The sequence below is a fragment of the Argentina anserina genome, chromosome 7, assembly GCF_933775445.1.
Source record: "Argentina anserina chromosome 7, drPotAnse1.1, whole genome shotgun sequence".
Taxonomy (NCBI): domain Eukaryota; kingdom Viridiplantae; phylum Streptophyta; class Magnoliopsida; order Rosales; family Rosaceae; genus Argentina; species Argentina anserina.
This window is the reverse complement of record NC_065878.1, coordinates 15,044,120-15,185,793: the sequence shown is the minus strand read 5'-3', so window position 1 is coordinate 15,185,793 and position 141,674 is coordinate 15,044,120. Positions and strand designations below refer to the sequence as shown.

At 37.7% G+C, this 141,674-nt stretch overlaps 20 protein-coding genes, 1 non-coding gene and 1 pseudogene across 25 annotated transcripts in view; 6 read left to right on the top strand and 16 right to left on the bottom strand.

Moving 5' to 3' along the window:
- The window catches only part of LOC126803653 (putative phosphatidylinositol 4-phosphate 5-kinase 11), a 4,372-nt gene extending 136 nt beyond the window's left edge, over positions 1–4,236 (bottom strand). The window contains exons 1-7 of the mRNA XM_050531423.1: positions 4,091–4,236; positions 3,445–3,610; positions 2,984–3,094; positions 2,574–2,761; positions 1,616–1,707; positions 807–918; positions 121–456 (exon numbers count right to left, since the gene is read on the bottom strand). Of these exons, the coding sequence (XP_050387380.1) occupies positions 121–456; positions 807–918; positions 1,616–1,707; positions 2,574–2,761; positions 2,984–3,094; positions 3,445–3,610; positions 4,091–4,236 (1,151 nt within the window). The remainder of the gene's footprint in view (positions 1–120; positions 457–806; positions 919–1,615; positions 1,708–2,573; positions 2,762–2,983; positions 3,095–3,444; positions 3,611–4,090) is intronic.
- A 3,773-nt stretch (positions 4,237–8,009) lies between these two features.
- Positions 8,010–10,722, bottom strand: LOC126803951 (F-box/kelch-repeat protein At3g61590). Its single transcript, XM_050531691.1, has 2 exons — positions 10,467–10,722; positions 8,010–9,318 (listed from the first exon to the last, which is right to left on the bottom strand). The coding sequence occupies exon 2, from the start codon at positions 9,290–9,292 to the stop codon at positions 8,072–8,074; it is 1,221 nt and encodes a 406-aa protein (XP_050387648.1). The 5' UTR covers positions 9,293–9,318; positions 10,467–10,722; the 3' UTR covers positions 8,010–8,071.
- Positions 10,723–19,348: 8,626 nt separating this feature from the next.
- LOC126803950 (F-box protein CPR1-like) lies at positions 19,349–22,272 on the bottom strand. 3 transcript variants are annotated; one of them, XM_050531689.1, is made up of 2 exons: positions 20,964–22,272; positions 19,349–20,086 (listed from the first exon to the last, which is right to left on the bottom strand). In XM_050531689.1, the coding sequence occupies exon 1, from the start codon at positions 22,215–22,217 to the stop codon at positions 20,982–20,984; it is 1,236 nt and encodes a 411-aa protein (XP_050387646.1). In that variant the 5' UTR covers positions 22,218–22,272; the 3' UTR covers positions 19,349–20,086; positions 20,964–20,981. The 3 variants fall into 3 exon arrangements, with proteins under 3 accessions (XP_050387646.1, XP_050387645.1, XP_050387647.1); XM_050531688.1 differs by having other exon boundaries at positions 19,349–19,997; XM_050531690.1 differs by having other exon boundaries at positions 19,349–19,993.
- A 3,052-nt stretch (positions 22,273–25,324) lies between these two features.
- On the bottom strand, positions 25,325–26,777 carry LOC126803969 (uncharacterized). Its single transcript, XM_050531710.1, has 2 exons — positions 25,774–26,777; positions 25,325–25,586 (listed from the first exon to the last, which is right to left on the bottom strand). Exon 1 carries the CDS (start codon positions 26,610–26,612, stop codon positions 25,779–25,781), a length of 834 nt encoding a protein of 277 aa, XP_050387667.1. The 5' UTR covers positions 26,613–26,777; the 3' UTR covers positions 25,325–25,586; positions 25,774–25,778.
- Positions 26,778–27,269: 492 nt separating this feature from the next.
- Positions 27,270–32,128, bottom strand: LOC126803927 (BAG family molecular chaperone regulator 6). The gene is given in 3 exon segments (XM_050531660.1): positions 27,270–29,060; positions 29,308–31,256; positions 31,948–32,128. Coding segments are annotated over 2 exon segments (3,492 nt in total). The 5' UTR covers positions 31,189–31,256; positions 31,948–32,128; the 3' UTR covers positions 27,270–27,449.
- An 11,661-nt stretch (positions 32,129–43,789) lies between these two features.
- Positions 43,790–46,917, top strand: LOC126803979 (uncharacterized). The gene is made up of 9 exons (XM_050531719.1): positions 43,790–43,978; positions 44,074–44,139; positions 44,228–44,333; positions 44,439–44,481; positions 44,680–44,752; positions 45,524–45,611; positions 46,255–46,311; positions 46,397–46,475; positions 46,649–46,917. Exons 1-9 carry the CDS (start codon positions 43,908–43,910, stop codon positions 46,660–46,662), a joined length of 597 nt encoding a protein of 198 aa, XP_050387676.1. The 5' UTR covers positions 43,790–43,907; the 3' UTR covers positions 46,663–46,917.
- A 7,147-nt stretch (positions 46,918–54,064) lies between these two features.
- LOC126803930 (uncharacterized) lies at positions 54,065–61,895 on the bottom strand. 2 transcript variants are annotated; one of them, XM_050531665.1, is made up of 14 exons: positions 61,298–61,895; positions 61,026–61,112; positions 60,523–60,632; positions 59,979–60,029; positions 59,206–59,377; positions 58,384–58,698; positions 58,081–58,284; positions 57,033–57,515; positions 56,721–56,930; positions 56,280–56,468; positions 55,375–55,538; positions 55,071–55,223; positions 54,893–54,971; positions 54,065–54,743 (listed from the first exon to the last, which is right to left on the bottom strand). In XM_050531665.1, the coding sequence occupies exons 1-14, from the start codon at positions 61,742–61,744 to the stop codon at positions 54,297–54,299; spliced, it is 3,111 nt and encodes a 1,036-aa protein (XP_050387622.1). In that variant the 5' UTR covers positions 61,745–61,895; the 3' UTR covers positions 54,065–54,296. The 2 variants fall into 2 exon arrangements, with proteins under 2 accessions (XP_050387622.1, XP_050387623.1); XM_050531666.1 differs by lacking the exons at positions 61,026–61,112; positions 61,298–61,895 and adding an exon at positions 60,781–60,960.
- An 8,241-nt stretch (positions 61,896–70,136) lies between these two features.
- On the bottom strand, positions 70,137–71,636 carry LOC126803943 (soyasaponin III rhamnosyltransferase-like). Its single transcript, XM_050531681.1, has one exon. It carries the CDS (start codon positions 71,611–71,613, stop codon positions 70,174–70,176), a length of 1,440 nt encoding a protein of 479 aa, XP_050387638.1. The 5' UTR covers positions 71,614–71,636; the 3' UTR covers positions 70,137–70,173.
- Positions 71,637–72,626: 990 nt separating this feature from the next.
- On the bottom strand, positions 72,627–75,718 carry LOC126803964 (protein ABIL1). Its single transcript, XM_050531706.1, has 9 exons — positions 75,481–75,718; positions 74,909–74,991; positions 74,088–74,238; positions 73,897–73,996; positions 73,714–73,806; positions 73,476–73,560; positions 73,301–73,353; positions 73,095–73,189; positions 72,627–73,005 (listed from the first exon to the last, which is right to left on the bottom strand). Exons 1-9 carry the CDS (start codon positions 75,571–75,573, stop codon positions 72,850–72,852), a joined length of 909 nt encoding a protein of 302 aa, XP_050387663.1. The 5' UTR covers positions 75,574–75,718; the 3' UTR covers positions 72,627–72,849.
- Positions 75,719–78,568: 2,850 nt separating this feature from the next.
- Positions 78,569–80,442, top strand: LOC126803972 (uncharacterized). The gene is given in 2 exon segments (XM_050531713.1): positions 78,569–78,915; positions 79,541–80,442. Coding segments are annotated over 2 exon segments (750 nt in total). The 5' UTR covers positions 78,569–78,574; the 3' UTR covers positions 79,950–80,442.
- A 4,890-nt stretch (positions 80,443–85,332) lies between these two features.
- LOC126803946 (delta(8)-fatty-acid desaturase 1-like) lies at positions 85,333–87,127 on the top strand. Its single transcript, XM_050531684.1, has one exon. It carries the CDS (start codon positions 85,543–85,545, stop codon positions 86,887–86,889), a length of 1,347 nt encoding a protein of 448 aa, XP_050387641.1. The 5' UTR covers positions 85,333–85,542; the 3' UTR covers positions 86,890–87,127.
- A 2,216-nt stretch (positions 87,128–89,343) lies between these two features.
- On the bottom strand, positions 89,344–90,836 carry LOC126803652 (F-box/FBD/LRR-repeat protein At1g51370-like; annotated as a pseudogene).
- Positions 90,837–94,204: 3,368 nt separating this feature from the next.
- Positions 94,205–95,224, bottom strand: LOC126803966 (hevamine-A-like). The gene has a single exon (XM_050531707.1). It carries the CDS (start codon positions 95,184–95,186, stop codon positions 94,293–94,295), a length of 894 nt encoding a protein of 297 aa, XP_050387664.1. The 5' UTR covers positions 95,187–95,224; the 3' UTR covers positions 94,205–94,292.
- Positions 95,225–105,058: 9,834 nt separating this feature from the next.
- On the top strand, positions 105,059–107,061 carry LOC126803945 (delta(8)-fatty-acid desaturase 1-like). Of its 2 annotated transcripts, none has more exons than XM_050531682.1 (2): positions 105,059–105,223; positions 105,430–107,061. In XM_050531682.1, exon 2 carries the CDS (start codon positions 105,442–105,444, stop codon positions 106,795–106,797), a length of 1,356 nt encoding a protein of 451 aa, XP_050387639.1. In that variant the 5' UTR covers positions 105,059–105,223; positions 105,430–105,441; the 3' UTR covers positions 106,798–107,061. The 2 variants fall into 2 exon arrangements, with proteins under 2 accessions (XP_050387639.1, XP_050387640.1); XM_050531683.1 differs by having other exon boundaries at positions 105,103–105,200.
- Positions 107,062–109,176: 2,115 nt separating this feature from the next.
- Positions 109,177–109,260, bottom strand: TRNAL-CAA (transfer RNA leucine (anticodon CAA)). The gene has a single exon. It is a non-coding gene; the product is annotated as a tRNA-Leu (tRNA).
- Positions 109,261–109,757: 497 nt separating this feature from the next.
- On the top strand, positions 109,758–113,374 carry LOC126803954 (U11/U12 small nuclear ribonucleoprotein 59 kDa protein). Its single transcript, XM_050531695.1, is given in 11 exon segments — positions 109,758–109,848; positions 110,561–110,839; positions 111,050–111,352; positions 111,426–111,738; positions 111,838–111,921; positions 111,997–112,062; positions 112,168–112,240; positions 112,512–112,702; positions 112,705–112,893; positions 113,071–113,111; positions 113,235–113,374. Coding segments are annotated over 9 exon segments (1,137 nt in total). The 5' UTR covers positions 109,758–109,848; positions 110,561–110,839; positions 111,050–111,206; the 3' UTR covers positions 113,269–113,374.
- A 40-nt stretch (positions 113,375–113,414) lies between these two features.
- On the bottom strand, positions 113,415–114,377 carry LOC126803651 (uncharacterized). Its single transcript, XM_050531422.1, has one exon. The coding sequence runs from the start codon at positions 114,375–114,377 to the stop codon at positions 113,415–113,417; it is 963 nt and encodes a 320-aa protein (XP_050387379.1).
- A 1,094-nt stretch (positions 114,378–115,471) lies between these two features.
- LOC126803932 (golgin candidate 4) lies at positions 115,472–121,722 on the top strand. Its single transcript, XM_050531670.1, has 14 exons — positions 115,472–115,890; positions 116,761–116,859; positions 116,974–117,102; positions 117,569–117,730; positions 118,021–118,117; positions 118,202–118,266; positions 118,452–118,607; positions 118,690–118,896; positions 119,622–119,918; positions 120,007–120,072; positions 120,342–120,544; positions 120,718–120,772; positions 121,050–121,229; positions 121,310–121,722. The coding sequence occupies exons 1-14, from the start codon at positions 115,663–115,665 to the stop codon at positions 121,622–121,624; spliced, it is 2,259 nt and encodes a 752-aa protein (XP_050387627.1). The 5' UTR covers positions 115,472–115,662; the 3' UTR covers positions 121,625–121,722.
- A 7,728-nt stretch (positions 121,723–129,450) lies between these two features.
- On the bottom strand, positions 129,451–131,526 carry LOC126803970 (reticulon-like protein B5). The gene is made up of 5 exons (XM_050531711.1): positions 131,231–131,526; positions 130,642–130,822; positions 130,392–130,533; positions 130,096–130,165; positions 129,451–129,994 (listed from the first exon to the last, which is right to left on the bottom strand). The coding sequence occupies exons 1-5, from the start codon at positions 131,442–131,444 to the stop codon at positions 129,828–129,830; spliced, it is 774 nt and encodes a 257-aa protein (XP_050387668.1). The 5' UTR covers positions 131,445–131,526; the 3' UTR covers positions 129,451–129,827.
- A 2,045-nt stretch (positions 131,527–133,571) lies between these two features.
- LOC126803650 (probable methyltransferase At1g29790) lies at positions 133,572–135,026 on the bottom strand. Its single transcript, XM_050531421.1, has one exon. The coding sequence runs from the start codon at positions 135,024–135,026 to the stop codon at positions 133,572–133,574; it is 1,455 nt and encodes a 484-aa protein (XP_050387378.1).
- Positions 135,027–135,807: 781 nt separating this feature from the next.
- Positions 135,808–136,885, bottom strand: LOC126803977 (RING-H2 finger protein ATL68-like). The gene is given in 3 exon segments (XM_050531717.1): positions 135,808–136,778; positions 136,781–136,849; positions 136,852–136,885. Coding segments are annotated over 3 exon segments (657 nt in total). The 3' UTR covers positions 135,808–136,224.
- A 2,347-nt stretch (positions 136,886–139,232) lies between these two features.
- LOC126803978 (uncharacterized) lies at positions 139,233–139,912 on the bottom strand. Its single transcript, XM_050531718.1, has one exon. It carries the CDS (start codon positions 139,910–139,912, stop codon positions 139,253–139,255), a length of 660 nt encoding a protein of 219 aa, XP_050387675.1. The 3' UTR covers positions 139,233–139,252.
- Positions 139,913–141,674: the final 1,762 nt, after the last annotated feature.

Below are 141,674 nucleotides of genomic sequence, written 5' to 3'. Positions count from 1 at the left end.
ACATGTGAGTGTTTACTCTAGTGAAAATAAATTAATGAGGACCATAGCATGTTCAAACATGAATAGATTAAATTTGGTAAATGTAGGGGATATGAATCAAGAGGTAGTAGCACAACATACCGTTTATTAGAAAAGCCGTCTGACTCTTCAGGTAGAAATACTTCGCTGATAAACTCTTGAAACCGAGAAGAATAAGCTTTGGGGTTCACGGTTTTAATGGACTTCGAGTCATATTTGATGGACTTGCAGGCATGCTCAAGGCGTTTTCTCATATTATAACTCTGACAAATATCTATTATTCCAAAAAATAGAAGAACATTGAAGCATTCCTGTGCAGATGAGTGTGTTCTAGTTCTAGAGCCCCTGGCCTTATATGATCTCGAACCTCCCACCATTTCTTTCCTGCAGTCCCGGACAGCGCATGCTGGCAGGCTTGAACCAAATTTATAACCAGGCCTGCAGTGGAAGGGCAATGAGCTCTTGATCACTTTCACTAAAACATATTTGTGAAATTGAATTTTAATTTGGACTAAATCTATCTATGATTTTGTTTTTACAAGTCTCTTCATGTTTCTATAAAAATAGGAAAGATGGTATGTTTTCCAAATTCGGAAACATTGAAATCAACACTGATTATCAGCATAACCATCACAAACTCAGCAGTAGCTTTGTCATATGCAAATGTGATAAGTAAGAGGAGATCAGCAACTGGGTTAGGAAAAAATGATACTTCATTTATGACAGCTTCAAATTACTAGCAGTGTGATAAGTGCCTTGGGGAAGGAAGAGGATGGAGACAATATAACCTGTCAAGTAGGTTGCAAATATCAGCAAGAGTCAACTCCAAGCTTTCACTTCCTTCTGAAGTATCGTTCATCATCACTTTATCAGTCCTTCTGGAAATTCGTTCCATTATCTCTTTAAGAGTCGTTCTGGTTTCCTTTATCTCTTTATCAGTCCTTCTGGAACTTCTTTTATGAACTGAAAGTACCAATAACATAAATGGAGGTTTATATACATTTCCTAGTATAAGTGGGAAGACCGAGAGAGAGAGAGAGAGAGAGAGAGAGAGAGAGAGTCGCATAAAGAAATTAAAATCAGCTCAAACATAAAAATTCTTTTTGAAATTGAAACATAAACGTTCCAGCTTTTGTATCAAACTACCATTCAAGGCTCGGAATTTCACAAGAAAATGAAGTACAAAAAGAACTACTGTTATGATCATATTAAATGAAAACTTTGACAGCTGGATAGCTTCAAACAAATTTTCCGACACAAATACCTGATTTATTAACAAATAACATGTCTAACAATGTAAATTATTGTTCCATGTTATGTATTTTATGATCGAAACAGTCGATGCAACAAAAGCAAACTGATAATGTCCACATTACTTTCCAACACTATTCTTGACACTACAAGAACAACAGGAAGTAAAATATTCGCTTCTCATCAAAACAAATTTAGCTTTTCTACACAAAAGTTGAAATGTAAGGGTACTGTTTTTATATATTAAACTTTCAATATCTCTGTATAAATTTTTATGCTACAAAAAACTACAAATTAATTGCATGTCCACAAGAAAAAAAAAAACCCAGGAAGTGGAAAGGGATACCTTCATGTGGAGACTCTATTTGTATAGCAAGAAACAAACTGTAATCCATGATGCCTTCAGCTTCCAAAAATTCACAGTCATACTTGATTTGCCTATAAAATAATAAGCAAGAAAGAAGCTGGTGACGAATGAGAAAGGGATTCATATATCAGTAACAAATGACATCTACGCACCCTGTTGAATATCAGCTTATAAGATTAATAACCTATTTTTTATATTTGATAAAAATATTAGATCAAATTTATACCACTGATAAAGTCCTTTAAATCAGTCATGCATGCATGTCTGAGTATAACTTCTAAGCAGACCTTTTTATTTAGTTTATTCACTACCTCGGTAAGAAACACTCTTGTGGTCCACTTCTAAATAAACATCATAGTAGGGTAAAACTGCCTTTCCCATATAGCCATATCTATGAAAGGGTTCCATACTTTCTTAAAAAAAAATTAAAGGGTTCCATATAAATTAATAAAAGATAATTAGAAAATGAGACTTTAGAGCAACTGAAGTGCAACAGAGAGCAAAAGTATCAGAATTTAGAGATCATATCACTGGACATCCAAGGTAGAATGGAGTCGAGACATAATTTCTTTTTCTTCTACTACTAAAAGTTTGCAATGGCAATGTGGCAACTATGCGAATTGCAACAGCACATAACAAGAAGAAAAACGAAAGCAAACTTCCTTATGTAAAGATCTCCAGATAATTAATAGCGATATATGGGGTAAGGTTGTAAAAGGTTTGTTATAACGATTAGAACTTAGAAGATAGATAAAAGCAGAAAGCTACCACACAGGTTCTAGTAAGTAATCTATTACCTTCAGGTAAAGTATATAATCAAAGAGCAATCCAAACCTAAATTACAGAAATCTATTTAATAAGGTATTGCAAGTTCAAACTATAAAGTTTTCATAAGGCAAGATGTTCAGAGAAATGATCGACAGAGTAAGGAACTTACGCTAACAGCCGAGCTCGGACCAATGGATCCAGGTAGAAGTAAAAATCAAAATCCATATCCTTATGTACAGGTCTCTCATGAACAATGATTTTGTTCTCTGCTCGACCTTTTGCAGAGCCTTTGAGATCATAATGCTCAAATATGGAAATATCCGATGGGACTATGTTTTTGTAAACACCAAAGTAAACCTGCTCATTGAAATTAACAGCATTGTGATGATCCGAGGAAAATATCAATGCTAATTAAAGGAATATTTTGCATTGGAATTTAATTTTTAAGAGGTAGAAATATCTACGCTACCTTGCACATATGGTATGAAATTCCTTCATTGGATTAACAATAATACATCAAAAACCATCATAGGCATTTATAAGAAAACTTCAATTGTAAAGGTATCGAGAACATCATACCTTAATACCCCCTGCTGGCCTGACAACATGAAGTCCGTAGAGTTTAACTATTATTGAGGATCCGAACTTCATAATATGGTGGTAGTAGTTGGGAAGCATCTCTAGGTGTATCTATAAGGAATATCAAATTGCAAATTTCTCAGTAGACTGATCAAGATATTGATGCAAGAGAGAATATCTTTGTTCATTAACTTTAGATTAGAACTAAACCTCAGTATCCAATCTCCTAGAAGAAGAAAGATATTGGACACAGTTGCATCCAATGAAACAACAAGGGAAAAATGGGAGAACAAATGAAAACTACAGAGAGGACACATTCAAAAATATAGTGGCAGAAAGAATTTTTCAACCGACAAGGATCATTATAGAAGAAACACAGTTGTTTCCATTGAACGAGAATGATAAATTATTAATAGTAACTTTTCAGCCATCGTAAAATGTCATTGGATATTCATAAATACCTTCAACTCAGATTTGCGCAGGGTTTTGACAACAAACCGATTGTCATTGGATAATAAGAACATCATACCAGGTTTCATTGAAAACGAAACCTCCCTTAGAGTCTCATCTCCACATACTGACAACTGGTAATCGGAATATTCAATACCGTCATGCTCTAGTATACGTCTGTAAAAAATCTGCTTGTTACAGTTTCTGCAAATTTGAAACATAGTAACAGACACAAATATGTATTTGAACATAGATGAAGCATTCTAACTATATTTGATATAAGCACTGACCAAAAAGGATTTACTTTCAACTAGTTCTCCATGGTGCATCTCTATGGACGATAGAATTTTGACCCAAAATGACTTTCTGCATCCTGTCTGGTTTAACTAATCTATTCGATCATTTGTTTCTCTAATGGGTCATATATAATCCATACTTAAGCGCTCAACTAAGCAACATTCCAAGGTTGGGTTAATACATGAATCCACCCTAGTTCTCAAGCAACTTCCCTAAGCTTCAGTCCATAAAATTGCATCACTCTTACATACTCATTATCTAGTACATACACTCCATCACTTGCGAAAACTGACAAGATAACATAACACATGAAATCAAATTTGAAGTGCAAATATATTTGAAAGGAAACTAAGCAGGAACCTGAAAACGGCAGGGCTATAATCTTTCCATTCAAAATCTGTTGCAAAATAAGGAAGATGTCTATAATCTTGTCTAGAATATCTGATTCGGTTACTTTTAGCAGCTTTAAAGTCAGCCGGTGAAAGCTCCTCCTTCAGATCATCCATGTAATTTCCCTGGAAAATGTCTAGATTGGATCAGCATTAAGTGCAGCCCTTTTGTTATCAAGAAGTTTCATCCATTATATTACTTGTCATCCATACAGCACACAACTGTTCCACTAAAATGTTGTTCCTTCACATAAAATGCACTGCAGTAAACAGCAAATACTTCATACAGTCATACATCATAATTCTGCAATGAACATGATATAATTGGTTTCATATATCCTTGATGTTTATCTAAACGCCATATGATATGAGGCTTATAAGGCCTAACCTTTCAATTCGACTGTTAACCCTGCAGGAACAAATTGAGCTGCAATTTACTCAATCCTAGCCATCCTAATCATATTGACAAAGAGTACCATATATGATCAACCAGCTGACTTTCCCCTTTCCTATCTCTATCTGTATTATTCGAAAACCTCCTAAATCATATATCACTTTCTCCATTCCCTTGTCATCTTGTAAAACCCTATTCCAATTTCCTCTTCTACACCTTGATTCAAGCAAATCAAAACACATTGATCACCACCCAAATTCAGAGAAAGAAAGATCAACTTGATGCAAAATGCCAAAAAGGGGAGTTGGGGACTCCCTATTTCTGACATTATCAAACCAACCACCACCTCAAACCTAAATGGGCTTCTTGAACACATCTCTTTCACAAAATTCCCAGAAATCAAACAAGACATATTAAGGGCGATGAAACAAAAATATTACCTTTGGGAAAATTCTTGTTGATGCCTCCAAGGGATTTTTAGAGAACTTAGGCCTTGTTTCTGATTGTTCCTTACTTCTATCTTTTTCTGCATGGTGCATCATTCCCGGTTTAAGAGATGAGCTTTAGGTTCGTTTACTTCGTTATGAGGAACAAACAGAGACAGAGGATTTGACCATTGAGACTGAATACTGAAACCAATTGCACCTTTCACCCGCGCGCCTAAAGATCTCTTCCTTAACAGACAATGCTGTTTTTGGAATGCCATTCCAAACCAAGTTTCGCGCTGGTGATAGAAGCCTATTGCACCAACGGTCTAATTTTCAGTTGACCAAATTAGGTCTCGGTTTGGATGGCGATTATGGTCAAATCACACATCGGCCGTGGAATAACATCTCTTTTTACTTGTTAGCAAAGATAAACTTTGGTCTCTTCCAAAAAAAAAAAGAAAAAAAAACTTTGGTACATGACATGTAAATACACGACACACTGAGAATAGTTAAGATGTATGATTTTAATACAGATGTACGTTGGTTCTAACATATGAATGACTAAAATTATACTGTGTACTTTCACGTCGTGTATATACAAATTTTTTAATGAACTGAATTTTTTTTTTCGAAATGTAAATAAGTATGATCGAGCCTTTGTTAATACTACAACATCATGAATGTAGTAGAAATTATTATCGACTACAAGCAATAAGGTCGAAACTCTAGGTGCAAATATCACATTTTTCATCAGCTACTAGAAACAATGATCTTAGGAGTCACTATAAAAAGCAAATTATACATGTAAACTTTTATATTGTCATGATTGAAATAATTTCCTGTGACAGAAATTACTTACAAGTCTCAAGTCATCGGAGAGAGCGGAAACTGATAACCCTCTTGGTTCGACATGATCAAATAGTGTTAGCGCTGGGTGCTGACACATTGTTATGTATGAGCATTCAATTCACATTATAGTATTTTTACATATTTTGTTTTGCTCAAAAGCAAATTGCACCGAAGAATTAGTAACTTGGTAAGAGTCACTTACACCTTGGCGCATAGAAGAGCTTTCAGCGGAATTGATGATATGAAACAAGCCAAAAGACGATACTAGGCTACAACCGTGCATCGATGGAGCCACGATTATATAAAAGAAGAATATTTGATTAAATTGTTCCTTTGCACTATCCAACAAAAGATGAAAAATCTAGCCAACAAAATATGAGCCATTATGTGCATAAATATGTCATATAATGTTGTACATCCATACAACATAACAGTCTTAATTTTTTGTTCTTATTGATCATTAGGCCCAGACCTAAGGTGAGATTGCAGCAGCGGCCGCCTCAGGCCCTAAAAACTTGCCCAACTTTTTTTTAATGATATATATGAATACATATATATGCAATAGGTTAAAAATAATCACTCATCCTCCTCCTTCAATTAAGTCCTAGAATCAAGTCATTAGATGTAGATTGCTAATCACAGAGATATTATATAGTTATGCAAATCATGTGGATCTTGTAATTATATGTTAGCACTAAAAAACTGTAATCTTCATTTAATGTAAGAAGAGTCATATTGTACATGGTATCCACGTTTTCTAAATAGTTTTAACTTTCTCCTCCAATGTAATTGATTATTGATATATATAAATACTTATTAAGACTTTTGATTTTAAATGAATGAATGTGTAATTCAATACTAGATTATTTATATGTTTTTTTTTTACTAAAGCACGAAGACACCATTTTTAGATATCGCCTTAGGTTTTGAAATCTCAGGTCGGCCATGTTGATCATAGAGGATTCTTGTTCTTATAGTTTAACGAAAGCGAGAGGTTTGCCATCATCTAAATGGACCATTGAACTTATTTTATCAAAAGGAAATAGACATTACATAAGAGGCACCAGCCAACCTCGAGTTTCATGGATTATTGATTGTAATCATCTCATTGGATTTTTCTGGTCCAAATGTTTATGAAATATCATCAATTCTGTAGGAATAAATCACAATCATCACCATCATTCAAGGAGCTAGTCATAGTCATTTTCAATGGTATAGAAAATTGTAATGGTTTCTTTGTGAAGGGATAAAAGTGAGAATGTAATGGCTGATGTCTGAAGAATGTGGGTATTACTATATAACAATGCAAATTAAACTACTAAATTACATGTTGGTGTCTATCTTTTATCACTATACGGAGTTACAGACGTCGAATCTCCTCTTACAATAAAAAGCTATTTTATTACGTATTGAAGTCTTGTTGTAGATTAAATATCTTCTTCAATATACCCATGCTTGTGCTTACGAAATGAATCCTACTGTCACTCGATATGGCATTTCTCTCTCGAACTTGAACATCCAGCTTTCATTTGGGATGTGGTCGTGGTTTTTCTTTGTAGTGATTTCGTTCAAAAACTCGGGTTCACCCTAAAAAGGGAATAAAATGAGGTGAAGTAGCGAGTTTACTCGAAGTAAGAACATAAAGAAAGTCATTAGAATAAGTGAATGCATGATTTATAATATTCAGAAGTGGACACAAGCCTTTATAGGCCAGAAGGGGATGTCCATTTGGAAAAGCACCATATCACCCACCAAGTTCATACAAATATCACAAGCTTTTCCAACGTCACATCTCCACCGAGTATAATCCACCATTCTTAAAGCAAAGTGTGGATCTTCGTCACTTCTCAACCAACCCACGCAAGGCAAAGCTGGCATAGTCGATGCTCCACTTTCAAAATGCATAATGCCACATCATTATACACGCAAGGAAAATGGTACTTGAAACTTTGGTTATTGGCTCATTCCCAGAATCATACATTGTAGGCTTTGTCGCAGAAAGAAACACAAGCAAATAGATATCTTGATAATTGATAGGAACTCAGGATTGGATGTTACCAATACAAAGAATAATATACCCAAATGACCATGAATGAGCAGTTTTGTCTGCAGGTACATTATAGATTGTGTATAAAGCTTTAAGAACACTGATGGCGTTCAAAAGGACGCTAAAAGAGTAAAGGGAAAGAAATAAAATGACTGCAGAAACAAAGGAAAAATCTCAGGAAAAAGAATGGTCTATACCACCACAAGATCAATGATCAATCCACAGGGACATATATCAAGGATTTACTTCAAGCCGAGGTTCAAAAGAAAAACCAGTAAAGAGCTGGAGAGGGAACCTCTTGGTTACGGGACATTTTTGTGACCATCTCCAATGTTTCGAGTGCATATCAAACAGAAGAAGAGCTGGAGCTCCATAGCTTTGGATGTATATGAGATCATCTATACCACTGCTGGCAAAAACTTCATCAAATTCTCCAAATCCCTGGAAATACTTGTGAGGCATACGGGCAATCTCTTGCCACACCCTTCCCTTTAGAACCCAGATACCAATCCCCTTAATTATGTCAGGACGATCTAGTTTCCCAATTCCTCCAACCATCACCAGCTTCTCCCTCAAGTTCATTAGACGACCACATGTGAGAGCACAAGGTACTGGAATGAAACTGCGGATCAACTGCCCGTGGGAAGAGCAAGCGGAGAGATTGTAGGTTAGTAGGCCATGACGATTCTCTGGTGCCCCACCCCCAGTTGAGTAAATCAAGAAGTACAATACCCCATCACACACCACACCCTCGTTCCCACCTCTCCATCCTGTCAAAACTTCTCTCACAGGGGTCAGCCACATTGTTGTCTGAGAATCATATATATGAACAGAAACATCCCATTGGACAAAATTTCCAGGAACTTGCTTAGATTTCACCACTGTGATGGTATAACTTCTTGACATCCTGTTAGCCGAAATTGCAAGTGCACTATAACAATCAGAGTATCTCAAGCCAGGAGGCTCCTCAAGCTTCTTGTATATATTGGTAATAGGGTTGCAGACGTATAACTCACTTCTACTATCATTGTCCATAAAGCAAACCAAACCACATGAGGAAGCAATGCACCAATTTGATGTCTGAATGCACGGCAGCTCAATGCCATACCACTTTCTAAGTACAGGATCATATGCATAACCTACTGGTTCATTGCAGCTTGTAAACATAAAGTACCAAGGTTTTTGCCGTGGCAAGGGTGAATTGGTGGATATATATTTTTTTGAACAAACAATGCCATTCCATCTTTTGCACACTGACTGCGCTCTGAAAATGCTAGCAATTGGTAAATATGCTATTATCCGTTCCAACAGTTCATCAGGAAGGAAAGATTCAACTGACACTAAATTAACTTCTTCATTCCCTTCGTCACTCATCTCTGCATATGATTCGTACTCCCCAATCTCTCTTGGCCTGTCATCGAGGTAATGGCTGAACCATGATGTTTCTTCCGCCATGATCAAGAGGCATAAACAGAAAAAACCTGATCATACAAAAAATACACATTTATGCTTTATCGATACACCAGAAAAAGGACTGAGAGGAGATTCACCTCAGAATACTATACATATGGAACCAATGACTTTAACCAATACAAGCGAGATGAGAAAAAGGACTGTGAGAGAAGCTTCACCTCAGAATACTGTACCTATGGAACCAGTGATCTAAACCAACACAAGCCAGATGAAAAATACAAGTCTGTTATCTAAATTTTCACTATTATTAGTTCCTCCACCTCACTACATATATATACTTGCATAACAGAAAAGAAACATGAATGAACATGCAGATCTCAGATTTAAGCCCATCAATGAGTCGTTATATGTGCAGAAGAAACAACAAAACAAAATCCTAGTACGGGCATTAAAATCAAACCAACCTCCAAGATTCTTATTCCGTATTCCCCTGACAAAAATTCATATTAGAATATCCAAACCAATCTCGTGCCTTACACCTCCAAGCATTCCATTTGAAAATTGAAAAAAAATAGCCACGTAAGAAATTAATTTCTTACGTAGATACTCATGGTAACTGATGGCCTTGCATATAATAAATGCAGCATAACCAAATTAAAACCTTGGAACTGTCAGAGATTCAATTACATTCCAGTGAAAGCAAACCCAGACAAGAAACCAAACACAATGACAAAGCATGCAATGATGCAAACCCAGAACCCAGAAAAATGAAAAAATCTTTCTAAAATTCTGTAATCCACATCCAAGTACTTATTGATCAAAACTTAAACTAACATAAATTAAAAAACAAATTGATCAACTTGTCCCAAAAATGATAAAATATGACTCTTTACCTGATTTCTTACTGTTATGGAGACAGGAGTAGACCAAATACTCCTGTTTTTCCAAAGAGAAAAATTTTCTGGAACTCAAAATCCAAAACTGATTTGTGACATGAGCTAATAAACAATGTTAGATGAAAAAGCAATTAGTTCATGTATTCCTATCAATCAAACATCACAACCTTCAAAAAACCATAAACCAAACACCATCAACAAACCAAATCCACACCTAACATTGACGACATAAACAAACCACAAATCACAAAACAATAAGCAAAAACAGAAAGAAAAAAAAAACCAATTCCGTTAACGAAAGCCATCAGAGAAAATTTTACCTCTGTGGCCAAATGGGTAGGCTTAGATTTGCTCAGAGACTCCAAAGAACTCAACTTTCAAACGAAGCATAGGTAATACGATATGAGTTGTGCCCAAAGACACAAGCTTTCTCAATCAAAAACCCGATTTGACTTATGAGTTGTGACCCATTTGCCGCAGCTTAAAGTCTTAAACCCAAATTTAAAGAGAGAGAGAGAGAGAGAGAGAGAGAGATTGTCGGTTTCTTTTTCGATGCAACAAAAATGACAGGCAGGGTAGGAAGGCGTCTTCTTTCTTGTATAGAGGTTTGGGTGTGAGAGAGAGAGAGAGGCGCGTGAGGGCGCGTGGGGGTGGAGTAGTGCTTCTGTGCGTACAACAGAGAGTGAGCTCAAGACATTGTGGTTTTTATGTCGATGTATTTGATGGGTTTGGAATAAGAACAGGATTTTTGTGGCCAAAACAAAACACAACCAAAATTGGGAAAGGTATAATGCTCTCTTCCTCTTCCTCTTCCTCTTCCTCTTCCTCATCACCTCTTGTGTCTTTAACCCTTTCTTTCTTTAGTTTTATTTGTTGTTTTTCTCTTCATCATTTCCTAGTGCTAATTGCAATTTTGCACCCTTAATTCAATTGCAGTGTTGCTCATGTGTGAAGTAGGCATATACTTTACCAACTATAAGAAGGCAGTCCATAATACATTAATACCAAACCACATGGGGTAACCTTTTTATTCCTCTTTCCATGTGTAAAAACAGTAATAGAGAGAGGGTGATGGGGGGTTTAGAGTCTTTAGGGTGGTTAGAGGCACAATGGCCCTTTCTTTACCTAACTAAAATGTCACTACTTCTATTTCAATTTTCAAATCTTTGATGATAAAGTAAGAAAGTGCGACAAATTCACAACTAGAGTTTTTTTTTTTACAAGAACAACTAGAGTTATTTGAATGATGGAAAAACGGAAGAAATTCAAAAATTATTTACATGAATGATCTCGTTTGTCATTCTATGAATGAATTTATTTACACTGAAGAAAAATGCATGAATTGATCGTTTGATTCCTCAATTCAAATTTTCAAAGCAATATATCAGTTTCCAAAATAAAATAAAATAAAATAGATGTCATTTTGAATATTCTGCAAAAATTTCTTTTTAATACTATATCTTTTTTGGTTGCATTCAAAATGGTGGACCGGTAGTCCGGGGTCTAGAGCATATCAAGGTGAAAAAGTTCCTCTCTATCTGGTGTTTTTTATTTACGGATAATCGAACCTGATACTTCATTACTACTAAGAGTATCTCAGCAACATTCGCCCAACAAGCAAGCTTATTATGTTTTTCACCACTAGACCAAACCCCATGAGTTCATATTATATCTTTGATAGTTCTAAACCACTATCTTTCTTTTTACCATTCTATTTTGTTTAAATATTTCTTAATCCATTTTGCTGATTTTACATTCCAAAAATTTAATAGGTGCAACGAACTATAGCAAATTGTTAGAACTTTATAAACGACCGGTTCGGTGTAGATTACAGTATTTAGATAGGCAGTGAATCTGAATTCAAGTTTGTGGAAATTCGGTTATATATGTATGTTTCGGTCTATCAAAACCTGGTAACTTATCATGTACATAATACATCGTCCCCAGAGTGTATTGTCTTCATCTTTAGGAATATGGCCACTAGTTTAATTTCGATAATAACTAGCATGATCATCAATTAGATGTTGGTGAGATAAGTAAGAAATGAAAAATGTGTGAGTTACTTAAAAATATCTGTATTATCTTTGAATTATTGAGTATCTTTTTCTATAACTTCTAAACAATCTGATATATATATATATATATATATATATATATATATTGACTACATGAAGCATAACAAACAATTAGATCGAGCCAAAAACATAATTAATTAAGTCATACAAGAAACGAAGGCAGATCTTATGAGAGCCAATTGAATTTGCTCATTACAAAAGGGCCGGGTTACTGGCCATATGATGTTTAGTTTCTTACAACTGAAACTTAACAGTAAATTAAGCAAAAGAGAGATCACGAAACAAACAAGCAGAAAGAATAGAACATGCTGTAGTATTACTAGTATATACGATCCCAAAGTTAATTTCTGAAAACTATTAATGATAATGGAAATATGAATATTATTGGTGCAGTTTCTGCAAAATGCCAAACACAGATTGCTGAAGTTAGACAATCTTATAATAAACCCAGCTCATCGAATTATAAATAATGCTTAATTGCCTAGTGCGTGGAGCCTCATCAACTTTTCTAGCTTGAATCCAAATAAAAAAGAAAACCGACTCAATGTGCAAACCAAAGATCAAAGAACTGACCTTTTGGAGTAACAGAGTTTTCGTTTTTGTGCTAGTTTAAGAAGAAATTAAACAAATTGTAGTGGCTGTACCAGCATTTTATATATGAGCAGATCTCGTTTCTGGTAAAATTAACCACTTTGTGCACAAAGTCAGGCCTCACTCGGAATAGTTATGTGTGGGTATTGTCAAGGAAAAGCGACCAAATTCATTTGAGATTTTACATGGATTTGAAAATAGAGATCTTCTACCAAGTACCAACCAATTTATCAATGAAAGTGATGCCTAAGAACTAAGCATGTTACGTCTATAGTTTAGGTAAAAATAATGAAATTAGGTCAGGCTAATTTTCAATCAAGTTGTTTTTGAACGTTGATCTGACCTCATGTTATAGTTTTTTGTTATGGTTGTATTACTTAAATGAAGTTTATATTCTTATCTCCCAAAACAGTATTTAGACCTCTATTTTTTTTTTCAATTTCGTTTTGTCTTTTTCAACACATGTGAAATTATCAAAAAAGCATATAAGAGTGAAAAAACAAGACAATTCTTAAAATACATATTTTATAATTTTTCCTTTTTCGTAATCATTTATTTATTTATTTCAGGCTAACCCTAATTTAAAATAATAAATTGAATGAGATGAATTAATTACTTTTATTATTTATTTTTAAAAAATACAATTAATAACATTATTAATCTTCATGTATCAATTGAAAAGCTACATATAATTTTTAATAAATTGCGTCTGAGATATAAAAAAGTTCATGTTGATTTTACTATTTGGTGAATTTCAAATTAATGAATAAAAAAATGAACAATATTATAGTAAAAGAGAAAATTAATTTGAGAAGATGGATTATGTAATTCTAAAGAATTTTTCGATTTGTTTATAATAACTAAATATAAAAGTAGAATTAGAAATATATTAATGAATAATATATTGATTTGATATTTAATAATAATATATTAATTATGGGCATTTTCAGAAAAATTTGGAAGTCTAAATAGCATTTTAAGTATTTGTAAAAGTAAAATAGATGTTTATTAAGTGAGTAGATTCAAATACCATTTTTAGAAGTATGAATACAAACTCTCTTATTTAAACATGGAATGTTGAAATGTGATTTCGGGAAAACTCGGTAAGTGTCTCATAAAATTATACATGAGATTTTTGAGATAAATTTCGAGTTTATGTATAATTTTCCGTTTTCATCGTTTTAACAAAACATAGATATCGGCTTGGCCGAGTGAGATCGCATGAGTTGATGCCTAAATTTGGGTTAACAGCAACATGACATGGAGAGTTGACTAATTTTAGCCTGCAGCTTTCCTGTCGAGCATACCTTGGCTTTGGACATAGACCTAACGCATGATAGGAAAAGCCAGAAGTGAAGGAAACATAGTGGATCAAGTACTCAAGGCAAGGAAAAGAGACATCACACATGGTTGAATGGCCAAAAGAGAAATTATTACATACTCATGAAGTCTTACAAATTTGGAGATATGCAATGAGTGCAGATTTATAATGTTTTCCGAAACCAAAGTACGCATAAGGTGGTCGTAGTCTCGCACAAAATTGTGGGTAAAGTATGAAATGTGGAAAATGTGCTTCTGTTTTGTGCTTTGGCATAGCACTTAGTGGTACTAATATGCATTTTGTGGGGTCTTGAACATCCAGAAATGAGGATTCTACGCTTCTAATGGAACAAGACTTTGGCTTGGTGACAGATAACTTTTTGTATTCGAGCACAAAAAAGAAGGAAATGGAATTGTTTTGCTGAAAAAGAAAAAAAAAGTGGTAATTTCTTTTCTTCCCGGAACTTTATAATTTGAATAAAACAGATGATAGGACAAAACATTCAGGGAAAGGAAACCAAACTGATTTAACTCAACACAAGATAAAATTAGTTGTCATTTGTCAATCTTTCTAAAGCTAGTCTCTTTGTTGATAGATTGAGGAGAGGTGGAAGAGAAACAGATCTCCATTCTCCACTCGCTGATATAAGAAAGAATTTAATCAATGAAAATGAAAGAAGCAATTGTGCATTATGATTATTTCATATTGTTATTTCAGATTTAGTTTTTTGGAGTCTTTACCAGATATTAATCGTTTTATACTTGAATATCGATCTGTAGTATGAGGGTCAAGCTTGACCAAGTCAGGTTGTATGAGTTAATACCACATGATCAGTCTGCAGTTACCCTAACAATCGTTTGGAATCGGTAGTTGACATATTTCAGCACTATTAGTGTCCTCTAAAGTGTAAAAGACAGCAAATTCGTCAATATTACAAAATATTGTAGCAAAACGCAACAAAAACGAGTAGCATCGAACAAGTCTTCAGATTGGTTCAACTATTACTTCAAAAAAAGTTAAAAGTCTTGAATGAAATTTTATGAAACTAAGAAGTCGAAGTAATCGATATTTTCCAGAAGAAAATATAATTTTTGAACAATCTTGATTTTAGAAAATTACAAGTATGTGTTTAGAGAAGCCACCTTTAAAAAAAGAAGTGACGATGGAAAGTTCAGCTATCCGAGCCAGACGTGCATTAACGAGGAGAAACAATGACCGTTAAAGGTCTAGTCCATCGTCTACTCACTACTGCATGCAATAAATATATATCGGAGTCGGCACGCGATCCGATCCGGTGAGGCTGAGATCAGAGACAGCCGCGCCGGCCGTACAGAGCTCTAGCTACGTAGCCATCAATCAGTAATTAGTGAAAGAGATGCGTGTGATTTGTTTTAGGGTTTTGCTTTTCCCTCCTTGCATGCTTGCTTTCTTTTCAATCAATCATGCCGATGGCGTCGTCGTCAGAGAGCTAGCTACTACTGGTTTTGGTCCTAGTTTTGCAGTTGTGCTGGCTACCACTGCTGCTGCTACAGTGTAGAGGCCTGTCTTCCCGAGTTACACGTCGTATTTTAAATAGATGGGATTGGGATTAGGTGTGATAGGTTATCTCTATGCCCAGTCCATGCTGCAGGTTGCAGAATAGTACTACTGCTACTACTACCTGCCACTGCGTCTGCCTCGCTGATTTACCTCTGCTATGCCACTCGTGCTTCTCTAATCTCTCGCTTTCACGTTTAAGCTTTGCTATTTCATGCTCTCTTGTCACTTTTTGGTAATAGTATATATATCTGCTCGATCGACTGCTCCCACCCTCTTCATGTACTCTCGGTCGTGTATTTCGAAGTTCTTTGATTAAGGAAGGTACTATATGCTTTCTAAAAAAAAAAAAAAGATACTATATGCTTTCTCAAACTAGAATCACTCGTGAAGTTATAGCTTGTCATTTGGTCAAGTAATTTTGATGTTAGCCAAGTCAAGGTTTTCTTCTAGGGGTTTACCACTTTAATCAAGCGTACACAGTTTTGGCCTTTTGGGTTATGAGCTGATTGTACCTTTGACAACCACCGAAATTATTAGTTGTCTTGAGTCTTAACTCTGATAAGGGACTTGAATATCATTCATATAAAGTTTAACTGCATTGATGGTACTCGAGCAAAAACAAGGGGATATACCGAAGAACGATATTCAGGAACATGTGTCTACTTTCACCCTCTTGAATCCGCAACTCATCAGTTTCAATCAAACGCCAACAAAAGCCTGTATGCATCCTTAATGCACAATAGTTATTGGTTGCACACAAAGATGTTAAACAAAAGGATGATGATAGAGCCCCAATGGTCATCACCTAGGTAATTAAGTTTACATAATCTCCCTTGCTATTTCATGCAGGGAAGGGTAGTATAAGGGTAGTATAAGTTTACATAAAAGAGAAAGAGAGCGGTTTAAAAGGGAGAAAATAAATAAGGGAGGTGAGGGGAGAGATAACAAAACACAGCATTCAAAGATACTTTTCAATTCATTTCAATCTATCCTTGAGATACAATAGACATCTATAAGGCTTTAAACAACTTTAAGACTTATAGAAAACCACAGGACTGTAACTGTTAACTTATTAATAATATGACATTAAAAGACTCTTAAAACTCTACATTCATAATTATTCTTGTAACTGAAAATTAACTTGTTAACCTGACAAGACCCTTAAAGAGGCTTTCTTTTGGACCAGAAAAGATTGGGCTTAGTTTTAGGTTTCCAAACATGATATTTCTTTTCCAGCCATCTTATGGCTGCTCTATCACTTTAAGTTTCCGTTTGATCTTGGAAAATAAGAATTTAGCTAAGTAGCACAGACACGGACACGAGTGTCCGTATTGGACACGATTCAATACGTAGACACGGCATATAGAATTTTTTTGGACACGGACACGTGATGGACACGTTAATTAAATATTATTTTTAATATATATATATATATATATTTATTAAAAAAATATTTTATAAATTTGAAAGTATTTAGAATTTTAGATGTATATATATATATGTCAAAGTGTGCATTAAAATGATGAAAACATAACTTGTTAGAATGACTAAGGATTGATAAGTACCTTGGATAACCAAGGTTAACATTCTTATTTTTATCACGAGTTTCTCTCCTTATATATATTAAAGTGTGCATAAATATAACAAAAACTGAATCTGTTGAAATGGTTGAGGAGTTGTTGAGTGCCTTGGATGACCAAGGTTCGATTCTCACCATAAGCACTTTCACTTTTATTATGAGTTGGTGCGTGTCCGCGTGTCCGATTTGAATACTCGCGTGTCCGGGCCGTGTCCAAAGTCAGTTCGCGTGTCCGCGCTCGGACACGCGTGTCTGGCACGTATTGGTGCGTGTCCGGCGTGTCGGACACGCGATACGCCACTGCAATGGCGTGTCCGTGCAACCTAGGAATTTAGTTATGTTAATGTAGCAGTTTGGTTCTGATGGCATGTTATTAATTTTTTTTCAGTACAGAAAGGTAGGATTTTTTAGGGGTGTGCACGGTGCAGGTTGGAGATAAAACCATATCCAATCCACTTAAAATGGTTTGACAATTTTACAAACCATATCCAGTATTCGGTTTAGTCAAACTATTTATCTGGTACGCCACATTTTTGATGCGGTTTCGATGCGGTTTTGGATAAACCACTTGTTTTCACATATCAAATTGAAAAAAAAAATCATCTAGTCTCCGAATAATATTATAAACCAAAATACTAACTAAATTTTGAAGACACAAATATTTGAATAATACTACATAATAATGTCTCTTAAGTCTTAAAAAAATTACTATATCACGATCCTAATCTAATCCGCATAAAGCGATGCGGTTCGCTATCCGGTTTAAATTGGTACGATAGTGTGGTATTGCATTTCTAGTAAGAAATGCACACCCTTACGAATATTCATCAACAAATTATTGGATCAGTTAAGAAGCCACTGGTCGAGGCTGTGGCCTTGGCGCATCAGGAGCTGGTAACGGCTTTACATGAAGATGAACAAGATGAACAAGAGGATGATAGGGTGATTGATGAAGTCATGAGAGATACGACTAATTTGAGTAATTTCTTTTTTGAGAAACTAGGAATAAGTGAATAACTAGTAGCTAATGCAGTTTCCAAGGTAATGAGGTCTGCTGTGACTAAACAGCTACAGTTATAGATGTCAAGCAATACAACATTTGCATATCTCTGGTCCATTTTCTTTGACAATATTTGCATTTCGCTGGTTTCACCAGAGTCATGTCATTAAGTTTACTTTTAAGTTTTAACTGAAATAATGCTACTTTTCGTCCTCTTTTTCTCCAAATAGTCAGATAAAAACAAAGTTCCCCGAAGTAGGAGGATTAAGCAAGTCCAATCTGAATGTAAGTGTTGCTGACCAGTCTAATGTAAGCTGTTCGGAGATTCTATATCCTCCATTGTAATGAAACATTTAAATTAAAAGGCGCAACTGGACGTTGTGGAGGAAACAATTGGTTCAATGGGGACTCCTATTGTAATGACAATTACTCCAATTCATCACCTGGCTGATAGGTACCAATATCTCATATGCTCACAACAGGACTAGATCATTAGATCACTAAGAACACATTAGTATTGTGATAGAGTAGAATTAGTCAAAATTTGCATGTATGTCAATAATGTCATATCCTACAAGCATGCCATAGCTGTTCTTCCTACGATAGACTGATGATGATTCTATACTGGAAAGTCCTCCCCATGACAAATTCTATTTCTACGCTCAATAGACATTTTTCTCATGAGTCATGACATCAATGGGTCCATGTGTTGAATATAATGATGATAGAGAAAGAAAAAAACAAATCCCTTCTAGTCTGAAATATAATGCTACTAATACTCTTCTTTCACCATTAGCATCTATTTAACAAGCCATTGAAACTACTGGGCAATGCTTAAGCGACCATAATGCAAGTTTAGTGAGCTAGACCTCAATCAAAGCACATAAGTGTATATATGAACAAGTCCCAAGATATGTACAGATGCAGAGTAGCTTGTTTGCTGGCAATAGTAACAAAAACCCGATAACAAGATCAAATAATCAGAATACCATAAAACCTGAAATTTTCATGGCAAACCATGTCAAACAAGCTATTTTCTCTAGTTACCAACTGAAATGCAGAACTGATACACAACAGCTGCCCAATAATCATGAAATGTCAAAGTTCTCAGAGAAGCTAATGCCAAGGATGATAACTAGAAGAAAACAAAACTGCAGGTCGGAATTATAATAGTATTCAGGCCAATTCTCAACTAATTCATTCCCAAAATGTTCAAGCAAACTCACTGCAAATTGCCTGTATATACATAGTTCTCCTGTAATTGTTGCTACCTAGTCTGATATAAGTTATTCTCCACAAGTGGCTCTGAAATTCGTTTACTTGGCGCTGGGGGCAGCTGCTGCTTCATTTATACAATATGTTATCTGCTGAAGTACTACTTGCCTTGCTAGATGATCATAAGAGAGACAGGCCACATGAATAGGAAGTCTATACCTGAGAACCATACTGAGGCAAGATGTTGGCTTTTTGAATAAGGATCAACCATGGGATGTTGTTGGGAGGATGTCAGGTAATACTTAGCATAAATGAAAGGCCTCAAGTTATTGTGCATTGAAGCTTCGGAATGGCAATTACTAAGGGTCGGCTTCTCTATTGCACCTCTTGCACTAGTTCTGTCCTGAACCATTTCTCAGTGAAAATTGGCATCCAATGGACGAGCTGCATATTCCGAAGGGGCAACTGTTGTGGTGGAAACAGTTGGTTCAATCCTATTGTAGCGACAAATTACTCCAATTTATCACCTGGCTGATAGGTACCAATTATGTGAGATGAGTCATGCTCACAATATCTTTTACCCAAGCACTAGATCATTATGAACACATTTGTTTAGATACCTATGAAGTATGAACACATTAGCTTTGTAATCATGGGTAGAATTAGTCAGATTTTTCATTTATGTCTGTCCTACAAGCATGCCACAGCTGTTCTTCCTAGGATAGACTGATGACTATAAATCTATACTGGAAAGCACTTTCCCATGACAGAATACAATTTCTATGCTCAGTAGGCATTATTCTTCATCACATCAATGAGTCCATGTGTTGAATATAATGATGAACAGTGAAAGGAAAACACAAATCCCTTTAAATATTTCAGATAATTGTAATACTGCTCTCTAATATAATGCTTCCAGTACCTTGTTTCACCATTAGCATATATTTAACAAACATTTGAAACTACTGGACAATGCTTTAAAACACCATATTGCAAGGTAAGTGAGGTAGACCGTACATATGAACAAATCCCAGGATCTGTAAAGATGCAGAGTAACTTCTTTGCTGGCAATAGTACCAAATACGCAACACCAAGATCAATAATAAGCACATAAAACCTGAATTTTTTGTGGCAAATCATGTCAAACAAACTATTCTCTGTAGCGACCAACTGAAATGCAGAACTCATACACAACAGCCACTCAACAATCGTGAAATGTCAAAGTTCTCATAGAAGCTAATGCCAAGAATGATAACTAGCAGAAAACAAAACTGCAGACCGGAATTATAATAGCATTCAGGCTAGTTCTCAAACTAATGCATTCCCAAAATTTTCTGAAAATAAGCAAACTCACTGCAATTAGCCTCAATTGAACTTCTTTAGGTCTGCAGAACTTTCAACTAAACAAAACACCAACATAGATACAACATTATCCTAACAAAAAAACTGACATTTTGATTCAACTGTTCAATGAAAATCAGGGATAACAAAGCGCACCTTCGAAATTCGCAAATACTAAGGGTATATCTTGTAAGCCGTAGCTTTGGGGTGATCAAGCAAGACCAGACTCTCTACAAAAGAATCCATGAAATAGTAACTAAAACGCTCACTTCCAAACACTTTAGCCCGTCCGCTTTTAGGATCCCACGAAACCATTCTCGTCTGTTCATCACTACTATCCACCTCCATCTCCGCTAGCACAACTTCCCCACACCTTCTAAACCCAAACACAGTAACTTGAACCCCTTTTATGCTGTACATAAAACTCCACGACTCTGCTACACCATACTCTTTCATAACCCAAACGTCACACCCACAATTAACCTCCTCCTCCTCATCATCAAACTTCTCCTTAATCAACGCCAGCGTCTCCCCATATCTCGAAATCGAACACTTATCTCTCCTCAAAGCTTCGGGTATCACCATCTCACCAAACTCCTCAGTAGCCAACTTGAAACGCGAAATGAACACGTCCCCGCCACCCTTAACATTCTCCTCCTCTTCCTCATCATAATACACCTCCAAACGCACATCAAGCATGTGCAAACATCCGTTAACAAAATCCGGCCGCTCCGGCCCACCTGCCTGGACATCCACCGGAACAACCGACCCGTCAACCGTCCTCCACGCTCCCTCGGCCAACGAGTACACCTGAACCACAGTGGTAAAACGCGAGAGATCAGAATTGCCATTGGAGACACTCACGATCCTCAACACCTTGTAGTCATCAGACTCCGCGTCGTATCCGAACCCGTGAGACGTGTACTGCGTGAGGCCGCGATATTCGGGCGAGTCGAGACAAGGAGGCGGCGGAGGCAGCGTGACGATCTTTCTAACAGAAGGGTTCCATATGAGCTCCGGAGTCGTCTCCGTTCCGATGCCGGAGACGTTGGTCTCGAGGGCGACGAGGCCGTTGGAGGCGCCGAAGACGCGGAGATCGGTCTGTCGGTTTTCGGGGGTGAGGAGAGGGCAGGGGTGGGGGAGAGTAGAGTGCTCAGGGAAGTCAGGGGTGTCGAGGTGGAGCCAGTGGTGGTCTGTTTTGGAGGAGAAAGCGCTGAGGAGGAGGAGGAGGTGGTTGGAGTCGATTGTGGTGGCGAGATGGGATTGGATGAAGGCCGAGGATTTGACGAGGGAGAGCCATGACTTGGAGACGGTGGTGAATTGGATTAGGGTTTTGACGGGGAGGAGGTACAGGATTTTCTCTAGGATTTCTTCCGGGAGGAAATCTGACATCTTTGGATTTTTGTTCATGGTTTCTTCATCAACTGCGCTATATAGTTATATATGCACCCGATCGTATCCTACAAACGGCCCAATAAATCAGGCCCAAAATGACAGTTCTTTTGCTGCATCTATGATTCTATCAACTTCATGTTCATCAGTTCATGTGACACTTGCTGTTGCTGCAACTAAGGGGTTCATGCATGGTTTATTACTTGGATAGCTTCAACCTGATACTCGTTGGTTTTCTCTTTTGAAGATACATTGGCCTCCATGGTTGATGGAGCTTAAAGTGCAAGAGATGAAGAAGAAAATCAAATCGAAGATCAAAAGGAAAAAAGATTTCCTAATCAGAGAAGGAGAGCATTGGATTCATAGACTTAATTCCGATATTCTTGAGCATATCTTTTTAATTACTTTATATATATATACAGTCTCTATCCAGAGTGAAGCTTCAATCTGAAATTACATAGTGAAGTTCCAATTTTGACACACTTTTCGGTCAATTTTTTTCACCATAAGCGATTCAATATTTAGGTATGTTATTCAAGATCATCCCTACAAAATTTCATCTAATTCGGACATCGTTAAAGTATTGAAATTAGATTAAATCAATGAATGAATTAAAACTATTCAACGTGTAAATCTCAATTTTGAAAGCTCAAACCATTGTCAAATTGGATGAAACTTTGTAGAGATGATCTTGAATAACATACCTAAATATTGAATTGCTTATGTTGAAAAAAATTGACCGAAAAGTGTGTCAAAATTCGAACTTCACTCTGGATAAGGACTGTATATATATATATATATATATATATATATATACACACACAGTCCCTATCCAGAGTGAACCTTCACTCTGAAATTACAGAGTGAACCTTCACTCTGAAATTACAGAGTGAAGTTCTAATTTTGACACACTTTTTGGTCAATTTTTTTCACCATAAGTTATTCAATATTTAGGTATGCTATTCAAGATCATCTCTACAAAATTTCATCCAATTTGGATATTGCTAAGGTATTGAAATTAGATTAAATTAATGAACGAACTAAAGTTGTTCAACGTGAACCGTTCGTGTAAATCTCGATTTTGAAAGCTCAAACCATTGTTAAATTGGAAGAAATTTTGTAGAGATGATCTTGAATAGCATACCTAAATATTGAATAACTTATGGTGAAAAAATATGACCGAAAAGTGTGCCAAAATTAGAACTTCACTCTGTAATTTCAGAGTGAAGATTCACTCTGTAATTTCAGAGTGAAGATTCACTCTGTAATTTCAGAGTGAAGATTCACTCTGTAATTTCAGAGTGAAGATTCACTCTGGATATAGACTGTATATATACATATATATATATATATATAAGGAAACACATTCTTTGGTTGGAAAGGTTTTTGAAGTTAATTAGGATTGTTTTTGCATGGAATATTATTTAATTATTTCCTAAGTGCACTCACGGATTTTTTTAGTAAATTTGTTAATGAATTTAACCCTATCTAGGTGGTGGAGCCGTGCATGATATATTTTCCTTTTTGTAGTAGATATGCATTAAGTAAGTGCGAGAAGTTTATTCTCTTATAAATAGACATTTCAGAAATTGTGAAGGGTAGAGATTTGGAGTATATAGAATAGGTTGTGATACCTTTGTATTGATATTGATACACTCATATCTCTCATATATGATGTAGTGCTCATTATAATAGAGCTTCTTACAAGTTAGCCCGGAATGCTAGTAAAGAGGTCATGTTAGTACATCTATTTGTAAAAGCTCTAATCTTAATTACATCATTTATATTTTGTTGTGTGTTTAAGCAAAAGTATTGATTTTTATTTGCATTCTTGCACTTGAGAATCAATGATCTTTGTGATTACAAAATATGTGGTTTTGTGTGAAACATTTATTTATCTCACATGCATTATATATACATGTTTATGGGAAAACGATTTTGGTAGATCAAGGAAGAAAAATAGAGACACGGACATAAGAAAAAAAGATGAAAATAAGAGGGAAGAAATCCACATCAAATAGGAGTTTTGTGCTAGGAGATCTTAGTGACTCCATTAAAGACCTTCGTGATAGCATCGACAAACTTAGTGAAGTCGACGTACGTGTGATTACAACGATCTTAGTGAGGTTGTATCAACACTTGAAGCAACGATCTTAGTGAAGTTGTTTCATACTTGATTGTGACTATCAAGTAAGAAGTATTTTTACTTTTGAAAATAATATTATTATTGATTAAGGTGTAATCATTATAATATCGTTTATTCAATAGAAAAGTAAAATTCTTCTACATCTGCTGCTATTACTCGTTATTGTTCTATCTTGTATTTTCATCTTTGACATGGATTTCGTTCATAGACTTATAGAGGCAATAAGTCATGGCATAAACAGCAGTTGTTGGTCTGCAAATGGGTACGTAAATTGAAGCACAAGTTCACTCGAACAATGGTTTCTTTAGAAACTATTGAAGCACAAGTTCACTCGAACAATGGTTTCTTTAGAAAACAAGGCAGCAGCTCAAAATCACTTCCTAATACACCACATAAACAATAACAATTGTAATTAAAAGTCGGAAGCTTTTCAGGATCAAAATACATACCATAACCAAACTACTAGCAACAATTTGGGTAGTCATACTCTTCTGGCTCAAACTGCATCATAAAATTACATGAACAAATCCTAAAATAAAGAACAGAATCAAAACAGAAGCTAGCCAAAACCAAAAGCACTAATCCTAACCCACCTGATATAGAGGAAGAAGGCATAGATTAACATCGAGAATGCAGGGCTGTGTCCACATATGTCCATCAAAACAAAGCTAACATAGTGGAACAGAAGCTACTTGTTGACAGAGACTTTTGATCACAAAGGCTGGCCTAGGAAAGCTTGGGGCACAAAGAAAGTTCATAAAGTACAAAAGAACCCCTTATTCATTTGGCGCCAAGACAAGTTTTCAAAATTGCAACACCCAACTTGTAGTTACTGTAAAATTCAAACTCTGGTAATTCAGAGCACTTCAATTTTACCTAAGATACCAAAATTACCTCGCCGGAGAGTGAAAATTTGCATATCAAGAGGGTCACTAGCAATGTAAAATTTCACAAAAGTAGTACACAAAATGCATTCAAGAGAATTATCCTTCTCATATAGACATCAAAGCATGTTCAAGCTCCTGGTAAAGCAGTTCCAGGCAATCATGCACATTTGCATTTTTCTGATATTTACCCAACTAGTATTTTTATCAATACATGGCTAGGTAAAAAGAAGCTAGCTAAAATACTAATCTGATTAATGGTAGCAGCATTGAGGGGAAAAAAATTCAAAAAAGAAAATTAAAAATATGGGATACACAATTTGGAGCTGCAGATTTCTCTCCAGTGCCTGCGTGAATCTCCATCCGGAGATTCTGAGGGAGAGAGTCAAGAAGAAACTAAAGCCCTCCGCCCACCAGCAAGAACAGATTTGAATGTGAAACCAAAATGCATGCTCAAACCCCAAATCAAAACGACGACGTAGCCCTCCACTTTTCACCCTTACCCTCCCTCCATTTTTTTCACTACTTTGTTTTACAGTTTTACCTTTTTCACCTCTCTGCGTTCTCATCCGACGATGACTGAACCTTCCTCCGTGTGGTGAGCAAGCAGCACAAGAAGCGCGCGCCGTCCGATGGGACAGCTGTCCTGAACGCCTTGGTTCCCGCCGCTAGATCCCTCACGCCGTTCATCTCCTTCAGCGCCCTCTTTACCGCCGCCGGAGACGTCAGCTTCGAAGGCGACTTGTACGCCGGAGACGCCGGTGTAGACTCGCCGCTGTCCGAATTCTCCACCGACTCGTTGCACGAGGACGTTTCCCTCGACTCGCTGCCGGAGAAGTTCTCCGCCGACCTAGCCAGGCTGTCTCGCCGGCGCCGGCGCCGGAAGCTCTCGCCCTTGCCCATCAAATCCTGGTACCCGATCGCCAAGACATCATCGAGCTCCTTGGACCACTCCGACTCGTGATTCACCAGCGCCGCGACGTTGAGAACGCCGTGGAACCTCCCTGACGGCCGCCGCACCTGGAGCGCCGTGAACGACGGCATCTTGGAATCTAGGTCGAGAAAGTTGCTGAGGATCAACCGGACGGTGCCGACGAGGCGGTCCTTGAAGGAACTGACGGCGTAGATCTCGACGGTGATCCCGGAGGTTTCTCTGGCGAGGAATTCGGAGGAGACCTTGAAAAGAAACCGATCGTTCCAAGTCGGGTTCTCGGCTCCGACTTTGTCGACCCGGGTCCGGATCTTGTGGCTGGAGTCGACCCAGGCGACGGCGTAGGTCTTCATCCGCCGCAGCGTCCCCGACGGGACCTGCAATCCCTGGCCGGAGATCAGGTTGATCTCCAAGACGTGCACTTTCTCTGCCACCGCTCCTCCTTTCTTCATTTCTTTTTTTCCGGCGAAGAAGCGAAACCGACGGTGAAGATTGGATTCAAGAAGAGAAGAAGGTGGCTGAGGGAACGGACGGTCCTGATTTGAAGTGGAGGCAGTCGGGGCAAGACATGCCCGGGTGAGGAAGAAACCTCTAGAGAGAGAAAGAGAGAGGAGAGAGAGAGAGAGACCGCGGGGGTTCTGCAAGAAACGAAGTGGGGCCCGCGCTGTGGGTATATGAGATTTGAGGGGGGAAAAGTCCAGGTTGGATTGAGTGGAGTAAATTGTGTGGTTACAGCTGTGGTGAAAGTTAAGACCGAGTGGATTTGCCCTGGCATGATTTAACCGTTTGTTTTATATTAAGCAAAATTGAAACTTTAAAGGCCTTGACAAAGAGAAATTGTCTGGAAATTCTCCATGCACCAGCTCCTCCAAGTGAAATTTTTATATCTAATATTTTCACTGTTTATTCAAGATTATCCCGAATGTATTTGTGGGGAATTACCTCATTCACAAGTTATTGTATCGCCGAGAAAATAATTCTATTATGTATTTTTCTATCATTAACGACTCAAGAAATATATTACACTAAAAGATATGGAATCGCGAGGAAATAAATTTGTTGAGATTGACATCTCAAATATCAATCCATAGTAGTAGTAGTGTAGTTACAAGAGCAAATTCTGATTTGATGTACAACTTCTTCATTCATTAGTAACAAATTCTGATACAAGGCTCACATCCCAGATATACAAGGCTCACCATTACAACATTGCAATTTCGTTTCAAGACAGAGAAAGAGAGCATCAGAATCTGGAAACCTTTAGTCATTGCAATACCAGCGTTCTCCTTCTAGTGATTGCTTGCTGGTTTGACACAGGAAGACCGAGATGATGCAGCCCTACTTCTTCTTGTCCTTAATTTCTTCTTCTTGGCCAACCTTTTCTCTAGATCTTTCACTCTACCAGTGAGGTTGGATATCACTTGTAACTGGTCATTTCCTGCTGCCATCAGCTTCTGCATCATTTCCCTTAGCTTCTCATTCTCTTCAATTAGCTTCCTCGCACCTTCATTGCCCACGACAATTCCATCACCCTCAGTTGTGATTGGTGTTGCAGGCAATGGCTCATTCTTCCCAATGACGGCATCTCCTCCCGCAGTTTCAGCATCTGATTCTTCATTTTTGCTTTCTTCAGCTCCAGCTTTGTTTGTATTCACCTCAGTATCTTCTTCATAGTCTCTTCTACTTTTCTCAATTTCATCCCCATTAGGTGCATTAGCATCAACCATTGTAGACAAGCAGGTATCACCACCATCAATCACATCTGAAGGCCCGTTTTCATTCATCATATCTTGAGCGCTCATCTCGACAGGTGAGCTCAATGTCTGTGATACAACTGTTTGAGAGACTGCTGTCAAAGGATCAGCAAGACTAGCTTCATTTAGGTGATGCTGCCCAACCTCTGAATCAAGTATTATATCTCTTGTGTGCTCCTCATCAACTTTGCCACCCACCTGTATTGACTTCTCAATTGGTCCCTCCTCCTGTTGCAGAACCAGTATTTCTTCCTCCCCACATTTTGATACATCATTTTCCTTCACTACGTGAACTTCATTCTTCTTCAATTCAGGAATCAATTCGGGAAGCACACCACTGCCTGCATTAGCTGTGCCTAGTTGCAATAGCTCATGCATCTCCGCTTCTTTCTCAGTTGCATCATCAACAGCTGTTGGATAAGTTATATCAGGTGACATAGTCAACCCCACTTCCCCACCTGGTTTCGATTGATCCTTGCTCATTTCTAATGCTTCATCGTTTCCAAGCTCTGAAGCAGCAGGCTCAGTATTAACAGCTACTTGAGCCAACTCTGGACCACCTGCAACCTCTGAAGTGGTTAAAATAACACTATGGTCCGGCTTGTCTTCTACAGGCATTGCAGCTTCACCGGATTGCTCAAGCTCAGACACACCACTGTTCATGTATGTATCCACCACCAAATCCTGTCCAGCACTAAGTTGTTCACCAGCGCCATCTTTCAATTCTACTGTAGGCCCTGAATCAAGATTCTTAGAATTTAGATCACTATCCGCAGGAAGATCATGCTGGTCATTCTCAGGTGCCGTGTGCGGCTCTTTTTGTTTAGAGAGTTCTGGCACCTCAACCTCCACAGCAGAGGGAGAGTTCATGGTGTGAGTCACGTTCCCCTGGTAAGTCTCTAAGACAACATGACTGTTATTACTGATACCATGGGACGATTCTTCACCAACTTTTGCCACTTCCTCTACTTGCTGCTCTGACATGCAGGCAATGTTGTCACCATTAGCATTGAGCTCTTCCTCAGATTTAACAGCGGATTCTGTGTCTTGGGATTGTTTTGACATTACATCATCAAGCTTTTCCTGCAAAAGTACAAGCTCCCTTGCCAAGGATCTTCTCATGTCTCTGAGACTCGGAAGCAAACCCTGTTGAGTAAAAACAAATACCATGTAAGAAAATTTCATATATCTTCAAACCATAAACCAAAAAGTTTTCCTAATTATAAGTTCCCAGAATCATGTAACTATGAGCGAGGAATACTTAACTTTCTTCAGTATAGATATGTGCATAAGCAATTTTCACATGTATGGTTTCCCATATAGGTTAAACTTCTTATACAAGATATAGAAACAAATGAAACTACGAACATTAAGTAGTTTGGCAGCTGCATACCTGAATTGTATCCAGCCTAAGAAGAAGTCTCATGATCGTTTCTCCAATTACCACTCTTTGCTTATCATCCTTCTTAAGATCCGAAGTCTCTAAGGATATGATTTGATTCCGAATATCATTCACCTGCTCATGTATCTCAGTTATTTGCTTCAACTTCTTTAATGGTTCCCACCTCCTTGCCAAGAACCCACGGTAGGCCGATTGAATAAGAACAGCCGCCGCTACATCTGATAACCTCTTTTTCTCAAAGTTACTTCCATCAGCCACTGGTAAAACTGACTCCTCAATATTCTTCGCCTCGTCCACATTCTGAGCTGTTGTATCTCCACACTTTCCTGTTCCTTGATCTTCATTGAACTCACGTTTGCTTCCATTTTTGCCAGCTTCCCCAACAGTTGGCTCAGCGGAAGCATCTTTACGATTAATAGGAACCTGAGATGTGTGCATTGATTCCTTGCTTTTGCTAATTTCCTTATGCACTACCTCAGTAACTTTCTCCTCCTTGGATGGAATCACCTCCTTTCCATTTTTTTGGTGGGGCTGTTGATTTTGCTGTAAGTTCTCTGGCAAACTTGAAGCACAGGCCTTGGTAGTGTCGGTCGAAGTGTCTTTCTGGACATTTTTATGACCAGGAGGACTTGGAGATCGTGAAGTACCACCAGCATTCTTCTTTTTCGTACTTAGCAAGGGATCGACTCTCAGACAAACAGGAGGTAGCTTAGATGACTTCTTTGGGGATGAGGACCGGCTTCGAACACTGCTACCAGAAGGTTTGTTAACTAAACTGTCCTCCACATGCTTCACAGAGACTTCTCTTCCTCTCTTAGTGTCTTCCGAGTTGTCCTCCTTAATAGGTAATTTGACATGCTTCACTGGTATGACTTTCTGATTAACTTCTTTTTCATCTCCTTTTGGATGCCCAGCATATTTATCTTCATTGAATCTAGTCTCACTAGCAACAGCTTGCTTCTTCTTTTCCTCATTCTCCTCCTTATTTTCATAAGGGAACCAGAAGAATGGAAATGGGATTTGCTTCTTACGTTCTTCAGTCTGCTGCTCCTGAGATGCATCCATGTCCTTGTGTTTCTTTTCAGCCCCGTCATGCTTATTATCGTGAGAGGGCATCCAAAAAATTGGAAATGGAAATTCCCTCTTTATGTCCTCATTGCATTGATCTTGAACCCGCTCACCAGTTCCACCTTGCATCAAAGTTTCCATGTTGTTCATGTCAGTAGGAAACATAACCTGCCTTTGATTTCCCTGAGATTTCAAACTCTCAGCAGGTTTTGCATCACTTGAAGTCTTCTTTTGCTCTCCAATATGATCTGGACCAGTAATGTTCCTGTGCTCCTTTTCTGGAATCCACAAAATTGGATAAGGGCAGTTCTTCATTTGCGCTGGAACTAATGATTCATTCGCCTGCTTCTGAACAACATCCTCTCATTCTTGTTCTTCAATCCTCACACCCTTATTTGCATTCTGGTGGCTGTGATTAGGACACCCACAGCAGTGATGACTTCCCGACATGTTCTTGTCATATTCATACTTAGGAAGCTCCATCGAATAATGAGGAGGCGGAACATAATGAATGGGGTAGGCTTCATGATACGGAGCAGGATAACCACCAGAAAAATGCATTGGTGATGGCATTGGAGTTTGAGGGTAGGAAGGTCTGAAACCATTATAACCAGGAGCATTATTATGGTCACAGCAAGAATAGCATGGCATAGGGTTTGGATAGCCAAAGTTGCCACCATAAGGCCAAGGCACACATCCCATATGTGGGTTTGGTTGGTAAGGTGGGTAAGGATATTGAAGGAAGGAGAAGGACTGACTTCTCTGCTCTGGGTGTGAATCCATGTATCCGTACATTGGCATCATTTTTCACAAGCTTCTTCAACACACAGAAGAAACCCTCCCAAAAAGAGTCTCGAAAACACCAACAATTTCTGTCAATCAACAAAACAGGATCACAAATCAGTAAGGCTGCAAGAAAATGCTCATATTGCAATCTACAATTATATCAAACAAGGAACAAACCTCAATTATTTCTAGCTGATTGATTTTTCTCAGACAACTAATATGAATTCGAAGATACAAAATCACATCCATACATGGATTACATGCCCCATATAAAAAATTTAATTTCAGCCAAAATGTACCAATTCGAAAGCAAAAAAACAAACTTCACAGAACCACCACATAAAAGAGAATTTTTCAAAAGTTCTAAGCCACAAAATAGAGCAAGAGAATCCTAGTGAACTTAAATCACAGCAGCACATGAGGTTACAATCACAAGACGTAAACTTGCATTCAGATTAATGAATTCTTACTCCATTCAAATTAAGGAATTCTTAAACCCACATGATACTGCAAACTTCTGTAAAGCAAAATGATCAATATCTTCAAAGATTGTTCGATTCATATAAAACCAAGCAAAATGATCAAAATCTTCAAATCAATGATTTCTTAAACCCAGGCACTACAATTACAATAATGCAAGATCACATTTCGTTATAATTGAGGATCCCAATTTCTCTAAATTCATCCTACATGAATAGCAAAAACAAAAACTCGAATCCCCACTTCAAACTGTCATAACATCCAACAACAAGATGAAGATGAAGATGAAGAACTTACAGTTAAAGTACACAGCCGAACGGTTCCACAATCCAAATGACTCAGTTATCGGAGTAGGCGAATCGGTCCACAAACCCAACAAGAAGAAACACGGGATGTTTTGTTCTCTCTTTGGCTTCTGTTTTGTGTGATCAGAGCCTTGTGTCTGAGGGGAAGAGTTTGAGACAGAACCCATTTTATAATAAGGAATAGAAAGCGAAGGGAAAATCTAGTGAAGATGAAAATGAAGAAAGGTCAGAGCTTTTTGCTTCGAGATGTTTCCCGCGTCTCCTACACTGCGGAATTTCTCGAGCTTTCTGGTTTCTAACAAGACGGAACTGCCGCTTCGTTGTACACGTGTGCTAATATCTTTTTTTAACGTCTAAGTTTGTTTTTTTTTTCTTTCAGAAAATATTTCTAGCTGAAATTTTCAGAGAAATTTTGAAAAATAACTTTTTTTCAGCACTCAAATTGAAATTTAACCATATTTTTCTAAATTAATAAAAAACAACCACATGGAGCAAAACTCATAATTACTCTTGTTAAGTTCATACACTAAGAGAATGAAACTCCATTGAGTACGTTAAATGAAATAAAATTTAATCAAAACCTAAACTCATCGAGCCAGGTCCATCGATACCAAAATCTACCACCTCCGCTCCTAATTGTATTCTCTCCATCATAACTACAAGGCCTTGGATCCCAAACTCTATATTCATCGTTTCTATCTGTATGAAACATACAGATTTGATATACTTTGGGTTTCTTCTTCTTTTCACCCTATATATATATATATATATATATCTCTTTCTCTCTCCCACAACTGAACTAAAAAAAATCATGGATATTGCATCCCTAGAGAAGTTTATATAATTGAAAATCAAATTAAAGTTGGAAATTAGGTGCTCTCGATGACTGATACTTTTACTCTCAATGAAACCACTTCGATCAATTTTCATTGAACCAATGAACCCTTGTTTTAATCGGAAGCATGAGTTTTGCATTTAGTAATTGAACAAGAATATTTAAGTCTGTTCATCCCTTAGTATGGTAATTTTTCATTAGTTTGAGAAAACATAGTTGTAAATCAATTTGGATACCAAAAAAAGACAAGTTTTCAAAATTTTACAAATTTTCACCACAGTTTTTACATTCCACACGCATTTTTCAGTTCTTTTACCAAATCACCCTTCTATATCTTAGTCCCCACTCTTGATTCTACACTCATTTCACTTAAATAATTGATCAATCGTCTTCTCTATGCATCAATTTGGTGCAAATTGAGCTATTTCTTCCATGGCCGATGTGAATGCAAACATAGTCTTTGAGTATAACTTGGATTTCTAACAGCCGAGATTTTGGAGTCTTTGACGACATAAAATGGATTTTTTAGGGCCTAGGGGAGGAGAGCAGAACATCGAGAAACCTCACTATAACAACGGGTAACAGTTGAGCACGGTCTTATTGTATTGGTAGAGTAGGACACGGTGTCATGGTCATCGTCAAAGTTGTAGCTTTGTAGGTGTGACAATATGAGAAGAAGAGTATTCATTGGAAAAGAAGAAGAAGAAGAAGAAGAAGAAAAAAGGAGTAAGGAGAGAGAAAGACATGACATATAAGGAGAGGGGTATTTTGGTAAAAGAAATTAAAAGGGAATGTGGAATGTAAAAATAGGAGTGCAAAATTCAGCTCCTTAGAAATAAACCACATTTTATAACACAACCTAATTTCAGTTACTAAAATTAATATATGTATATAATTATTGGCTATAGGGTTTTCTAATTTTGTGTATAATTTTTGCAATTGGTTTGGTTTATTCCTTGCTTGTACCAAATAAAAAATTTACATAAAACTTTTAAATATTAAACAAAATACATTCATATTACACAAAGTACTAAAGATATATGAATCACTATACAAAATATATTAGAGTTCCATTAATACATCCAAAAGACTTTGTACAATCATATCTCTTAGTATCACCATTTATTGTCTTCCCGTACTATCTTCTTCATGCTCATTAGTCATTATCATCCATATCCTCACCGATTGTTTCACTCAAATAATCGTCATCTTCATACGCTCAATAAACTCCTAAGGGAATAAAACCCAAATTGATCTCTTCCATTGAAACTATAAGTACCAATTTACTATTCTAGTACTAACATGAATTAATTTGACATAATTGAATGCTTTTAATCATGTATTTGAAAACGGAAAAAAATATTTTGAGGGGTGACACATAGCAAAGTTTCATTTGTTTTCCAACAAAACATTGTAATTGGTAGTATTTAGTAAGGTGTCAACACGACATTAGGGGGTGCTATGACACCCTTACCGAGAAATGTTTTAGTCATCTTGGAGAACCACGTGACAATGTCCAATAGCTATTCATTCCAATCACCATTTGATACCCAGAATTTAATAAAAAAATCATAGTTAAGCTATTTTACCAAAAACTATTTTAGTTTTTTTTCTAAAACATACACCCTACACTTTAAAACCCAATACCCTACACCACACACTCTAAAACCATACACCCTAAATCATAAATTCTAAACTCTAAATCCAAAATCTTAGTTCAAAATCATCAATAGCCATAAATGTCATTTCACAAATAATAAAAATATAATTTTAGTATAATAAATCCACGTGTCAAAATATAACAGGTGATGATGACTATTGTACATTACCACGTGGTTCTCCTGGAGGATTGAAAATTGTTTCCACCCTTACCCCTGCTCGTAGCTTCGCCCCTGCTAATTTGTACTAATTTTTTTCTATATTTAAACTTCAAAAGTCTAGGCCCTGTGGTAACATTTATGAAAATTGTTTTAAAAGATAAGTTTTTAAAATGAAAATGAGAAAATGAAAATGTGAAACGTCAAATTGATGTTTTCACTTTTCATATGTTAAAGTGAAAATATTTTTAAATTTCCACATGGTTTGCACATGACTTGAATATAAAGGAGACACATTGAATTAGATTAATCTTCTACTTTTGAAATAATTGAGGGGGCTTTGGGGTCACTTATTTGGTATATCCACCCCAAAATTTGACATGTCGTCCTTGACAAATGAAAAATATCAATGGCCCTATTGTTGGAGGTATATTCTACTACTTTATGAAGCGAATTCAACGGAGGAAGTGCAAATCAACAATTTTTACCAAGTTTAAGAGGTAAATTGACTCAATTGCAAGTTCAGGTGCAAATTAACAATTATGGCTACGTTTGGGGTGCAAATATGTATTTTTGCCTTTATTTTATGAGAATGTTTTCATTTATATACAAACCCAATATATATACACACAGTGAAAGGTGTTGACATATCATATAGTTATATAGTGGCAGAACTAGAAGCTTTTTGTTAAGGGGGCCAAATATTAAATTCATAATATATTATTTTTATAAAAAAATTGCTACAAAAATCCATTATACATAGTATTGTTTTACATAACAAAAGGTAAAATTGTCTATTTTTAAAGCTATATTAACATTCTCCTTTGATATTATTGAATCCCAAGGTAATTAAAGGCAATTGATGAAGGTAATTTATTACATTTTTTTGTTAACACTGAATAATTAATGTAAAAATCTTTGTAGGGGTCAGGGCTCCCTCTGGCCCCTTAATAGTTCCGCCCCTATTGTTATGTATATATAGTTATATGTAATGGCAAGATCATAACGTTATATATATAGTTATATGTAATATTCAAGTCATAAAGTTTATATATATAGTCGTATGTATTTTTCAGATCATATAATTATATAGGTGTGTGTACGTATAACTTATATGGAACGTGATCCTAAAAGACTTATGATAGAAAGTTTTTTTTCCTTAAGATATGATTGAAATTATTTAAAGAGAAAAAACTTGATATATATAACTTTTCTCAGACACATATATAGTTTTCTTTTATACTTTATATGTCTATAAGAGTAATTATACAATGTATGTAGATTATATATATCTACATATCTATATAGATATATATATATATATATATATATATAACTATATATATACGTGTGTATATATATATATATATATATATATTAGTTATTAGATGATATACTTCAATGATCATAGATCTATTATAAACCTACAAACCAAATTATGAGAATGAGAAGTTCACCTTCCTTACTTCTAGTTGAAAGTCATCAATATGTGGGACAACTTCATCAAACAAATTTCCCAAGGATGGGCAAGCCTCCAATCTGCTCGAGGTCCAAAAGAGATATAAACATCTCACATTGTGATGTATGAAGAGTGTTTGTGTCTGGACACCAACTCATAGAAAGCTCTTACAACATGAGCGACACAATCATAGTTGAATAACGAGGCAAACATTGCTTGATAGAGGCATGTCTTTTGAATATATTCTTTATTTATATTTAAAATGTCTTCTAACCATTCCCGATAACATTATGTGTATGTAAAACAGAGGTTTGTTCGAAACGTACTCCACCGCACAGAGTTGCACACTTGGTCCCTAAGAAGTTTAAATGGCGTATGAGAAGCATTCTGATCATGATGTGCAGACTGCAACAACAAATTTTTCGTACTTTGTTTCTCGTTACTTGACTTGGATGGTTCAAAGGTGACTAGTTGATGAGTCGCTACATGAGTCTACTGTGAGATGTGAGATGTGAGCTGAGTCATCATATGACGGTGCTTTAATGGCAAGCGCCCTGGTTAGAGAAAGATACACAAATAAAGTGGTTCTGGCATATAGTGCGTCCTGGATGATGTATGTCACATTCTTGAAACTCTTGAAAGCCTTCATGCCGAATATAATACGCAAAATATAAACCCCTTTGAGTGATTACTCTCTATCTAGGAAGAGAAAGTAATCAAGTGTTTATGTTGTATGTGTTCTTCGATCACCACCAAAATCACACATGCAAAACCTAAACCACTTTAAGTGTTCACTCAAGTCTAAGAAGAGAAAGCAATTAAGTGTTTAGGTTGTCCGCGTTCTTCAATGATTGTTGGAATTTTACAAATGAAAAGAGCAAAAATTCTAGTTACCAAGTAAACTTGCTATCGTGTTAAGGAGTTAAAAACAATAAATGACATGTTGTTGCATTGATCATATTGCAATGACGTCAATATCACTAGAGAAAAGACAAATAAAAAGGTTGACAGCAAATAAATCATCATAGAATAAACCAAGGACTAAAATATCGATGATCGTGTATATATCGATCTTCGAAAAGTGATGTTTGTTAGATCAATTATGTACGCTAAACATCTTTAAACATTATGAATGAAAATCCAACTATGTTTTATACAATATATATTGTACATATCATTTTCAACATTACATATTCAATCAAATTATTAAATAAAAATTTGTAACAAATGGTCGTAAAATTTTGAGTAGCTAGTGTTCCTTGTAACTCGTAGAATTTAGCTAGTTTTTGGTCACTTGTTTAGTATATCCGCCCCAAAACTTGACATGTCGTCCTTGACAAATGAAAAGATCGTTGGCCCTATTATTAGAGGTATATTTTGTTGCTTTCTGAAGCCAATTTAATGGAGGAGGTGCAAATTGACAATTTGTACCAAGTTTAAGAGATAAATTGACTCAATTGCAAGTTTAGGGTTCAAACTAACAATTATGACTAAGTTTTGGTGCAAATTGACATTTTGTCTATATTTTATGAGAATGTTTTATTTATATACAAACACAATATATACACACACTGAAATGTGATGACATATCATATAGTTATGTATATAGTCATATGTAATGGCAATATCATAACGTTATATATATATATATAGTTATATGTGATGTTCAAATCAAATTATTTATATATATAGTCGTATGATTGTCAAATCATATAATTATATATGTGTGTGTATGTATAACTTATGTGGAATGAGATCCTAAAAAACTTATGCTTGAAAGTTTTGTTTTCTTAAGACATGATTGAAATTTCTTAAGGAGAAAGAATTTGAACTTATAAAGTATAAAATAAAACTACATATATATCCGAAAAAAGCTATATATATATATATTTTACTTATTAGATGATATACTTCAATGATCATAGATCTATTATAAATCTACAAACTAGACTTACAGATAGATTGATGATTAGACTCTGCCACTCCGGTAAATAGTTGACATGAACTTTGATCTCATCATATAGAAAAATGTTGGCTCTTGAGGTAATGTTAGAGTAACATAGTAGCTGTTGAGCATGAGAACTAGTGGTTACATTGTATATTTGCCAGCTGAATCTTCCTAAACACTAAGCAAGCCAATGTGGATTTCTAAACGTGCATCTTTTCTTCCTCTTGCAAGCAAAATTCCAATAGCTGAACTAAACTTTAGTGTTAAAGCTTGGCTACAACTGCCATCTCATTCTTAAATTCTTCTACATCGTGATCGGAGTTCCTTGATAGCCTCTTGATAACTATTTTTTTACCATTCAAATGCAAACTCTTGTAGACAACACCAAATCCACTCTCACCTAACTTATTATCATCAAAGAAATTGTTCATAGCGGCTTGAATGGTACAAAAATTAAATCTCAAAGACTATGCACTAGAAGTATCATTCTCACCACTTGGATATGATATTGTATTGAACTTATTTCTTTCCCTCTTAGTAATGAGGCAGTAACTTATAATAAAAAAAGAACTAAAGAGACAGTAAGTGCAACTGCTATTATCATAATCGTTTTCCCAGAGATTTCGCTTTTACCTTTCCTAACTGAGCTTGGAGGGGAAAAGGGTCGATCTTAGAGTTGTGGCAGTGCCAAGTATCCGAGGCATATGATTCATATTGACTTGGATTTTAACACTATATACGGCCTTACTATCTTAAAACCTATCATACAACATGTCACCTCCAAATTTGGCCACTGTCAGGGGCGGTGCCAACGTTGCTAGGTCCAGGAGCTTGTCTTCCACGCCCGTATTTCGGGACATCCAACCGTGCCGGTACGTTCGCAGCGGGTATGTTTGATCTCGTCACTTTAGCAATATCTACAAAGCCGTCGGGCATCGAATCCGCGACTTTCTGGAGGTCGATAATGCGTTGCACTTCTAACTCACTTTGAGCAGTGCGGGGATCATAATGAGACATAGTGGGGACACACCACGTCAATTCCTGACGTTCATTTGGAATGATAACATTCCCATCTCCCCCTAACGACGGGAAGCATGTCTCATCAAAGTGACAATCTGCAAATCTTGCAGTAAAGAGATCTCCGGTGGTTGGTTATAAGTAGCGGACAATCGTTGGGGAATTATAGCCAACATAGATACCTAATCGTCTCTGAGGACCCATCTTAGTACGCAGCGGAGGCGTAATAGGCACATAAACGGCGCAACCAAAGATGCGTAAGTGTGAAATATTGGGTTCGTAACCAGTTACCATCTGGTATGCACTAAACGCTTGGTTAGCCGCGGGTCGGAAACGAATAAGTGTCGCTGCATGCAACACTGCATATCCCCACGCAGAGACCGGCAGGTTAGTACCCATAACCATTGCCCGAGCAACAAGCTGAATACGCTTGATGGTAGCCTCTGCTAGACCGTTCTGTGAATGAACATGAGGAACGGGATGTTCAACTTCGATCCCAATAGACATGCAGTAATCATCAAAAGTTTTGGAGGTGAATTCTCCAGCATTATCCAAACGAATGGATTTGATAGTATAATCGGGGTGGTGAGCCCGAAGTTTGATGATCTCAGCTAATAACTTAGCAAATGCAGCATTCCTTGTGGATAGCAATGCGACGTGTGACCAACGCGTCGATGCATCAACCAATACCATAAAATATCGAAAAGGTCCGCATTCTGGTTGAATAGGTCCACAAATGTCACCTTGGATACGTTGTAAGAATGGAATGTTCTCGGTTGAAGCCTTAGCAAAAGAAGGACTTCCTTGAAATTTAGCAAGAGAACAAGCTTTGCAAAACGAGCGATGGGCATCAGAAATTGCCATGGAGGCATGTGAAAGCACGGGAGGCATCACAAGCTCCTGTGAAGGAGGGGATGCCGCCACCGACGGCATGAAAGCCGTGGAGCTGCCGAGTGAGGCATGCTCGGCCTCACCATGCGGTGCATGGGTCGGCACGGCCTCACCGTGCGGAGCACGGGTGAGGTGATCCTCCAATCGCTTCCGGGACTTGAAAAATGGATGACCATGTGAATTCTTAAGAATTCTAATCATCATATCACGTCCAGAGTGCCCGAGACGGGCATGCCAAAGCATATAAGAGTCCGAATCACAAAAGTTGCGTTCAACCGCATATGATTCAAAGATCCGAATGGAAGTAAGATACAAACCATTCCCAAGACTCTTCATCTTCTCTAAGATGCGGCGTTGGCCTGCTTTCTCAGAGGTAACGCAAAGATATTCCTCTCCATTCTCAACATAAGTATCAAGGTGAAAACCATTGGCACGTATGTCCTTAAAACTTAGCAAGGTGCGGGGAGACTTCGGCGCATAAAGAGCGTCTACGACGTTAAGAGTCGTACCATTAGGCAACATGAAAGAAGCAGTGCCTCTTTCTTGAATGATGGATTTCGAGCCAATCATTGTAGTCATCGAAGAAGTCGAAAACACTAGATCCGTGAACAACTGCCTGTGCCGTAGGACAGTGTGGGTGGTTCCGCAATCAGCTAGACATTCGATTTCACCGCGGGACATCTACAAAATGATAATTAAGAGAGTCAGCGACACGGGAACAATTCTATACAATACGCCGTAGGATATTGTAAGAAAGGGAATCGGAATGAAGGTCGATCCCATCGAATGTATCACATGGCAATAGTACTACATTCTTCAACTAAAGAGTTGGAAATCATGGTATTGAAGCAGTGAAATACCAAACAGTAAACGAGGGTGGTATAAACCATCCAAAAATGGTGTGGAAACACACACAAAGAGTACCGGTGAGTGCATATAACGGACTTGGAGAAAACCGGAAAAACAAACCGGAAAACCATGTCAAAAGAACTCTAAACCGGGTGAATTTTGGACGAGGAAAACGTGGCAGCAGGGGCTGCTGCAATATGCCGGAAGAATCACGAGAAAACGACGAAAAAATCGTCGAAAAACTCGGTGGAAAACCGGCGGCACCTATTGCCGGAAAAACCGGCCGGCGGCTGTCGAAACTGGCCGGTATGGAGGCCGGGACTTCAGGTCCGACAGGGGACGCCGGCAGGAGCCGAGTGGCGGTGCCGGAAACGCTGGGAAATGGCCGGAAGACGGCGAATACGCCGGCAAAACGTGCCGGAAACGCCGGAATAGTAACCGGGGCCGGCCAAGGCAAAACGACGTCGTCTTTCGACGTTCCGAGGTTCGTTTTCCGAATTTTAAGTTCCAAATTCACAATGTAGTGCTATTGGGGTCCCATGTGACCCAAAAGCGTCCAATTTAAAAACCACGTGAGTTGCACACGTCGATCATCATGCTAAGTGTCGGATAAATGAAATTCTCAAAGAGATCGTCTTGTAAGCAAGAAATGAGAAATTTTATTGAATGCCAATCTTTAATACATCACACATAAACTTCTAATTCCAAAATCAAAAGACTATTACAAAAGTCAATGAAAATAACAATGGCGGTCGGCCATAACGATACTTGAATCATAAAGCTAAAGAAGCTAAAACGACTAATCAAAGTCGGGAGTATCCATGGTAGCAACCGGAGGCCTAGCTTTAGAAGCAAGGGGCTTGGGTTTCATGGAGATATGGTGAGTCTCGATCTCATGGTCCTCATCCACATGATTCGATTCGGGTTGTAGAAACTTCTTGTAGGCGGAGTAAGCCTTGATCATCTCTTTGCTAGCGCGACAATCGCGATTAAAGTGCTTAAAGGAGCCACATTTGAAGCATGGAGACTTGCCATTACCGGAAGTGGAGGCATTAGGAGGTGCACGGCCTCCTTGGAGTGTGGGACGGGGATGGCCTCCCCCTGAGGGTGCGGCGCCGCCACCATCACGGGTCCATGTATTGGACCGAGGCCGAGATCGGCCTTGTTGCCTCCCACTACGAGAGTTGTTATTTTGGTGCTGATATGGAGCGTTCCTTGATTGATTCTTTTGCTTAGGAGCTTTCCCATAGTTAGCCTGTGGCGTAGAAATTCTTTTAGTGCCAACAGGTCTATTGTTGTTGTTGAGGAGAATCTCAGAATGTCTCTCCTTCTTAGCTAAGAGTGCCATTAAGTCGGCAAAAGACCGGATCTTCCCTTCCTCTACATGAGTGCGGTACGTATGAGCTTGAACCTCATAGTTGATTGGAAACGTGTCCAATGTCTTATTGAGAAGATCTAGGTCGGTCTTGATGACACCAACAGTGCCAAGATCGGATTGCAAGCATAGCATATCCTGATTGAAATCATCCACTCTCTTATAGTCCAATAGACGGATGTTATCCCATCTAACGGTCAATTCAGGAAGAAGCTTATCATGAACGTTGTTGTACCGCAAGCGTAGTTTGTCCCATAATTCTTTAGGATCTTTTACGTTCAAGTATTGCCTCTTGAGAGTTGCATGGATGTGACGTCTCATAAAGATGAGAGTCTGAGTCTTAGCCATGGGTGGGAAATCAGCAGGAGGGTCGGCAAACATGCCTTCAATCCCTCGGCTCTCGAAAGCGAGTTCCATGTCGGAAACCCAGCGGTGGTATTCCTTTCCTTCTAGATCAAGAAGGCCAAATTCCGGTCGAGATGGCGATGACATCTACAAAACGAATACGGAATCGATTAGATTCAAGTATAATAGGAATTAGAAGGGGTGACGTATATGGTCACAAGAAAAATCGATGCAAGCGGCGATACTCATGATCGCACCCAAAACAGCGGTGCACTCAGGCGACCACACGAAAATCGATTAACTTCCCTTTCAAAACAATCGTGACTCCCCCAGGACCGTCACACAGAAAACATCGACCAAGAGGGGAAACCCATCCCTCTATAGTCTCATCGGCGTTATAAGAAAGGCCGGAATTAAGACAAGAAGAAGGCTAATAGCGCCCGATATAATATATCTATACGTTCAAAAGCGGGAACGTTTATAAAAATTTACCTTGGGAGGTTTGTAGTATACGGGAGTAGCTTCTCTTGAGCGAAGTCCTTGCTTGTGACTTTCACGTCTCTTGCGTGAATATGCGGGAGGAGCAATTTTGAGTGATTTGATGCGGGAACTTTGCGGAGCGAATGCAGAGGAAGCGCTGCGGGGCTGCGTGCAGGAGCTGCGGGGCTGCAGGGCTGCGGGGCTGCAGGGCTGCGGGGCTGCGTGCAGGAGCTGCGGGGCTGCGTGCAGGAGCTGCGGGGCTTGCGAGGGCAGGGGCTGCGGCGGCAGCAGGGGGTTGCGGCGACAGCAGGCAGGGGCTGCGGCGGCGGCAGGAAACTTGCGGCGGCGGAGGAAGGGAAGAAAATTTCGGAAGGCTCTAAAAGATTCAGGGTTTTTAGGGCTTCGTGCTGATAACGTGTTTGAGGATGAAATACTTGTATATTATTGAATGATATGGGGGCTTATATATAGGCATTTACAACACCACAATCCCGTAGGATTCGGAGTCCTAATCTACTACGGAGATGCTAATCTATCTCCTAACAGGAAACCTATTAGGCTAAGACACACACAAGGGTAGAATAGTAATTCTCCCGGAACAAGTCCATAATTTTATGAAATTGTCCTTAGAATTTGACTGGATTCCTATTATTAAGAAGCGAGAGATTGTTATTTTATTTTATTATAGTAAAAATAATAAAATAATAAAACAAAAAAATTTACTTTAAAAAGGTAAAAATCGTGGATCCAAATTTACTACGAGTAGTATATAGTCGAAAGCCCATAATTACCGGTAGAGCTCGACCTACGACATCAAAACCACTCGCCGGCTCTGTTTCTCTGTTCGGTAGGTCATTCCTTTACCGAACAAAAGGGTTTTAGGGTCTTACTCAAAATCCCACTTGGTTCATCTGGGTTTGCTCTCTGCTCTCAGAGATGGGGAAGGCAAAGAAAGGCCCCAAGTTCGCAGTCATGAAGAAAGTGGTCACCAAGAAAGCAATCAAAAAGTAAACCTTTCAATCCTATTCGTGTTCATTCCATCACTTTTGTGCTTAAAAGACTTGTGTTTTGATTTGTTCTTGGCTGTGTTTTTTTATTTCAGCTATAAAGAGGAAGTCTTGAATCCGAAGAAGAAGGATCTCAGCAAAGAAAAGCTGCCCAGAAACGTGTAAGCTTTTGTTTCTCGAGTTTTGGCAGATATTGATTTGATGTTTTTTTTTTGTTGGGTTTTGACATTTTGGGTGGTTGTAATGTAGGCCAAATGTTTCTTCGGCTCTGTTCTTTAAGTACAACACTGCTTTGGGGCCGCCTTACCGGGTTTTGGTTGATACCAACTTCATCAATTTCTCTATCCAGAATAAGGTGAGTCTTTGGTGCTAATTTTCATGTATAAGCTACAACTATAAGCTACAACTTGTAGTCAATTTCTTGTATTGTGTTTAATGATTTTCCTTTCACCTTCTGCAGTTGGATTTGGAGAAGGGAATGATGGACTGCCTATATGCAAAATGTGAGTCTTTGATTTATTCGCTTGTATACATTGTTGAATTTCCTGCGGCATTGATTTTGAATGTTGGGTTTGATAACAAGATTTATTGCAGACAATATTCTCGCTGCTACTTATATTGGTTACCAAAATGTGATTCGGCACCTTGTAAACTTCTTTCTGTTTATTGTTCTAAAGGACTTCTGTTTTTTGAATTTACAGGCACTCCTTGCATCACAGATTGTGTGATGGCAGAGCTTGAGAAGTTGGGTCAGAAATATCGTGTGGCTCTGAGGTAGTTTCCTATGTTTTTGAACTTATAATACATCATGGGCACAAGGTTCAATTTTAATGCAGGAGAGAGCAACAATTGGTGAAAACTTGGTTACGATGCTCAGGGAGTGTTGAGAGAACAAGGAAACAATATAGTTCTGAAAGAAACAGAAGGTTTAGAAGGAAACTAGAATGAGGAAGGTTAGGGGTGAAAAACCAAGGCACAACGATAGATTTTTTTTTTTATCTGATTTTCAGATCACATTTAAAAGCCATTTCTATAGGCTTCAGATACAACCCCTCCACTCTTAGAGTTTCATAAGATCTTTACCATACAACTTAAATAACATAAGACACACTCAAGACCCTTAAAAACAGACTGACTCTTAAAAACACTAGATTCTATTTTTTTTCTTCTTAAACTGAAATTTAACCTGGCAAGAACCTTTAACAATCATTGAGACATTCTTTTGGAATGAAAGGGTTGGGCTTAGTCTTTGGCTTCTGGAGAGGATATTGGTTTTCCAGCAGCTTATGGCTGCTCCATCAAAATGGCTGGGTTTATGTATGCTTGACTTATTCTATTAGCATTCTTCATTACTTCCTCTTGCATCTCCTTACTTTTGTTTTTTAGCTATTTTAAAATAGTATATTTGTTCTAGTCTACTACGTCTGTAATGACTGTAATAGTTTGTCCTTGTTAAATGTGCACAACCAATGTGATAACTCATACAGCATTGATAATTTATCTAATTGAACCCTGAAAAGTCTAATTAAGATTTTTCTTTGATAGGATTGCAAAAGATCCCCGTTTTGAGAGACTGTTATGTACTCATAAGGGAACTTATGCTGATGACTGTCTTGTTGAAAGAGTTACCCAGGTATGATACCCAGTAACTAATCCTACTTTTCTGAGTCTTCTGAACGCCCCCAACCACAACTTGCCCTTGTTCCTTCTTCAGTGGGTGAAATAGAGATCTTCTGTAGATGTCCCTCCTTTCTTTTGTGATTGGTATTCAGACTGCAGAATAATCAAATAGTTACTCCCAAAATGTTTATTTGAACTACACTTAATTTAGATCACTATGGTCAGCGTATTAATCGATATCCTGTTCTGTTTTTGCAAACAAGCATGTTTAAGTGAAATATGATACACTTCTAGAAGGTTCTGGTATACTTAATCTATGGTGCTGAATGTTCACAGCTGTGTGAATATGGTATGTATATAGTAGTTATCTGCTGCCTGCTGGTAGTGGCTGCATAATCTTTAGACTTGGAAATTTGAATCCGAACAACAGCATTGCAGCCATATAGGTGGCTTTTGAAACTGTAGATGCATGTTTCTGTCATTTAAAAGAATTCAATGCATTTTTTTGTTTATCCAAAGCTTTTATTTCACATTAATATCCTCATATTATGTTATTGCCTGGTCTTTAGTGATTTTTTTGCAGCTTATCAGCATTTTATGATGCAATTGACTGTAAGTTCCCTATGACCGATGTTGATCTTCTTGTTGGATTGCAGCATAAATGCTACATTGTGGCAACATGTGATCGAGACTTGAAACGAAGGATCCGAAAGGTACTATAATTAATACAAAAACAGTTTCGGAGTATTATGTGTGACATTAAGACCTTAGTACGTAATTTAGCTTGTTTAAATGCAGATCCCTGGTGTGCCAATCATGTACATCACCCAACACAGGTATTCAATTGAGCGGTTGCCTGAAGCAACGATTGGTGGAGGTAAGCTAGACACTGAAATGAAAATATTATTATATAATTTAAATTGCTGTTTCATACCATTGTTCCTAGCCTGGTTGAGTCTGTAATACGGTTTTAAAGCTGATATCATTCTGTTGCCATTGCATCTGTACTTCAGTGTCTGATTTGCAATATTAATTTCTGGTTTGGTGCAGCTCCAAGATATTGATGGATGAGAATGTGATCTTATTCTAGCAGACTGGTTCCGCCCTGTAACTCACATTGTATTCTCAGACCAGCGACACGATGGTTTAGTGGAGATGGATACGTAACAACTCGGGATAAAATGTCTTTTGAGAGTAAACAGGCCCTTTTTGGATTTTCCTATATAGGATTTTATTGATGTATGCTATTTGTCAGAGAAGAAATGAAGTTATACACCAGTAATATGGAAAATTCTATTTAATGTTCAACTCTGCTAACTTACTACAAATCTCACCAAGAAATTGCAAAACAACAAATCTCAAAGCTGATAATACCCAATTGATAGGTTAAGCTGGTTGACGGTAATGATGACATGGGTTGGGAGGGAATGTTGATGAATGCTTAATCAAGACGGGAGAGGAGGCAAAAAGAAGAGACAGACAAGGTCAGGAAGAAGAGGCCAGGAAGCTCGTGGTAAACTGAGTCTCAGGAAAAGATCCTCTTCCTCGTAGAAATCAATGCAATTGGAGTCTCCGACTAAATATATAATTTTGCCTAGTAAAAAAAAACAGACAATAGTATTCAAACACGACAAAACTTTGCATGCGTTTGTATAAAGGCTCAGCATAGCTCACTCTTAAATTCTACGGGTGTATACGTTCAGTCTCTCTTTAGCAAAACCCAAAATTCTAAGATATTCATCCTTCCTTTGTAAAACCCTTCGTTATTCTCCTCACCTTTTGTTTCTTTGGTTACACATTAGATCAAATCTAGAGTTGGCTGTCGATGCATTACTGATCAGCACAATTTTGCAGAAAGAATCTCATAAGCAAAGTATTGATTGCCAATACTGGCAGATGGTAATGGCTCCGTAACCCACTGTAAATATATTAGTGGGGCACTATAGGTTAACAATTGTACTGGTGCCCCAACAAAAGTCCAACTAAAAAGTTGCGAGTTCAAACCTCTTTGATGTCATTTTCTTTTTCTTTTGTTCTAAATATTTTTTTCATATACAAATCTCATATTATAAATTGTGTAATTAGCCTTTTCTATTTTTTTATTAACTTAAATGTCAGCTTTTTAAAAGAGGTTTGGAACCCAGTCTAGTTTAAATGACATTCTTAGAATCAGTTAAATGTTTTTTCCCTATCAAAAATAAGTTTTATTTAATGTTTGGTGTTTAATATATTTTTAGATATTGTGTTTTTTTTCAACATAAGATAAGAAGATGAACACGCCAATCAGAAAATTAATTATTTAAATTTATATGCTTATGTAAAGATTTTGTTTGATAACTCATTTATGCCTTAATAAATTTAGAATTCTGGCTCTGCCGCTGACTGATATGGAGATATATGCGTGTTGAAATTTCACAAGAAATTGAACTGCATGGTAGGTCTTCCACATATATAGTCTTGGATGAACAGATTTATAGCAGAATAAAGGTGGTATACCATATGAAAGATTTTCAAAAATATGTTTGAGATCTTAAATCTGAAATTCTATTAATGAGGTATCCAGGTTAGCAAACAGGTGGGACAAACAGTGTCTAAATGCTTTGTGTGTTCGAGAACAAAGTACGTAGGGGCGGCCAGCTGGGATCGTCAAGACGTCAACGTCAACATTCCTAAACCTTCTGGGAAATACACGTGAAGCTGCTTCAGGTTACTTCATCATTGTTTATAGCCTTCAGCCTCCTGGCCTCCAGGAATTGCAGCTGTGTTTTGTAAGATACCAAGTGATTCCGGTCATTCCTAGTCTTCATTTTAGAAGCAAAGGAAAAGTGAGTGTTGTCATTGTTAAAACCGAAGCTCCACTGCGTTGCGCTAAATGAATATCTCCTTGCTTTCTCCTCCTGCCAGCTCGCTCCATTGCCTCATCAAAATTTGTAAAGCAAAGGCCGGCCGGCCTAAGATGATTCGAGCAAGCAAGCTGGAAAACAAGAGTAATCGAACACTTCTGTACACATACTTTTGAATCATGGTTACTATGTTGTTTTGGCCGGGGTCCGTTGTTTTGTTCATTATCAATAAAAATTGACTATTTATATATACCACATTGTCTGATGCTGTTTGGGACGTCCGCTAGCTAGCTCATCTATTGGCAAAATTGCTCTATCAAGTCAGACTTAAAACGCCAGAATTTGGATCTTCGAAAAGAATGCCATTTCCGCGTGCAATTTTTTTTATCGTCAAATTAATTTAATCCTTGTTGGTGTATTGAATTGTGAATGAATTAGATTTACCCGACACAGATTAAGTTATTTTTTCAGTCTGTTAACTTGAAATTCAATCTTTAGACATTTATGAATAGATTGACCTGCTGGAATCGTTATGGACTATGCCACTACATCAAATTTATCAAAAAGATTAAAGATATAAGTCTTGCAGATCGCCAGTCTCTTCGATCTTCGTCTTTTAACTTCATGTTTGCATTCATTAAGATAAAGTTAATTAAAACTAACATTTGTGTCATCGAATTCACCAATTAACCTATTACAAAAATGTTTGGTGAAATGGTGAAGAAAAAGAAAACTAATGAACTCATTGTAGATATATACTAAACTCTAGTGCAATCCAACTCAGTTTCTAATATGTATAAAAAAAAAACTCAGTTTCTAATAGTAGTTATTGTAATAATACATTAAAACAAAATTTACACCAGCTTAGTAATTATTATTTAAAGAGAAAAAGAAAAGGAACACAACGGTAATATATATTTTTTAATCTTATTACCTAATAAGATTATTAACACTCACGAAGACCCTATTTTACATCATATAACAACAAGTACGTACATATAACTGAATGATTCAGCTCGTTTAAACAAAGTACAGAAAAATTTAAGTAGGGATGACTGTCAGCGGCAACAATGCAGTGCGGCTTCTTCTCCAGTGACGACGTACATCTAAATGACAATCGCCTATGACATACTTGCATCGGTTGACGGCATGTTGGTAAGCCAAGACACACAGAACTCTGACTAAGCCTCGACAGTGGCCCAGGATATAGAAAATGTAGATGATGTAGGGGAGAGGGTGCCAAGAATCAGTAAGAACAAGTGATAGTAAGGAAGCGATTGCGAGTAGACCAGAAAAACGCATGGCGATTTGGAAGCTAGGTGCGCGATTAACAGGGAAGGTGTGCCTAACCCGAAGGAATAGGCAATATGCTATTAAGGATACGACGGTGAGCATGACTGTCTTATGATGTGTCTCAAATGGGGAACAGGTGCTGTCTTGGAATTTGATGTCAATCAAAGCAAGGAGTGTAGAAACCATAAACACAAAAATGACATGGGTTGAAGTTGAAACAGTTGCTGGTACTACTTCCGGCAGTTCCCGTAGGATTAAGGATTGCCATTCATTTCGAAGATTATGAGCCATTTGTTCAAGGAAAAATTGATAAGCAGAGGACGTACTGCTGAGAGCTGAGGGATATGTTATGGATGTAGAACCACAAAGTTCTCTAACTTGCTACGGGCTGGGGTTCTGAAACAACGTGGTACGAATGTACGATATCTTATTCATCTTAAATAGGCTCACTGTATACCTAGCTACTTACCTAGGCATAATACAGGAGTTGTTGTAATTGTCTTGTTTTTAGAAGTGGTTAGGCATAATAGAGTTAACTTGTGCATGCGATAAAAACATTGTATCAAGCTAGGGCCGGGCCAGGTGATTGACTAGGGTGTCAATCAGCTGCAATTACTTAGGGAAAACATTGATAACATCATTGTAAGTTGGGATGGCAACTTAGGGTGTCTTAATCGATAGCATCGGTTGTTACTTGGCAATTTAATAACTGACGCTATGATCCGAGGTCTCTCTAGTTTATCTTCCCTTGTCTATTACCATGTAAAACATTTTTGAAAAAAAAAAACTTATGTACAAAATAGTATGTATGTGCGCGTCTGAACTCTCTCTCATTTACTTACTTTTTGCAATGTAAATAAAAAGCTTAAACAATTCAAAAGTTAAATAAACCAATAAAGATCATCTTTGTAAAAAAAATTAATATAAACAAAAGTCGTTTTCATAATCGATTGCATTAAACAAATTGACGACTAATTATGAGACTACTAACTTTTATCATGACTGTTCATTTATTTAATGCAATCGACTGATAAACAATTTTTGTTTATATTGATTTTTTACAAAAATGATCTTTATTAATAAACAAAACTTTTGAACGGTTTAAATTTGTATTTGTGTTCCCAAAATGTGCAAATGTGAAAGTTCAAACACATACATACATACTAAGTTGTACGCAAGTTTTTTCTAAAACTTTTTCAGGTAATTACCATAATTCTCGAATTATACTGTATTACTCCTCTTACCACAATTGTTAGCCAAAATGAGGGTTAATAATAACTGGATCGGATGATGCAGAGGAGATTGGTTACGGTTGCATTTCTAACCCAACCGATGATGAATAATTAATACAAGTCCGTCTTAGTTACAGTCAAATGGATATGATTAGCCCAAAGGGGGCGGGGGAATTCAGCCTTCCATATGGATAATTTCTTCAGAGCCAACTTTATTGGTGATTTATTTTATATATACACATATGTTGATCATCAGTACGTCGAACAGTACTATACTATAAGCTTAGTTCAGTTCATTTTATACTCACTCTCATGTGAAACGAAACCTAATGACTTGCATGCCAATATTCTCCTACTGGGGCGAGAAAACAGACATATACACTAGTTAATTTTAGCGCTCATGCAGCTGCTGCAAATTCATGAATGATATCCCAGCTAGCTCTTCCCTTAAAGGGAGCAGTGTGCTCCTGGATCTCAATTGACGTCGGCGAGCTTGACGATAAAGCATTCGGACAAGATGAAAACCCTCCCCTAGTACATAGAGGAAGTACATCATATATGGAACATGGTTCCAAGAGTCCGGGAGCAAAACTGAAAGGAGTGAAGCAACCAAGAGCAAACCAGAAAATAACATGGCAAATCTAGACCAAGTACGAGCACTAGCCGGAAACCTTGCCCTAACCACAACGATCAAACAGTAGGCAAGTAAGCTTGCTAACGCGACAAAAGTGGTATTGCGATGTGTTTCAAATGGAGAAGACAGTAATGAAATTCCTGGGAACTTGATTTGAATAAATGCGACGAGTATGGGGACGATGAAAGCGAGAATTGCATGACATGAAAAGGGAGCTGCGAGATTAATAAGAAGAATGTTGAAGGTGACAGTAAAGGAATTATGTTCTTGTACGATGAGGGTTTGGCTCATTTGATACTGAGGATCAGCCATGTATGTGAGAGCTGTGTGGTTTTAAGTAATGAGCTGAGTAGTCTGCCTCGTCGAAGCAAAATCTCTTGGAATATTTATAGACCAACATAAAAAGGCAAAAGGACATGATATAATGAGTTGATAACCACTTGACTCATTAGTAATGACAACTACTTAATTTCTTTCAGGTAGAGCCGTAGAGGAAGTCAAGCAACAAATCCATGTTGTATTGCAAACTCATGTATACGGACGATTGTACACACTACACACAATTGCTTCTTCATTCATTAAATCTCACTTTTCATTCAAGTAGGCTTTTCATTCATAACGCCATATCCAGATTCGAATCCTAACCATGGCTGCAAGCAAGGATTAGAGTTATTACCATCTTGAATCCAAACCAGTTAGATGTAACAGATTTGGGTTGTGTTTATCGATCTAGATTATCAATTTCAACAATTCTTCATTTCATTAACAATCTTATGTCATGTATGACAACTTATCAGCCTAAATTTCCAAACAGATCACCCTCAGACAGCAGACGTCCCTACCACCTTTCTTTAGCATTAGTACATTAATTTCGGGGTATTAACCTAATTATTGATCTTAATGAATTGTAAAGCATATCAAACATGATTTTTCTTCGATTTAAGAAATAACACGCTTGTCAAACAAATTGATAAGTTATACAAAAGGTTCAAATACAATTTTATAGTAGGAGTCAGCTGTCTGCATTGCATCAAAACGTTCCATCACAATGAATAATTTTTTCTACTATCCTCTTCATCGTTCTTCCCCCATTCATCTGGTTGCTGATCATAGCTTATACTAAGATTGTCTAATCAAGTAGGTTGAGTCATTGTCAAAAGGATAACGACATAGCCTTGTTTGCTTTTCCACTACGTTGTTTCCTCATCGTTTTCTTCCAATGTTTTTTTTTTTTGAGAATTTCCATCGCATGTTATTTCAAGGAAATTTAGAAACATTAATACTTCGATTTTAGGCCGTTGAGCCTTTTGCTGGTTGAATAATTGTGAAGTCCATTTTACTAGCCATACTCAAAACCTGAATATTATAACTAGTTAGAAGCAACCAATGTGAGGATTAGAGCCTATCTTAGGTCGAAACAACTTCAGAGAAATTCCGAGATTGGTACCCGGAGATAGAAACAGAGAACAAACTAGTTATTCCGAAAGACCCAAATTAGTCAACAAGCGCTTCATTTTCTTGGCTCTGGGAATGTTGCCATTCGTCACTATCTGAATCGACTAAATGTCTATATCACATCATATTATACTAATTAGTCGACCATGTCAAAACCAGCCCGACTAGAAAGTTGAATTGATCAGTCTCGCCTAGTTCCATGTCCCCTGGTCCATTGTTGACGCATTTGTCAATTTACCGCCACTTTCTGAGTCACACTTGAAATTTCCACCACTTTGTTCTTGGCAAATACAGAGCACCCAATACAAGTATTGTTGAAGACGAGATCTCACTCTGAAATATGATAAATAAAATACAATTTATAAGTGAACATATAATATTCAATTGTACCGATTACCGAGACTCTTTGAGATTAAAACTCAACATCTTAAAAGTAGTTAAGTTGAGACAATGTCGGTATATTGGTAATCCACAGGTCACGCTTGTCCCTATGCAACATGCATTCCGGCCATAGGAATTAGTAATAAGCTCCTATAAATTTCTCCAGGTTTGGTGAAACCATTTGTATCTGATCTATATCAACATTGCTAACATTACTTGTACGCTGATGATTCATATAAAGGGCGAGTGATTTGCACCTGTGCTGCTCTCACACTTCACAAGGTGAGATTATAAGAGCGGGATAACGCTAGTTTCTCATAATTCTTTGCTCAATATATGAACCTGCAAGGTAGAAAGCTGCACCGTGCATGCTGGCACATGCTCTAACATCTGCCAAACATGAGTTCGCTCCCAAATAAAAAACTTACAGCATGTTCGTGACCGAAAAATGAAGAAGACGAGACATAGCTAGTAAAATGTATTCATCTTGAAGAGGCAAATGTGCGTATTATGATGTCAGTTGCAGGTGGAGACGTCGTACACAATTCCAGTCTCTAAATATTGTTAACAGAAGTACTAACTTCACATATTAGTATGTACCAAGTTTTCCTGGGAAGAATGTACTTGAGAAACAAAATGGTAGTAAGAACTAGTAAAGCTATCATACATTTACAGCCAGTCGTTGACATTGATGACCACCAGAAGACCACCAGAAGGGTGCAGCTTTTACATACAAAGCCTGACATACAGATTACAACTATAAGCACCCTTCCTCACAAAAAATTGAAATCAGATGGGAAAAAAGAATGATGGAATGAGCTTCTACTTTAAAACATCCTAACAAAAATAAGTCGGTTTAATTACTGAATACTTGTAACCATTGTCGTGTTTGAATGATCTGCTGCTTCTGGTGGGGGCTTTACAAATTTCCCAATTGCTTTCTGGTGAGTCCGTTTCTTTATTCTTTCTATTTTTTCCTTACTTTTTTGCTTCCTCCTCTCTTTCTGCTTATTCCGTAAATGTCTCTCTTTTTCATACATACCTTGCCAGAAGACCTCCCCTGTTGAGGGCCACAGCCACCGCCTCGTTGGGTGTTCAACATCATATTCCTCTGCTAACTCTTCATCCATGCTCTTTAGCATGGACAATGAGAACCATTTGACCCACATATAACCCCTGCGGCCCTTAAACTTATGTTGTTCCTGCATTTCACCAGTCTGAGGGTTCACATATACCATACGCCTGGCACTGTGGTATGCCCAAACATTTACCAGTAGCTCAAGAAGCTGTGAATAACAATGTTTGTCCTGCAATTTGCAAAGAATGGTGATTAAACAAAAAATTGAACGGATAGATAAAGACGCCCTATATAATCTAAGATGCATCTTTATCTGGGAGCTGCTTTCAGATAAATCCGTGTTTTATATGCAAAATAATCAAAGGAGAAGCAAATTACTTTCGACAAACTCAAATAACAGTGACCACTAGAATGATGCTCAATATACATTTCCGCATCCAATGCATCCAAAAACATTCTGCACAACAAAAATCTCACATCAATAACCTTAAGAGAATAAACTTTTCAGTCATGTACAGCATCTCCATAAATACATCCACAAGTGCAATATCTGTACCTAGAAAACATAACAAACTCTAGGAAGGATCGAGTTGGCAAAGCCCAGCTGTGCATGACAGACCATGTGTCCCCGTCTACAGGCATTGGCGGCAAAGATTTCAAATCGTACTTTAAGCCATACATCCTTTTAAGGGCCTCAGAAACCGCAAACCTTCAATTAAATATGTGGACCAATTAGGTTAAAATTCAAGTCCTCAACACACAAGGAGAGAAGACTCAAGAGCACATACTTTACAATATCATCTAAGAAATTACAGTAACATAGTTGCGATTAAAATAATCTAAGAAATGACATGTCTTACTTGCAATTTCCAGCATTTATAGCATCGCAAAATGACCAAAAGTCTTGTTTCAGGGGATTTCGTGAATCATTGTCCATTCTAACCCAAAAGTAGAGTGTGTCTCCATGCCTCCGTGTTTGAATAGCATTTAACAGTGCCTTCTCAGCTATCCCAGACAAAGATGCCTGTTTCAATCCCACACATTAAGTATAAAGGAATAACAAACTTTTCTGTGAAAGAATCAAAAATTAAAATAATGCATTGTTGCTGACACTTTTGTACAGTATTTCTAATCCTGTCTGTACTGTAATATACAATTCGTTTGTGGTTATTTTTATTTATATTTTTATATTGTTCGAGCACCAACCAATCATACTCATGTGTAGAAATGAGACCGATAAGCATAACAAGGAAGCAGAAATTACTTGCAAAAGTGGACACCTCATATTATATATTGCAGTGTGCAGCAATTTAATGTATGATGTCATTATGTAACGCCTCTTATTATAATTACAATATGTGCTTAACAAAATATGACCCAATAAAGAATATGCACTGATGGTTTTCAAAAATATAACTGCATGTTTGTTTGTTTTTTTGGACAAAAAATCCACATTTTAAATAGTGTTAAAACGTGATACTTATGTGATACTTTAGCATTATATTTAGTATTTACAGATTTTTGCATTGCTCTCTGAATAAAAAAATCTTTTTATATCATGTATATGATTCACCAGGCCTGAACTTTTACATCGCCTCCGATGCCAATTATATATAAACTGTAATTGGCCATACTGCAACGCTCAAGACAGTCAGGGTGATCAAACAAATGCAGAATGAGGACTGGAAGACAATTGAGAATTTTTTGATATAATGTCTACAGAACAAAAAAAAGTTAGATAGGGAATGAAGGGAAGAATATATACCTTCCTTGCTGTTGTTCTCCATGACTGAAAGCCTATCCATGCATTTTTATGTATGCGGTCAATTCGATTTGCAATGGAAAAGAAAGCTCCATATTCTCCAAGCAGATCTCGATAATAAGGGTTATGAAGAAGTGGAAGACGAGAAGGTGCATCAATATCATCAGTCCTAGGTCTTCGACCTCTAGTCGACTACAAAAATTTTGGTTAAAACAATCAGAAATATTTCAAAGGCATTCTCTACAGTGTTAATAATAATAGTGATTAACAAATTTAGAGCATCAGTTAACAATTAAATTACAACCTTGTCCTTGTGGCATAGATAAGCTTAGTCTTTGTATCCTCACATCATTTTGTTTATGGGAAAACAATTGTAGTAAGATAATACATGCAACTAAGTCTTTAATATGAATACAAGAGGACTCGACAAATTAGACAACTCACCAACCCAATTCCTCGATATAGGGAGGTCAGGTGTAAGAAGGGCCATGTCCCCATCCCAAAGTAAGGTTCATATATGCACAATGGTTGGCCTGTCCTTTCAATCTCCCCTTCATCCCTTTCATGCAAATCATTCCTGCTACGATCAGCTTTTTTGGCATTTCGATACACTTCTTCCCATGTTCCATGGTATTGATCAGTTCTATCCTTTAACTGCATAAAGAATTGAGGTGGGTATGTTAATATATAAATAGACAAATTTTTGAAACGGAAACCACAAACCGATTAAAAACAAAACCTCAAATAGTTCCTTACCATTTCTTCCTCTTTTCTTCTCTTTAAATTAACCATCTCAGCGGACTTTTCTTCCTCCCATATACTGTATATAAATGACTTTTCTTCAGTTATTGCATTTTGCTTCTGTTGTTCAGTATGATTATACAGCTCCTCAAAAACATCTAAAAATGTGTGGCTTCTCAAATTTCTATCCATATATGATGAATTTGATACTGCATCAAACAAATTCCATTGCCATTTTTCTTTCCATTTGGGATTGATTTCCCCAACAGCCTTAGGTTGTAAAACTTCTGATGAAAACTTAAGAACATTTTCCAGAAGTGCAGCATATCCTTCAATAGTTTCCAACACCTTCAAGCTTTGTGCAGTACGTTGCCCCAACGAGGCAATGTTGCGGGATAGAGGTGATAGCTTTCCGTTTGAAATCACTTGTAATACGATTTCTGAAAGAACTCTGATATTTTCCTTTAGGAAAAGGTACCCATTCACTCTGTCATCAACCTAATTGTTATTGCAAATGCCGTTTTGAAGTCAGCTAACAGAACATATGTATTAAAAAAAATTCCAAAAAAGAAAGGTTATAGTGTAGTCGTGTAGAGATGGTGTTTTAGATATTTTGCAGCAATTAGCCTTGCATGAGAAAAACATTTTATGGATCTCAGTAGAACCAAGCCAATTAAAACCATAATGCAATAGATTTCGGAGAACCTTAGTCATTACACTAAGAAATAGATCAAATAGATTAACTTCTAAATAACTTCTGGTTAACTTTCCTAATTAGCATCCTGTCTAACAGGAACTTTTCTGCAGGGTCTGAAAGTCAATTGTGGCAAATGCTCCTTCAGATGTGAAACCAAATTATAATTATGATAATTTGCAAACAATTTCTGACTGTAAGACTGGCATGAGTATCAAAATTTATGTTGCAAAAGCGAAACCATAATCGCAAGGAAGTTGCAAGAACCAAGTAAGTAAAGGAAGTTATTCATAAAGTTTTCATTAAATTATAAAAATCAACAAGTGATTTGGCATTTTAGTTGTTAGTGGCAAGAGTATGAAAGCATACATATCTGCTGATCATGGAGAGATCAGGCGCAACAATTGGTTTCCCAAGGCACATGGCTTTGATTAAAATGTCTGGAAATGATTGCTCTTCACGGAAAGATCCATATATCACAAGATCGGATGTACTTAATACATTGTCAGCATCCACGTCAATCGCTACATGCTTCACAATGCCACTCGGGTACTTCAAGTTGTACGCAATGGCCTGAGACCAGATCAACCAATAAGCATCCATCACATCAAACGGCAGAAAAAAAAACATTTAAAAACCCCAGATCAATTAAGTGATAGCTTGGATACCCACCTCAACTGCAGAACTATAGTTACTTGTTGAGTCTCCACTCAAAATAATGACTTTGAGACGAGGGGAATCAGCATCCAACAAAAAGTCCTCGAGAAGCGGCAGTAAAGCCCGTAGAACAATGGAATGCTCTAGCCACAAGCCTCTGTACAGAAATTGGCTTCCCACAATTGTAATTACAATGTCTTCGGCCTCATTGCCAGCGGTGCCCTGCAGATGATCTTTGTCTAAAGCCACAATAGATTCTACTTTGCAAACTTCAGTAGGAGAACCAGGAATAACAAAAAAATTCCCAGCATCAAAGGTGGAGTAAATCATCTGCAAAAGTACACATACCAATCAAACTTCTAGTATTAGTACTAGATGCATGACTACAAATTCAATCCCATTGTTTCAGCTACACCCTTACATAGACACAATGGTAACCAGACACCAATTAGTGCTCGTTCATATCTACTGCATTTCCCTAACTAATAATAATTCTGACCTATAATGCTACAAATTTTTAATTTTTATGCTTATCAAGATTCAAAGCCAAGACCGCTGCCCTAAATTTATCGACTGAGCCAAAGGATAAATTATGGTGAATTATAAATGAGTCTAACTTCCATTTCTAGTATCTACCTCTCTTGAGTTCATGACAGATTAACCCTAACCCTGACCTCTCTATCTCTCTCTCTCTCTCTCTCTCTCTCTCTCTCTCTACAACATGTCTTGTCAGATCTAATATAATGTAAATAACCAATTTCATTCTATAAATTGAGGTAGAACAATAAAACTGAAACTAACATATACTACAAAATCACTTTTCCGGATAAAAATTACCGGAAGGAAATAGTTCGGGAAGACAACAACTGTAGATCGGTTGAAGACTCTTATCCAATCATTTAAAAGTTCAGTCTGGCTATTTGAAGAGTATTTTCTTGATCGAGTAGCAAGCGCTTCTTCATGGATTGTCCATATGAGAGGTAAAGACTTGAAAGGTTCCTGAACAAAACTGTCACAAGTAAAATCATTGACTTCGGTTGATACAGTAGTTATCATGGGAAAAAATACAGAAGTATCATATCTACTAATGAAAATCAATTGGGGCAATACATTTTGAAATTAATTATAAACAGGGAGGAAGTTTACATTGTGAACAAAACGGGTAAACAGAAATTTCCACCAAGTCTTGATGATTTATGTTACAAAAAATATTAGAAGTCTAAAAAAATGGCAAACGCAGAAACTCAAATCTTAATTCTTATACAAATCATGCTGTCGCCCTCTGAAATCACTCCATAGTCCTTTTTTTTTTTAAACAAAAGATAAAAACTAGGAAGGGGTTCAGTAACATTTTGAACCATAGTTGCTATCTTTGCATCCAATTGTGCTACACATAAAGCCAAATTCAGTTCTTTTGAAAACTGTTGAGTTCACACCTAGAAAGACCTTTCTCTTGTAGAACATAATTCTGGACTCATTTCTGCAGTTTAGGAGAGATTTCCATAACATCAAATAACTTGTTCTTGTACGAGGAGTGTCTTCACAGACAATTTAAAAAATAGAACTAAAACGAGGAAGTCCATGGGAAATTTCTGGTATATATAACTTACCAAGAAAATATGCCCCTGGCTTCAAGAGAGCTCACGAGTATGCCATCGTAACTGCAAGATACATTCCTATTACTCAGATTCAACCAGAATTTACTATATCCAATTAGCTGAAATAGCTCATCATTATGGAAACAACAAGTCAATGAAACCAACTCAAATCAATGAAACCTAACAGTGAGTTACAATATTCTTCCGAAGTCGAAGAAAAAAATTATTATTTATGTTCTATGAAATCATAATCAAATATAATCATGGTTCTTTTATATCTAATGAAGAAAAAAAATTGCATCATGGTGTAAGCATGGGCTGATGTCAAGTCGAATAAAGACAATACTAAATTAACAGCACCATATATATAGCTTAATGCTAATTGAAAATATACACTATTGAGAAAATAAAAGGGCTCACATAACTCAATGATTTAAAGCGATGTAATTGGCACTCAAATGAATAAGTTATGTGGTGCAGCACAAGACTATATTTAATAACTTTTTTAGATCATAAAATTCAAAATGCATAAGTAAATTAGCATGAGAAATCATACTTTAGCCAATCTACAGCAGTATCTGGCTGATCACAGGTCTGAATAATCGTAACTGGAACTCCTAAACTTTTCCATGCACCACGTGCAGGACCATCCTCAAGTGAATAAATCTGCAACATTGTAAACGATGAGATAAAAATCATAAAATTAATATATTTTCTAACACAGACTTTAACTAAAACATAAAGACTACTCGCCATCACTGAAAGATGCATATCAGATTAATCTAATAACCAAAGAAATAGTACACATTAGTACATTTGAATTTTCAAGTGAAAGCAGGGCAACCAAAGGAGTTGTGGTCATGTCTCAGCTCCCCAATATATAGTGACAGGTTCCATGTTTTCCCCAAATTTCATCAGTTCCAGGATGCATTGTTTTCAAAGGAAAATTCCATTTCAAATGGGGGTCGAACCGTCAATGATTTGCAGTCCGACACATCTTCATTATGTTACCATGATGTTAAATTTCAAAACAAAAATAAATGCATAAAGCCAAATTACCCAAAGTTCATATCCAATCTCCTGTAAAGCACCTGCCACAGTCACCATTTGTAACTGGTGTGAATCAACCAACAGATCTGCAAAAACCTTCAAGTACAAAAACCAAACCAAAGAGACTGATCAGTGCAAAATCATAGTAAGCTGACTAAGCTCAAACTTGAGTAAAATCCAAAAACCCAAAAGGCAGGGTATCCAACACATTGCAACTTCAACAAACCAAAACACTAATCCAATCCAAAATGCACTATCTGAAAAACCGATTGCACACTCACCAATGCAAGCTGGGGTTTCCTGAGCCCAAAATGCTGCAGAGTTCTTTTGAAACCATTAGACAAACTACCCTCTCTACCTTCTTTCCTAAACTTCTCCAAAAGCCTTGAAGGCTCAAATCTTATATCCTCCCCAAAATCCAACAACCCCAGCTCTCTCAACAGCCTCAAATCACCAGAATTCAACTCCACATTCTTCGTCTGCATGAAAGCCCCGGACTTCTCCACCACAGAACCAGGCAAGAACATCTGGAAAAGTACCACAAAGAAGAGAAACACAGCCACAGTGCAAATCCATAGGAGATAGTCAAGCTTCTTGAAAAGGAAGAATCTTGAGAATCTCGATCTGAGCCTCTGCAAAAACGAGTGCCTATCACTTCTGCCACCATTAGAAGACGAACGAAGAAGAGGGTCTCTTTTCAATGGAAACCCACTTTCCAAAGAACCCATTTTCAGCTAGCTTCTTCCCATAAATCTCCAGACACCCACATCAAAGAACACAAGGCCTAGTTCTTTAAACCCAGATCAAGAATCAGAAACCCAACACAAGAGACAGAGCTGCCGACATAAGTGAACTAATGGAAAGCTTAGGGTCTTTATCAGGATAAACTGATAAAGAGTAGAGTTTGAGTTTGAGTTCGGTTTGGTTTTTCTTTTCTTTTTTATCAGTAAAAGAGAGGTCAGATATGGTTAATATATGAAGGGCTGTAGCAGCAGCCAGCAGCAGTGATGTAGGTGGTGAATTGGTGTCAGGATATTGACGTGGAAGATGAATTTTCTTAAGGATTTAGTGACGAAAACATGTCCCAAATACTCAAAGATTGAATTTGTATTGAGACGACAAAGACGATATATTGCTATAAACTCGGGGATTAGTCCGATTTGGGCAGATCTTGTTTGTGTTTGTGGTCCTTTATTTTCGTAAATTACAAAATACTTAACCTTATATATTATATATCTCAAAAAAGATCTCTTGCCACAAACAAAAAGGGTGGTTTTGCTCCGATTGTAAGAACTGCAAATTGGTATTGTTTTGATCAACAAGATGGAATTGTTCATATCGCCAGAATGGTTTTGTTGAGGTTGTGATTTATTTTATAGTTTTTGTATGAATGAGGTTGATGAAATAGAATAGAAACTATTTATGATAATTTTTCATTATAGAATATTCTTATCTCATGCAAATTGCAATATTTGGTATGTATATATGATTGAATTTTTAATAAATTTATCTTGATTGAATCTAAAGATATCGTCAAATGTGTTTTGAGCATAACAACTAGTATATGAGAGATCATATCAAAACGCTTCTTCCTCTTTTATCAAAAAAAAAACTATGATTGTTAAATTCAGTCCATCGGTGGAATTCGAACATGATTTGAGGGCTTTCAACCTGTGGTGATTGAATTTTTATATCATATTTGGCTAATAAGTTTTTTGGTATCAATTGTTGTATGTTTTGATATGTACATCAGTAGAGTATGCATGTCATGAGGTTGATGATCGCGTTGTGGTGCAAAGTGCATGAATTTGTGTTCGTGTGTCTTCAGGTAATTTTAAGATCGTTCAATGAAAAAAAAAAGATGTGGAAACTTTTAGCCAAACCATGACCATATGTGTAGCATGATGTTCTTAAATATAGGCAGCTTTAAACCCGCTCTCGAAACTATTCGTTTTATTTGCTGATCAATCATATTCTTATTTGAGTGGTTACATATGAATCCAAACTTTACCAATTACATGAACACATGATGACATAATATTCTAGATCATCCATGTATACTGGCGAAGAAATGGTTAGACGTAGACGTCACCGCATAATAACCTTGATGGGCATCAAATGTACGTTCATCCCGATTTTCTTACCACTGGAATGGGTTCATTGGATTGTTACCAGATTCATGATGTGCAAAGGTCAAAAATCTATTAAATCATACAGAATATGTGTTTTTGAGTAGCATGTATGGAGCAAACATTGTTCAAAATGAATTACTGACAAAGCTGCTATTTTAGACAAGCATAAAGATAAACAAAAGGCGGAGAATAAACAATGGCTGATTAAATTAATTGACTAGTTGAGCAATTTGGAGGAGCGGCCATGATCCTTGTAGCTGTCAAGATAATGAGAATTGGAATTTAGGACTTCCCCTTGTGGATCTAAATTGAATTCTATAACGAAGGTCCCTGCTATAATACTCAAATAATGTGTTTTGGCTTTGGATTTATTTAAAATTATATATTAAGTAGCACGGACACAGACACGATTCAATACGTTGACACAACATATTTAAAAAAAAATTGTACAGATACGTGGTGGACACATTAATTAAATATTATTTGAAATATAAATTTATATATATATTATATAGAAGATACCATTGGATGACACTTTCTAACACTCTCTTGTGTTTTAAAAATATTTTACTTAAATTTGTGTTACGCGACTTAATTGTAACCACCGATCTGACAACGTCAAATTTCTCTCGTCGAATCAAATTTTAAAATAACAGATTTTGGGCTATTGGATCAAGCCTGAGAAATTCCAACTCTTTCTTTTCCTTCATCCAAAATCTGAGCCCACTTCTCCTACTAAAAACCCATCAGTACACATTAATTTCCCTTCAATTTCTTCTCTGCTCGACAACTCACATTTTTCTTCTTCTTCTTCTTCTTCTCCACCGATCACCGCACCCCACCTTCTCCTTCACCTTGCAGCACCGTCGTCGATATGGCGAGACTCGAGCATGCATCACTGTCATCAGAATTACCTCTTCATTCTCTTCAAAACTATGGTCTCAAAACATTCATCAGAGTTCGAATTCCACAATCTGGGATTAGAGGCCGACATAAAAGCTTGGAATCTATGGCGAATTCTCTAGCTCTGGCGAATTCTCCAGCCTCTGGCGAGCTCCTTGGTCTCTGTTTGGTAAACCCAGTCCTCCTCCATAGCTATTTACTCGATTCAAATCGGGTCCTAATCTTCCCCATCCTTCCTTCTCTGTTTTGATTTTGGGCATGAAACCATAGGGCTGGCGAGCCATTCGATCTTGCCTTCTGGACGACGTGGTAGCCAAATGGAGACTCTGAGGTGAGCTTGGAATGCAGTAAATGACTTAGAGACGCTTTGTTGTGGTAGCAGTAGCTTGAATTCAAGAACACCAAATCCAATTCATGTGTCTCTTTAAGGACACGATTGTGTCCAAATACCAATCCGCGTGTCCAAGTCCTGTCCGGATATCAGTTCGCGTGTCTGAGCGTATTACTGTGTATTCGAGTGTGTTTGTGTCTGTGTGGAACACACAATACATGACTTTGGTGTCGTCTCCGTACTACATAGATTATATGCATGTTGCTTAAACTAACCTTAGTTTTTTAAAGCAGTTTGTTCTATACTCCACATCATGTTCCTAAAATTAGACACGAGTCCATTCTTCTATTTTTTTTTTTGAAGTTTTTTTTTTTTGAAGTTTTTCAAATATATCCAAACAGTAATATCAATCTGCATGCTCCTTGAACTAGGGCTATAGTCCTACCGAAAAACACCTGCAAATATTACCTATTATATATGTTATATGTGCAAATATTTGAGTTAGTCGAGTTGACTAATTGTCAACTTTAAATTCAGTCCTACCAAGTGGTGTTCTTTTTCCCTTTCAAAAAAATTTCCATATCCTTATACTTTACAATTTTGTCTACTATTTTCTATCTCTAAACACTACATTAATTTATTTTTATTATTTCCCAATTTTTTTTCTCATTATCTTACTTTAGTTACAACATATTATTTACATGCATATTTTTAGGTATTTAGTTTTCTATAAAAAAAAAATTTAAACTAAAACTAGCCATATCCACTTTTCAATCCTAGTTCAACCCCAGCCTTGAACGCACTTCATCAAAGAAGGAATTGAAAAGTGATTCATTCTGGTACTGTAGATGTCAAGCTCTGTGGTGATGGGAGAGCATTGTTTCTGTTTGCACGAGCGAGGTTGTCGATCAGGTGAGCCAAAGTACCAAAGAAATCACTGGCTGCAGCATTGAAATTAAGAAGTAAGCAACTGGAACACCCAACTATTCGAAAGTCTCAACCACTCGACAAGTGTTGAGCACAGACCAAGAACAAAGCAACATTGTTTGGGAGAATACTTCAATATTACTACTTATTAAGCAAACGATGGCTTATATACATACATAGCCCTTACAAAAAAAAAAGGAATAGTAGCCCGCGTTCTGCATAACCTAATGATCGAACGTGGTAAATGAACCGGAAAGCAAGTAAGCCATAACATGTCCCCAAAAAATAGTTTCAAAAACACAAGTCCATATATAGAACACACAACGACTCCAACAATGAGAAGCAAAATCGGCTATTTAGTTTCCAATCCGGCATTTGTGTTGGGGAATGCGAAAGAATGAACTGAAGAATTGAAATCAAAATAACTCACAACCACAAGCGAAAATAAAATGAAAGAGAACACCGGGATTTAACGTGGTTCGGCAAAGTGTCTACGTCCACATGTAGTAACAATAAAGAACCTCTTCTATACGAAGAAAGGTTACACTGAGAGAAAACACTACTTCAAGACTCACACTTGAAGGGATACACTCTCACACACTGTATTTTGCTGCACACACAAAACTCTATACTTGGAGTTTTCTCTCTATCTCTCACTCTTGATCACACACAAGATGATCTCTCGCTTATTGTTCTTCTATGTTTATTGCATCACTTCTCATGCCTTTATATAGGCAAACATCTTTGTGAAATTCATGCATTTGCATGTAACATGCATAGAAGCAAAGTCAATCTTCTTCCTTGATTCATGCTCAATGTTAGCATGTTCATCAATGCATTCTTCTTTCTTTGTCAAATAAATCAATCACCTACCACCGTAAGGTTGTAGATTTGTTTCTTACCTTCAACAAAGGTTGCTCCAAGTTTCAACAAAATCAACTCCATCAATTAATGGGTGACCAAAGCAATAGGTGTGCTTGATTTACTCATGTGAACATCACATAGTTTTCACACCTCCATTAAGGAGAAATTGACCCTATCAATTTGATCTGCAACAAACTGATTGATGGGTTATTAAAGAAGATCGTATGCAATCCGTACATTGTCTAACTTTTTGAAGGGTACATTGACACTCAACAGTGGCTAGCTTCCGCTCCTTCGGGCAAAAAGTCAATATCCAAAGGAGGAAATGAAAGGAGGCATGAACTTTGGCTTTGGCCGACGCTATGGAGAGTTAAAAGAAGATCATCAAATGGCCGAAGGCAGACCATGGAAGCATCACAACATGAAGCTCTGTTTCCATTTTTGATATGTCTGGCTAGAATTAGTTTTCCCATTTCTTTTTCCCATGTTATTCAAATAGAAGTATATAAGCATATATTACATAGACTAGAAACTATACCAACCTTTTTTTTTAGTACGAAGTCATGTAAGATTTTATTCAGTAAGCAACAAAAAGATAACACACCCTAATCAGGTCGATAACAAAAGATATCTCTATGACTCTCCAAATTTAAAGAACTAGACTTAAAGTGTCAACAATGCACTCACATTTTTAGAACTGTTTATTGCACAAAGATTCAGTACTTAATGGCTGTGTTTGGTAGAGCTTATGAGCTCTGGTGATTATAAGTGAAGCCCATCAACACATTTGGTAAACAGACTTCTGCCTTCCAACTTCCAAAAGCCGGGGCTTTTTCAAGCTAAAATGAGAAGTAGCTCCTACCCTCTTTTTAGAAGCTACTTCTGCTTCTTAACGCAGGCACTATAGCGGCAAATTTATGAACATTTCAAAATACTAATGGGTACCCTTGGTGGTTTCAACTAATTACTACCCATCACATATCAAAGAGAAATACCATCAACTAGGCCAAACCCACTGCCGAGGGCGACCTCCCTCTCTCCGGGCAGTACTCCCCTAAAGACTTCATCCTCTCCCTCCCACCTTCGACCCCCGACAGCGGCCCTCCTCCTCCATCTTCAACTAGCTTTGTTCATTCTCTCTTCTTCTACCCATGGGCACCTCTGGGTTGGCTCTAATTTGTTTCAAAATTTGTTCAATTTCATTGCTATCGTGAATTATAGGGTTTTTACATTCCTAAAATGTTAATGTTATTCTTGTACTTAATTAGGAACGATGTGAATTTAAATAAGAAGTATTCAAGGGTTGAGCCGGATGAGGAAAACTCCAGGAGATGTTATAGTTGCTGAGAGGTATAAAAAGATAAAGCTTTAGAGTTTATTTTGGTTTTGTGTTTCGTATATTAAATGCTTTGTTGGGTTTGTTATTTTCTGGTGTGGGTTTAGAGTAAAATGGTAGGATTTCGATTAGTTTGTTTTGGTTACTGGATATAAAAATATGATTGTTGTTTTGTTGGAAACTAGTTGAAGTTTATTGCCAATGTGGAGGGGTGGTTATGATATTAGTTGATGAAGTCTTACGGCTCTCCTTGTAATGTATTAATTAGTTTAATTAGTTTTGAATCTTATTTAGTTGGTTTGAGTTCAATGGCTAATGTTGGTATTGAATTATAAGGCAGGAAATTTGCTGAGCAATTGTGCAAGTTTTGGCAATCTTCAAAGATGAGTTCTGTAAATGCTCTGGAACACTCCTACATTTAACCCCTAAACCACTCTTCCACTCTCTTTCTCTCTCTCCTCCACCACCACCGACGCTGTCATGGCTTCCTCTTCTCCCTCCAAGAAGGTAACAACACTACTTCTCAGTTCTTCTTCTTCTTGTGGATTTGTGCATGTGAGAGTCAGACTGATTCATTTAATATATGTGCAGGTTCTAGTTTCGATTGCCAACTGCACGGAGATGATGGAGGCTGTGATCGCCGTCAATGTTCTGCTCTGTGCCGGAGCTGACGTCACTGTCACTTATGTGGAGAAGCAGCTGAGGGTTGAGGCTTGTCACGGGGTTAAGATCATTGTTGATGCATTGGTTTCTGATTGTGGCCAGACCTCGTTTGATATCATCACTCTACCTGTGAGTAGCTCAGTCCTTTGTTTATGAATCATTTACTTGTACTTGTGTATTACATGTTTAAATTTGGAAGCTTTTGTTTGATTTTGCTTAAAAACTTGATACTCTTTAAAGATGTAAAACTAAGAACAGTGAGGTCCTGGAGATCCTGGTAAAAAAGCAGGCTGCTAATGGAAAGCCCTATGCTGCAATTTTTGCTTCACCTGTAGTGGCTTTTGGATCTTGGGGTGTGCTTAAAGGATTGAAAGTAAGTACTGTAAACCTCGATTAAGTGTTTTTTTATTTCCTAGACATCTCCAACATGAATAGAGTTAAATTTCAATAGTATCTTATGAGTTTCATTTCTTATCATTGCAATTTTCATAATTTAACTTGGTACAATCGTTCAAATCATACAATCACTCATCTACTCTGCTATACATTTCGTTGTGTATGTATTGAAGTCTCTAGTCTCAAAGGTCATACATATACTTTGCCTCAAGTCCAAAACTTTAGGGACTTGCTCTAACAACAAAGTACTGATTAATGTGATTTTTTTTTGTAATAAAACAAGTATATTGAACGTACCGATTAATGTTGATCTGGTCTTCCAGCATGCCATTAATGTTAAAAAATGATGAATATTGCTGATGAGTTCAAAATGGTTTTGCTTGCTTACACGTTTAGTGTTTGGAAGTAAGATTTTGACATATACATTTGAGCTTATAAGGGAAACAACACATGTGTCAACCCATCAATCAGTCTGGTTACTTCTGTCAATGCTTGCCAAGTTATGAAGGGAATCCATACCTACCTGAAGGTTGCCATGGTGAGTTTATTTTTTCAAAGAAAAAGTTTTAGATAAATTTGACATATGTGCGTAGTAGCTTATTTCTGTTTATATATTCTGAATTTTCAGATATTTATGAGTGCAAGAATACCAACATTGAAGTATACCCTGTTTGAGTTAGTTCTTTGAAGTAGTTGAATTTAATGTCATGCCCTCAACTGGTCTTCGACATGCAACTTGATATCCATCATTTATGGAGCAATTAGTAGCATCTGGTGCAACTGTTGTCGAATCAAGAGTGCAGCTAGATGGCAATTCTGTGACAAGTCGTGGACCTGGTACTACCATGGAGTTTTCTGTTGCACTTGTTGAGCAATTGTATTGAAAATACTAACCTTTGAATCAATATTCATTCATTATTCATTGCCTTTTTTTCTAGATAGAAATTATTAGCAACTGTTTGTACATGTGGTCTGATATGAAGTTAAAAGAGAATATCATATATGTGTTCTTATGGTGTTCGTTTTGGATAGGAATATGATCAATGTAAGTTTGTAACAATATTTCTTTCCAATTTTATCGAATGTCCCCGAGGGATTGTAACAATATTTCTGAATATATATATATTATATATATATTACAATATATTTACATGATATTACATTATTAACAAATAGTTGAGATACTCATTATTAATTATCTAAACCAAATTGTAATGTTAAGAATATATTTAATAAAAAGAATTTAAAACCATTCAATATTAATCATATGAAATACTATTTTACATCAAAATTTACTTGAAATTATATTACATGTCTAAATTAGTCATTTGATAAATTAAAAGCATAAGTCAGTTTGAGTTTACCAAACGTTTTATCACTGCTTCTGTCACTAACAACCATTTATAAAAGTCAGTTTACCAAACACTCAGCTACTTTACTTATCAACCACTTATTTCAAAAAATAAGTATAAGCCAACTTTTTAAATAAATTCAGCTGCACTAAACATAGCCAATATGATACCGAAGAAGTGGGCTTAGCCTACAGCGTCTAAACTTGATGTAAAACATAATAGGCCGTGGTCCTGGTGATTTATGAGTCTAGGATCATTTATAGATCATCTCTTTGCGATGTACGTTATTCTTAAGATAATCAACAAATGCACCAATGTAGTCTTGGTGCAGCTTGTGATCACCAAAAACTGCAGCAGCTTTCCTCGCATTGCTTCTCAGCGGCTCTCCTCCCTCTTCCACCATTGCGAGCCTCAGTGTTTTTGCTATTTCCTCTTTAGTAAAAGACCCGTCTTCGTTGCGCTTCACTTCGGCAGCCAGACCTTTCTCTACCAAAAGTCTTGCATTGACAGGCTGATCATACATGAAGGGTAATACAACAAGGCAATGCCCAAATTGTAGAGTCTCAATCACAGAACCCCATCCAGAATGGAACAAAGAGCCCCCAATAGATCGGTGCCCCAAGATTTCCATTTGGGGAACCCATCCAAAGCAAACAAGCCCTTTCTCTGATGTCCTGTCAAGAAAACCTGAAGGCAGAAAATCATCTACCTCATCACTGTTAGGAGTGCTAGCTGTATTGGGTTTTCTTAGTCCCCAAATGAATGGCAATTCTGAAAGTTCCAGCCCATGAGCTATCTCATGAACTTGTTCTTTGGTCAGCTTACACTCACTCCCAAACCCTACAAACACAACTGACCTGGGTTTGTGCTTATCAAGCCAATCAAACACTGACTCATCGGAGTTTGCCTCCTCTTTAGCCCTTTCCAGAGGTTGATCCGGAGGAAGCACACCAATGGGAATCACTGGCTTTCCAGTAATTTTCTTGTACACTTCCAAGTAGTCTCCTTCAATCTCACTGCACGTACGAATCGCCAAAACTTGACTTGCTGTTAAGACCTTGGCAAGCCTCGTCGCAAAACTCATCCCAGTACTATTTACTGTGAAAGACGACTTAATCCTTTTAATGGCTTCATACTCCTTCAATGCCACCAAAGAAGGAAAAGTGACCCATTCTGGTGGAGATGTCATGCTTTGTGGTGTTGGAAGAGCATAGTCTCTTGTTGCACCGGTGAGATATTCAGGAGGGCCAAAGAAAACACACGTTGCAGCACTGAAAACTGAGAAGAAGGCTAGTGGAACACCATACTCTTTGGCAATCTCGACTATCCAATGCGTAGCGAAATCGGCTATAATCCAATCCGGCATCTCATCTGCAATGAACTGCTTGACAGGTGCTTGGAGACTTTCATATGCGATCTGTAGGTTTTCGAATTTTTCAGTGGGTACATCAACACTTGCCTCGGCTCCTTGAGGCAAGAAGTCTGGTTCCAGAGGAGGAAATGAAATGGGGACTAGGTTTATGAAAGGCTGCAATTCAGATGGGATTTTGGGAAGCCTTTCAATATTTCTTGGGGTAGAAATGTAGGAGACATGAACTTTGGCTTTGGCCAAGGCTATGGAGAGTTGAAAGTAGGGCATCAAATGGCCAAAGCCAGACCATGGAAGCATCAAAACATGAAGCTCTTTACCCATTCTTAATTCGTTCGGTTGTTTGTATCTGGTTATGGCACACGAAATCTGCAAAAACTCCACACCACTAAATAGAGTTTGTGCTTGGTGTTGACCAATTACTCTGCTACTGGTCTTTCTAAACAAGAATTCAACTAAGAATCTTGCCAACAAACAATTCCAAAGAGTTGTTAGTGCTGCTAGTTTTTTCTTCTCACGGGCACTTTCTTGCTATATAGTTTTATTGCCACTCATTACTACGATTCCATCAATGGTAAAAAGGAGAGTCGAAGCATTTCAAGGACTATTAAGTTGAATAAGACGTACGGCTCAGTTTAATTTACTGGATAAATGTACCTATTTGTCCATCAAGCTAGTTTTGCGGAAGGTTGAACTTGAAGGGTTTTTTTATTTATTTATTTTTGATGCGCGCACTGCGTGAATAAGGGTGAACAAGGAAGACTGAATACCTAAGGTAACAGATCGAAGAGTCCCTGCGAGGCTACGACTGACATGCAGGTGAGCTGCCATTCTCACAGTTATATGGTTAAGAATGTTAGTTCAATCGTAACGATAATAACCAGAAAGATTCAATGATAACAAGACTTGAACTGTATTTTTATGGCCATGAAAGGACTACTTGATTGAGCACATATTAATATACTCGGAAAGATTCAATGATCACCAAGAGCACATATTAATTCAGTAGTTTGTTCACCACCTCCAGTAAACTACATGTCGATTGGTCACTAGTCACTACTAAACTCGTCATCTTTTTCTGCGTGAAGAAAAAGTTTTATATTTCTGGCGTGCTTCAGTTGGTATGAATTATGATGATAATTGGTACACCTCATATACTGTTGTACCTTATGACACATTGTGTTCATTAAGTGATTAAGACATTAACAGATTAACTAAGAAAATATCAGCGTTGACACTTTACCATGATTAAAGAAGACGAATCAACATCGAAGATAAATAATCTAACAGAAACTGATGCAATAACCCAGGAAGGCCAAAACCCGAAGATTTCTCAACAACTACTTCACTACTTGACATCTGTGCATAATTCTGTTCGTTATAGCAGCAGCCTATATAAGGCGGCATTGAGTGGGAAAAAAAATGATTCCAAGAAATTGAATAACTAATGGCCAACTAAGAAGCTCGAAACAAAAACACATGGAGGGATTTACAGACATTTTGACTCGCAAAGTGTGGAATGATCAGAAAGTCGGGTCTCTAACTTGTTTTAATAAGGTCTCAGGCGACGGACCCAGCCTTCAGTTTTGTGTTTTTCTGTTTCACAAAGAACGCCGATAGCAGACTTTTACTCCGAACAGGAACTCGCACAATCTGACGATTTTGGTTGTCAAATGACCTGGCCGCCCCCAATGGCCTGTATCCATCCACCGCATCCTGCAAGAGAAAAAAGTTTCATCAGCTTCTTACGTTCCTTCCCATCTCTTAAATCAAGGATCAAATATTGGGGGCATTGCATCTTGTACCCTATGTCCAGCAACGAATGGTTCAGAACCAGGAACTCGACCAGATAATTGCTGATGAGCTCCTGAGGATTTTGTAGTGGCAGTCCCCTCATTATCTACAATCATAAGAGCAGAACGATAAAGAGCTATTATTGTCAAGGACAATATTTTACAGCTAAAAAGCAAAATTTGATCATAAGATGATATAACACTCCAACACAGCATACCTAAAAGCTGGAAAACACCAGATGTATTTACAGATATTTTTGTGTCCGCAGTGCTGCATAAAAGAAATTTACAGAAATATAATCTTCTTAGATTATCATAAGCAAGAGATAAACAAATAGAAAAGGTATATGATTAACACTGAGACCATATGCTATAATTCCTTTTAATGATTACCTAGCCAGAGCCTGCGAAGCCCCCTTCAAGGTCGACTTTGTTTCTGAAGCTAAATGCCAGGAAAGAGTTTTTGACGCAGCAGCGCCTAAATGTTACACATCACAGCAACACCAAACTTAATACTCCATTAAAAGAACAGGAGTAATATGACTAATATCCACATTAAAAACTGAAAAAATTACCAGGACCAAACTGCACTTAGAAGGAAATATTCCCAACTGAGAAAAAAAAAACGTACTTGACGGTTGAACATGTGGTCGTGCTTGATAAGCATGTTGCCTAGTATCAGTCTGTACGTGTGGACTGAAATGTACCTTCTTATTAACAGAATCTACCAAAAAGCAGAAAAGAAGTATATAAATGTGCAAATATGGTTGTAATATGTTAAGTGCAACCATTAATTAATAACATTTGGCCTTACTGGGTAAAATGTAGTGCTTGTGATGCCTTGGGATGAATGACAACAGCTGCTGCTGCCTTGAACCTTCTTTATCCATGAATGTTTTGCATGTAAGAAGTTTCTGAGTATAAGAGATATATTTAATTTAGTTATAACCATTTCGTCCATTTGATACTCTTTCTATTCTAACATACATGAATGCAAACACTCACCTGGTTAAGGCAAGTTACTTTCAGGTCCATGGTTGAGACATCTAAGGTTTGTTGGTCAACAAGGTCAGTTAACTTGTAGGCGACAGTGCCAAGGTGATCAACAGCATTAACAAGGGCTCGTACAGCATAATCTTTCAGGTTATCCAGTACCCTATTACCAATTTTTTGAATTTAATTTCAGCACGGGGTATTAAATTTTAATCATTGTACACTTGAGAAAGAAATTACAAGGCAAGTGTAAAACATGCAGAAATGCACAACATGTTAAAAGATCTGTATTCTTGCCAATTTATTCCAGACGCCAAAAATGTTTAATTTCATAAGATTCCAGATCAAAAGCATAATGAGAAGGCCCGTGGCAGGTGAGTCTCCTACCTATATGCACTGTTGCATAGAAAAATTATGAACACTTTCCAGGCTATTTTGGGACTTTATCTTGCATAGAAACCAAGAAGACCACATTTGAAGAAATGTTATGATCCTGATGAATTTCAGCATCAAAGACTGTGTGTTCTCCTTTAAAGGTACAGATTACATCCCAGGTATATGAGTACATGAGTCGACATGAAAAATGTATACCAACTTTAATCATTTACATTATTTACTCGATTCCCCTTTCATCAAATTCCACTAAATCCACTCCAAACCCTAGTAAGCAGTCAGACCGTAAGTACATTACAAGTAGCATCTGCTACTGTACACTAACTACAGGGCACATCTTATAACAATTTGGCTTCAAAACATGCTTACTTGTCAAACAAACTAACTACTTCATATGCATCAAACAGAATCACATCAACCAGTGAAACAAAAATTCTTACATTTGTTTCTGCTCGCTATGTAGATACGACTTTTCACAATACTCCGCAGCAGAGTAAAGCTGAGGCCTCAAGTTCTTGAGCTCCTGAAATATAACACAACATAAGGATCCCACCGTCATAAAATCGCAACGAAACCAAGCAGCATGTTCCTATCAGTTAAATGAAAGCTATTAAGCCACAAAAGTAGCAGCAACACAACAAAGGCTTCGCTGAGGCACCGAGCAATCAAATACATATACCTAAAGTCCTAAAGCCAATTTAATGCCTCTATTTCAAATCATCAACCAAAATAAAGAGCATTACCTACACATCACTACGCAACTAAATGAACCTCAACTCCTATACAAATTTCAAGCCATTAATTACTACCAAGCACAACTTGAAATCGCAGAAATCGAATAATTCCGTAGCCAAAAATTTACCGAACAACGATCAAAATCAATCAAACTACGAAATGCATCAAGCAGAACGAATCAAATTGATCAAAAAAACGAAATACGTAACAGATCTAATGACAGACTCACAGCCTCATAGAAACACAAAATGTTGAATGGAAGATTCGAGAATCGGACCTGTAAGGCCTTGACGAAGCTCTTGCTGCGCTCCATGGAGACCTCGTCGAAGGTCATGGCGGGATTAAGCGGCCGGGATTGATCCAACTCCATTTCCGAGCGAACGAATATTACGGCGAAGATTAATCACTAGCGAATTGAAGAGAGTCCACAGAAGTCAAGCATATAATTACAGAGCAAAGTTAGATTTGGAGGTTGAGGATTTGGTGAGGGAGAGAGAGAGAGAGTGAGGTGGAAGCAATGCCGGGAATAATTATAATTTTTTGTTTTTAAGGGAGTGAAATTTAGGTGAGTGAAAATGACGGGGTACTTATTGCTGGGGGGTTACTGAGTTTGGCGGTGGTTTCATGATTGGATTGTACTCCCAGAAAATCAATTAACGGTTGTTGTTCAAAAAACAAAATCAATTAACGGCAACTATTAGCGGTAGGAACCGTAGGATGGTTCGGTCATGATTTGTTTTTGAGAGAAAATCTTTTTTTTTTAAGGTAAGGATCTAAATCACTTTCGATCAATTATTTGTTGTGGTATAGGATCTTGGTGGTAGACGGGTAGTAATCAAAATGGAATGATAGACATGATTGAGAGTTTGAGAGGAAGATGTTATATTGTAGCAAGCAAGGTACATTGTTATGTTTATGTATTTCCACGGAGTTTGAGATGTGATGATTAATGTTAAAGACATCATTTTTCTATTATTATTAAAGCTTATTATGTGACGATTGTGGATATTTTTTTTTCTCTTGAGTTGAAAGATTAGTCATATATTATTCGGTCAGTATAATCAAGATAAAGCATCACGAGGAACCGATACAAAGAGCTATTTTTTTTACCCCTAAAGTCAAGATAAATTAACCAATATGACCACGAGCTCCCTATATTTTCAAAACTGTTTATAGCACTTCATATAACAAGCCCAAATAAATATAGAAGAAATAGCAAAAGATAACCATACCAACTTGGATTTGCCATTAGATTCAAGAAAACCTAATCAAGCTCACATCCGATCTGGAACATAAAGACCCAGTCCAACTAGATCTACAATAAAAGGAGGACCCAACACATTCTAGAGTCTTAAGGCCGAACGGAGCCCAATCCAAACCAGCCCTCTTGACCCAACCCATAGGAGGTTGACGATGAAGTCAGTGGTTTGTGCGTTTGCCGCACGACGATAAGCACTTCAACGCCGCCATCCGCATCAGTTGAAGAGGACCGACATCAATTTTGTCTTCATCAACGAAGAAGCTTCTATCAGCAGCAGCAGCAGCAACACAAGCCACCGATAATTGGGTCCTCAAGCACGACTGGTAAATCCCAAGATCAAGACAGCCGTCCACATTCCAGCCACTGCAGCATTGTTGGTTTAACCCTGGTCGCTAATCCACAGTCCTTTCATTGCCAAAGACCGTCAACTCTTCCAACGCCACTGTCAACTAGTGTTGGAGGCAAGCGCAGACCAAATAACCGCACTGCCGCACCACAACCAGATTTTAAAAGGATTACAAATTCCGACCTGGAAAAAGAAGAGACAAACTGAATCACCCTTGAGGTTTCCAATATCATAGACCATAGAGAATACTGGGATTTGGCTCCATCGAGGATAGAGTACGGTGTAGAGATCAACAACCATTGGCTTCAACCCTATATGTATAGTTGGATATGAGAGATAAGAATCATTTGCTCAAGTACATAAATTTCTTGGGTTTAATCACTTGCCTGCCCTTTTGTAGCTCTAGTACGTACGTTGCTAACCTAACAAACTAAGCATTATTATTATGTAAGACCTAATTTTGTATTGCTGCGACGTTTAAAAAAAAAATAACCGATGTTGTTGTGCTATGAATTAATACAATTTCTATTGTGCAGATTTCGTTGCCTTGTAGAACTTATAATCAGGTGGCTCTTAGAGTCACAGACTATAGCCTATAAATCAGCGAAAATTCTATTGTAGATGTTTTGCAGTTTGATTGCAATCATTCTCCTTAATCTTCGTAATAACTACAAACTACAGTTGTTTCTTCGTTTTTCATAACAGTAAATTAACAAAATAGGCGCCATATGTAAAACACATAAAATAGTAAACATACGTTGTAATAATAAAAATCATGAATTTTACATCAGGTAGAACCCTAAATTAGGCCCACAAATCTGATGATCATTATTAAGCTACTGTTATATTTATCTCTTTATCATTCCTTTCATCTCTCTGGTGTACACTTTGATTCAACCGAGCCGCAGCGGGTACCCATATTTATCCCCAAGTAGGAGAAGATGCCGCTCCAGGGCATACACACTGCTTATAGACACAACTACACTGATCTGGATGAGCATAAAAAGTACAGTCTTCAGGTTTGTTACATACAAGAGTTGGAGGAGGTCCTATGAGCCCCCTAGCCTCTACAGCTAATTGTAAACCTGCCACAAGAGAGTTTCAAGTTATTAACTCTCGACTAAAGTCGAAGAGCACACGCACACCAAAATCAAGTTAGGAGAGACGAAATCTCTGATAATATTGTTGGTCGAAAAAATAGTTAGAATCTAGGCTATTAAAGAATAACTTTGGAGATAGAAGTATGAAGTATGGTTCAAAATTAGCTTCTTGCCTAAATTTCTACACACATAAGTTGACATGCATCAAGGAAGATTACAATATAATCGGGACTACGTTCTTCTGTTGAAGACTAATGTATAGTTTAGTAACTTTACTTATCAAGAGAAATTACGAAGAATAAAATCACAAAAGCGATTTGAATAGAAAAATAATTACTTCTATTGAATAAGCCAGCGTAGATGAACTGAAGAACTTCGGGTATCCGGAACGCTAATTATGTATATAGAGAAAATAAAAAAAATCATAATTAGCGTTCCAGATACACATAATTACTCTTTAACGAGGGCCGAGACAGACACGTAACAATTTTAGCTTCTCTTGTAGCAAGTCGGGACTTTTCTCACACTCACACGTGGATCTGCACCAGCCAATAAAATCCGAAACAGATTCTCACTCTTCCAAGAAAATCCAAACACAAAAAAAAAGGCATTTCATTTCCTCAGAAACCCAAAAAACTAGAAAAAAAAAAACCGAACATTTCAAATGGCTCTTATCTTTCCGTCGCCGGAAATCTCCAGAGTCTTTTCCAACCCTAATCGCAAGGGCTTCCGATTCCAGACGAGCAGTGAGAAATTCGAGTCGAGATACAGGTCCACGGTTAGGGTTTGCTCCGGGGTAAAGGACAGCGCTGCGAGGACGTCGGAGTTGGATCGGAATTTAAGGCCGTACGGGCAGTTCTCGGCTCCGCTGAAGCAGGGGTCGAAGCCGAGCAAGGACGACCAGGAGAAGCAGGAGTATTATGTGAATATGGGGTATGCAATTCGAACTCTCAGAGAGGAGTTTCCTGAGCTCTTCTTCAGAGAGCTCAGCCTTGATATTTACAGGTCCGATTTTATTCTAATTTTTGTTTTCTTATTTAGTTTTGGTTTAGAAATGTAATGAAGGAAGATGATTCTGTTTTTGTTTTTGTTATGTTTTGGTTAGGTGGAATTGGGATTGGAGAAGTGTATGAGAGCTAAGAAATTGTATGATTCTGCTAGAACCTTCTGGTGTGGCAGGTAGAGAGAAAAGGACATGCGGGGTATTAGGAAGTCATTGGTTCTTGATTTCTTGGTCCCTAAGGCCTTAGAAGTTGGGGCTCGGCTTATATTAGGGACACCCCCATGATGTTGAATGTGGATTTAATGAGGAATGTGAGGTTTTAGGTTGCTAGATAGTCTCCTATCACCAGGGACTTTGAAGTAGGTAGTTGTAGATTCAGCCAATACTATCGAAGCTATTGGACATTAAGTCGGTGATTGTGCTGCGCATGTGCTTGAGAGAGCCAGTACGTATTGATGTTTTGCTAATCAGTAGACTGGCCTCTGTGAGTAAATATGCAGCAACAATCTGGTGTTCATTTCCATGTACTTTGTTAATGTCAATCATGTCTTGTGTGTATCCTTATTATCAAGGTCCCCAAGCGTTTCCGTTTACAATATGCTAACACATCCTCTTGATTCTGTATAGGGATGATATCACGTTCAAAGATCCGATCAATACTTTTATGGGCATTTAGAATTACAAGTCGATATTGGCAGCACTACGTTTCCATGGCCAGATATTTTTCAAGGCGTTGTGGGTTGACGTCATTAGTGTATCACAGCCAATGGACAATGTCATAATGGTTCGCTGGACCATTCATGGCGTGCCACGAGTCCCTTGGGAAAGTCGCGGTCGATTTGATGGAACCTCCGAGTACAAACTTGACAAAAAAGGGAAGATCTATGAGCATCGTGTTGATAGTATTGCTCTGAATTCGCCTCCTAAGTTTCAGATGCTAGGGGTAGGCGATATTATGCAATCTCTTGGGTGCCCCTCCACGCCGAAGCCAACTTATTTTGAAACTTCATCATTGCCATCTTCAAAGAGAACTTGATGTTGTCTTGTTCTTTCAAAATTTTGGGGCATGTCGTGCACAGTTGAGTAGATCTCGAGCTAGAGCTGACATCTATTGCAACAGTTGAGTAGATCTCGAGCTAGAGCTGACATCTATTGCATGGATACAAAATTGGTTTTGATTGCAAAATGTTACCCGAGCTGATGAGGCTCTGCCAGACACTAGCATAGCGGATATCGAATGTACTGATCTGTTAAAACTACTCAGATGAACAGATTCCGAGTTCTGAGCTTCCAAGTACAAATGCTTGCATACCTTGTATAGTATGAGATAATTGCAGGTTTCCATGATCCTAGAACTCATTTCATTGTAATGTGATAATCAAAGAATGCACATGGTGAGTCACCACGGCCATGGAGACACATCACATTTGTTACTTCTGAAAATAAACGCTGAGCTTCGAACTTGGGAGTATTAACCCTCATCTAAATTCGTGCCATATTCAATTGTAATATGTTACAGTTCTGGGTTGCCTTCGGAAATGACCTCATAACATGCAGTACAACTAAAACTTAAGGCTCCTGAGACAATATGTACTATGTAGTTACGCACAGAACCAGCAAACCCAGTAGCATCCCAGGTGATCACCAAACAATATGAAGATATTTACTGCAGCCTTTACATGCTCAATATTGGAACGTTATATGACGATTTAGAGTCCCCATATATTATACAGAATCTCACAAAAGAATGCAAACCCTGGAAACCTCACTTGGCATATGCCATCGTAGACAAGGTCTGGTCTGATTGCAAGTCTGACAAAAAATCATCTAAAGCGAAAACTAAAAAAAAGGTCCAAACGTGAAATCTTAAGGTGTTTATTACAACATGTACATTGCAATTGGAAACAAGTCAAACAACTGAGAGAAAAATTGTGTTGATGAAGTTGAGGATTCACGTATTAAACCGAGTATTGAAGGGAACAAATTGACGCTTAAACAATAACAAGATATAATTGAATAAGCAAAACAAGTTGGCGTGCAAGCTTCTTTATTTTATCCAAATAAAAAGAGAGTTATAACATACGCACCTCCGTCAAATTAAGTTTCTCAATCGTACATACTATGTGATGACTGACGATCATTCCCACCTATAGCCTAATTGTAAATTTCATGTCTTTAGGGAAACCATTGTAGAAGAAGTTTAGTTGTTTAAATTGTAACTTCGTGGTTTGAATGGTAGTTTAATTCATAAAAACACAAGCCAATGTTAATTGCTCGATCACCGTACAACAGCCTCCCTGCCATAGTTCTCATGTCCAGTGGTGTTCCGCGCCGGTGAGGTTTGCCTCGTCGTCACCATGAGGCCGCCGGACGGGTGTTGATAATTTGGTGTCCTTTGATTTTATGGATTTGGGATTCTCGTGGGTTTGATTGTTTGATTTGGCTTTGTTTCTATTTTGATGCTTCTTCAGTTGTGTGGTGGTGGTTTGGCTTCAGGTGTGGCACTAGAGGATGCTTGTCTCTTCCTAGCAACGGAGGCGTTCCTCATCAGGGTAGTAGTGGTGTTGCTCTTGGGGTGCAGGATCTCTCGGTGGAGTTTTTTTTTTGTGCTTTTCGAGTCTCTTCTTCTCTTTCTGGTGGGGAGGCATGCGTCTTGTTTCTCTGGAACTGGCGGCATCTTCTGGATGGTCGGTGAGAGGACTGGTGCGGTGGTGGTGCGATGGTGGTTTATGTGCTCAGAGAAGTGGTGGTGGTGACATGGCTAGGTCAACTTTTGGGCTTAGGGTTTTGCTTTTCTGTGGCCCTTGTAGACTTCATGTTTTATGTTAGCTCTAGTTTATTTATTTTCTTTAATAATGCTCTTACCTTCGTGTGAGTGTAGTGTAGGGGGATTCGACCCTGTATTGTGTTTTAGTTTTGATTAGTAGATAGTGCCTACTAAGGGTGGCTTTGCATGATTCTTGAGCCTTGTGCTCTTAGCGGTCTTGATATTAAATGAATTCGTTTCGTTCCCTTAAAAAAATAGTAGTTTAATTTATGTGAAATGTCTCTCCGGCATTGCTTACAGCTGTTGATAGGGCTCGTCAACGGGTTGGGCTGGGCCCGGTCCGGCCCATGAGTAGCGGGCTTGGGCCAAGTCTTAGTAAATTTAAATGAGTAGCGAGCCGGGTATTTTCAAAAATATGAAGATCCAAGTCCGCCCATCTAAAGCGGGACTTGCGGGATTTTGTGGGCCGGGCCTTATGGGTTTGTATTAGAAAAAAAAAACATAATACTCTTATTTAAGGGTTTGGAACAATAAAAGAATTATTAGAAAACATTCTAAAAAAAGTCACAATAAATTCTAGTTTCGTAATATTGTCGATCGACACCGATATATGTGATCGTTATATATATATATATTTAGGGATCCTGTAAAAATTTCGTCTGTTTTGAACATGATTTGACTGTCCGTACCTACGGTCAACAAAAAAATATGTGTTTTTGACATATTAAAACTCTCATTGACCGAGACTTTGCCAAATGGGTTTTCTTGGTGCGACCACGCACGATCGGTGACAAAAAATAGGTGATTTCAGATATGCAAATGGTTTTCAATGTTCGCATCTTCGTAATAAGTCTTCTCTTATGGCATATTAGTGGTGTTTTTGGTTTACCGAAAATTATGACGGTCAAACGAGATCCGAATTGGATGAAATTTTTACAAGGTCACTAAATATATATACCAATCATATCGGTTGGTGTCGATTGATCCTGAGAATTTTCCTTCATATAGTCGCTTCAGAATGCGATAGTTTTATTATAAACATATTATAAAAGTTATGATACATTAGTTGACACGCGATCAACAACTCCAGTTCGAAATATAGTTGATCGACACTAGTAGATGTGATCATTATATATATTTATGGACCCCGTAAAAATTTTGTCTGTTTTGGACATGGTTTGACCGTTCGTACATACGGTCAACCTAAAAAAAGGCGTTTTGACATATTGAAACCCCATTGACCGGGGCTTTGTCAAATGAGTTTCCTCGTTGCCATCGCGCACGATAGATAACAAAAATTAGGTGATATGCATACGGCTTTCGTGTCTTTGTAATGTGTTCTCCCTTATGGCATATTAGTGGTGTTTTCAGTTCATTGGAAATTCTGACTGTCAAACGAGGTCTGAATTTGATGAAATTTTTACAGGGTCATTAAATAGAAGTACCGATCACATCGACTGGTGTCGATTAATCCCAATAAGTTTCCTTCATATAGTCACTTCATAATGCGATAGTTTTATTTTAAACCTAATATAAAGATTATGATACATTAGTAGACACTTCGGCGATCAACAATTCTGGTTTTAAATACGGTCGATCATCACCAACAGATATGATCGGTATATATATTTAAGGACCCAGTAAAAATTTCATCCATTTTGGACATAGTTTGATTGTCCGTAGCTACGGTCAACAAAAAAAAGGCGTTTTGACATATTAAAACCTCATTGACCGGGGCTTTGCTAAATGAGTTTGCTCGGTGCGACCGCACGATCGTTGATAAAAAGTAGTTTATTTCATATATGCAAACGGCTTTCGACGTTCGCATCCTGGTAATGGGTCCTCCCTTAGGGCATATTAGTGGTGTTTTCGATTTACCGGAAATTATGACGGTCATACGAGGTCCGAATTAGATGAAGTTTTAACAGAGTCCTTAAATATTAGTACCGATAACATCAGCTAGTGTCGATTGATCCCGAGAAGTTTACTTCATATATTTCATATAGTTGTTTCATAATACTATAATTTTATTTTAAATCTAGTATAAAGTTATAATATAAATAAATATAAAATTATAAATCTAGTATTATTAACATATATAATATTTTATGTATAATTATTAAAAAAAGACATATAATTGATATATGTATAATATATTATATGCATGTATAATATTTTATTTTTTAGCGGGGTTTTATGGGCTACCTTGCGGGCTTTTATGGGCTACATTGCAGGCTTTTGGCGAGCCGGGCCTTCAGACCGAGTTTCACACCTCTAAACTAAGTCCGGTCCTCTACTCACTGAAGTGGGATTTAGCGGGCCGGACCGAGTAAAAACACATCGGGCTTGCGGACATCCGCGTACTTTTTGAATCGGCGGGCTAAATGATGAGAACTAAATTTGACATATAGTACCATTGTCCATGAATGAAGCGACACATTGTGTTTTGTATTGTGAAATCCTATCCAGGAGACCACTAAATCCTAATCAGTCCTCCAATGTTGACCCATTTTTAGTCCTTTCCTTATCACGGCAGGATTTGATTGGGAATCAAATTACCGTGTTATCTTTTATGAAATTGATTTGTTTCGGGGTGTTACGTGGTGATACAATTTTACGTTGTGTGTCTCCAAATGTGTACAGCGAACAAGTGCATTAGTCCAGCGCTGCTTCTAGAGAAGTCCTGGTCCTCTCGCTCTCTCGCAAACAACGTCCTCTGAAGTGTTCTCTCAAACCCGCCTTCAAAGTCTCCGCACTCTCTGCGTCACCTTCCAAAATATCTTTGTTCTCTAGTCTTTGCTTTTCCAAAAGGATAATATATATACCAAGTTTATCTAGACAATAACACAACTATTGTTTTTGTCTTGAGGCATCTATTCGGTTGTATTTGTACAAGATATATACATGATTTGTGTGATATTTTGTTATCGAATGTCCCCGCAGGGACTGATTGATATATATAATATGAAATCCTCCCAGAAATATTTTAACACTCTTTGCATACACTAAATTAAACTGAATATTATACAGTTTAGTTTTTGTTTCTCTTCATCCAATATTTATAAAGATAAAACTAACATGAAATCAATTGTACGCTCAAATAACTAAAAGTAACAAAGTTTATGCAACCGTTGGAATGAGTCCAACCATAATCAGATTGAATTTGTATAAACACATGTTCTTTATGTACTTTTTAAATATATATGTATTATGTAATAACAACTAATAAATGCATTTTGTAGGTAATGTAACTTAGAATACTACATTGACTTCTTAAACTAAACTAAATGGGTTAGCTATATGGTATCTTGATCGAAATACAGTGAGAGGACTTTATGAGAAAATAGTCCACAGGTGAAAATGTGCGATGAAAACAAAAAATAGAACAAAAATTTGAAATTCCCCAAAAATATCAGATATTAATTAGTTAAATACAGCATCACACGTACAAAACAATGTATATAGAAAATAATACCGCATCACTTAGAGCTGGATCCACATGCCCATTTGTCTTTTCATCACGTGTCGCAATCTCATTGAACCAATCAAATACAATGGACGACGCGCTGTAAACAGCCTACCTCAACCGCCTTACTCTCCATATAAAACCTCTCCCTTCCACGTTCCACCTCTAAATTTAGAACAAAAAAAATCCAGAATATTATCATCCCCACCCAGAAATCGATTTCCCCGGATTTGAAAACAGATCCAGAAACCCAATTCAGAAAAAAAAAAAACCAGTCTCACAACCAAAGAAACAAACCCCACTTGGGAATACATCCCAATCTCAGGGTTTGTTTTCTGAAGGTTTCACTCTGTTTTTTTTTTTTTCTAAATTTTGATTTGTTGCGATTGATCAATAATGGAGGAGCAGAAGCGGAAGTACATAACCACAGAGGAGCTGAGTCTGCACAACAAGCCGGAGGATTTGTGGATCTCTATTCAGGGGAAGGCGTACAATGTCACCGACTGGGTGAAGGACCACCCGGGCGGCGGTGAGCCTCTTCTCAATTTGGCCGGGCAGGATGTGACGGATGCTTTCATTGCTTATCATCCCGGTACAGCCTGGAAGTACCTGGACAAATTCTTTACCGGGTACTACGTCAAAGATTTCGAAGTCTCCGATGTGTCGAGGGATTTCCGGAAGCTGTACTCGGAGTTTCTGAAGATGGGGCTTTTCGAGAAGAAGGGGCATGTGCAGCTTTACAATATGGCGAGCGTGGCGGTTATGTTGGGGTTGGTTGTGTACGGGGTGGTGAGATCCGAGAGTGCTTTGGTGCATATGGGGTGTGGGTTTTTGTTGGGTTTGCTTTGGATTATTGCGGCCTACATGGGTCATGATTCCGGGCATTATGTTGTGATGAAGAGCGAGTTTTGGAACAGCGTGACGCAGATTCTGGCGGGAAATTGCGTTACTGGGATCAGCATTGCTTGGTGGAAGTGGACTCATAATGCGCATCATATTGCTTGTAACAGTCTAGATTACGACCCTGATCTGCAGCACATTCCGGTGTTTGCGGTTTCGACGAGGTTTTTCAGTTCGCTGACCTCGGTGTTTTATGGGAGGGAGCTGACGTTTGATGCTGTGGCGAGGTTCTTGATTGGGTACCAGCATTTTACTTACTATCCGGTGATGATTTTCGGGAGGATTAATCTTTTTATACAGACGTTTTTGCTGCTGTTTTCGAAGAGGCCGGTGCCGCATAGGTTGAAGAACATTTTCGGGATTCTTGTGTTCTGGACTTGGTTTCCTTTGTTGGTTTCGTGCCTGCCGAATTGGGGAGAGAGGGTGATGTTTGTGCTGATTGCTTTCGCCGTCACGGCTCTGCAGCATGTTCAGTTTACATTGAATCATTTCTCTGGGGATACATATGTTGGGCCTCCAAAGGGGAATGATTGGTTTGAGAAGCAGACGGCTGGGACGATTGACATTTCGTGTTCGAGTTGGATGGATTGGTTGTTTGGTGGGTTGCAGTTTCAACTTGAGCACCATTTGTTCCCGAGGTTGCCTAGATGCCAGTTGAGGAAGGTTTCGCCTATCATTCAAGAGCTGTGCAAGAAGCACAAGTTGCCTTATAGGAGTTTGTCATTCTGGGATGCCAATGTGTCCACCATTAGGACGCTTAGGACTGCTGCCCTGCAGGCTAGGGACCTGACCAACCCTGTTCCGAAGAACTTGGTCTGGGAGGCTCTTAACACCCATGGCTGAGAGTTTTGCGTGTCGCCGAGGTATCTAATTATAGGATGAACAAAGTGATTATTATATCTCAGAAGTCTTTTGCAATTCGAAATTTGATGTTATGACATTTTTTTTGCTATATGTGATTCAAGTATGTTTCTCCATGTCTACTACACCTCTCTAGGAATTTATTAACTTTCCGCTGATTTGCATTTTTAAGTATTATAGAGGATGTATCTCTATTTTGTAAATCTTATTTGTTCTTCCTTGGTATTTCTTCTTCTGTGAAGTTTCCTAGATATTATTGAGAAGAAAAGCAATTCACAAACCATTTGGTTCCTTTTGTTTTATAAAATCTTTCATTACTTTGATTATGAATGCCGACCTGTATCTGTAGTTTGTGGGGAGCATCTAGTGTAACTATTATTCAGTAGCAACGTCTCTTTTGAAAAAGACCAAACAACTTCAAATTTCCTTCCAGAATGTTGCGACTAATTTAAACGAGAATCGGTGTGCTAGACTTTATGCAGACGACCATGCTTTTTTGCTCTGTGGTTTCCGAGAACATTTCTTTTGAACAAAGCAGAAACCAGCGGAAAATTCTAGCCTAGGCTGCTATATAGCGGCCTTTTCCTTCACACATTATCACACACACCCCGAAACCAGCAATGTTAGATATTTTACATCCATGCTGCTTTCTTGGAATGGCTAGGCGATGTCGCATTCGAGTTGCATTATATCTCATGAGTTCATTAAGTCATAGTTTCTTTGATAAACTGCGTTCGGTATGAGGAGATTGGAACTTGATGACTATTCACGAAAAATCGCTGTAGTATGATAAAGTCCAATAGAGTTGCTTTTCAATGCACTGTAGAAGATTGAGCCAACAGCTGATATTTTCATTATTCTGTTGAACTAGCAAGTATGACCTTTTTCAAAGTTGAGATATTCGGGTACGATGACTGTGTTTGTTGGAGCTGAACTTATAAAAAAAAATAGTTTATGTTGATTTCTGAAAATAAGTAGCTAATAAATAAAGTAGTTGATTGTTTGACTTATATACGTTTGGTTGTTAGTGGCAGAAGTAATGATAAATCGTTTGGTAAACTCAAATTGGCTTATGTTTTTAATTTGTCAAATGACCAATTTAAACATGTAAGATAATTTGTGGTCAATTTTTAGTTTGAGAGATTTTAAATACATACCCCAAATCTCTTAATACACACATATTTAATACACCACATATTTCAATTCTCATTCTAATATTTTTACTAAATACACCACATAAAAAACATAAAATACCCTTGAATTCAAAAATCACAAAATATGTAATTATTGGATATATAAGGCTACTTTTTACAGTGATTAGTGTATTAATATATATATATATATATATATATTAACATTGTATCGATGTTCATATCGATTCTTTTTTGTTCTTACGAATTATTATATATTGCAATTATTATTTTTTCAAATTCTTTAACTATAAAAATGATAAACAACATGAAGAATATATATATATATATATATATATAAGAAAAATGGATAGATTGATTGTTTGAAGAAAATGAACATTTATTTGTTAAGAATGTATAAAGATGAAATTTAATACATGATGAAAAATCATAATTTTTTTTTATGAATTACCTTGTTTGAGACTCTAAAAATAGAAAAATGATATTTTTCGGTGAAAATTAAGAAATGAATTGATTGTTTGAATCTCACACTTAATTTTCCATCAAAATATTTACTAATTTAAATTTCCCTGTAAATTTTCTTATTGTAATTGTTTCTAAAATTAAAATTCTTAGTTTTGATAATTTTAATTTTTTTTTAATTTTCTGAATTATTACATGTACATATTTTGGACATTCAACATACATGCAAAATGTTATTTGAATTATTGAATGATAGGGTGTGTATATCAAAGAGTTTATATTTAAAACTTCTCTTTTAGTTTATGAAATTAATATTGGATAATTTTAAAATTATTTTAAACTAATATATTCTTATATTGATAACTTGGTTTTGATTAGGATTATGTAAATACATAAATACTCAATAAAACCATCAAACTTTGAGCAATCATGTTTTTTAATATATCTATTTCTTGTGCGCCATGATGATTTTGTTCTTCTACGTCATCATCATCTTCCTCATCTCCACCGCCTTCTCTTTCTTCACATCAACAAAATGTTTATCACAATGTGCATATCTTCGGAAATAATTATGAAGTGTCATAGTAGCACTGACAATCTTCACTTCTCGAATGAATATCCTTGCATGTCTTTTAAAATCTTCCATTTTTTTTTCAAACTCCAAATTAGCGTTCTAGAACTCATGTAATTGAATATTGTGCTTGGTTAAATAGAATATAGACTTATGGCATGACCAATGCATCTCCTTGTTCAATCAATCGAGCAAACTGACCCAAAAAGGATGAGAGAGCCACAGATTTAGGATTTAGCACTACAATCAATATCACCTTCTCACATAGAAACTGCAAATTCCAAAGATAATCTCTTCTCCTTCAAGTAATGAGCAACTGTGATCCCCAAAAAACCAACGTCAATTACTCAATTGGTTCACATTACCAAAACAAGGGCGATACCAATTCTCAGGGAGATACAAGTCCTAGGGGAAACATACAAGTATTTATTATAAAAAAAAAACTCGTATAAGAAATTGCATGGCACTGTAAAATAAATTACACCGAAACAAAACAACAATGAAAGCAGAAATAAGGGTAACAAATAGGTTAGGTTTAATGAATACTGAGACGCACATCAATGTGTGATTACTGTGATATAACTAGAAGGCAAGGGAAAGGAAGTGTAGAAATCTTCTAAAGTGCTTTCAGAAGTGAAAAGAAGTAGATAATCTTCTTAATGCCATTTCAGGCCAGAACTGAAATAGTAAGCTGACCTTTTATTTAATTGGTATAATCAATAAGCTACTGCGGAACTTAAATCTCATCAAGTTATCTAATTTGAAGGGGAATATTTCTTTTCATCTATAACAATTAAACCAAAATGTACTGTAAAAGACAAAATTGAGAACTTACCTTCAAGCAGTGAGCTGAAACAGATAGACATTTAACATTCAAGACTTGCTCCAAAGCTCCATTGCAGAGTTGGAAAGAGCGTAATCTTCTTTGTATTCTTCTTCATATTCTCTGAAAGCAATATTGGCAGTGCCTAGGGAGTTTGTACTCCTATCAAGAAAACACTTGGTTAACCACCAAGCCACTAGAGGTTGATATTTTCCAGCTCTGGGGCGTATACATGAATATCAATAGGCTCATACAGACCTTCCAAACCTATTCTCAATGTCTTCAGTTTCGTCGTAGAGATCAGGAAATTGGAAGTGTCAGGACCATAAATGATCTCCACTTCAGAAGTTCCATCAATAGTCAACTCTTCAAGTACTGGGAAGTGAGACAAAAGCTTCTCCATTTCACGCTTGTCAGGATCATACATTGTAACATGGAGGAACCTGAGACTTGGGAAATGGCCTGATCTTGGAATAATACCTTTAACCACCCAGGGCCACAAAGTGAGTTTCAAAACCTCTAGTGTTTTGCACCCGAAAATGCACAGAGGCAACTCAAAATTTGCCCAGTTACTAAAATTTAAATGCAGATCAAGCTCAACAACTCCACGCCTAACAGCAGCCTGAATCCAATGCCCAACACATGGTAAATAATGGCAATGAGACAATTTCAGACGAAACAAAAGTATAGGTGTTGCATCACGATAGTAGAGCACATAAGATACAAAAGTTACAAAAGCATTCAAATCTGTCGAAGTCCAGAGTTTAAAGCTTAGTCCACATTATGTTCCATTTTTAGACAAAACGGTAGTCCTGACAGCATCTATTGTAGGAAGAATATAAAATATGTGTCGAACAAGTTCATCTGGTAATTCACTGATCCTATCTCGGTTTATTGCTTCAGAATTTCCCATCAAACCCATTATAACCCATCAATATCAACATCACATGCAAATCAAACCCATGTCTAAGTTTCAACCCAATCACTATCATTAGTTTATTACCACTAATAAAATTAACATGAAAATCAAAAGGAAATTGAACCCATTTCAATATCATATCAGTAGCATTACCATCAATATCAAATTGGATACCGAACATGTTCCCACAATCAAATCTGTACCTTTACCTTATTCAAATACCAACAAGATTAAATGGAAATCAAACCCATTTTGTTTAGCAAAGTTGATATCAACATCAACATCAAATGGAAATCGAACTCAAGTTGTTTACCCATCACCCAAGTTAGTAACATCAAGATCAAATGGAAACCGAATCTATTCATATTATTAGCAACTCAAATTTATTTCAAGTAGAAACAGGGCCGGGTACTGACTCTAAATCAATAAACGAGGAACTTTACTTGAAAGCAGACGTTGAAATTGCAGATGTAACCTCAGAAGAACGCTCTTGCTTTACCAACCCGAATCCATATGGGTTTCACCAGCCCAGACAATTCGGGTGGGTATCAAGAACTACTTCCTTCGTTGTAATGATAATGATAAGAAAGAAAGAGCTTGAGGGATGCTCATGTGGGGGTATTAGAGAACAGAGATTGCAAAGAATTGAACAACTACTTCGTTAGTTCGTTACAATGTAGTGGGTAAATTGTTGAACGAAATGAGGGCAACCGTTGGTATTTTCAAAGTTTCATTAATATATAGTAAACACCGCTACCGTTGAGAAGCGGCTTCCGGCTTCTAAAAGGAGCTACCTCCCTTCTTCTGGTTATAAGCTAAAAAAGCTGTTACTTCTTCGATAAGCTCTAATGTTTTTCAAACTAAAATGTCAGTTTTCACTCTTTCTCTTTTAAACAAGTTTCTTCTTTACTAAAGTAATCTAACTTTGGATCCACATCAAAACATTTCTTTCACCCTTGAAACTTCAAGGTAATTACATCTTACATCCTTATATTCTTTTGTCTTTTAAGATTTATCAAAGTGCATAACTAAGGATAAAATGGAAAATACCATGTTTTGGTAAGAGTTACATTTTCATAATTTATAACATCTGAGTTTGTCCAAGGTAACAATAGCATTAAATTCCTCATGAAAAATGATTCAATTTAGACTTTTGAATCACTTAAAAAATATTTAGAAATGAAGAATGTATGACTAATCAAAAGAGTTAATAAACTCACTGAAAATCTTTTGTAGCACTCACAACTTTAAAAACTCACATCTCACTCATTTCTTAACCATTTTCCACAAAATTTATATCCAATTAGAGTCTAAGACATCCACTTTTAATCTGGAAAGTTTCAGAAGAAATGATAAAATATTTGTTACAAGTAGAATATGTATACATCTAAGATGATAACTTGATGATCGGTTTCTGCACTGCTACTGTGTTTGAACTTTTTTGAACTCCATAACTTTGAACTGGACTGTATGACTTATCCTATTGGATTTCTTACGAACAATCATTGAGCATAGACTCCTTACTCGCGTAATTTGGACGTTTATTGATTGAGTTATCGATACGGAAAGTTGACGGACTTTGACACTATTATTTGAATGACAATTGCTACTTTAGACAAAGACTTTCCTTAATATGAGAGAAATGACTACTAATCATTTGACTACTAACTAATATTATCTAATTACTTTTAATTTGAAGTATATTTACTTTATTTGCACATTTACTTTCAAGTTTATTTACTTGTTTATTTCATGCATACATTAAGTTATTGATAAGTATTTATATCTTAGTGTAGATTATATATATATTTTTAGTATTTAAATAGTCTTAATTACTAAACCTTGTGATATTCTATTGACGTTATTGAGTTGGAGGTGTGAAGCCGGGTGATTAGTACTACCCCGTGATTAAGTGAATTGCTGGTAAAATTGTTGGTAAAATTGTTTTATGCTTTATGAGTTAGCTTTGGGCCCTAGTCCCTACAGATAGTGCATTATTATACTCATAAGAGAATTGACCTTGAGTATACATATTTGGTGTTGACATCGGTACGCTGAAGCTTATCTGTGTTTTGGGTAAAAGTGAACCCTAACATGTGAGTTTGCGATTAATTACCAGTTTTCTTGAAAATTCACACAAATGATTAAATATGTTGATGCTGATATGTATATCTAATGCATAAGTAAAAATTTGTGTGACCAAATACACCTGGTTCTTAATACATTTTACTTGGTTGTTCATATTTGAATTTCTCATTAGCCAAATTATTATAAGAATGTATTATGTACTTATTTGGTATGTGTTACTCATGATGCTACACAATCTTATTTTCAGGTAATGAGTAGATGTTTGGTGAATGAGATGAATCTACTAAATAAAATGATGGTTTTCTTCAATTATTAATTCAAGACAATAAATGCGAGACTCATGTATCTTCACTAAATTTCAGTATTTCTAAATCTGTTGTAATGTAAAATAACTCTGATTTTATTTCTTAATAAAAATATTATTCAGACATATATTTCTATCAGTTTTATTGAGGAAATTTTATTAGTTTTAAGGTCACATCTCTAATTCGGGAACCATATTTCCATATAATATTGGTCTCGGATTTGGAGGCGTGATATATATCATGGGAAGATTTCAATATTCCAAGGAATTGAAAGTTTTGTAAGGGGGTTATTGTTAGGATGTTATTAGAATTTGATTAGGAAAGTAAGTCCTAGTTGTACTTGGTTACTCTTCCTAATTGGATATGGTTAATGTCAAAGTTTATTCCTTTCATGAATTGGTTTTTTTCTACTATGAAAATGTTTTGGTTTTCCTACGACCAATTAGATTGTAATTGGTGTGCTTATATATAGGAGACATAGGTAGTAAATCAAGGTGTGTGAGTGTCATGACTTAGTTCATGGATATGTGGTCATCAGGGCATGGCCATCACGGTAAGGTGGATGTCATCGACAAGGAAGTGTATATCTCTTGTGTAAGGGAGCAAAGATGTCAAGGATGATGATATCTTTTGAGTGTGAGTGTGTTATTGGGATATTCTATCAGTATGGTTGTACATAAGTTATATGTTTTGGGTTATGCGATTTAGCTCAAATGTAGTTTGTACTGTTATATTTCTCATAGTGAAGAACATAATGTCTCTTAAAGAATGTAGGTATAGGTTTATGCCGAACCTCGTTAATCTCAGTGTCTTGTTGTTTTTCTTATGGTTTGTTTACTTTTCTATCGATATACTCTGCGAGACATGTTGGGAGGATCTAATTCCCTAACAGTTATTAGTTTGAATTAATATGATTAGCTCCATGATGCAGTTGTAGAATATTGGAAAAGGTAAATTACAATAAGGAGCACATAATATGTATATAACTATATATTTATGCATGATAATAATACAGGTAGAAACATACGAACATATCAACAACAAAACGAGTGATTTAGAGTTTTGGCTACAGGTGGTTCTTGATGGAAGCACTGTAGTGAGTCTGATCATCATAGTACTTAGACCATAGCATGACCCCTCCATACTTGGAAGAACCTTTAATTGCTGGAAGCACTTGAGAAGTGAGATCATTAACAGGAATGAAGCCACTTCCAGCAGCATCAGGTGCAGCTGGTAGACCTAAGAATATCTTGGTAGCCGGAATATCGGAAACCCACTGCTTCCAAGCGCTTTCGAGGTCGCTGAGATCGGCTGAGTATTGGCAGGGAGGGTTATTGTAGAATTGGACCCAGACGTAGTCGAAAAGACCCGTCTTGAGGGCTTCTCCGACCCAAGCATCAGGGAAAGGGCACTGGGGTGCTGCGGTCAAGTAAACCTTCTTGCCCTTTTTGCTGTATGCAGAGAGGAATGTTGCGAGGTCATCCCAGTGTAGGTTTGTTCCTCCCTCGATATCAAAATCAATTCCATCCAAAACAGCGTCACCAAGAGGGCGAGAAGATGAAGTTCCTCCCAAGAAATTGTTCCACAAATATATTGCAACCTGCCTCGCATCCTCTTTAGATGTGAGGTAGTAGCTCCCAGCCCCTCCTCCGATTGAAAGAATCACCTTAACTCCTTTTGCTTGGCACGATTTAATATCGGAGCTCAAACCGGTGCAGCCATTAGTGTAGGGATCACAATGTCCGGCTAAGTTGATCATGGGAGTCTGGCCATTGCCGAATGTTGGGAGGAAAGCTATGTTCACATAGTCATAGTTGCCTGTGGCACAAGTCTCTTCCAAGGTACCCTCACCTCCATTTTGACCCCAGTAGATCGCAATGCCTGCAGCATCCGCTCCAATTTGTAGTGCTAGAGTTACTGAAACGAGGAATGCCAGTGAAATCGCTATCTTCGGTGCCATTCTGCGATGGAATGTGCTAATAATTAGCTAGTTATAGTGGTTTTCTCGTTACTTCTTGGTTATGCCGTTATGGTAGTGTTTACAGAAGCATATAGCTTTTATAGGGAAAAATTGATCCCTACTGATGGTGAAGCGTTGTGGTTTTGTGAAATGTCCGTGCCCAGAAGTTGCTCATTCCCTATCGGATTGCCTTGGCATCAATATTACCAATGGTTGCAGATTGACGCATACGGCATATTAGGACATCAAATATGTGAAGCTTTGGCTTGTTAGGAATGTTAGCAATAGGCTACTAACACATAATTAAAATATCTAATTAATCTTTTGAGGGTTTTGATGGTTGAGGCTCATAAAGCCCTGAATTCAACTTCATTCAAGCTCTAATATTTAAATTCAGGGTTTAGAAAGATTCACGTCAGCTAACAATATATTCTGATAGATTAAGCATTGTGTTACATCAGTTGCTATATGGCTCAGACACAAATGACATATCAAAATGTATTTCATTCACCTCTAATTTTTACAATATGTATCAGGATCTTTATAGACTTGTCTAGAATGCAATTTCAATAGCATTGATCTTGAGTTTAGTCTTCGTTTAACACTTTAACTCTCCATGAGAAACTTATTCAAGCCACCATGGTGCTAGTGAACCAAGTGTCATCAACCAATCAAAAGCATTCATTTAATTTAAGCATAAATGCCAATTTGCACCCCAAATTTGGCTGAAATTGTCAATTTGCACCCCGAACTTGCATTTGAGTCAATTTACCTCCTAAACTTGGTAAAAATTGCCGATTTACACCCCGAACTTGTATTTGAGTCAATTTACCTCCTAAACTTGGTAAAAATTGCCGATTTGCACCTCATCCGTTAAAGTTAACTGTTTCTATCCAATTTTGCGTCACATGTCATGCATTTAAGGGGTAGTATTGTCATTATATATTTATATTTTTCTTTAAAACAAATGAAAATATTCTTTAAAATGAGGATTATTTTGTTAATCAAATTATTTATTTACATCTATTTTTTCTACCAACTTAACCCTACTTTGAATTATATATTCAATATACCCACCCATTCAAATATAGTGTGTTGTGTATAGATATATTTTTATATGTACACATTGTTGGAGGATGAACAAAACGAGAATAATAACGACGTAATAGAACATAACGTATCCGTTTATTGATTGATAATGAGACCAATATATAGGCATTACATAACCATAATCTCGTAGGATTCGGAGTCCTAATCTATTACAGAGATGCGAATCTATCTCTAACAGAAAACCTAATAAGGCTAAGACACACACAATTGTAGAATAGTAATTCTCTCGAAACACACATTTATTTTTAATTTCAATGTATTTATTTATTTATATTTTTTCTAATATCTTTTAACATACCATATCACATAAAATAATAAGTATATAAATCAATAACATGTTTCGAAAAAAAAAACATTGTAGCAAGTGTTCCTCTTAAGTAATTTTATTAATTTATTTCATTATTCAATATGAATAAATATATAATGACAATACTACCCCTTAAATGCATGACATGTGACGCAAAATTGGATAGAAACAGTTAAATTTAACGGATGGGGTGCAAATCGGCAATTTTTACCAAGTTTAGGAGGTAAATTGACTCAAATACAAGTTCGGGGTGTAAATCGGCAATTTTTACCAAGTTTAGGAGGTAAATTGACTCAAATGCAAGTTCGGGGTGCAAATTGACAATTTCAGCCAAATTGAAGGTGCAAATCGGCATTTATGCCTTTAATTTAATAGTTAACTATGTTAACACATACGAAAAAATGAAGTCAAACAAATAATTAATCAAATAAGCAATTGAGTAAATGAGAGACTTCTCTCCGCCCAAGCCTCCATGGCTTTATTGACGACCAAAAACGGATCTGATCTCATATTCAATGGAAAGATTGAGATACCCAGAATTGGGTTTCCTCTATTCTGAGACCTTAGTAAACCCTCCCCCCTATTTTCCCATTGTATTTACCTCATCATTGGCGGATCCTGTATAGTCACATCAAGAATGCTTAAAGTTCTAATTTCTAAATAAAAAAATAAGTAAATAGTGATAATTTGAACAGTGCTTAAAAATCATGAAGTAATTTTTTTCGAACGCTTCATTTTGGCTGTAGTTTTGATCTTACATGATCTTAGTCTAATAACATATAATCATTGAAAAACAATACTTATAATAGACAACTACTAACAATGTGACATTACAGCTAGCTACCAAAATTGATAAGTGCACATATATAACCAAACAATTTGATAAAATAGTATAACACAAAAGTGATAGATCGTTCGGTTAGAACGTCTATAAAATACCCTGAAAAACATCATCGTTAGTATAGAATAAGCAGGGATCGTTCAGTCCGGGGAATCAAAATGGCCTCAACACTTATCAAGTTATGGGGGATTTGATTTGGATTCTAAGACTACTACTTAAAATAAATCCTAAATTACTTATATACAATTGATCAACCATTCATCACATAACCAAAACATGAATTTCACTCAAGAAACATGTATGACACGCATAGAACATCATATAGGCAACAACTTATTTCGATTATATCTAAGTCAATTTCAATTCCAATTCTAATTAGAGTCCGAAACGGTTCATCTAATCGTTAAGACTTCTTAATTATTTAGAATCAACGAAGCGTTCAATCCTAAACATATGCTAAAAAGAGTTCAACACAACGAAGCATACTAGTTAAACACAAAGTAGCATATAAGCACATTAAGTCGAATTGGAGACATGTAAGCAAGCATGGCGTCACTCATCTTGATTAAGCATGCAAATTCCTAGAACTATCACAACCCTAAACAAGTAACAATAATTGAAACACGAAGCGCATATTCAATCAAAGAACACTTTGGTGAATTAAATCGCAACCCTAGAGAACCATGGCCTTGGCTTCCTCAAGCATTGATTTAGATGTACAAGTTCAAGGAACAAATCGAAATAAAACCTAAATACAATTCGGAAACCTACTGCCCATAATCATCTAGCACGTCAAACATACATATTTCAATGAATTCATACAATCAAAACATAAAACCAAAGAAGTTTGAATTTATGTTCTTCATATATAAAACCGAAAATCACATCCAAGAATTCATACAATGAAATCGAAAATTGCAGAAAATAAAAAGAAAGATTACAAGTCATGGATGAATCACACATTAGAAACCTTGAAGGATGAAGCAAGGATGAATTCAGATTTAGAGAGACAAGGAGATGAGCACGGCTTGGTGGAGATGGATGAAGTTTTTGGCTTGTAATTTTCTGGATGGAATTTGGCAGAATTTCGGCTTGCTTTGTGAGAGAATGGTGATGAATTTTCTGAAAGGAGGCCGAGCTATATATATATAGGAAAGAGGAGAGGAGGCTGTTAGGGTTTTGGTGGGCTTGGTCCATCAATACACGACTGTGATCTCTCCTCAATGAATGCATCGAATGGCTGCCCTTGTTCTTGTGTAATTTCAGTCTTTATCTCCTTGTTTATCTCTTCTATACACGGCATGACTCATCCTTTGCTGATTTGAATAGGCACGGCTGATCTCCTATTTTCTCTCAAGAGTAATGCACGGCATGGACTCTTATTTCCTCTCAAATTCGTACCTTATTTTCATCTCCAATCTTGCACGGCTGAATCATTTAATTACCTTGCAATTATCTCTTAAATCTGAAAATAAGAAAAGAAAACATAAGTAAGAGATAATACATTCGAAAATCATGTCCTAATCTAGACATTAGTTGTCTTAAAAAGACACATGTAATAGATGAGCTCAACTAGATTAGGAAAGTTTCTAATTTGCAAAAAGGAAACTTACTAGAATAAGTAAGTTACTAGAACAAGGAAGTTCATTTAGGAAAGTTTCGTAATAAGAGTTTGAGTTCAAGTAGGACTTTCCAAAATGGTACGTTTCCTAGTCTAACAAGGATTCCTAATGCAAACATGACTCTCAAGATATCGCCAATGCGACTAAAACATAGAAAGGTGAAGACTCCTAATTCAACTAGGTTTCCTAGTCCTATAAGGATTCCTACTCAAACTAGGACTCTAGACCAATTCTTCGTTTTTAACTCATTTAAGCACAAATACACATCCATAACCGTCCAAGACTCCTTTTGTGACTCAATGACTCGATATTACAACAATAAGGGTTAAGCAAAGTACAAATGGAGGTAAAAACATATTAAGAACGTAGCACAAAGTGCTCCTATCAAAAAGTCACAAAACAATTCGTGAATTTATAATTCTATTCAATCAATTCATACATCAAGAAATACTTAATTTATGTTAATTGAATGAATAGAGCAGTTTGAACAGATGAAGTGGATGGACAAAAACATGCTTCTTCTTTGTTCTCTTCCTTGACTATTCCAAAAAGTAGCAATTAGAATTCAACTCAATCCAAACTCAAAATCAGAAGAACCAAAATAATTAAACGAAGTAAAACTAAATCCTAATTCCAATTCCATCACCTCCTTCATTTGAGATTGCCAAACAAAAACAAAAGCTATAAATCCCCAATTCGATCTAGGGAGTTTGCTGAGTAACGCCACGAAACCACACTTTAGTAGTTAATGGAAGACGGTAGTATTGTGGTGGAGAGTGGAGCTAAGGTAGGGATTTGATTTAGAAATTAAGGCCTTAGTCTTTGAGGCCGGAAAAAAATGAATTTAAGTAATTATTATTTTGTACGCATGTGAAAATGTTGAGTGACGGTGGGTATAAAGGATGCTTCTACTTAAAAAAAGTGTATATTACTTTTGTTTTTCTTTGTGATTGATTAGGGATGCATGCATCCCTTATTATGAAGAGGATCCGCCCATGTACCTCATTATCCTTATCTTCCTGATCGAGCTTCATTGTCGACCTGCAAATTCTATCACTCAGCAGCATATTTAAGCCCCAATTTCGTAATAAAATCATCACTTAGGATTTTTGGGAAGGGACAAAGGAGATTCGATCGAACAAGGTGAGGCAGAGCTAATGACGGCTGTAATGAAATTTTAAGATGATCACTGTTCTCTGCTCTCGAAATGAAGACGATTCGTTACTTGATTTATATTAGATTCCATTATTTTCTCACATGGGGTTGTTTTGCATCGCACCGTCGTCTTCTACCCAAAATGTGATACTTACTATGAACAAGACCGGTGAGAAGTCTAAATCCAGATTGTCGGAATTCGCCGTAATCGACCTTATCAATTCCGCTGTGAGGATGGGTGCGAGGGCCTCAGTTATAACCGTGGTAATATTATTAACCAAAATTTTGAATTTATCACATATAATAATGAGGAAGGTGAAAAAAGTAGATAACTACACAGACGTTTTCCGTCAGTACATGAGGATGGTGCATGTGGTGCCCCGAATATGCTCTCGATAACTAGATCCACTTACTTTCATAGCAAGCATATTGAAAGAGCTAGGAGCCTCCACATTATATGCAGGTGCTTCCAACCCTCCACGAATATCGGTCTGAACTTTTTGGAGCACCAAGGACTAAAAGTTTACAGTGGAAATAGCCTTGTTCTTTGAGCACATAGAATCCCAGGCAGTAGTTTTCTTTTCTCAACCCCTTTCTGTATTTCGATTTTGTATTTGCTGCTTTTTGCTTTAATCAGATTAGGGTGGGCACGAGACGGGATGGAACGGGATGTGGCTCATCCCACGTCTCGTCCCATTCTTTTGGATCGGGACGGGACGGGACAAATCTCACATTCCTATGAAGTTAAATAAAAACCTATATTTTTATTTTTTTTCATTAACAAAGTAACATTTAATAATGAAATTTTAACAAAAAAATACATATCATGTTCAAAATATTATAATTTACCATTATTATTTGAGTTGATATAATTTTGGAGTTATTAAGAACATAAATTAGTTTCATTTTGATACAAATATATAATAATTTTTAAGTTTTTATTAAAGGTAGGACGAGACAGAACGAAGTGGGATAGAAATTATTCGTCCCACGTCTCATCCCACTATTATGAAATGGGACGGGATCGGGACGGGACGAACATTTTTAGACCTTCGTCCCGTCCCGTCCTTACGAATTTCGAGACGGGATCGGGATTTCCGTTTTTTATGCCCACCCCTAGATCAGATAGCACCTGACATATATGACCAAACTGATGAGGCCAAACGTACCCAAAATTAGAGAAACTTCTCTGTCTAATTACCTTTTAACTATTTAAATTCTCTAATCAAATTTTATTTTATTTCAAGTGCCATGAAATGCCGTCAAAAAGAGGAAATATTGTAACAGTCGACTCGTTGTGGTATGTGTAAATACGATGAAAGCACATGCTAAAGATTAGAAAGAAAGTCAGGGGCAATCGACTATCTACGTGACACTATTGTCGTAACAAAGAATTTTCCGCTTAAAACCAACTTGATAGTATTGTTACTATTGTACTTGGCACTAAGCAACGAGAAAGCCCCATATAAGACTGAACTCGGTTACATGATCAAGAGAGTCATATCCAAATTAAGGAAGCTTCGCCATTATGTCTCTTTTAACTAACTTTATCTTCTCCAAGTTAACTACTAACAAACAACTACTCACGATACATTCTCAAGGCGAAAAAATCTTTCGTAATAATGATCGCATCACCTATAATCCTATATAACGTAACATGAAGAACAAATGAAAACACACGAGGCCATTGAATAAGGGAACTCTTTTGAGATTACATTATATTGAATGAAATATATTTCCTTTAATTCTATATTTTTATTGGACAACTACACTACCCACATGTCACGGCTGCCACCAAGAAGGTTATACTTGGTGCTAAGCAACTACAAAAATTGGAGAATATCCAAACTAGGATGCTTCCTCATCAGGTTCCTCTCAAATTCCTCTCAAATTCAATACCCTATCCAACTGGGTCCTGAATTTCACCATAGATGAATATTCACAGCTATCTTATTTACTTTTTCAGATGCTTCTAATATTTGACAAAGGTTGCTTTGTTCATTTGCTTAATTTATACATGGATACATTTTCAGACTACCTTGCTCAAATGAGACTACGACACGTATCTGCTCATTCATATTTATACCAGATACATTTATAGATAATTTTGCCAAATTAAGCTTGAGATTACGACATGCATCCACTAATTTGCATAATTTATGCACAGGTATATTTTTTGACTACTTCGCCAATTTAAGAAAACGACATGCATCTAATTTGGCGTTAACGTATGATTCATCTTGACAGATATTTTTCTGTTTTTGTGGTATTAGCTTGACGCAAATGGCATCATAAGTTACATTACCATTCACATCAAACATAACTGACATTTCCCATGCGCATCAATATAACAAACATAACATAGTATGTAGTTCCCCATTACCTTGATTTATGAATCATTCAAAATTTAAAGTTTAAACAATTAGGTTTTTTTGGGGGAGTTATTTATCTATGCACCATTGATGCCCTCCAGTCCTCCACTAGGGAAGCACTACAAGTGTCCCACTTATAGTACACGGGCATGTGATTTGCATCTAAAGCCAGAAAGGTGGTACCAACTTGAATGATTGAGCTAACTTGAATCTACAATTTTGGTTTGGGGGAAAAATGTGCTTAGCTTTTGAGCATTGTTGTCTAATTAAGAGCTACATTTCCTTGTTCTCTAATCTCTGAGGAGAATAATGAGCATTTGACTTTAGGGTTTTGCTACATGATTAGGTCACGTTACATTATGATTAGTTTGAATTCTTTTGTGGGAGAAGACAAGAATATTACAGAGATGTACATCACCAAAGTTATCAAGATTGGCTACAATAGTATATCTTAGTGATCCCAATTGGAACCAGAAGTTAACGCGCATCACCTAAGTTAACCAAATTGGCTGCAAGATTAACATAAGGTTATAAGTGATTCACGTGGAACTATAAGTTAGAGAATAGCGAGACTAATTGCCGCCAGCCTATATACCATTGAATTTGATCCACAAACTTTGTGTTTGATAGAGGCAGAGTCAAATTGCAATCACGTTGTATTTGATATGTTTGCCGACTAGTATTTTGATACGCTAAATTGTTAAGACTATCTCCAATCCACACAAGTGAAGGGTTAAAAAGTTTTTATTTAGCACTCTTCATCTCCAACTCCCTTAAGTTAAGGGATAAAGACATTAGGTGAGGACTAAAAGATGTTGTTAAGGGCTATCTTTAAGTGAGTTTTGATTTCATTTGTTTATTCAATAAATCCCCCACATCTAATTCTTATTATTAACTACATCTAATTTTAATTATAATTTTTTATTAATACAATTAATTCAAATTTGATGATTAATATAATTAACTTTAATTTTGATGATTAATACAATTAATTTTTGTTGTTGATTAGTACAATCAATTTTATTTTTTGTTGATTAGTACAATTAATTTTAATTTTAATGATTAATATAATTAACTTTTAATTGATATGATTCATAGAATTAATTTTAATTTTAATTGGTTAATACAATAAATTTTAATTTTGAGGATCAAAATTAGGAATGGATTAAAAAAATCCATATGTATGTATATATATATATATATATATATATATATATATATATATATATATATATTGGAATCAAACAACTACTCTTGATACATTTATGAAGCAAACAACTAGTTTCTTTCTAGTTCAAGCAAACGACTACTTTTGATCGAGGTAGATGAATCCGCAATATCATTACTTAATTTCTTTATATTTTGTTAAATATATATTATCACGTCAAACATGGTTAAATGAGACGAGTGAGATGTAATAATAATTTCAATTGAAATATATAATAAAATGTCAGAACTAATTCTTAATTATGAAAATAACTTATTTACTTGAAAATAAAAATATAATACTTAAACAAATAATAACAACCTTAAATCCTTAAAATATAATTTAGGGCTAAAAATTTAGCCCTATATATTGGAGACGGTTGATGTCACATTGATGAATAGTTTAAATTTTCAGGGCTAAAATTTTAATCCTGTGACTATTTTAGCATTTTCGGTTGGAGACGACCTGAGTATTCCAAATGTAAGTGGACAAATTATTATTGAGACATAGTAAGATCACATCTTACAACAAAAAAATTATGCTTAAAGGATAAAGAGCGATCCATGCCCCCCTATAGATAGTTGATTTGAAAAAAAACTTAAAGCGACATTAGTTGTAGAATTTAATGGTAGTAAGAAACTTCGAAGCACACAAGATCCAACTCATTTTATTGAGTCTCACAGCCGAATAAGATTTTTTTATAAGGTTCTATATTAGTTCTTGATCGAATTATGGTTACTTGAAATTTATGTGAATTAGTTAAATAACGATATTTTTGTTGTTACAATTACGCGTAGATTTTATTTGTAACTCAATTCCGTAAAAATAATGTAAAGATTAGATTTATATGCCACATTCCCATTTCCCACAGATATATTTTTTCTGCAGCCAAGTCTAGAGACAGGTGAGTATTAAGTACAGAAGTAGTAAGACTATGCATTAGCCAGCTGTAACGTCTCACAGCCAAAAACTATAGAGGAGCATATCTTGCCCATATCTCTTTCTCCATCCTCACCTCTCATATCAATCTGACTCAGCTCCTCTAACAGTCGAGAATCCTACCCGCCCTTCTCGCTCCGTTTTTGACCGCCGTTGACTTGTCAGCCATAGCCGGCCCCCTGTGGTGAAATACTCAACTGCCGACGACGCCACGTTAAGCATTAAGCGCGTATTCGATAACGATCGGGCCTCGGTGCTTCATGTTTATACTTTCGTATAAACTCACACTCCACCCACCACTATAAAAGCACTTTGGGGCAGAGCCTCCTCATTATAGCATTGCACCCAAGTTTAGTTTTTGGTCTGGAGTTTTCGTAAGCTCTTAGTTTTCTCCAACTTCGTTTCAAAGTTCGAGTCTTTACTGACTTGAAAGTTTGGAGAAACAGAGTTTGACGTTTGAGGTTTGGTTTTTTTGAATTCAAAGGTTCGATTTTTTGTCTTTATTTTCTTTCCTTGTTTGGCTTTTCTTAGCTGTATGATTCTGCTCTAGCTGTGTTGCTTATGTGTGTGCGGCCATGTAGAGAGCCAAGATCCAAAAGGGGTCATCTTGGTTTGGTTTTGCTTGTTTTATCAGATCTATATTTGAATCTTTGTGTAGTGTTCTTATTTTTGGATTGGCATTGTTGTTAGGTTTGGTTTATAATGGAGGAAAAGATGGAGGTTGAGAAAAAGTATATCACTGTTGAGCAGCTGAAGCTTCACAACAGGCCAGGGGACCTATGGATCTCTATCCAGGGAAAGATTTACAATGTCTCTGATTGGGTTAATGACCACCCTGGTGGAGCTACTATTCTGTATGATTTGGGTGGTCAGGATGTTACTGATGGATTCATGGCTTACCATCCCAGCACAGTGTGGAAGCGCCTTGGGAAGTACTTCAATGGTTACCATCTCAAGGATTTTGAGATCTCTGAGGCGTCTAAGGACTACAGAAAGCTTCATGCCGAGATTACGCAGATGGGTTTATTTGAAAACAAAGGGCACGGGGCTTTTTACAATATTACAACTATTGTTGTTTTGCTTTACCTAGTTGTGTATGGTGTGTTGAAGTCTGATAGTGTTTTGGTGCATTTTGTTTGCGCTGTGATGTTGGGGATCCTTTGGATTATGGGAGCCTATATGGGACATGATTCGGGTCATTACCAAGTCATGTCGAATCGTAAGTGGAACCAAATCATTCAGGTTCTGGCTGGGAATTGCCTTACTGGAATTAGCATTGCTTGGTGGAAATGGACTCACAATCAGCATCACATTGCCTGCAACAGCCTCGACTATGATCCTGATCTACAACACATGCCGGTCTTTGCTGTGTCCACAAAGTTCTTTCATTCGATTACTTCAGTCTTTTACGGGAGGAAGATGGATTTTGATCATGTGGCTAGGTTTTTAGTTAGCCACCAGCATTTTACTTATTACCCTATTATGATTGTCGGAAGGATCAACTTATTTATTCAGACCTTCTTGTTGTTGTCATCCAAGAGAAGCATCCCCAATAGGACTATGAACATAATGGGAATCCTTGTTTTTTGGACTTGGTTTCCTCTACTTGTCATGTGTCTTCCTAGCTGGAGCGAGAGGGTGATGTTCGTGCTTGTGAGCTTCACAGTGACCGCATTTCAGCACATTCAGTTCACTTTGAATCATTTCTCCGGAGATACTTATCTTGGACCACCGACTGGGAATGATTGGTTCGAGAAGCAGGCTGCAGGAACCATTGACATTTCGTGCTCGAAGTACATGGATTGGTTCTTTGGTGGCCTGCAGTTTCAGCTGGAGCATCATTTGTTCCCCCGATTACCCCGATGCCAACTGAGGACGGTTTCTCCAACCGTGAAGGAACTATGCAAGAAGCACAATTTGCCTCACAGGAGCTTGTCCTTCTGGGATGCCAATGTGACCACCATTCGGGTTCTCAAGAAAGCTGCCCTGCAGGCTTGGGACATGACCCTTCCTGTCCCAAAGAACTTGGCGTGGGAAGCGATTAACACCCATGGCTGAGGTTTGCCGAGGCTCTTCAGACTATTACCCTGCGACATTACATTTCTGTTTTTATAAACTTGGGGTATCTAGAAAGAAGATAATTTTTTTAGCTGTTTTTTTTCATTTCTATTCGATATTATTTTTGACATTCCCACTTCTGCAATAATTGATTTCTATGTTAAATTCGCTATTCAAACGCTATCAAATTCAATTGATATGCATTATCAGATTTTAATACAGATTATAGAGATGGCTCCTCTCACAAATGATTTTGTAGATTGAGTAGCTTGTTGTTACCAGTGAGAATTAGTTCCTTGAATTCCATGAGTTGTCCAAGCTGCAGGGGAGCCTAGTTTACTTGCTAATGCTAACCATTCTAGCTAGTCCACAAAGTATAGATTTTTAAGTTCATATTCTGCCTTCTTCTAATGTCCTGATTGATGAAGACAAAGTTGTGACTTTCAATCATTTATACCATTATATGCATTTGATTGGCTGTAACATTTACACGAAGCCACACTGCTATCAGTGCTTTGCCTGGCTTCGCTTGAAGAACAAACTGCTGCAATCACACCAGTCATTTTTCTCCACATGTCCTTGGTGTTGTTCTGTTTCTTCGCAAATATCAATTCCACCACATAAATATGTGTAGTCCAGTCTTCAGCAATGCATTGATGATTAAATCATTTTTGTTTTTTTTGTTTGGCTTTCATTCATTCTCTTGTCAGTTACACTAGACAGAACTATAGTGTTGTTTCATCGGACCACCTTGTGAACCTTCACTTGACGGTTCTACTGCAGGCGCTGTTAGTTTGGCTCCAAATAATGAACGGTAAAAATTGAATTACAATGTTCTAGTATTAACATACTCCACCTGTGGCCCCTTCTATAAACTCTACAAAACCAAGTGAACCAACCCATTTCTCTATCCTTCACAAGTCCAAAAAGCACCTCACAATCAACAATCTCAGCCAATCCGCCGGGACCTGTTAACGCAGAACGACAGAACTCCATATCAAGGCCCGATCCCACGTCGGGTCGGGTCACTCAGCTAAGGTGGGTGGGGGCAAAGAAGGAATTCGTCCTCTACTGAACTAAATCTTCGCTACCCAAACGTTGATTTCAATGTATTGCCGTTGGGATCATTACAGCTGTGGAGCTTCAAAGTTCAAACCAAGCGCATGGCCTCCTCCACCTTGGATCCTTCAATTCGCCTAAATCACTCACCAAATCCCACCTCCTACAAAATTCCATCAAATCCCTCCTTCCTCATCCTCGCCCCCTAATTCAATTATCCCCCAATTTGGAATCCGATATGGCCGGCAGGAAAAGAATTTTGCAGCACTCTCGTCCAGTCCCCTAGCTCGGGTTTCGAACCCTGACGATGTCCAGAGCTTCAACATATATATTAGTCCTGAATCATCCCAATTCAATTGGAATTGTGAATCCGTATATATTTCTCGAATTGAATTCCTGTGGGGACTTCTGAGCTTTATAATTGTTTCTTTGGTTTGATTTCTAAGAACTCCATGGGCTGTTTTCTGTTGAAGAATTTGGAAATCTAAGAGGTCGCTGAGACCTTGAAATTGATTTGATAGAGAAAAGAAATAGAGGATGGAGAAGAACTGATGCTTTTTAGTTTTTTGACCTCATACCTATCTCACAGTACTTTTTTATTTTCCCAAACCCCTCATCAAATTAAACAGAGACGGACAATATCTCCATTTCAAAAACATAAGAGGGATTGACTCGAATTTGTGGCTGAGGGACTGTCACTTCATCCAGTTACATGAAGGTGGATATTCACAGAGTGAATGGCAGAATATTCGGTTGTTTCATACTTAAAGCAATGCATGGTTCTGGTGGAAGGTCTATGTGTATCTGGTTTCTTCCATTTTAAACCACACTATGAACCCTCCATCCTCTGGAGATCTTTTATAGATTTGCTTACTGGAACTGGAAACACTGGAGAAAAGTGAAACAGGCCACAGGGATGAAGCCACTTCCAGTAGACTCAGTACAGTCTTGGTACTAACAGAATCCAATTACATGTTTTGGGACCATCATTCATTCCAATTCCAGATTGCTGACATCCCTAGACGATCAGAAGCCTACTGATGAGCTGCAGCAATGCAGTTTCTGTATTGGGAATGGCAGCATTCTCATGACTGACCAACATGATAACATTATCATTAGTTCATAAAAGAGCATGCATGGCATCTGGGACTATTTGAACCTCCTCTCTTCTGCTTCCTACTACTAACTACAACTTTAATAAACTTGCAGAAGCAAACTTCAAGTACTAGAAGTCTGAAACATGAAAAAAAAAAAAAAAGATGAGGTAAACAGCTACAAAACAATGAAGAAAAAAGAACACAAGGAGAAAAGAAGGAAAATTGTCAGAAGTGGGATTTGAACCCACGCCCTCTCTCGAAGACCAGAACTTGAGTCTGGCGCCTTAGACCACTCGGCCATCCTGACTTGCTGCTCAAGTTTTCCTTAAAATAAATAATATGTGATACTAGAGACACGTATAAAAGAACAAGAAATTCCGAAGCAGAGCAAGACCATGACCTTAGACTGCCGATTATGTACTACTTAGGAAGCCTTTGGGTCGGGTCGGGTATTCTAGGCTGGGCCTGATAGCAGCAGTATGCATTACACAGGGGCAACATTGTCTTCCAGGAATCGAGATAGCGTATTGGTTACGTTCTCGGCTTGTATTCGAGTTTTTCCGAAGCGATTCCGAGGAAATCCGATGAATATTGGAGCTAAAAAAGTGTCTATACTCTATAGTCTCGAATATGCTCGGATATACGTAAAATACTGATTTTGAAAAGAAAGGTTCGATGAAAAGACAAATTTACCCAGATGATGGTTTGGGTTTTTGAGTATGGGCCATTGTACTGTGGTTTAAGGTGGCCTGGCTTCTGGGCAATAGAAGCCACTCTCCGTGTGTTACTGTGTTTTTCTCAGACTGACAGACATCTCCACAGTTGGGCATTCTTCGTGGGTCCCTCACCTGCTTCCGAATCACCACCGTCTCCGCCGCCAACAGCCCCTTTTCAGGTCTCCACTATTCTCCTGCAAGTTTTAATCTTTATCACCATTCCCTGCCAGAAATATAGTTCTATTCATAAATCTGGCTCCCCTTGAAACTTCCACTATGCTTAGCTTTCTGATTAGTATTACTCACAATTGTCAATTTCACTAATTGCTATAAGCGATTCTGGTTCAAGAATTTTTGATATTAGAGGGCAGGGCTTGTGTAACATATTTAAAGTTTTGGCATTTTTTCCCCCTGAAATACAAAACAAACGTTCCTAACTTCCTATGCTTTTCAGAAAGACAGAAACGAACTCTGTTTGAACTTGTGAACATAGACAACTCAGACTGCTGCAATAATCAATTCAATTGGCTTTTGTTTGTTCATACCAGTTACCCTTGACAACATTATAGCTCTGGGATTCAGTTCCTGGTTTTACCTGAAATCTGAATGCTAGTTGAATTGGAATACTTACATATATTCGTATCACTATTTTTTCTGTTTGTTGATATACTTGATTAATTAGTTGTAAATATTATTAATATACATTTTGGAAACTCCTCCATGTTTCATATTACTTCAGAACTCCTCCTTTGCATGACATTGTTACATTTCAAGATCCAACACAGGTTACTTCATTTAGCATACACTAGCTCAAGTCTCTTCCAAGAGGTGTAACTCTTACTCAAATATCTTGGCCAGAAATATTTATTTCTGTTTCTTGTTCTCCTGCAGGAATCGTGAGACTTGAAACAGATTGTTTTCGTGAACAGGATTATTGCAAAAGCAGGAGACTTGCAACAAATTGCTTCGGTACATGGGCTTAAGAATAATATGTTACTTAATCAACATGCAGAACAATTTGTAAAAAAAGATGCATCAGGTTCAGTTGACTGGACATTTTCACAATTTCCACTAACTCCTTTGTAAGTTCGGAATGGATGGTTCTATGTCAATCGTATTGTACAGAAGGAAGATTTCATCGCAGTCACCCACATATGTATTAAATTAACTGTGAGTACCATATCGTCTACTACGTTCTGTTTTGATTTGCTGCACCTTTTGTAGCATTTTCCAGCACACTGTTCATTAGCAGAAATGTGTAAAACTGTTTTTACAAATGCTTCCCAACAAAAAAAAACATCAAATAATGCTCCTTTACTTTAAAAATATTTATCTTTTGTTTCAGTAATCTAAATTGGTTGCGTATATTGATATGTCCAGCTTGCACAGAACAGTTTGGTCCAGTTTCAGTTTAAACTAGTCCAAACAACTCCTCAGGGCTGATTTTAGTAGCCATGAATCCAAATCAGTACCATCCTACATCTCCCTGGCCTCGAATGCTGCTGCCTAACCCTCATATGATGCCCCCAACGCTCCTATGATGCCACCCGATACTCCTATGATGCCCACCAATGCTCCTATGCTGCCGGCCAATCCTCCTGTGACCTGTACTTTCTGGGAGACCAATAATGTGCGTGAGCAGCTCAAGAAGTTGCAGGACACGCTTGGTCTTGCAAAAGCAATGTAAGTTTTGAACTATTGAATTCCAATTAAAGCTCTTCCGAATTTTTGTTAACATTTGTAATTGGATTTATAGGCAGAAAGAGCTTGAGATGCTGATGTCAATCAAAGATGGTAAAGATGATGCTTTTGTTAGTGGGTTTTCCGAGGTTTTGAAAGACAGGAAAATCGATTTGGAGTCCCAAGTGTTGCAATCAGTGGAAGCTGCAAACTCATTAATGGCTAAACTTCGAGTTGAGATTGAACCGTTTAGAGCGATCACTAGCGAAATGTGTCCTTGGGCGGAGAAGTCTGCAGCCATCCGATTATCCAACAAAAGGTGCAAGTCCAAGAGGAATAAACTTTGGAGAAAGAGAAAGAGGAAGCATATTGCCGAGATGATGGCAGAGGTGGGTTGATTTGGTCCCTTTCCTCTCTTTACATTAGGTTGAGATGTTTAATGTGCTTATCTTGCTTTGTTATTTTGGTTTCATTATGGTGATGTAAAGGAACGTGAAAAGTTTGATGAAGCTGATCGAGAAGCTGATGAGTGGAGAGCTAGGGAAATTGCTAAGGATATAGCCAAACGCAAGGTATTGAAGTCTTAACCTCTCCTATGTTGCTGCCTTTTTTTCTTAGTAATCTAGGCATGATGTATGGGATTTCAGATGGAAGACATGAAGAAAATTGCGAGCCTTAAAGCAAAGGAAGAGAGAAAGAGACTAGAATCCGAGGTATGAGTTGTAACCAACATGCTGTGTGATGATGTTTCTGTCCTGTCTTTTCTTTTTAATTTTGGAAAAATGACAAGTAGGTTTGATTTCATGTTCATATTTCAGCTTGAGACAGTATTGATTGTAGAGAAATTGCAAGAGTTGCGCTCCATCAGGATTGAAAAAATGAAGAAACAAGGTTAATTTTGATTCGGTTCTAAATGAGCCGCTATTATGTTTCTTCTGTCATGTCTATGTTAGCAATAAAAGCATGTGATCATGTATCATCATCCTGGAATGCCTCTTGGCAATACATCTTTCAAGCTGTTTATGTTGAGTATGAGGCAGTTATGTGATGTATATTACCTCTTCTTCTGTCTAATATGTTCAGCTGCAGCCTATTTTTTTCGACTTAGTCCTCCTCATCATCCTGCTTAGTCTAACTCGTGGTACTTTTTGTTTCTATGCAGGCCATTTTCTTCCAGAAGAGGATGATAAATTTCTTGAAAGAGTACGCGCTGCAGTTGAGGAGGAGGAGCATCAAGCAATCTTGGCAGCTGACATGGATGCTGCTAGGGATGCCATTGCCAGTGCTGAGCAATCAAGGAAAACAACCAAGAATTTCGGACCTGACTCTATTGATCAAACCGGTGCTCAAGGCGAGAGAATAAGGAAAGTAAAGGCCCAAAAATTCCAAGCACTAATGAAGGCGACTCTACAGCAGTGACTAACAAGGAATCTGAAAAACAAGTTCTACAAGGAGAGGACTCTAGAGGAGCTTATGATGCTGTGGCCAATTTACCTTTGGAATTCTATCATGGCGGCAATACTGATATGGGCACCCTTATTGAGGTTTGTAGATTACCCCTTTCAAATAAAGGCTATAAAGTCTCAACTTTTCTCGCTTTTTTTTCCTTTAGAATTAAGGGCTGGTGCCGCCGCTCTCAATTTAAGCTTTAGCTAATCACAAGTTATATCGATATTTTCTGTTCTGGTATCGAGTGATGATCACAAACTTATTGCTTGCAGGTGAGAAGAACATGGGATGCCTATATAAGACCAGGAGGAAGGTTAGTGCCAATTCCTTTCGTATAAGTTGAAGCCATTCTGTTTTTCCTACTTAAGAATCAGATAGTGACTGGCCTTAATTCTGATAATCATTAACTTTGTGATTCTGCTGTGGGTTGTTGCAGCCGGATACCAGGCCACTGGGTTCAACCGAAATGATTACGCTACCTATTCAACCCCCATTTGGCTTCTTGATCTTCCTCGTATCGTACTCGATTTTGATGATCAAAGTGTTATGTAGTTTGAGATTCAATTATGATAATCAAAATGTATGTAGTTTGAGATTAGCATGGTACTACGAGAAGTTAGACACTGTCATTCTCATTTTCATTACTTTCAATAACATGGCGTTTTCTACACTCGCAGTAAAAAACCGAGGTAACAACGTAGCCGAAAAGCACAACTAACCCATACAAAACTACCCACCCGAATTTCTCCTCAATTCCCATCACGACTCTCGTCATTGTTCCCGTCGACGATCGCTCCATCAAATCCTGACCGTCCATCACCTCCTCCAGCTTCCTCGAAATCACCGCCGTAACCATCACCAGCAAACCCGACAAAACCCACCCGCACAGCCTCTTACCCGCCATCAGACCCGACCCGACCCGGATCGCGTCCCAGCCAAACCTCTCCTCCACGATCGACACAACCAGCCCGAGCCCCGTAACCGCCATCAGGTAAACCTCCACACCCGACCCGAGGACCCGGATGAATAATCCGGGCCCGGTCCCCGAGGCGAAAATCACGGCCAGAGTGCTGGGAATTAGCGCGTAAGCGGCTAGGAGCGCGTAGACGCAGATGCTGGTGGCCAGGGGTCGCGTCCAGCTGGACCTGGCGGCGGCGAGCGAGGATCGGAGACTCGGGGATTTCGCGGAGGCGGCGGTGACGGCGGCGACGGAGGCGAGGAGGGAGAGGAGGTAGGAGGGGAGGAAGTAGAAGAGCTTGATGCGGAGGAGCGAAACGGCGTCGTCGCGGGACTCCTTCCAGACCTGGCGGGCCTCGAAGCGCGTGGGGGCTAGGCGGGCGAGGGACTCGAGGTGGTAGACGTGGGACTTGATGGGGTGGGAGGAGAGGGAGAGGGAGAAGAGGAGGAGGGAGAGTGGGAGGGTCGTGAGGGCAAAGATGGAAATAAATGTTTGGGGATTTCTGAGGATGATCTTGAGGGATTCGACCAGGACTTGCTTCAGAAGAAGAAGAGTTGGAGGAGGAGTTGAGTGGGGATCGTGGTGGTGGTGGTGAGAGGAGGCGCCGTCGCTTTCCGACATTTTCTCTAATCTAGTCGTCGGAAGAAACAGTCTTGGACTATTTATGAGTCAAGTGGGGCGATCTAGCTAGGTTAGGCGAAGTTCCCAAACCTAAAGACAAAGTAATTATAAGATGGCACGACTAATTTCAGTCAACTCATCTCATACAAATCTGAAATCTGAGCTAACAATAGTAGTCTTTTCAAGAAGATGAAAGAAAACAATGTTGGCCAAAAGATGAATTTCATCTACAGTTTTGCATTACATTATAACCAACTAGCAAACTAAAACCACTCGATACAACATCTTTATAATTAAGCCGATCAATTTCCTATTACAACTAATATGCAAGATTAGCATTCTAACCGAAGCAATTTCTCTCAATCTTAACTCTGTCTTTCATCCCTTAAAACAACAAAACAAGAAAGAAAGTAAATAGTATTGTTTGGCTTGTCGTGACAGTAAAAGAGTGAGATCTGATTTTTCATGCAACACTTAGTAGTACCATAGTTTAGTGAATTTAATAACAAAATTTATTAGTTTTTTCCAATATCTTGCATAAAAGATTGATTCTTATAGATTTGTGTCACAAAACGAATAAAAGAACATTCTATCTTCCCACTATGATATGATATTCATAACATAACCTAAAGTAACAAAATGATTCTTCTTTCTATTTAAACTAAAACATAAGCAATAAGCAAAGATAATATGTCCTTGCCAATATTTTTCTTACATTAATCAAACACAAATTATATTCAACAACACGTACACTAAAAAAACAAGTTTAACTATGCTATAAGTTACGGCTGAAGCCAATCACCACTCATAAATCTTGTCTCCAATGCGTCTGCCAAAGACAAGAATAAACATAGAAATAGCAATCAAGTGTCTACATCACTCTAAATAGAAACTTCACAAAATTGACAGTTGCAATTTACCTTCTCCCTATCTCCACACAAATCTTATAAGGTAAGGTACAACAATATATAGTGACATGTTGGTGAAAAATGTGACTTATCAATACCTCAACATAATGCCATTGGCCCCATAACGTGTCCCTCTACTTCTTCTTCTTTTCTTTCTTCCAAGTTTCCAAATTTCATTTATTTAAATTAAATTACAAAAATTCCACCACCTCCTCCGCCCCCTCTTCTTCTTCTTCTTCTTCTTCCCTCCCTCCCTCTCAGATCTACCCAATTTCAATTCCAATCCCCTCCGCCGTTGCCGACGCCGCTCCGATCGCCGTCTCCGGTTTCCCGCCCTATTTTCCGGCCGCAAATTCTTCGCAGCGTTTCTCCTGTGAATGATGTGGGGGACGATTGCGAACCTGAAGGAGAATCTCAACAAGATCGCGCTTGATGTGCACGACGACAGCGACGAAGAGGAGCTCGCGATCTACGGTAATGGAGGAGAAGGAGCTACGACGCCTATTTATGATCGGAGGAACTCCCACAGCTTCGCGCATTCCCAGTCGCCGTCGTCGCGCTCACCGGTAGCGAACGGCGTCGCCTCCTCCGGCGTTAATCCAGAGGTTCGGCATTGGTTTTCAATAAGCTCTCGTATGTTTTTTTTTTTGGTGTGAGAATTGTGTCGGTGATGGTTAAGCGTTTTGGATTGTAGAGCTGGTAATGCTTTGTAGAGTTTTGAAACACTGCTGAATGCTGAGAAGCTTTGAATCTAATTTGATCAGTTGAAACTTCAAAATTTGAGATAGATTTGCTTAATTTGGTTGAATTTTTGTTTATGGGATTAGTATTAGTTGGGAGTTTAGGTTGAAACTGGTGGAATCAAAATGGAAATTGGAAGTTACTGAGATCATGAGGGATGTTTGTACCGGATGCTGGTGTGTATTACCTTTAATTTGGAATTGTAGTGCATTGTGTCTCCTTTTTAGTGTTAAAATGTTGACGAAAATTAGGAGCGTCATATCACATGCGTAGAATGACACTAAGATAATTGATAGTTTAGGTTTAATGATAAACCATGAGCTGCAGCGAGTTGTAGTTAGTTTATTTTTGTTTAATCTTTCGATTAGCAGCAAGTTTTTAAATTTTGAGAGTAAGGTAGTGGGAAGTTGTATGAGATGTGTTTATCAACTACAGGAACTAAATGCGGTGGCTCTCAGTATGGATATAGGCGTATCACCTATCTGTGATGCTGCCTGGGGCGATAGTTAGTTTTTAAATATGATGCTGCGGTCTGTTGCCTATATGTCATTGTTCATTAAAATTTGACCTGTGTATGCTTTTGAATATTGTCTTGATAGGTGTACTTGGCATTGTCGATGTCTTTTGTTCTCTGTTATTTTTTGTCTCTTCTTGCTACTGCTCTTTGGCTTATCGTATTTGATGGAGTATTCTATGTGTCATAATGTTACTTAACTATTATTATGTCCTTTCAGATTGAACAATATCGAGCTGAGATTAAGAGACTTCAGGACTCTGAGGCAGAAATAAAAGCATTATCAAAAAATTATGCAGCTTTGTTAAAGGAAAAGGAGGTACCTGCTTGCTCTTCTGTTTAACTTGTTTGACATTGGCAATGAGTCTTGTACATAGTACACCTGTGCCATTTCCAATACTGAATTGCGTACATGGCCTTTGGCATCTGACAGGATCAAATTTCTCGATTGAGTAAAGAAAATGGCTTATTGAAGCAAAATCTGGACTCAACTACTGCATCTCTGAATGCATCTAGAATTGAAAACTACAAAGCGGCAGCAAATGGGACCACCTTGCACAAGGTAGTGGTTTGTGTAATTGTGTATGGAGTTAAGTTCCATCAGTGAACTCAATTCCAATGAATTTGTGCTATCTTTAACTTCTGCTTCAAGTTGGGTCAAACTTCTTGATGTCTATTATCATATCTTCCAAGTTTGTAGTTGAAAAGTATGTCGTTCGGAAACCCCTTTATATTTTTGTTGGTTTGGTTCAGCAATTTAGCTATGTGGCAATGTCATAATACAATCCGTTACACTTGCATCGTTTGTGTCAAAGTAGTTGAGATAGTAAAATTGCATTTAATTGACTCTTAGATCTCTTATTTATTTTGCTCTTTTAGCTTCTTCTTTTTTTGAGAAATTATTTTAGCATGTCTTGGTTCTTTTGCAGCTAAGTGAACATTTACCGTTATTTCTTATTTATTATCTATCTATTTTTATAAAAAGTGCTTGACCTATGGTAGTTAGCTAAGTTAGCTTGATTGTTCAGGGAGGTAGTAATCAGTCACCCAACCGACATCAAAGATCAACAGGTCAAGCAAAAACCAGCTATACTGGACACCAGAGACAGAATGGTGTTGTCCATACACTGGATGGAAATGGGATGAGCAATGGGAGTGCACATCTTTCAGATGTGCAGGGGAATGAAAAGGTAAAGCACATAATTTTCTGTTTATAAATCAGCTTACAAGCTTTATATTGTAATATATATAATACATGTATTCTGTATATTTTATTTGCTTTTCCACATTGTAAGTTTGGTAGATTTAGGAGAAGGTTTTCCAGCTGTTATTTCTTATACTGTTATCCAAAAAAACTTTATGGGTCTTTACTCTTTAGGTATCTACTTATTTCTCCCTAAGAAAACCTTAGTCTTCTGTAGTATTTTTGTTTTTCTTAGTGATGGAAGAACTTGACAACAGATGTATGAATGCCTTCTAGGAGCTTGCAGATTTACTAGGACTTGAGTTGAAGCAGTTGTGGATGGAACTGGAAAAAGAACACAACCAGTTGGAAAACATACAGAAAAAATTAATAGGTAAACTGAAGATCAGTGACTTTTTAACTGTCATTTTGAAATTGATCTAATTTCTTTATTCTTCTCTTCTTCATCCATTCTCAGAGGAGCAGAAATTGAATGGGACCATCCAGGAAGAGCTCAAATTAATGAAGTTGGATAGAGAAAAAGTGAGTTTATAGTGGCATGTAGTTGATTGCAGAACCCTATGTAATGTGCATGATACCAGCGGAAATTTCATCCTGCTCCATTGCTTTACAATATTATGATTCAGGATATGTGTGTGTAAGAATATATTCTGCAGTGTAATTCGTGTTTATGATTCCCACCTGTGCTTTTTGGTACGTTTTGGCAGACCTCCATTGAGATTACCAAATTACACAATGAGTTGAATGACAAAATGTCTGAGATAAATCGATTGCAAATCGAGATGAATAGGCGAGAGGATGGAAATGCAGAGAACTTTAACAGATTGATTGCAACCCTGGAGAAGGAGAACAATAGTCTTAAGGTTGCTTATACTACACTTACTATTAAACATTGATTTGCTAGCATTTGTCCCTCATAGAATTTGAACTTATGTCATTATATAGATGGAGAAAAATGAACTTGAGGCTGCTTTGAGAACGAGCAAGGCCTCGACTGATGAAAGATCCTTAGATGTGTCTGAAAGTTTTCCTGGGAAGGAAGAAATGGAGCTATCTCTGCAAAAAGTTGATAATGAGTTGAAGGTAGCACGCCAGGAAAGGGACAAAGCCTTGCAAGAATTGAATCGCCTCAAACAGCACTTATTAGAAAAGGTACATTAGTTTCACATCTCAACATTTTGCATTAGGTACATGATCTATTAGTGATATACTGATATCACATGAAACTTTGACCACTGGCTTAAGCTTCATCCATCTTTGTACTTTATACATTATTACGATGAAACGCATATTTATAATAGAGATTTACTTTATACATTATTACGATGAAACACATTTATAATAGAGATTTTAAAGGAAAATCCTTTTTTTTGTGCCTAAACTCACTGCAACAAGACCAGGTTAATAATGATAATTTCATCAACCACTCTGTGCCTGGCCAAATGGCTACAAAATTGAACACCATTAATATTATGATCGATTATGAACCACATACATATCATTGAAATTTTGAGGGACAGTGACTTTTTACCGTTTCTGCAAGAGGATGAGATTAATAATCATTAGATTGACCACTTTGTGTGTGGAGGGCCAAATGGCTGCACAAGTGAATCATGGTCAGAGACTATTATGGTCCTGACAGTCCATATGCCATACTAATTTACCAAAGCTTTAATCTAACATTTGATCTTCTTGCCCATTTCCTTTTAGCATATCTCGGTGTAAGAGTGTTTTTATTTGTTTCTGTGCATTGTTTCTTTGTTTACGAAAGCTCTTTTTGGTGGGATTAGATTATCTGCAATTACCATCTCTTGCAAGTTTCAAGCATCCAGTAAAGATTTATCATGTATATTCTATTTGTCTTCTATGTTATCTAGGAATCTGAAGAATCCGAGAAAATGGATGAAGACAGCAAAATCATTGAAGAACTTCGACAAGCTAATGAACATCTAAGAGCTCAAATGCTACATTTGGAGAAAGCTCTGAAGAAGGCAATTTCAAGTCAGGAGGACATCAAGATGATTAACAACAATGAACTTCTGAAATCAAAGGAACTCATTGATGATCTGAATAAAAGACTTGAAAGTTGTATGAGCACAATAGATGCCAAAAATGTGGAACTGTTGAATCTTCAAACTGCACTTGGTCAATACTATGCAGAAATTGAAGCGAAGGTAGTTACATGAACATTTGGCTAGCCTGCATGTTTAAGATTATGAGTCGAACTACTAATTTAATGTGCGAGTTTGATTCTTTAAATAGGAGCATTTGGAAGGAGATTTGGCTAGGGCCAGAGAGGAATCAACAAGGCTTTCTCGGCTCCTGAAAGTATAATTCTCTTGTTCCCTTCTTTTGGTCAAATATGATATAGTTTTGCCATGGAATTTCTTCTCTCTTATGATACTTACAATCTATTGCACTGGTTCCTGACCATGTAATTATGATTTTGCAAATCCTTTATTTGATCTCGTAATTTGTAGTGATGCAGTATTGAATATATATTCATTAGATGTACTATTTCCTTTAATATTCAAATCATGCTCTTTTGAGTAGTCATTTGAATGCTTGATAATTTACAAGTTATGTGCTGGTACTAGGATGCGGATCATCAGGCTGAGCTATCAAAGGCCGAAAAGGTAGAAATTTTGTCCAAACTTTCACAAGCTGAAAAGATAGTACTGGATTGGAGAAGCAGAGTGAATAAACTTGAGGAAGATAATTCAAAGCTACGGCGCGCTGTTGAGCAAAGTATGACCAGACTTAATAGGATGTCAGTAGATTCAGACTTTCTTGTTGACAGGTTAGTCTGTATATCCATTGCCTTAAATTATACCTCGTCTTCTTTGAGTGTTGGTTATTTTTTCCTTAAAATCTTTTGGTCTTTATTTTTGTATTGCTGGACTTAATTCATTTTAACACTGTTTCTATGAAGAGGACACTCTAAACTTAGTGATGATTGGTACTTGTTTACAGGCGCATTGTGATCAAGTTACTGGTAACATACTTTCAGAGAAACCACAGTAAAGAGGTACATATCTGTTGCGATAACATGCTGCTGGATAGGAACTACAAAAACAGTGATCCTCTTTTTGTTCAGTTTGGTTTATAAATTGATAAAAAAATGTTCTTCTCCCATGCTGCTGGATGGGAACTACAAAAACAAAGTTCACGCCTTTCTGTTTAGTTTGATTAAGTAACTCAGATATTAAAAAAAAAAACGCTTTTCTCCCCCAGCCCCCTTTTTTTGCCTCACTTAAGTTTTAGTCTAACCAGGCTTGTGTAAATTATTGTGCATATGCGGCCAGGTTTTGGATCTTATGACCCGTATGCTGGGATTCACTGATGATGACAAGCAGAGAATAGGAGTCGCTCAAGGTGGCAAAGGTGTTGTTCGTGGTGTTTTAGGTCTGCCTGGCCGCCTAGTCGGTGGTATTTTGGGAGGCAATTCCCTTGGTGGTTCTGCAAATGCGGCATCTGAGAACCATGTACATTCCTCTTCCTTTCCTAGTTATTAGCTTCCTGCCTCTTGAATCTGTTCCATTAACTTGTTCTATACCGATATCAGTCCTTTGCAGATTTGTGGGTCGATTTTCTTCTCAAAGAAACTGAAGAAAGAGAGAAAAGGGAGTCCGCAGATGATTCCGGCCAGTCTCAGGAGGATTCATATAAAAGAAATCAAGTGGAACCGGACTATAAGACGTCGACTGGTTCTGCAGCTGACTTCTCGAGGACAAGTTTATCTCCAATCCAGAACTCAAACCTCCCACCTTCTCGGAATAATTTTTGGCAGCCAGAACATTCTGATTCTGAGTTTTCTACTGTTCCTCTCACATCGTCAGAGAACAATCTTTATGCCCCAAGACAGCTTCCGAGATACTAAAAGTTTGTTACATTGTGTAATTAATCAAAGGTATATATCATTACTCGATTTTGTAGCTGTGCATTCTGGTTCAATCTATTCTTTCACACAAATTGGTTCCGTGCGGTCACGTAGTTTTTTTCCCCAAGTTGTAATTGTCTACTTAAGCTGACAATTAAACTTCAAAATGGAGAACGTACGTCAACCAATGTGCAACAACCATAAAGGGACTGTAAAAACAATTGCAAAATATATGGAAGTTTGATCGGCATTGCATCCTCGCGTCATTTTGATTTTCAATTTGTCAGTTGAATTCCAGATTTGAGTATACCAAGCTTTAGATACAGGGCCGAGGACCTGAGGTAGTCCACTGAATATATTCGTTATTAGAGTTTCTATTTTTTGTTATATGAATATATTCGTTACATACTAAGAATTTCTCTATATTTTCATAATGTCGTCATGCGTCATGCCAATTTTAAATAAAATAAAAATTTACTGGTTAGGAGAATCGAACCTCTGATCCATCATTTTGCAAGCACAAAATTATAGTCAACTCTACTACACCAACTTATTGTTATATACGACTTTTTATTATATATTTCATTCCATGTCTACATTCACCTAAAATTGAAATAAAACCGAACTAGTTAAAGGGAATCAAACCTCTTTGGTCTAGGAGGAAGCAATGATAGACCTTACCCTTATGGGAGAAATTCAACATGTCTTATCCATCATATTCTCTAATGAAATGCAATTAAAAAAAACATATGGACACAATCTTTACAAAGCTATGAACCCTATGATTATGATCAAAGTCGAAAAATACTTGATCCGAACAAGAACTACCAGTAACACAACCCAATCACTCACGACCTCTATAGTTGGCATATAAGTCTGTATATGTAAAAATTATAAAAAAGAGATATCATTTAATGATTATTCTTCACAATAGACTCAGGGTTTTACTTAAAAACATAATAACATAATAAAGATAATGAAATTTTTATACCTCAATAGATAATTTATGTGGTTCTAAATCATGTAATTTCATACTTAATACATCATATATATATTTTAAATAAATTTTTAATAATACTCGATTATTTCACTTTAAATTACTATAACTCACTATAAACTAATAGTTCAATCTGTTTCAGGATGAAATAATTGTGTATTATTGAATGATATGGGGGCCTATATATAGGCATTACAAAACCACAATCCCGTAGGATTCGGAGTCCTAATCTATTACGGAGATGCTAATCTATCTCCTAACAGGAAACCTATTAGGCTAAGACACACACAAGGGTAGAATAGTAATTCTCCCGGAACACTCCCTCTTGTGTCGCATGCCTAGGTTGCATGGTGCACACATCGTTGCCTCGGTAAAAACCTTGTCAAGCAAAATAAAAACCTCTTGGGTAAAAACAAAAGCTTGATCAAAGGGAAAAAGAGCACAACGCACCGTCTACATTTGATAGTATCATGTGAGGTAGACTCCCCCTGAAGTCTACGAAACAACTCCCCCTGATTAGTGCCATAATCATGGAGTACAAAGAACAACGTATACAACGTTCATTACATGCTTCTCAAACATAGTCTTGGGCTAATGATTAATCATTAATCTAGCCACACATCCTTAGATCATCCATGCTATACTTAGCCAAACTTAGATCTTAGGAAACAAGATTGCATAACAACTCAAAACAAGAGTTTGCAATGAAAATCAGATTCTCGGGTAGAAGGACCTTCACTCACTTAAACGGCCATAACTTCTTCGTCGAAATAGGTATCAGCGAACCGTAAAATGTTCTGAAAAGTAGACACCCGTGGCTTTCCAGTGACATAAGGTTCACAACCTCATCCGATCGGAGCAGTTCATAATGCTCTGTCGAAGTTGACTGACTTGCAAATTTTCGGACAGGACTGTCCTACTTTGCTAAAACGGTAATAACTCACTCAATGTGATAGCTATGAACGAATGGTTGGTGTCCTTGGAAAGTAGACACATAGAACTTTCGAACGGTACCAATTTCACCATATTTCATCGAGCGAGCTGTCCTGTAGGTCTCGTTGAATTTGACCTACGAAACTGGACAGATTCTGATTTGTCATATTTAATGTGTCTTTCGCGAATAGAATGGGGGAATTGACCAATGAAGGACTGATTTTGGTCCAAGATGGAACCGTACGCATCCTCTGCGCTACCAGTGTCGACTGCTACACCAAGGCATACGTTGATGTTGCTGGAGCTGCTGGCGGCGTTGGTGTGGATAGGATTTGTGTTGGTTCACTAAGTGTAGAACTAAACCCATGCCAAAGAAGCAATGCAAGTCCAATGACAATGCATAGGCGCATAGTTAATCACGTCATAATGAAAGCAATAGTGTCCCAACAACACTAGCATGCATGAATGTATAGCTCATTGAATCTCTTCATCATCTATACTTAGACGGAATAGAGAATCAAGAATTAGCTTCATATGAACACATATGGGTATGAGTTCTTGCAACCGATTGTACTACGTTCTCTCGAACGTCGCAATCTGATTACATAAGCTCTCCGTGGTCTGGAGGCATTTAAAGTCCCTCGGGCACTCTCATATCTGCGTTAAGATCCCTTTACAGATATTCTATGACCACTATCATATGCTGCAAATCAGTTTTCATGGACACTACTACTGATCAAGTAGCGGAAAGCAATTATGTCCACAACGAGAGAATATAACTCATCGTACTCAATACTAGGATAATGAGACAATCTTTGCGCCATAAGTCCTGCATATATTGCATGACTTCATCTTTCTCATTACACTTACGAACAACGACTAACATAACAAGTCTAGTTCAGCCTGTATTGATTCTTTCCACTTCGGTCAAGTTGTTCATCGTTGATGCTTTACAACGGAATAAGAGCATAAGCGAATACATCATCAATCATGGGAGATCAATACATTAAACACACGCGCGCTGTATACGATCAATTCGTGAGATTTCTATTCTTCTCTAACATCAACAAAATGAGTCTGTAGCGTCCCACAGAAACTTAGTTGATACACATGTTTAGAGGATATCTCTTGATGATGGGCGATACTTGTGCCTACGCACTTCGCTTCTTTCTGGTTTTGATTCTAGAGAATAATGGTCTCCCCCTCATCTAGGCAGGAGCCAAGACCGAAGCTATGACCCTTACTAGTCCATCTTTGCGTTTGCCGCCCTTGTTTTGTGGTGCAATGCCACGGACGCCGACAACACCACAGCGTACGATGGTGCCATCGCCGGCTTCCTTCCCACTGTCAGGGATGGTGCCAACGGTGCTAGGACCAGGTCATATGAAATTCTCTCATATTCTGAGAGTTCCAACCTTACCGGCACATCACAACATTTATGTGCGATCTCGTCACTTTCGCAATATCGGTAAAGTCATTGAGCATCGAATCTTTGACTTTCTGGAAGTCGATAATGCGTTGCACATTTGCTCATTTTGAGTAGTGCGGGATCTTAATGAGACATAGTGCCACACCACGTCAATTCCTGGCGTTAAAAACCAGAATGGGAGCATTCCATATCTCCCCCTCACGACGGGAAGTATGTCTCATCAAAGTGACCGTCTGCTAATATCGCAGGATAGAGATCAACGGTTGTAGATTGGAAATAGCGGACAAGTGTTGGTGATTCATAAATCATAACCAACCAGAATACTTAATCGTTTCAAGTAGACCCATTGAGATAACTACAATAGAGGCACATAAACAACTTTAACCAAATAGGCGTTTAAGGAAAAGAACGTTGGGATCGTATCCAGTAACCATCTGGTACGCACTAAACGCTTGGCAAGTTGTGGGTCTAAAACGAATAAGTGTCGCTGCATGCAAAAATCGGCAGGTTAGTACCCATAACCAAGTCCGAGCTCTGCTAGATCGTGCAGTGAATGAACATGAGGAATACTATGTTCAACGACGATCCCAGTAGATATGCAAAACGAAATCATCAAAGTCGTGGAGGTGAACTCTCCAACGGTATCCAATCAAATAGATTTGAGAGGATGGGAAGGGTGGTGAGCCCTTAGTATGATGATCATAGCTAAAAACTTTAGCGAATGCAGCGTTTCTTGTGGAAAGCAAAGCAACGTGTGACCAACGCGTCGATGCTCTTAACCTATACCATAAAAATACCGAAAAATGTCTGTATTCGGTTGGATAGGGTCCACTAATGTCACCTTAAATACTTTGTAAGAATGGAATGTTCTCGGTTGGAGCCTTAGCAAATAAGGACTTCCTTGAAATCTAGCAAAAGAACAAGCTTTGCAAAATGAGCGATTGGCATCAGAGATTGTCATGGAGGCATTAGAAGACACGGGAGGCATTAGAAGACACGGGAGGCATCACAAGCTCCTGTGAAGGCAGGCTCGGCCTCACCGTGCATGGCACGGATAGGCTCGGCCTCACCGTGTGGAGCATGGGTGAGGTGGTCCTCCAATCGCTTCGTGAACATGAAAAATAGATGATAATGTGAATATCAAAGAACTCGAATCATCATATCTTGTTCAAAATGACCAAAAAACGATCATGTCAAAACCGAGAAGACAGTAAAACCGAACCCATGATTCAAAGAATCTTGAGTTACATAAAGCTACTGTTGCAGCCTGCAGGCAAGCAAAACGATGTCTGCAGGCTAACAAAGCTACTGTCGAAGCTTGAAAAAGATACTGTCAATGAAATCTGACAGATTTATTCCTCTCCATTCTTAACACAAATATCAAGATGAAAATCCATCATTGGCATGTATGGCCTTTAAAACTTAGCAAGGCACGAAGATATACAACACAATCTCCGCACGAGATCCGTAAAACAACTACCTGCGCCGTAGGACAGTGTGGGTGGTTACGCAATTAGCAAGACACTCGATTTCACGGCGGGACATTCTCAAAATGAAGATTAAGAGAGTCAACGACGCGGTGAACTTTTCTACACAATACGCCGTAGGATATTGTAAGAGAGGGGATTGAAACAAATGGCAATCCCATCGAATGTATCACATGGAAATAGAACTACATTCTTCAACTCAAGAGTTGGAAAAACATGGTATTAGAGCAGTTGAATACCAAACAATTTTGGTGGTAAAAACCATCCAATTGGTGCGGGTGGTCACCAATAATAAAAAAATCATTTGAGCTATGAAACGACTTGGAGAAAACCGGAAAATTAACCGGAAAACCATGTCAAATTAACTCAAAACCGGGTGAATTTTGGACTGGGAAAACGTGACAGCAAGAACTGCTGAAATATGCGGCAAACATGATGAGAAACGACGGAAAAAAAAAATGTCGGAAGCCGGCGGCACCGATTGCCGGAAATCCGGCCGGCAGTGGCCGGACCTGGCCGGTATGGAGGCCATAACTTCAGGTCCGACAGGGAACGCGGTCCGGAACCGGATGGAGGTGCCGGAAACACCGGAATATGGCCGGAAGGCGGCGAATACGCCGGTAAAATGTCAAAAAACGTTCCGGAAACGCCGGAAGAGTAACCGGGAAAAACGACGTCAATTTTGACGTTCCGAGGTCCGTTTTCCAAATTTCAAAGTCCAAAATCACAATGTAGTGCTATTGGGATCCCATGTAACCCAAAAGCGGCTAATTTAAAAACCACGTGAGTTGCAACGTTGACCATGTATGCTAAGCCAAGGCAAATAAAATTCTCACGAGTCCATGAAAGACGAGAAATTTTATAGAATATGCCAATATTTAATACAACACAAACAAGCTTCCAATTCCAATAGACGACTTAAGCTAAAGTCGAGCAATAATCATGGCAATGCCAACGTTATACTTGAAAAATAGTAAGCAGAAGACATAGTCAAAATAGATTGACTAATCAAAAGTCTGTAGCAACAAAATCTTGCATATCGGATTGGGCGGAGCCTTAGCCTGAGGCTCAAAAATGTGCTTACTTGAGAATGGAAGAATGTTACGTTTCCATCTCCAAAATTCCCTCAAGAAATAGATACAGGTGCCAAAAATGACATGCGTTTCTTGGATGTGGAGTATGCATCAAGGTCAATTCTGATAATACAACGTCATAGACGTTCATTAAATCACTTTTAAGTGTGTCCCATAGAATTCGTTATTTTTGTGATCTTTTTGTCAGCAAATAGTGCTGCATCAGAGTAATGAATCAACTCAAATAAATGAGTACGTAGTTGAGATTATCGTTTATAGACATGAGTTTAAGAAACTCAAACATTCAAATAACAGTCGCGATGGCGACGCATCCATAAGAAACGAGAGTTGTATAGGTTTCGAATAATCGAAACTATTCAAGTATGTAACCGGAATTAGAAGGGTTGTGATGTATATGGTCACAAAATAATCGATGCATATCGGCGATTCTCATGATCGCACCCAAAACAGCGGTGCACTCAGGCGACCACATGAAATCGATATCTTCCTTTTTAAATAATAACGTGACTCCCCCAGGACCGTCACACGAAAAACGTCGACCAAGAGGGGAATCATATCCCTCTTTGGTCTCATCGGCGTTATAAGAAAGGCCGGAAAAGAAGACATGAAAAAGGCTAATAGCGCCCGATAATTTATATATATATCTTCAAAAGCAGCAACTTTAAGAAAAACATACTTGTTGGTCTGCCAAATAGACCACATATAAGTAAATTGCTCTGCAAATCGATCGTCATGTATGAAGTTGCTTGTTGAATTCCTTTTCGATATTCGTCCGATGACATAAAAATCTTGGGAGGATACGATCAAAATCATATGTAGATGACAAAAATATCGTCCATGTCGGCATGAATGTCATCACCATAGTACGACGAGTGATCACTTTTCCTATGCAAGCACGTGAAACATAGTTAGAAAACGAAAACGTGCAAATAAACGATTTAATAAGCAATAGGAAAATAAAAAGGAAAAAAGAGAAATAGTTTAAAGGCCCAAAAGGGTAGAGAAGACGGGAGTAGCTTCTCTTGAGCGAAGAGTTTGCTTGTGCAGTTCGCGTTCATTGCGTATATATGCGGGAGGAGCAATTTTGAATCTTCTGATGCGGGGTTTTTCGGGGCAAAAAGATGTTTTTGCGGAGCGAATGCGGAGGATACCCTGCGGGGCTGCGTGCAGGGGCAACAGGGGGGGTCGCAGGGGCAGCAGGGGGGGTCGCAGGGGCTGCAGGGCAGCAGGGGCCGCATGGCAGAATCTGCGTGCGGGACTGGCTGCGTGCGGCTGCGATGCGGGGGCAGCAGGGCTGCGTTACGGAGGCTGCAGGGCAGGGCTGCGGGGGCAGCATGCAGGGGCTGCGCGCGAGGCTGGGGGGGGCAGCATGCAGGGGCTGCGCGCGGGGCTGTAGAGGTAGCAGCGGGGGGGGGCTGCAGCGACGGCGAGCAGGGGATGCGCCGACGAGGAACGTCGACGGGAATATGTCGGAGGCCGGAGACGACGGTGGCCGGCGGTGGAGAAGAGAAAAAATTTCTAGGGCTCTAAAAGTTCAGGGTTTTAGAGCAACGTGCTGATAACGTGTTTCAGGATGAAATAATTGTGTATTATTAAATGATATGGGGACCTATATATAAGCATTACAAAACCACAATCCCGTAAGATTCGGAGTCTTAATCTATTACGGAGATGCTAATCTATCTCCTAACATGAAACCTATTATGCTAAGACACACACAAGGGTAGAATATTAATTCTCCCGGAACACAATCATAATTTTTTGTAACACAGTAGATAATTAATCAAACAACCATTTCTCAAATTTTCATTCAAAATTACCATGTAAAGGTTAATATGAAACAGGACAGATCACTGTTTAAACAATCACAATAAAAGGACACTTAATGGGGCATAACATGTCATGTATTATTATTACTCTGTATCAGACTTTCAGTGACTAAAATGTAGAAATTTCATAGAAGCACCAAAACATCATGCTCACAATCAAAGTATAACAAGCATGAAACTGATGAAAGTAACATACACCATAGTTGGAGCACCAAGACAACTCATGTACAAGGCACGGTTGAAAGACAAAGTTGTCAGAATAAACGTATTGCTAAGGTGATGTTTGAAAAGCTTCCCACGATAATGTAGACATAAAGCCTAAGTTTCAAAACTAAACCAGAAATATAGTCAACCAACAAAGCCAAACGCTTGGAGCGTAATGGGAAGCTCAACTACTAAACCTAGAGCTTTTAGGGCACAACAGAACACACTTTCTACGACCTCTTGTTTTTCAGCACAGTTTCGCGAACCTTTGTCAACACCTTGGCATCAAACACTCCATACTGCTTTTTCATCTCAATTGTTGCCTTCTCTGCAAGTGGGTCAACCTTGTGTTCATACTTCTCATACAGAACAGGCACGGTGTGCAGCAGAACAAAAGCTGTTTATCAAAAACAAAAATGATCAGAAAGCAATACTAAATTAAGGCACTATATACATATATATATAAGGTATGCACACATGATATTTCAGAGAACTTACTTATGTAAAACAAGGTCAAGAAATTGCACCAACTCCCAATAATGGAAAGAACCCACAAGCCAGCAATAACCTGAAATGAGTATAACATTATAACCACAAACAGATAACCACACTTATCAGTGAACTGCACAAAATAATTTCCAACATTAGGATTATTTCATACATTAGGTTCTTCCAAGTACAAGTCAGTATTAACCCACATTACCAATGATGGCTAACAATGCATGCGGCAATGGATGCATAATGGAAGAGCGAAAGCGGTGACTAAAGAGTAGCAGAGATCAATATACACGTACCATCAGGAATTTCTTCAACTCCTTTCCAGATGCAATATTATGAATGAGTGCAAATGCCCAGTTGAGCTGATGCCTCAGGTCAGAAGCAACCTGCAGGAATGGCTCCTCAGGAAGTTTAACTTCTGGCATGCTTGGTGGACTCCTGCAAAAGTCAAGCAGATGCATAAGAATCGTCACAGAATCACACGAACGGAAATCTCAAGCACTCGATATACCCACAAAACTTCAAAACCGAGTATCAAAACCCTACTTGTAGATAATAGTATGGGCATTGGACCACAGGAACAAGACTGCTAGAACACCAATCAAAATGTGGCAGATAAGCGCAAGCAAATGGTACTCAACCAACTCAAACAGAACCCAAATGGCAGTAGCTCCTCCGAGAACCCCGGCCGAAACCTTCTTGTTCCTCCACAAGAACACATCAGCAGCTGCCACATTCAATAATCCAAAACACAAATTAATCCCCCAAGTTTAACACCTCATTTCTCCAACTCATAGTTATCGAAAATCACTAAGATCCATACATTCACGAAACAATTAACTAAATTAACCGATCCTAGCCGATCGTAAACCGTAATCATATTCTACCTCCTAATACATAAACCGATTCGAATCACTTCATAATCTTAGCTTCACTGAAATCGAGCTTAATATATATAAAGCTATATAGATCGCAACAACCTAATCACAGATCAACCTACAAAAGCTTCGAAACACCACAAAATATCTCATACTCCAAAAACCCTAACTTACCGAAGCTATAAACCACCAGTGCCTATATCAACTTCATAGTAGAAACAGTAAAAAGTAAAAAAAAAAAAGTAAAAACAGCTTACGCTTTCCACCGCCTAAGACATGGTGAACAGGGCGCTCTCTTCCGAAGAGGCGGAAGACCTTCTCCTTGACCGTCTCCTCCTCCGCCGGAGTGACCTTCTCCGTCTCGGAGTCCGATGAAGACGAACTCGACGACTCGTGATGGATCTTCTCGCTGATCTTCTCCATCAGCGACTGCTCAGCCTTGGCGTCGGCGCTCTCACCGTGCTCGGCCATAGCTCCGATCTGAGATCCGAAAACTTCGAAAAGGTTTCAGTGAACTTTCTGGAAACCGGAGCAAAATAGCAGTAGGGTTTTCGTGAGTGAGATAATAAGAGAGGGGGATATATAAGGGTGCGAGACACGGGATCAGATCTGGGCCGTTCATTTGGTTAGGGTTATCCGGAGCTGAGGCTCGTGTCCCGGGCGGGTGGCTCGGGTAGGATTTGAAAGATTGGAAAAGTCACCGACTTTGGTTAAGAAAGGTTTGGGAACCACGTGGCGGGGAGGCATGGAGGCATGAGTGGTTTGGCGGTCTCTGTGTGACTTTACGTTGTGGTGGGGTCCACGGTTATTACCGGGCTCCACGTTAGGAGGGAGGAGAGGCCAGGGATCCAGCTGGGGGGTTGCTTTGTGCTTCCCACATTTGGTATGAGGTAAATAATTTGTTGATGGGATTTCCGTATCGATTTAGTAAGTTTTTTACCTTTCTATTTTGGACAAACTTCTAAGTAAGAAAGAACCGAAATTCTTACCTACTGACTACAGGTTTCAAAAGTTTTCCATCTACTGCCACTCATTTCAGAACTAAATTCTTGTCCATATTCTCCGTTGTTGTGTCGTAAATGTCGGAAATTACGACCATAGATGAGTCAACACGTGTTGTTAGAAAAACTGGTTGGATTTGGCAATCCGATTTATCGGAGAGTAAGTAAAATAATGACACCTTATAAGAATCTAAATCTAGTTACGTGTCGAATTTAAGATAAATTCATAATAACATCAAATAATAGTATCGACAAAGTTCTCTTAGATGAGAGAAAAATAGAGAAATTTGTTACATCGGTTGTAAGTATAAATATACCATGATATTCAAATTGAAAAGACATGTCTTTTTTTTCTCTGTTCTTTCTACACAATGAAAAATACAGCTGTTGTCAATTGTCTCCGCTCTTATACTGTAGTGAATTTTAACTGTCTTACCGATGTTTTTGAACCTTTAGAATCTTGATGGTGTGGCCCGGACCAAAAACCAAAAGAATCTTCAATAGTGGGCCTGCCAGAATACGTCAGATATTGATCAAGCTGAGAGAAATGTACAACGACTCTGACAATTTGAGTCACCATCAACATGCCAAAGCCTACCCTAGAATGATAACCACTTCATCAATTTTATTTTTCTCAATAATACCTACCTTTCCAATGAAGCTTTCTATTTCTTTAGAAAAAAGATATAGTTATTTACTTATCTTGAATCTTTGATCAGGCATGATTCAACATTACACTCTCCTTTTTAATTTGGAGATGGTAACATCACACTCATCCTTCCTGAGTTATAATTTAATTAACAATTTGTGATTCAAGATTTCTTTTAAGAATGATATCTATAATTTCGATAGTTTATTCTTTCAATTGAATCCATGTAAAATAACTGCTTAACAACATAAGTTTTCTTCCTCATCTAAACCCAGCTCGAGTTTGCGAATTGGAGACGGTAAATGCTCCGATGTTTGTTTAGAGGAGAAGGAAAATTAATTGTTTCCGACTTTCGAATAAGTTGTTGTTGTATAATCGCAGTTAGTGTGTGATAAATGGTCCTTTTAAGAGAGACTTAACTAAAGAGTAAAGAGGATGTGTTACATTGGAGTAAAGTGGACCTCTAAAACAGCCATCGTAACAGATACACGAGGAGGGTAGGAAGGTAAGGTCTATGGAACCCGTGCAAACTACCGAACATTTTTCAGAAAACAATGTCCAAAGTCGGACAAGTGGAAATTATCAATGAACTTCCAAATTCCAATTCTCAGCAAAACATTTACAATTTCATGATGATGTACTGCTGCACATATACCCCAATTTCAGTGTCTTTTTCTTCACCTTAAAATTATTAGTGGACCAAATAGGAAGGGGGACACAATGAAAACTAATAAGCAAGTACCTCCACCCATTGATATTGGCTTGGGGGCTACTCCTCTACTTTCTGGTGGGAATGGGGTTCCCTGTCCCAATATAATCCTTATTGCATTCATAAGCAGAAAAGGAAGAAGAAGATGGAATTCTGATAAATTTTCTCTTCTAAATTCTAACTGAAATGACAAAGTAACTATAAACTCGTGTAGAAATAATGGTGGCATAAGTACGTGATTACCGGAACGGTCTAGGAGGCTTTTCTAGCACAGCAGAAAAGAAAACCTCTTTGTCATCATCTTTGTCAATCTTTGGAACAACAACCCATTTGTGCTTTTTGTATCTCAGCATCTTCAGGGACTCCAAATAGTCATTCAAATCTTCCTTCACACAGAAGAAGCTATCAATCCATAGCAAACCCCCAGGCCTCAAGACTCTATCCCAATCATACAGAACAAAGTCTAGCAGCACAAAATCAATCCAGCCATCAAGAAACCTTGTGGTGTGGATCAAATCCAGAGTGTTGTCGAAAAATGGCAGCCTTTGATTGATTGTCAAGTAAAGAGGGACGAGTCCACGAAGAGCTATCATTTCATTGAAAGGTGCCCCAAGATTGATGATTGCCGAGACAATGGTGACATTGAACTCCCTCATCCTAGCTGCAAAAGTCCCGGTGCCTACGCTAAAATCAAGTCCGATTCTGATCTCCCCCGGCTTGATTTGAAGCACTTCAGGAATGAGAAAATCTGCAGTCAGATTCATACTTGAATCTACATTTACATGTTGCATCCATCTAGGCATTTCATGATGTGACAGATTGAAGCAATCTGCACATTTGAAGAACCCTTTGGGAGCGGAATTGCTTGCAAGGCAAGTAAAGTTCTTGCAGCGATACTGACTCCACCGGACATTTCTGTTGTCCGGGAGCTTCCACAAGGACTCATGAATTGGGAATGGCTTGCTGTATATCTTCGGGGCTACAGAGAAGCACCTCCTCCTTGGAAGTGGATCACATCCATGAACCATGAGCTTCTGAGCTAGCTTCCAATCGTCATTGCAGATATCTCCAATGTCATAGTTCATGTATTCTTCTAGCTCTTTCTTCATAGCAAAGCAAGCATGGCCAATGCTAGTGAAAGTGCCATTAGCTCCCATGAAATTCTGCTTCCCCAATCTGTTTGGCTTGATCTTGACATACTTCCGGATCTCTTCTATCAGAAAATCGTCTGCAGGCTCATCGGACTGTTGCTTTGGTTTTAGCAGAGGATGGATATCCTTGACATCATTGCTCGAGTTCTGAGTCGTCCCTTCATTCTGCACCAGAGTTTCATCCACCGACTCAATTAGCCCCAAAATATCAGCAAGAAAAGAACTGTGCTTCAACAAATGACCAGACGATGACGCATCTGTTGTTGAATCTCTGAAGTTGTTAAGTTCCTGTTTGAGTTTCTGAATCACAGTTTCAAGAGTCACTTTTACATGACTGTCAATCCTGCTTTGACTATCAGTATTTACATAATTGCAGATAGTATCAGTAACATGAAATGATTTGAGAGAGTAGAATTTGGATGATAAGGTAAAAATAGAGATGAGAACAACAAAACTACCCAACATAAAAATTGACCTATGTACACCTCTCCATGTTCCCAACTTCATAACAACGCTTGGTTTCCTCATTTCTATCAATGACATGAAAAGCTGAAAAGCATCTTAAGAAAGAACATCATTTTCAGCAACTCAAATCTGAAATCAGATGCAGCGATTTTAAGGGTAACAGCTTATTCTAATAGTTAACTGAAGCTTGAAGCTGTTGCCTGGCATTGATCTATTTTAATATTCTCAGAGGCATGGAGATTGGTACCTTTAAGATCAGAGTCCAAAGGCACCATTTGTTTTATCTGATCGAAGAGATAATTGGGCGGATTTCCTGAGCACTCTACCAAAAGCTAATCGAAGTGATTGATTAAGAATCTGGGGATCAGAGTGTACTGAATATATAATCCTTGTTTATAGCTTAAAACCCTTTTTCCTATGCCACCATTGGAGCAAAAGTGGGAGGCAAAATTCAAATCCAAGCCCTCGCCAAAAAAAAATTCAAATCCAAGCAACTACAGCTTCCTTCATAATCACTTCATTAAAATTGGGATACAATAACAGAGGATGAACTAGTCAATGGAAAATACAGTTGCAAACAGTTCAATTATTTCATGGTCTTTGATTAGACTTCTGGTCACTCATTCTTATACTGTTGTGTAAATCAGAGACAAGTATAGAGGATTAGCGGCGACACTGAAAAAGCACGTGCCTCACTTCATTACTACTCTCAGTGCTTTGATTGACTATCTGTCTTTCTAAAGTCTTCCAATTTCAGAAATCGGAAGCATGAACAGCTTGTAGCTATATAAAGTTTGGCAGCTAGCTGAAGTTGCAGACTAGATTAATTATGGGGAAGCAGAAGCAGCAGTGAAGCACAAGGCCAAAACCACAATCAGAAAATCATTGCACAAAACCCAGTTGCAGATCACTGTTATATCAACTTCTAAACCTGAATTTTCAGAACTTGGTACAAGGTCAAAACTAACAAGCAAGAATGACCAAGTCGAAGCTAAAGCTTGTTCATTTGAGCTGAAGATGAATCCTTTGAGTGAATTCAAGGTCCTAAAATGAAAAAATCATTAGAATTGGTACAAATAAAGCTTGGAGTCTAAGAAACCCAAAAGCTTTACCATCACAAAATGAAGGGTAAAACTATGATACAACAAAACAAACTCTTAAATCCTCACCCCCTACAAATTTACAATCCACTCCAATTCTCCAAATCTAACACAGACCCAAAACTAAGAATCAAAAACCCATAAAAACCCACTAACCAAAACAAAACAAAAACCCATCACCTCCTCCACCTCCGATCGGCGGCGTACTGGCTGAGCGGCACCACCTCCTGCAGCGGCGTCGACAGTGGCGTCGGCAGCGGCGAGTTGCGGCAGACGGGGCAGGAGCCGTTGAGCTTGAGCCACGCGTCGAGACACAACAGGTGGAAGTGGTGGCGGCACTCGGGCATCATCCTTAACATCTCGAACTCGCGATACTCGCAGAGGCAGATGGAACACGTGGACGCATCGCCACCGCCGAGAGCTTTGGAGAACGGGAATTTCGGGTAGGAGTTGATGACGTTGTGGTGGAGCCCCGCCACGGAGTTTTCGGGGTTCTCGAGGTCGTCGCCCTCGGCGACGAAGATGATGCTGGGGAGGATGACTCCCTCGGAGCTGTTGGGGTTTCGTTGGGTTTGTCGGGTTCGGGTTTGGGCTTGGGCCTGGGAGCGGCGGGAGACGCGGCAGCAGATGTAGGAGGCGAGGAGGAGGGTGGAGAGAAGGACGAGGAAGCCGAGGGCGATGGCTATGGCGTAGCCGAGGCCGAGGGTAGTGAGGTAATTTGAGGAGGGAGGTGGAGGGGACATTGGAGGAGGAGGAGGAGGTGGAGGGTTGGGAGGGTTTTAGCCATTGGAGGTTGTTTTGAGAGAGAAAGTTGTTGGGTGCTTCCAGCTGCTGCATTTAATACTCACAGAGAGGATTGCAATAAATTTGGTGGGAAAATGTGAGTATGTGACTGGTGTTGACACAACTAGTTTTTTTTTTTTGAAAGGGACCCAACTAGTTTTTTGTTTCATGTTGTTAGGCAGTTTTTTTTGGGTAGCTTCTGGAGTTTTGGGTTCAAGCCTTCAAGGGTTTTGTGCTTGGGGTTCTTGGGATCTTAAGTTTAAGGGTTTAAGCCGCTCTTTGGCCTATTAGGGTTTGGAGAAGCACAAGGTAACTGTCAAGCATAAACATGAAGATCTAGCTCATAAAGACCGGGTCTCTAAATGTGGTTACGCGTAACTAGTGTGTGGAATTTAAAGTGAGGTGTGAAGTTTGGTATTTAGTATCATTTCTACGTCGACGTTACTTTCTAGTTTCTACGTGTGTCTGAAGTTAATTTGTGAGCCGGCTGAGGCAGGATATTTAGAAAGGATAGTGGTGATATTTTTGTCTGCCTTGTTTCAATGAATTACGATGAGACCTCTTCAAATCTGGAGCTAGAAGCTGCTAGGTTGTGTGGTCGGTTACTAACGACGCTGATGGAAAGTATCGATCATTCATGATCTTTGCGAATTCATATATGAAAATAAATATCAGACTTAGCTACCATATCGATCTGATATCTCCATAAGAAAATTGTGAAATGGTCAAGCGGGTTTCTTCCACATTATTGTTGATTTTCTTATATTTTCGATCATATCGAGCGAGTCGCATATGTATAAGACTTGTGATCAAATTCTTGAGATCAAACATGTCCCATATATATACGAAGTTGATGCATTAATAGTCGAACCTGTTTGGTTGAATGTTGAAACTAACCGAACGAACAATATAATGGTACACTCATAAAAGCAATTGAAAGGCTTGGGCGTACAACCGTAGTTTTCAATCTTCATCACCTTCAACATGTTAAATTGTACATAGGACTGATACAAAACACTTCAATGTTGGTAACTACGAAATTAAAAACAACTAAGACACACACAACACAAGTGTTTATGTTGAAGAAATTATTATTCTCTTATTATTGTGTTTAAAGGTTATAATTTTTGTTGTCTACGCTTTTGCTATAATAACACTAACTGTTTCGCTCTCTGGTTTACTCTAGTTTTAACTCTAGGCCTAAACCTCCTATTTATAGTCTATAACTCTACAAATCATAATCCAACTAGAAGACTAATTTTTATCTTAGTTAAACTATCTATTCATTTTCCAACTAGAAAAGAAATCATAATTCCTAAAAGCTAAATGATACATGTATCGAGGACTGAATATGATGCATGACGATACTACTGTATGATAGTATTTTTCTTCCTTTGAATCCTTCTATCGGTGTTAATTTGGTCAAAGAATCTTCTTTGATCTGGTAAGGTAGGATCTGGCAGTTTCATATCCAGTGAAGCACACTGGCAATGTACATGAGTATATGGTTTTACAAAGACAAGACATCACATACAAATCATCATTCCATTTTATATTACCAAAAAAAAAAGATCATTTCATTTTATAAAAAGAGCAAGCATTAACTTGTGTGAGTTGGCCAGAGATAATGCGGGCAAGTTCTCAGATTGGAGTTTTCATTCAAGAAGGAAGATTATATCAAAAATAAATGAGATGGTGTTTCTATGTCAGATACGTTAATGAAATTATAGTTCGATAAGCATGCAGACTTTAGTTTGATCGATTATACGATAGTTTATTGTCAAATGTTGTTATGTAGGTCATTCTAAGCTTTCAGGCCGGCAATGATAATCAAACCCTCGTGTGCTACCTAAGACAATTTACCGCGCTTTATAGATCTCGTCTTACCGCTTCAAGGGCTAATATCATCACTTTGAGAACCTAGTTTATTACATTAAGGTAACGTATGCATGCCGCACCACATATTAACACACACACACATATATATATATATATATATATATATAATTTCTTTGCAAAGATAGAGAGGAGAGAGCAAGAGTGCAACTAATGAAAGCTGCTCATTAAAATGCTTTGAAATAAAATGAAGCTGGCTAGAGCAAACAATAATTCATTTTGTATCTCGCTTCTACGAGTTGTTTATCAGTGGAATGTCATAGACTCATGGCTGCTTATATTGATGGAGAATCGTTGTGAACTAGAAAAGCAACATTCATTATGATTAATTTGTTAAAACAGATAAAATGCAAGAGAAGTAAAAACCGATCATACGTATAGTAGAAATACACCCGAATCATGCCATAAGAGAAATAACACTATAATCATATATCACTGCCATATATGCTATGAGCCTATGACCGATGTATCGATCAATTGCTATAGCGCCAATAAGCAAAGTACGAAACTACAAATGAAACCCACCTACAGATCAACCTTCCTCTTGCATTTTTGTTCTTGAATCGCTTGACTAGAAATATTAACCGTCATAGTACAGTTCATCTTCACAACCACATGCTTCTTCACTATATTGAGCATGTTCACCCTTCCCGGAATCCTAGAATAGCTGCTAATCGTCAACAGCCCGGAATCCACGTCCGTCTTCATGTTCGGGTTGGTGGTGAGCTTGTCAGTGATAATATCCACCGTGATGTTCATCCTCATGGTCCGTCGGGCCTTGGATCGTCCCGGCGGCCCTCTAGCCTCCCCCACCACCATTCCGTGATAATTCAACGTGGTGGTGGTGTTGCTGTACTTGAACGAAGCCACGTTCGGATTCTTTACCGAAACATCAGCCGTTAACGAGATGTTGGTTCCCGGCTTTGGGGTGGTGCCATTGACGAGCTCGAGCTTCGTGACTGTGACTTTGTTCATCTTGATCTTCGGCTCCTTGACTCGGAACACAGTGAAAGCTAGGATTATGATCACCACGGCTTGGATTAGTACTATCGCTGTTACGCAACCGCAGCAGTTGATGAACTTCTGTTTTCGAGCTCTTTTCATGAGAAGGACGGCTTCATTGTCGTCACTGCTGGGGCGATAGCCGGCCGGGGCTAGCGGTCTTGCCTGCTCTTTCTCCACCATGGTGGCTAGAGGTTGTTGATGGGGAACTAGAGGCTTAGGGTGTCCGGTTTTTAATAAGGTTGAGTTGTAACTGAGAGTGTGTGAGATGATGGCGGAGTTTAGTCGTAAGTTATACAAGTGTTGACAATAAGAGATTTTGTGGGTTATACCCGTTAGTTTTTTTTCAAGCTGCTGAAAGTTGACGTTTACACTAAATCAAACATGACTGAGATTTTGTGATACATGAAACAGATGGTGCAATTTCAATGTGTGACACGATTAATTATGACAAGTGTAGGTCCGAAATTCAGGAAAATCACCATTTAATGTTTGTACTTTAAACAATAAAATCAAGATCTGAACTTCACTTGATAAAAAAAAATCGTAACTTCAGGTTTCATATAATCTGAATGTTGTAAAATTGCAAGCATTCATATAATAATTCCTTTATTAGAAAAATAGTGCTGAAAATGAATGATTTTGTTGAAAGTGGATGTAATTTCTCCAACATCATTTAATTATGAGTGAGAAGTTATAAGTTCGATTCATGCATAAATTGTTTTTTAGTAAGAAAATAAGACATCTACTTTGTACTATTTTAAATGCGATGATGTTGCAAAGATGACACCCTAACTAACAACATAAAATTTCATACGAACATTATTTCTTGCCATTGACTTTGAGAAGATGGACTCAAATAGAACAAGAGCATGCTCATCTTCATTTTATTCCCAAGTGTGTTCACCACCAACTTCTTAACTACTTTTATCTACCATATTAATTAAATAATGTGGAAGAAGCTGGCCTTTCTTTCCCCGGGACTCTGATTTTGACAAAGATTTAGTTAAACATTTCGCATGTGACATCCAGCTACCAGCATAACTACAAATCGTAGCCTTCATAATGAGTTATCAATAAGTAGTAAAGGACTTCTAGTGCAGCACATGTGATTATTATAAACTAAGTTGGTTAAGTATACAACTATACATACCAATCTATTAAGTCTGAATATGATCGATCATATATTAGATTGCCAGAAAGTAAAGACATCATGATATTTGTAAGTGGAGCTGTGGAGAATGTACTGAAATTCCTACAATTGAGCTCCGGGCCTCCGGCCACTATGTGACTACAGCTTCGACCACATGTTCGTATGCAATTTCCGTTGCAATTGGTTATCTTTTTCCAGGTTTTCACCAACACCCAGAAAAGGAAACGACTATATATCTTTTTTTTAAGGGAACTATACCTTTATAGACTGTGAGCTGGAAACAGATGGTTAATTAATCAAGGTAAGCTAATTCTGCTTGGAAAGATAATAAGTTATTTTGCTCAACTCAGTCTGTAGGTAAACTTGTCATTGACTTTCCAAGACTAACAAATAGAAATGATCGTAGAACTAACATTAATTTCCAGAATATTACTTATGCAAGAATTTTTTGTTTTTGGACAAGATAATAACGCAGGATAGTGTTTGCTAAAATCTACAGTACAAGTTACCGATCCAAATTAATATGTTTGACCCAGTTGGGGATATTGGAAATTTGAACCAGCTACCAAATCAATTCATATCATCCTAACTAGTTATGCCGTCAACTTCAAAGAAGCTTCCTACACTTACTAATATGTTCCAGAAATATTGATTATTGAAGATATTGTGTTTGTTCTTTTGAATTTTTTTTCCTTGACTGAACCCAAGAATGCACTCCATGACTTCTTCAGAAAAGAAGAAAAAAAAGTTGAAAAAAATTGCAGAATAGAGTAATGAGCAAGCAATCTCTGC

Bases quoted from the DNA above. Each gene is read 5' to 3' on its own strand.
- LOC126803951 (XM_050531691.1), bottom strand. From the start codon at position 9,292: ATGGCGGAAGAAACATCATGGTTCAGCCATTACCTCGATGACAGGCCA.
- LOC126803950 (XM_050531689.1), bottom strand. From the start codon at position 22,217: ATGAACAAAAATCCAAAGATGTCAGATTTCCTCCCGGAAGAAATCCTA.
- LOC126803969 (XM_050531710.1), bottom strand. From the start codon at position 26,612: ATGAAGAAAGGAGGAGCGGTGGCAGAGAAAGTGCACGTCTTGGAGATC.
- LOC126803979 (XM_050531719.1), top strand. From the start codon at position 43,908: ATGGGGAAGGCAAAGAAAGGCCCCAAGTTCGCAGTCATGAAGAAAGTG. The intron at 43,979-44,073 runs GTAAACCTTTCA...TTTTTATTTCAG, and splicing joins ACCAAGAAAGCAATCAAAAA to CTATAAAGAGGAAGTCTTGA. The intron at 46,312-46,396 runs GTACTATAATTA...GTTTAAATGCAG, and splicing joins TGAAACGAAGGATCCGAAAG to ATCCCTGGTGTGCCAATCAT.
- LOC126803930 (XM_050531665.1), bottom strand. From the start codon at position 61,744: ATGGGTTCTTTGGAAAGTGGGTTTCCATTGAAAAGAGACCCTCTTCTT. The intron at 58,285-58,383 runs GTGGGTATCCAA...ATCTGGTCTCAG, and splicing joins ACTATAGTTCTGCAGTTGAG to GCCATTGCGTACAACTTGAA. The intron at 54,744-54,892 runs GTAATTTGCTTC...TGCAAATTGCAG, and splicing joins GTTATTTGAGTTTGTCGAAA to GACAAACATTGTTATTCACA.
- LOC126803943 (XM_050531681.1), bottom strand. From the start codon at position 71,613: ATGGGTAAAGAGCTTCATGTTTTGATGCTTCCATGGTCTGGCTTTGGC.
- LOC126803964 (XM_050531706.1), bottom strand. From the start codon at position 75,573: ATGGAGTTGGATCAATCCCGGCCGCTTAATCCCGCCATGACCTTCGAC. The intron at 73,997-74,087 runs GTGAGTGTTTGC...TCTTATACTCAG, and splicing joins AAGTAACTTGCCTTAACCAG to AAACTTCTTACATGCAAAAC. The intron at 73,006-73,094 runs GTACAAGATGCA...TTTCTCTTGCAG, and splicing joins CATTCGTTGCTGGACATAGG to GATGCGGTGGATGGATACAG.
- LOC126803946 (XM_050531684.1), top strand. From the start codon at position 85,543: ATGGAGGAGCAGAAGCGGAAGTACATAACCACAGAGGAGCTGAGTCTG.
- LOC126803966 (XM_050531707.1), bottom strand. From the start codon at position 95,186: ATGGCACCGAAGATAGCGATTTCACTGGCATTCCTCGTTTCAGTAACT.
- LOC126803945 (XM_050531682.1), top strand. From the start codon at position 105,442: ATGGAGGAAAAGATGGAGGTTGAGAAAAAGTATATCACTGTTGAGCAG.
- LOC126803651 (XM_050531422.1), bottom strand. From the start codon at position 114,377: ATGTCGGAAAGCGACGGCGCCTCCTCTCACCACCACCACCACGATCCC.
- LOC126803932 (XM_050531670.1), top strand. From the start codon at position 115,663: ATGATGTGGGGGACGATTGCGAACCTGAAGGAGAATCTCAACAAGATC. The intron at 118,608-118,689 runs GTTGCTTATACT...GTCATTATATAG, and splicing joins AGGAGAACAATAGTCTTAAG to ATGGAGAAAAATGAACTTGA. The intron at 120,545-120,717 runs GTTAGTCTGTAT...ACTTGTTTACAG, and splicing joins TCAGACTTTCTTGTTGACAG to GCGCATTGTGATCAAGTTAC.
- LOC126803970 (XM_050531711.1), bottom strand. From the start codon at position 131,444: ATGGCCGAGCACGGTGAGAGCGCCGACGCCAAGGCTGAGCAGTCGCTG. The intron at 130,534-130,641 runs GTAGGGTTTTGA...TGACTTTTGCAG, and splicing joins GCCCATACTATTATCTACAA to GAGTCCACCAAGCATGCCAG. The intron at 129,995-130,095 runs GTAAGTTCTCTG...TTTGATAAACAG, and splicing joins CTTGACCTTGTTTTACATAA to CTTTTGTTCTGCTGCACACC.
- LOC126803650 (XM_050531421.1), bottom strand. From the start codon at position 135,026: ATGTCATTGATAGAAATGAGGAAACCAAGCGTTGTTATGAAGTTGGGA.
- LOC126803978 (XM_050531718.1), bottom strand. From the start codon at position 139,912: ATGGTGGAGAAAGAGCAGGCAAGACCGCTAGCCCCGGCCGGCTATCGC.